The following is a 144,179-nucleotide window of genomic DNA, read 5'->3' on the forward strand; positions in this document are numbered from 1 at the left end:
AGTTGGCAGAGAAGATGCAGCAATGTTCAAGCTTCCAGGAGGAAGCCAACAGATACAAGAAGGAACAGCTAAAGAATCAGCTAAATGTAGCTAAAGAGGCTTTGAAAGGAAAAGCCATAGAACTTCCCATGACGGAAGCAGATAATGAGTTCATGGATAGCTCAACTACAGAACCAAAACAAGTTGAGATTTCACCTGAGAGAAGTTTGGCCGACAGTGAGGTCAAAAAGAAGGCCGAGACCAAATTCTGTTGTAAAAGGAGAAGACATGTAGAAAGAGGGTGCAGAATTACTGATGAGGTGCCAAATTCAGACAAGGCTAAATCTGATACTTCCCAATTTGGAGGGGAAGGTGGAGAAAAGTCAAGGGAACCAAAAAGCGACTCATGATTTGCATAGTCGTGAGCAACAATTTACTGTTGGAGAAGCAGTATATGTAAGGAATTTCAGTGGAGGACTGAAGTGGTTACCTGGCAAAGTAAGTTCAGTGACCAGACCATTGTCATACCATGTGGAAATGGAGGGCCAGATCACCCATAAGCATGCGGATCATTTAAGAAAAAGAGAGGGACCACAACAAGATATTGTTCTGCCTGTAACCATGACTGACCCACTGGTTCCTGTTGAAGATGCTCAACCAAAGACAGACATGCCTGATGTCTCTGTCGGAGCAGAAGACTCTGAACTGCAAGTGTCTAATGAGGTACCTGATGTTAATGAGGTTCCAGAGAATGTGTTTCCTACAAATGAATCTGAAGTCGTGAAACTGTGACGTTCCACATGGATCAGGAAACTACCTGAAAGACTGAACTTGTAATTGCATGACCTTTATAAATATTGTAATGTCATGAGATAAATATCCTTGTAAATACAAAATGTACAGAAAAGTTAAAGGGGAAGGAATGTAGTAATTATAGTTTTGGGAAATGTTGGACTGTAGCTTTAAGAATAATCCTTTGATGCAGGATCACACGATCTATGTAAACCAATGTGTTAGCAGCGTGGGGAACCTCTACAGGGAGGAGAGTGCTTCTTAGGGCAGAATTTCCCCCCGTGTGGGGGGGAAGTTCAGGAGCGGGTGCATGGAGGCGTGCCTCCGATCAGCGCCCCCGATTGGGGGTGCGCTATCATTTTATGTAGGTGGGCCAATTAAAGCTTGCCAATTAAAGTGGGCCAATTAAAGCGCTACACGCTCCCTGTGCAGGCAGTGGGGGATTCCCTGAGTTGAGAGTGTGCTCTTTCGCGCATGCGCACGAAAAAGCGCACTCATCTCCCTGAGGCTAAGTGCTGCCTCAGGGAGATCGGCTCCAAATGTAAAAATGCTAAAAATAGAAAAATTAAATTTCCCTGACATGTCCCCTCATGTGACATTGTCACATGAGTTGGGACATGTCCATCACTTTTAGTTAAACTTTTATTACATTTTTAAAATCCTACATGAAACCTCATCTCGCCCTTGGATAAGGTTTCATGCTTTCTCTGAAGCCCGCCAGGGCTCCCGGCCTGCCCGCCAACCTTAAGGTTGGACGGGCAGCCCTGTCAATTATCTAAATTGTTTTATTAATGGCCTCAATAGGCCGTTGACAGGACGGCCGGCGCACAGCTGATTCGGCTGAGCCCCCGCCGACCTGAAAATTGAAACGAGGCGGGGTGATGTCGGCAATTCTGCCCGACTTCATCCCGCGTCATTTTACGCGTCGGCGGGCGGGCCCTGCCCCTCGCTCGCCGACCAGGAAATCCTGGCCTTAGTTATGGAGTTTGCTGAATGCGTGTAGTTGCTACTGCTTTCTTGTAAATAAAGCCACATGTTTCTAATAAGAAAAGTTGTCTGAAAATCAACTCTATAACAGCTTCCAACTCCCAATTTTGTGTGAACTCTGCTAAAGCCAGCTAGGAGTGTGTGCCACCAGAGGCAAACACAAGATCAGTGTTAGTTAAACCCTTTAACTCAATCTCGCTCCCCTCCTCCTTCATTGGTGACCAGGACTTGGGGCCTAGTCTATCTCCCTCTAGCTCTGCTTCTTAAACAAAAAGGAAAAAAAATGTTTTATTAGTTAGCTCTGCTGCTTGGCACTTTTTAATGGTTATTTTTATTAATTATTCATTTTTTAAATGATCAATGAATTGCTGCAACACTGACTTTTTTTTTGCTCAGCAAGTTGTTTATATTTACTTCATGTCTTAACCTTTTTTTTTGAAAGTCATGTTTAATGTTGTTGCAATTCCAGATCTCAGGCAGCTGCTGCTGGGTTTCTTGCTGAAGGGGAATGAGAGGCTGACAAGAAGTCTGATTGTTTTGTGGACGAATGTAAAAAGGGGTTATTTTTGCTCTGGTAGAAACAGGAAGTATTGGCAATGCTCAGCATATCTGGTGGCATCTGTGTAGAGAGGAACAGAGGTTAGTGACCCTAGTGAAGCTCGTGAACCTGAAGGATTAATTCTGTTTCTCTCTCCACAGGTGCTCCCTGGCCAGCTGAGTGTTTCCAGCATTTTCTGTTTATATTTCAAGATTTCCAGCATCTGCAGTACTTTGCTCCCCTCCCAGAAGGAAAAAGCATTTCAGACCAGTACCATTATTTCCCAGTTTTTACTGGTGTTCCATTTTAAGGTATACAAGAACAGTTTAGACCGGTATTCTTATTTCCCAGTTTTTACTGTTTTTTCCTTCTGAGCTATCTTATGCTCCATGCCGGCGTTTGTAAGTGTGGTTAGTTTCAATTTAAAATGAGAAAATATTTATAGCTCGGTGAAAAATATACTTTTTCTGTTAACAAAGCCCACTTGTGTGGATAGAAATAGCACATGTTTCCAGGTGAATTGGTTGATTCTAATTTACTGGGAGGTTTTTTGCTATTTTTAAGCTTGGAAATGAAACCAATACAATATGTCACTATTAGTGAAAGGTATTCTCATTTGTTCATGGAATTGTTTGCGGTGCTTGTGAAGTTCAAGTGTTTTGGATGTTGCTGTTTGGATATTGCATAGGGCCAGGTTCAAAGAAGTGGAGCTGGTTGTGTAATATGAATGACCAAGTGGTGTGTAATTGTTTGACAAAGCAGAGGTTGTAAAGTGTATCATACTGAAACTGAGTTTCAATGGGCTTAATAAATAAAGGCATGGAGTACAAAAGCCAAGAAATTTTGCTAAACCTATATAAAACTGTTCAACCCCACCAAGGCTATAGTTCCCAATTCTAGTCACCTGAAGGATGTGAAGGGGATGGTTAAAGGGGTGGGGAAATAAAAGGCCCAGAAACAGGAGAATCACTAGGGCCCAAGATTTCTCTCCCTGCCCCTGCTGATGACCCATATATACAAGAAGTGCCTTCAGCTGCTGGAACTCACATTGAGGGTTTACTCCCTCCACCACTGGTACAGTTTGGCTGCAGTATCTACCATCTGCAAGGGCTTTTGCGACAATACTTCCCAAACCTCAAATTCCCATGACTGCTGCCACTCAAAACGACAAGGATAAAGGCACATGGGAACATCATCACCTCCAAGTTCCCCTCCAAGTTGCATAGCATCCTGACTTGGAAATATATCACTGTTCCTTCATTGTTGCTGGGTCAAAATCATGGAACACCCCAGCTAACAAATTGGCAGCTAACATAAAATGAAATCCAAAGTTCCTCTATAGGCTTATCAATAGTAAAAGGGTTGTCAGAGGAGCCATGGGCCAGATTAGCACCAACATGGAGTGCTATTGGTGGAAGCAGTAGGCATGCCTGAGGAGCTAAATAAGAATGCTACGGTAAAAGAAGAGGTTATTGGGATACTGGATGAGCTAAAAAGGAGGCACTAAAAAGGCTGGCAGCACTTAAAGTGGATAAGACACCCAGTCCAGGATGCGGAGGGAAGTAAGTGTAGAAATTGTAGAGGTGCTGGCCACAATCTTCCAATCCTCCTGAGAAACAGGGTGGTGATAGAGGACTGGAGGATTGCGAATGTTACATCTTGGTTCACAAAGGGGAGGAAGATAAATTTGGAAATTACAACCCAGCCAGTTTAACGCCAGTGGTAGGGAAACTGTTAGAAACAATCATCCGGGAGTAAATTAACAGCCACTCGAAAGAAGCATGGACCAATAAAAGAGAACTAGCACAGGTTTGTTAAGGGTAAATTGTGTTTGATGAACTTGAACTGAGTTTTTGATGAGGGAATGGCAAGGGTTGATGAGGGCAGTGCAGCTGACGTTGCACATTTGGACTTCCAAAAGGCTTAGATAAAATACCACATAATAGGCTTGTTAGCAAAATTGAAGCCAATACGAGAAAAGGGGCAGTAGCAGCATGGGTACAAAATTGGCTAAAGAATAGAAAACAGACAGAATCATAAAATAGGATAGTACAAAAGAGGAGGCCATTCAGTGCATCAAGTCTGTGCTGGCTCTCTGAAACAGCAATCCAGTTAGATCCCCTCACTTGCTCTTTCCCCATATCCTTGCAATGTTTTTTCCTTCAAGTATTTATCCAATTCATTTTAAAGGCTACTATTGATGTACACAGCATCCTTTCAGGCAGTTCATTTCAAATCCTAATCACTTGTGTAAAAGAAGATTTTCCTCACATTGCCTCTGGCTCTTTTGCCAATCTCCTTAAACCTGTGCCCTCTAGTTATCGACCATTCAGCCAGTGAAAACAGTTTTGATTTATTAACTCTATTTAAGCCCTATAATGATTTTAAATATTTCTGTTAAATCTCCTCTTAGCCTTCTCTGCTGAGGAGAACAATCCCAATTTCTATCCCAGTCTATCAACGTAACTGTAATCCCTTACTCTTGGATCTATTTTGATAAATCTCTTCTGTGCCCTCTCCAAAGCCTTTACATCCTCCTTAAAATGTATCAACTGGAATTTTTTTGCGGAAGCAATGTTTGACCCTTTTCCTTGGCAGCTTGCAATTATGTAATATGATTGGCATGATGCACACTTGGTATTTCATAGAAGAGAAGGATGGGGGAATTTGGCCATTGAGCAGGGATTTTTAGAAGAGTTAATAAGGTGAAGAGATAGCTCTTGAGGAGCCTCTTTAAGCTGACAGCTATGTAGAAGGTGGAAGGACTTAGGGACAGAATTGCAGATAGTTAAAGACTTTGTCACTGATGGCAGAGCTGAGGCTTGGAGGGTGGGGGAAATGTTTCTGCTTTGCATTGTCTAGGCTGAAGCCCAGTTGATCCTTAATGTGGAGGTGGGGGTGTGTGGGGGAGTGCGGTGGTAGTGGGGGAAGGAATCTCTGTGGAGAGATGACTAGATGAGCATATGCTGCTACAGTTATCCTAAGTAGCCATGTGATGGAAATTAGGAAAATAGCTGCTGCTATCAGGGCTTTCTATTAATGGGATCCATAACTGTAACAGGGACAACAGACCTTTGTAAATGGATCCAGTGGCAGAAAGCCTTCACTTAAGTAATTCAAAATAATACCCCAGGAACAGTGGTTCATGCCAGGTTCACAGCCAGGGCTTTTCATGATTAGTTATAAAACATGGCTCAAGGTTTAACATAAGAGGTGTAGGTCTGAGACAGGTAACATCGACACAAACAAATCAAATCTCCATGACAGATGGTGCTCTTCCAAAATGAATAAATGGGACATGGTGTGATGGCCATTATAAAGATGTTGATGAAACCCTAGGAAAATCCTATTAGAATGGACACAGCTTAAACTTGTGCTCAACTTTAAAATTGGTGACTGACTGGATCCAAACAACTAGAGACCATGCAAACTAATGGAAACTGTTAGATAAAATTTATAGCATGGGAAGAGGCCATTTCTGGAATAAAAACTAGAAATGCAGGAATAAAATGCTAGAATTACTCAGCAAGGTCAGACAGCATCTGTGGAGCGAACAAGACAGAGTTAACATTGAACAAAAACAAGTTCCCACTCTTGTTTTTGTTCAGGCTATTGTTTATGCTCCACACGAGCTCATCCCACTGTCTCACCCTACCAACACATCAATAATCTAATAATAGATTAAAACAAAAACAAAAATAAAAATACCTAGAAAAACTCAGCAGGTCTGACAGCATCTGCGGAGAGGAATACAGTTCACGTATGACTCTTCAACAGAACTAAGGAAAAATAGAAGAGAGGTGAAATATAAGATGGTTTAAGGGGGGTGGGACAAGTAGAGCTGGATAGAGGGCCTGTGATAGGTGGAGATAGCCAAAAGATGTCATAAACAAAAAGATAAAGAGGTGTTGACGGTGGTGATATTAGCTAAGAAATGTGCTAATAGATAACATTAAGGGTAGAAAGCAGGATGAGCAAGGTACAGATAGCCCTAGTGGGGGTGGGGTCGGGGGAAGGTATCGAAATAGGCTAAAAGGTAGAGATAAAACAATGGATGGAAATACATTTAAAAATAATGGAAATAGGTGGGAAAAGAAAAATCTATATAAATTATTGGGGGAAAAAAAGGGGGGGGGGGGTGATCGGAAAGGGGGTGGGGATGGAGGAAAGAGTTCATGATCTAAAATTGGTGAACTCAATATTCAGTCCGGAAGGCTGTAAAGTGCCTAGTCGGAAGATGAGGTGCTGTTCCTCCAGTTTGCGTTGAGCTTCACTGGAACATTGCAGCAGGCCAAGGACGGACACGTGGGCATGAGAGCAGGGTGGAGTGTTGAAATGGCAAGTGACAGGAAGGTCTGGGTCATGCTTGCAGATTAAAACAGTTCATTATACTTGGTAGCTTGATCGAACTTCTCCAATTTTGGAGTTTCTGTTTGACAACTATTTGATTTTCAAATCACTTGCATTTCCCCTAACTTAGTCTACTGCATTCGTTGCTCCCAATGCGGTCTCCTCTACATTGGAGAGACCAAACGCAAACTGGGCGACTGCTTTGCAGAACACCTGCGGTCTGTCCACAAGAAAGACCTAAACCTCCCTGTCGCTTGCCATTTTAACACTCCACCCTGCTCTCTTGCCCACATGTCTGTCCTTGGCTTGCTGCATTGTTCCAGTGAAGCCCAACGCAAACTGGAGGAACAGCACCTCATCTTCCGACTAGGCACTTTACAGCCTTCTGGACTGAATATTGAATTCAACAACTTTAGATCTTGAACTCCCTCCCCCATCCCCACCCCCTTTCCGTTTCTTCCCCCTCCCTTTTGTTTTTTCCAATAATTTATATAGATTTTTCTTTTCCCACCTATTTCCATTATTTTTAAATCTATAACTGTAATGCCCTGTCAGTCGTTCCACCCCACCCTCACTAGAGCTGTACCTTGAGTGTCCTGCCATCCATTCTTAATTAGCACATTCTCTTAGATAATATCACCACCCTCAACACGTCTTTGTTCCTTTGTCTGTGACATCTTTTGATTATCTGCTCCTATCACTGCTTGCTTATCCCTACAACCACCACCCCCCAACTTCTCTCTTCCCCCCCCCCACCCGACCTTAAACCAGCTTATATTTCACCCCTCTCCTAACTTTACTCAGTTCTGCTGAAGGGTCATGAGGACTCGAAACGTCAACTCTTTTCTTCTCCGCCAATGCTGCCAGACCTGCTGAGTTTTTCCAGGTAATTCTGTTTTTGTTTTGTATTTGATTTTCAATCTAATTTCAGTATGCCAAAATGTTCCCACAGTTCTCATGCAAATATTTTTTCCATAATGTGTCTGCACACTCCCCAGGCCCCAGATCATCAGCACTTATTGTTTTTAACCAGTGGCTAAATCATCCCCTGGTCACCCTAGTAAAATTGAATGAATGTGAGTAATGCAATGACAGAGGAGGCGGGGGTGGTGGTGTCAGTGCCTAGTCGTGATCTGGAGGGCCAGTATTTGAAGCAAGATTCTGTTCCATTGTAGCCACTGTGAAACATTACGATGGAAAGGGGTGGATTATGTCCCCTTCGGCCACTACTGCTCACCTTTCCTGGGGCCATTATGATGACTGTCGATACCCTCTGCCCTCTTTCACTGTAGGTATAGTTGCCCTATGCACTCTATTACAATAGTTACACCCTTCCTGTATTATGCGATGTATACCCACTTTGCCTCTCGTTTACTTTTACACTAGGTCCCAGCTCCTCTTTTATTTATAGATACTCCTCACTCACATAAGAAGTAAACGATATGATTTATTTGTCTGTCCTGATCTATAATCTTAGTTTCGATTGAATGTTAAGAAAGCCTTGGAGCAAGCGAAATTACAGGAAAGTGGGAGCGTGGCCAGTTTTAAGGGCAGAGATGCATCTGACGGAGGCATTAATAGAGGGTCGCAGAAGAACATACTCCATGCGTCACTTATGCCCAAAATTCCGCAATCCGTACGTCGTATAATTAATTGATTTACGTGTCACTGGGCGCAAACATGGAGTAAATTCAAACCCATGAAACATTTCAACAAGAGTTTATTCACTAGGTGACACGCTTGTTTCTTTCCACAAGCTATGCTGATTGCAAAGCCTCGTACAGAACATACTATTGCTAGCCATGTATTCAAGCTGCAGACACACCAGTGTGGACAGTCTTTTCGCGCTGTCCCGAACGGGACCGACACGATAAGGACAGCAGAGATATTTTTAATCTCTGATTTCGCATGTAAATGAGGAGTATCAAGTTCCTTCATGTCCTTTTTTTTTGAATTACGAAGTCTCATAAAAATCTGTGATTTGTCTTCCGGTTTGTGCAAGGGCTGAAGGTTTTCACAGCGCTCTTTCCAATCTCAGGGCCACTCTTCCGGGCACACAAGGTTTTTCATAGCGAAAGCTGTGCGGCTTATTTCAACCTGAGAAACAGGAAGTTGATTCGGTCACTAACGAGAGGGTTACTCATTTACCTGTCGCCTGGAACAACTCCAGCATCGCGCAGTGTTCAAGAGAAGATCTTTGGCTTTCACTTCACCCTGAGACAATTTAAATAGGTGTGACTGGAGCATCATTCTCGCGTTGCCTTCAGAAGGCTCAGCGATCGCCTCGGAGTTCCTTGCTTTGCAGCTCCCCTCCATCTTTCAGTGACAGGCTGGAAATGCACAATTTTCGCATTTTTTTTAACATCTAATTGATTTAAGAAATTGATAATTCACCACATTCACAAACGGCTACGATATGAAACAAGCAATTGTGAATCTTCTAACAGATTTCTCATTGAACCGGTTGAAAGCTCCACTGAAGATGAGACAGAACTTGAGCGTCAAGCCTATAAAGGTCAGTTATGATTTAATTACAACTATTTCTTTTTAAACTACAAGTTTAAGTGTGGGTGGTTTGATTGGACAGTTTTATTAATTTGTCTTTCGAATTTCCCTGCCCCTCTGGCAGCGCTGCTGATGCGCTGTTGGCCATCGCTCCCTATCATGTCCCGGTGGTCATTTCTAATGTGGGCTAGACAGTGGTTAGGGGTACACTGTTCAAGAGGAACGTCATGGACTCCAGCCTGACCCTACCCTGACCCAGCTCCGCACAGTCACTGAATTACATTCAGGAGTGGTCGCTATTTCCAGTGTACTCGCCATTATTAGCAAGGCGATGAAATGGAAAAAAAATAGTCTCTCGCTTTACTTTGAATTAAATAATTGATATCTCGTCACATCTGATTACTCTGTTGAGATAATTGAAATAATTGCATTGCTACTTTGTACATTTGGTCAATTGCCAGGCAAATTCAATTGGTTTTTCAAAAAGCCCACACAGACATGCAGGGCTGAATGGCCTCTCTCTTTCTGTGCTGTAAGGTCCGATTCTGACTGATAAATTGAGCAGCTGGGGAGTTTGTGCGTTCTATTTAAATGTCAGATTGGCTCAAGATAATGTTCAGGCTTCTGAGTTAGAAAGTCTTGGGTTCAAGCCACTCTCCAGAATTTGGGCAAATTAGCTAGGCCGACACATCAATTTATTACTGAGAGAGGTTGTTGGAGGTGCTGCCATAGATGAGAAATTAAACCGAGGCCCAGTGTACTGGTTCAAATACATGTAAAGATTCCAGAGGACTATATTTGAAGAAGTGGCGGGCGAGACATGTTCTCCTGCTCTCTTTGTTATCCTCAGCCACCACTATTAAAAAATGGTCAGTTACCTCCTTGCTATTGTATGTGCAAATTTGCAGTCGTATTTGCCAGTTACTACAGCCAAAAAAAATTGACTGTAAAGTGCTTTGGGACATTGTGAGGACATGAAAGTCACTTTATGAATGCAAGTTCTTCTTTCTAGAACAGTAAATACTGACTGCCGATGTTATATATATCTTCTGATGCAAATCTAAACTCTTTCGGTTAACATGCTCAGTGAAGCTTTGGTAGAGCCAACTTTTGTTTCCCATTCATCATCCTTTGACTCTCAGCATATCACCAGCACTGTCATTACACATACACAGAGTGGATGCACAAAATGCAGTATTTGACAGGGTGTTTCAGCCAAAGTATTCTTCGAGGGGAATAGTGGATATTGTGAGTTATTCCCTTCTGTAGCAAATAACACTTTTTTTTCTTGCAATCAGTGCTGGGGGTGGCAGAATTTGTTCATGCAGCACCAAGCAGACTTACATTGATTCCTCAGGGGCAGGCAGCACTGTGGGCTGCAGAGGTTTTCTTTTCTTTATTCTTTCATGGGTTGGGGTGTCGCTGGCAAGGCCAGCATTTGTTGCCCATCCCTAACTGCCCTTGAACTAAGGGCAGTTAAGAGTCAACCACATTGCTGTGGAACTGAAGTCACACGTAGGCCAGACCAGATAAGGGTGGCAGATTTTCTTCCCTGAAGGACATTAGTGAACCAGATGGGTTTTTATGACAGTTGATGATAGCTTATGGTGAGCATAAACTGAGACTAGCCTTATATTGCAAATTTTGATTAATTGAATTTAAATTCCATGAGCTGCCATGGTGGGATTTTGAACCCATGCCCCCAGAGCATTAGCCTGAGCCTCTGGATTGCTAGTCCAGTGACATTAGCATTATGGGACCATCTCCCCATGAGTATTGAACCAATAATGAATCTCTTCAATCCCACCCCTACCTCCACTCCCCTGTGTGCTGTTCACCTTTGTTTTTGGAATATTGAGGGAGGGCTGACATTTTGGAAAGAGAACTACAGACATTCTATGCTTGGGAATATGTTTTGATATCTTCGTCGTAAAAAGTCTCATTTTGCTGATCAAAAGGCACTTCTAACCCCTAAACTCTGCCTTGGCATGACACATTGAAAAACAATCAATAAATTTGTGAGTAAAAGGCAGCACAAAAGAAGTCATACACAAATGAGATTTACCTCAAGTGGAAGTGATTTTCCCTTTTTCCACTCTCTCCTCGAATAGACTACGAACAGAAAAAAACCCATATTGGTGTGCTTGGAATTTTTACTTGTTTCTCTTTTGGTCTTGAGGGATCTGGTAATGGGAAAGGGGGAAAATAGCAACCTGAGCACAAAGACCATGTTTCAGCTGCTCATGCTATTTGCCAATATATAAGCAGCAGCTATGTGCAAAGGTAGAAGGGAAACTTTCAACCATACTGTATAAACATATGAACACAAGGTTTCTTATGGGCAATCCAATGATTCAGCGCCAATATCCATTCAGAAGAATTTAAAGAAAAATAAACTCAAATTAGCTCATGGTTTTATTTGATTATTGGTTGTATTTCTGGAAAAATGAAGAACCTCAAAGAAGGAATTGTAAAAACAGCACGTACTTTGCAGCAAGGAGTGTGAAAGTTCTGCAGACTTTTTGGTGATTTTTAATTGGTGAAATATTTTTGTGCATTTCATGGACAAATAAACTGTTTCTGAATATGCCTTCCATAGTGTTGAGATTTTGACCAAGAATAAGAAACCTGTGTTTGAGTAGAAATTATTTCAGTTTCTTCACTGGCTTCTGTTTCCACGCCCTTTTAGTAAGGAATTTAGAAGGCAGGTACTAGCTTAATTTCGTCATAATTACTATCAGTACAGCTTTGTGGTAGAGTGGTTAGTAATACCATTACAGTGTAGCAAGATCTACTTGTTTATTTCTTTCATCCCCTGAGATAGAGATTATGGAGTCTGGCTGATGAAACTTTTCCAATTTGAACTCATGACTTTCTGACAGGACATTAAGCATTTAACCTTTGAATTCCAAAACTGAGATAATACTTTTTTAAAAAAAAGTATGTAGCTATCTGCTCTGAGACAATCAAAACAAATGAGTGTGTGATCTTGATATTCCAAGCAATTTGCCTGTATGCCTTGCAAATAGCAAACAAAAATATCCCTTTTGATTTTTTCTAATCAGTCATTTCTCTTGCAGGAACAAATTCCATGGTGCATTGATTAGTGCAATGGCTTCTGATGCAAGTTGAAGGATAAACACAATTTAAACTTAAAGACTGAAGAAGAAAAATATTTGGACATGCTGCACTGAATGATAGACAAATGAATATGAGGAAGGAAGACTTAAAGAATAACATGGCAGGTTAAGTGATAAAAATATTGGAACATAAGACAGGTGAAAAACTGCCTGTGTATCTTTTAAATATATCAGGAATTTACTTACCCACTCATAGCTTAAAGACAAAATTTAGAATTCTCCAAGTTTCACTCAATGAAGAGGTGATTTATAAATCAAATCCTGGTAACACTTATGTTAAAATAGCCACATAAGTACTATCAAGGGAGTAAACTGCTTCAATACCTATATGTTTTCCACTGTGAATGACCAAATATTAGGTACCACTAATGCAGAAAATAGAAAGCCAACCATCTCGTGGGCTCAAAACTGTTTGTGTTGCAACTAAAAACCAGTGCAAGTCAGATGTTGTGGAATCAGCTAAAGAGGAAGAGAAAACAAAGGGCCACAACAATGGCTTGGAACTGCTACCAGGAACTGCAAAATACACAGATCCACTCAGTGACAGAGTGCTGAACTGTAACATACAACCAAATAGTAGTAAATCAGAGGAGAAGATTGGGTTTGAAGCTGGCATAACCAAACTTGGTGGGAATGAGGAAAGTAGTGCAAGCACAGTCGCTGCAGTAGCTCCAGGTAATGTGACCAAGCTAACTTTGTGAAATTCTAGAAAATAATGTGTGCGGCTGCCTTCCATCTCATAAGAAGTTGGTTTGCGCTGTGTTTGTCTACTCTGTGTTAAACATTGCTTAGTGTTGCTCAGGAGCTCCACTCTGGCATGGCAGTCTTTGCTGCATTTGCTGCAGAGGAAGACAGTGGTCTGAGAAGGTGTACGATTCGCTGGCCTGTTTTCTCTGGGTCCGCTTCTCGGCCAGCTGAGCTTTTCATTTCTGCTTGCCTCTTCCAATGTCTTCCAGACAGCCAGCCACACAGAAAATAATAGAGGGGCAAATAATAGTGTTGCCTTGAAAGGGAAGGGACTAATCCAAAAATAGTAAAATTTCTTTCCATTGTGTTAATGAGCCTCTGTTGTTGATTCAGAGTGGCAATACCATTCTGATGAGATGCATTGGTTTCAGAAAGTATATAACTTGGATGATGAGCACTCAACATAATCCAAAAGTAAAGTAATTACATAATGATTGCTGATAGGCATACAAAAGAGACCCAAATTGATCAGTTATTTGTTTTTGCTTTGATATTTAATAAATTAGCAGTATTTTGTGCTCATAAATGGTAGCAGTAATTTCTAATCTTTTCTGGTGGAGAAGTGCAGTAAATAACCCACTCTCAAATCTTATTTGGAAAAAAAAACCTTTCATTTTTATGTATATAACTGGGTACAAAAATTTAACCAATTTAACTTCAGAAATGAGCTTCTGCATCAGACAAAATTGATAATTTATTTGAATCCCTTTACTCAAAATAACTGGGGTATCCTGAAATAATGACGTTACCCATGTCTATGAGTAAATCTCACAGTAGGGTAAATTCAGTGATCCTGTCCTTCTAATGGGGAGCCTTATTGAGAGAGTGAAGGCCAGAGAATCATTACTGAAATTATGACTAATATTGGCAGAGTTAATCTTTCCTAATAATAGGTAGCCCTGTGTTTCATCATGCCATTCAGTTAAAGATACAGTTAGGGATAGGATATTCTCCAATGCTCAATTGTGTTCAGTATCCATTTTCAATTTCACCATCAAGTGATGTACATTCACAATTAAAGATAAGCAATAACACACGTTCAATTCTCTGAATGTGTCTTTATATTTGATTTGTTGACTTTGATCGTCTTGTTGAGAACTAATCCCATTGATTAGAAAACAGGAAGCAATACAGCTTATGTTTAATTATTGATAAGTGAAGGCAGAGAAAAAATTGTTTAATTGAAAGCAATCTATTTCTGTTGCATGTGCTAAACCTTTGCCTGTTTCAAATGGCTTTGCATTGATCTTGTTTCTAAATTAGCAAGGCCTTCAAATCAAGGCTGGTGCATGTAATACCATAATAGGGAGGATTACCAAACTTGCTGCATTGTTCAGGAGTCTCTTAGTATTGAGGATTGATCTCCTGGGCAGTGCTGTGAGCAACCTGGAGAAAAAAATAACTTACATGTTTGCCTGGAAATGGTTGCTGCAGTATTTGGAATGGTGCCATTTGTTCATAACCAGCTGCTTTTTGACTCAGTGCATTGACTTGATAAAGCTGCTCAGAGGGTATCTGTGTAGGTGTGACTGATCTGCTTGCACAACAGAGAAGTTTCAGTAATAAAATGCATTGTGGGTATCCAGTACCACCATTGTAGCTTCAGTGGTTTTGATTTTGGAAAGTGCTTCAGTGACAGGGTGTTTTTTATTCTTTCATGGGGTATGGGCATCGCTAGCTAGGCCAGCATTTATTGTCTATCCTTAAGTGCCCTTGAGAAGGTCGTGGTGAGCTGCCTTCTCAAACTGCTGCAGGCCATGTGGTGTAGGTACATTCGCAGTGCTGTTAGGAAAGAAGTTCCAGGATTTTGACTCAGCGACAGTGAATGAATGGTGATATATTTCCAAGTCAGATTGGTGTGCGGTTTGGAGGGGATCTTGCAGGTGGTATTCCCATGCATATGCTGCCCTTGTTCTCCGAGGTGGTAGAGGTTGCTGATTCAGAAGGTGCTGTCGAAGGTGAGTTGGTGCACTGCATCTTGTAGATGATATTCTCTGCTGCCACTGTGTGTTGGTGGTGGAGAGAGTGAATGTTGAAGATGGTGGGTGGGGTGGGAATCAAGTGGCTGCTTTGTCCTGGATTGTGTTGAGCTTCTTGAGTGTTGTTGGCGCTGCACTCATCCAGGCAAGTGGAGAGTATTCCATCATACTCCTGACTTGTGGGCTGATGGGCCATCTTTGGTGAGTCAGGAGGTGAGTTACTCATCTCAGGATTCCTAGCCTCTGACCTAGAAGATTAGAAGGATGTGGGAGCAACCACAATCCAAATTCCTGTCTGAATTAAAACTAAAGAGTGACTTTATCTCATCTACTCTCTTTGCCCATAGACATGAACTCTAAATGGCACAAAATTCACACGTTACTTGTGGTGCCTGTGATGTTTCAACTGCCTCAACTGTGTCCCCCAGAACTCGCCATTTCCCTTCATGGCAAACAATCCTTTCCTTTCAACAGTTTTCCACTCAACCAGCATCAACACCTCTAACAAGCTCCCAGACTTAATGCAATAAAAGGATTTTTGGCGCATTTCTGACATCTAATTCTCCATTCCATACTTTCCTGTTTTCCAATTGCATCAATGCTCATACAGTCATGTAGCACCAAGGATCTATCAGCAATTGCAGGAAGTCCCCAGGAAATTGTAAATGTTGGCAGGGGATCCCAAGGAGTGTGTCATTTCCCTATGGGAGAAAGAATTGCCCTGATTGCTATGTGCAGAAATATCATAAATACATATAGAAACAATGTGTTTACTGTACACAATGAGCAGAGAAGTTCCTCCCTATCTGTTTTCATGCATGTTCTAGTCACTGTTTGCAGAGCAATATTGAAATGGACCTGGGAGCAGGTCAATAAGTAAAACAAAACAATAGATTGAAAAAAAGTTGCAACAAACGTGAAAATAAAAGAATGAATGCTCATAATATAATGAATCAATGAGCACCAAATTAATATCCTAGTCTTTTCTCTGGCTTTCATTTCAGGGCACAAAGGTAAGTGGCATTGTAAGCAGTGTAGGTGAAGTATAAAATTATAAAGAGATATAAATGGATTCAGTGAATGAGCAAAATTGTAGCCAATGGATTTCAATGTAAGAAACTGTGAGATCGCTTTGAACCTAATAAGGAAAGAAGAATACTTTCTAAATGGTGAAAAACTAGAAAGAATTTTCAGGGTCCATGTAAATAGATCATTAAAAATTTCCATGGACAGGTACAGAAAATAATCAAAAAGGCTAAAGGAATATTGGGCTTTATATTTAATGGACTAGAATACAATCGGGTAGAAGTTGAAACTAGAACTTTACAAAGCCTTGATTGCTGACCTTGGAGGGAGTACAGAAGGATCAGAATGACACCTGGATTCCAAGGGTTGAATTATGAAGAGACATTGCACAAACTAGGGTTCTATACCCTGGAATTTAGAGGGTTTATGGAATTTTTGATCAAAGCTTTCAAGATATTAAGGGGAGCTGATATGTTAGAGAGAAAAACTATTGTCAACGCCCACAGCCTTTTCAGTATCCAGTGCCTTCAGCTGTTTCTTGATATTACATGGAGTGAATTGCATTGTCTGAAGACTGGCACTTGTGATGCTGGGGACCTCCGGAGGAGGCCTAGATGGATCATCCACTCGGCACTTCTGGCTAAAAATGGCTGCAAATGCTTCAGCCTTGTCTTTGCACTGATGTGCTGGAATCCCTCATCATTGAGGATGGGGATATTCATGGAGCCTCCTCCAGCAAGTTGTTTAATTGTCCAGCATCATTCGCGACTGGATGTAGCAGGACTGCAGAACTTAGATCTGATCCGTTGGTTGTGGGGTCACTTAGCTCTGTCTGTCACATGCTGCTTACACTGTTTGGCATGCAAGTAGTCCTGAGTTGTAACTTCACCATGTTGACACTCACTTTTAGGTATGCCCGGTGCTGCTCCTGGCATGCTCTCCTGCACTCTTCATTGAACCAGGGCTGATCCCCTGGCTTGTTCGTAATGGTAGAGTGGGGGATATGCTGGGCCATGAGGTTACAGTTTGTGTTCGAGTACAATTCTGCTGCTGCTGATGGCCCACAGCACCTCATGGATGCCCAGTCTCGAGATGCTAGATCTGTAATCTATCCCATTTAGCATGGTGGTAATGCCACACAACGCAATAGAGAATATCCTCAATGGGATTTCGTCTCCACAACGACTGTGCGGTGGTCATTCCTACCGATACTGTCATGGAGAGATGTATCTACGGCAGGCAGATTGGTGAGATGAGATCGAGTATGTTTTCTGCTTTTTTTGGTTCCCTCACCACCTACCGCAAACCCCGTCGAGCAGCTATGTCTTTTAGGACTCGTCCAATTTGGTCAGTAGTGGTGCTACCGAGCCACTCTTGGTGATGGACATTGAAGTCCCCCACCTGGAGTACATTCTGTACCCTTGCCACTCTCAGTGCTTCCTCTCCAAGTAGTGTTCAACATTTCAACATTGAGGAGTACTGATTCATCAGCTGGGTTGGTGGGGGTGGTGGTGGGCTGTGGGGTTGCAGTATGTGGTAATCAGCAGGAGGGTTCCTTGCCCATGTTTAACCTGCTGCCATGAGACTTCATGGGGTCCGGAGTCCATGTTGAGGACTTCCAGGGCGACTCTCACCCGACTGTAAAATACCGTGCCGCCACCTCTGCGTGAGGATGACTATGTCAGGCTGTTTCTTGACTAGCTTATGGGACAGCTCTCCAACTTTTGCCACAAGCCCCCAGATGTTAGTTAGAAGGACTTTGCAGGGTCGACCGCTTGCCATTGTCTTTTCCTAGGTGCCTAGGTCAATGCCGGGGGTGGTCCGTCCAGTTTCATTCCTTATGGACTTTCTAGCAGTCTGATACAACTGAGTGGCTTGCTAGGCTATTTAAGAGTCAACCACATTGCTGTGGATCTGGAGTAAGGATGGCAGATTTTCTTCCCTGAAGGGCATTAATGAACCGGATGGGTTTGTATGACGATTTACAACAGTTTAATGGTCATCATTAGACTTTTAATTCCAGATTTTTACTGATTGAATTAAAATTCCATCATCTGCTGTGGCGGGATTCAATCCTGGGCCCCCAGAGCATTACCCTGGGTCTCTGGATTATTAGCCCATTGACTATACCATTGCACTGCCACTGCTGCTACCGCTGCCACCTCCCCTGCATTCTGCACATCAGTAGAGAGCATTGGTTTGTGCACATGCATGGAACTGCACTCCCAGAATAGTTATTCTTTAAAGTTAGAAAAGTGGGCAGTGGCTTCCATTCTCTCGGCTTTGTTTGAAATGACTATGAAAGCTGAAGGGCATAAGCTAGCATTAACTTGACAAGCAGCAGAAGAAATGGGTGAAAACTGGGCATACCCATTAAAACTGCTTAAACTGGAGGCAAAAGTAAAGGAGCACCAGTGCAACTTTAGGTCAACAAGTAGCTGCAATGCTTGATGAGAAAAAGGATACAGCGTAGCAACAGTGTATGCACTTGGTGGAGGGAAAAGAGAGGCAGTGACAGCATGACATCTTGGTGACTGAACAATTTGCAGCAAATATTGTCCAGGTACTTCAACGTACAAGAATCAAGTCCGTCTGTAAATTTAAGCTCATTCCTGAATTTAATGTTTGTGATGACAGGGATATTTTTTAATAAGCACTTGAATTATTAGCAAGACAGAAACTGTGAAACCTTGGTAGAGGTAATTGTATCATTATTCATTCTTGCATTTAGAACTGGAATTCTGTTGGGGAATATATCATTGTGAAAAGTGTGGTCATTAACTATTGTAACCTCATGCCTGAAACTTACAGGAATACATTTAGGTTAATGCATAATGTGTCTAGCTGTAAATTCAAAGATTTGTCTCTGGAGATGCGTTACATTTGAAAGCTATGGTTGGGGAAGAAAAGTAATCTCCATTTAGAGACTGATAACTTTTTAAAAGGCATGAATTTCTCAATGAACAGCAAAAAAGTCCAGAGGACAAGATTTCACTTCTCCTTTCAATCCTTATCACTGAGGCCTCCATAGCCACTTAGGAAAACATGGGAGCTTTCTGTCTGACCTGTTATTAATTGCTGTCCTCTTTCTTTCAGCAAAGCCTTCCAGACACCTTTACAGTAGCTCTTGCAGCATGAGTGAAGCTCCCCTTTAAGACGGGCATGCTGCCTTTAAGAAATACAGGCAAGCTCTGCATCAATGTAGCCACGCATGCATCTGGGCTTCCTGTTGAACTGTCCACAGCGTGTCTCATACTGCAGTTGTGTTGATGAGCAGGCAGCATGATGTTTGTGTGTTTCCAGAACAGGACATAGCATGGGGTAACCACACATTGTGATCCCCCTGTCCTATATCCAATTTCCAAAGCCATTGCACCCCCCTGCCCATAGGCAGAATCTTCTGTTCTCACTGGTGGCGAGCTTGGAAGCGGGAAGGGCATGCAGTTAGGCAAGATGGTGGCATACCAGAATCCTGCTGCCTTCCTAGCTCCACCAGAGTTGAGCAATGGGCAGGAAGGTGCATGGTTGAACTTCCTTCCCCGCCACCTGTTGCAGCCGGTTAATGACCTTTTAAGTAATCCTACTGCTGCTGCTGTTAAATCAATGGCAGTAGGGGTAATGGGGGTGGGGGTGCTTGTCAATATGTGGCTTGCACGACAGTAAAACTGTGCGGCCAGCTTGTCGCCTCTAGGGGAGGGGTGGGGGTCCCTTGATCAAAGGCACTAAGTGCCTGATTGAGGACCCGACAGTGGGAATCGGGGAGCCCAGTGAGAGGCACCCCCTGCCCTTGCTGCTGACCCTCATACATTCCTCTCCCTGCAACCCCCACCCTACAAAATTATTCCCACCCCCCACCCCGCCAACACCCCCACCAGCACCCCCACCACCCTGAACATTACCTACCCATGTCTGGGTGGGTCCACAATCCTGGGACTCCAGTGCCTCTTCTTCTGGCAGCAACCACAACTTCCCCAGTGGCACTGCTGAGCAAAAGAGCTGCTGGCCTCTGATTGGCCGGCAGCTCTCAGTAGGCGAGACTTCCACCCCCTGCATCTTAAATTCCAGGGGAAGGCCATCTGCTGGCTTCGCCACTGCCTGATTGGTTGGTGGTTTGGCAAGCTTTCCAGACAAGAGGCAGTGCGCGTCTCTCACCAGCTCCCCAGCTGGCAGACGAAACCCCCAATGCCTCACCAATCTACACCCTATATCCATGCTAGGACCACTTGGAAATTTTCGACATGATAATTGTTCTAGCTTAATGTTAATTCTGATGAGGTAAACCTATGAACCTTCAATGTATTGATTGTGCTGTAGATGGACGTAGGGGATCACATGTGCTCTAGGAGTGAGTAGAGTAAAGTAAGTGGAGTAGAGTAGAGTTGGTGGAGTATGACTCATTTGGCTTGCCTGCTGGTAACACCTTGGGACAGCCAGTGGTGAAGGCTGTATCTTTGTTCAGATATCATCACTGGTCTGAGATGACTGGATCATACACTTCTCCCAAAACACAAAGCAGGCATTGGCCCGTAACTTCTGCGGGAGTGGCAATTGACTTTGATTGCTGCTCCGCTCCTAGTTTCTTGCCTTATGAAGCTGCTCCTATCTCACCCGACCTTCCGACTTAGGCCGGGCGAGATCACACCAGCGCAGTCAGTTCCCGTGGTCTATTCTTGCCCATCAAGGTCGAAGTAAGACATGCCTCCATTTTTTTATATAGCGCTAGCTGCTGTAAACCAGGTAGGTTTAAAGATCCAGTTAACGTTTTGAGTCCGTATGACTCTTCATCCAGTTCTGATGAAGAGTCATACGGACTCGAAACATTAACTGTATTCCTCTCCGCAGATGCTGTCAGACCTGCTGAGTTTTTCTAGGTAGTTTTGTTTTTGTTTCAGATTTCTAGCATCCGCAGTATTTTGCTTTTAAGTTTAAAGGTCCAGCCACTTTGACAAGCCAGGGACCAAGTAAACATGTAAGGTAAGTGGGTAAGATTTGTTGGGGGGGTGGGGGCAAGGTTGGGGTCAGGTTTGGCCTGCGGGGGTCAGGCCTGGGAGTGGAGGGGTTGGGTCAGGTCCAGCCTGGAAGGTGGGGGGGAGCGTTGTGTTAGGTTGGGCATTTGGTGGTGGGTTGGGGTTGGATTGGGCCTGGGGTTGGGGAGGTCAAGCCGGAATTGGCCGGCCTGTTGGTGGGGGGGTGGGCATGTTCGGATCGGATCAAGGTGGGGTTGGAGGTGGTCCTGTGGGTGGGTTGTGGGGGGGTTAGTCAGGAGGTAGTAGGGTGGGGGTGTCCCTTTGAGGTGGGGGTGGTAGTGGTGGCATGGGGGGAGTCCCTTGGAGGGCCAGAAGGGTAGTTGAGGCATGGTAATGGGGGTCGGGGGCATGGGGAGAGTCCCATAGGGGCTCGGGGGCTGGGATGAGTCCTGTGGAGGGTTGGAGGGGTGTCCCATGGGGTAGTCGGCTGGTGGTGGGGGGAGTCACTTCGGGGGAGTCCTGTGAGGAGTTGGGGGGTAGTGGAGGGGCGGGAGAATCCTGCGAGGAGTTAGGGTGGGTAATGGGTGGGGGTGTGTAGAGGGCATTCAGTGCTATAGTTACCCAGAAGCTAGAAGTGGTTTTAATTCTTCTAACATTTTCTGGCTAACTCTTGCTGTATGACATTCGGAACCATTTGAAGTTTGCGATTTAAATCGCATTATTGAATGGTTCCCAGTGCAGGGCAATTGCCCAAAGGACATTTGAACTTGCTGGGCAATTGCCATGCAATCCTTACCCGGGAACTTCCGAGGAGGGTTCCCCAGCGCATCTTCGGGTACCCCCCCAGATATGCTGCTGTGGAGCTCAGAGGTTAGGTGGAATGAATAGCAAATCAGACAGCAAAGTGCACAAAACCGGAGATAACAGCAGACGGGTGACATTAGATACAGGAGTGGCATCTCTTCAGAGCAGAGTCTACCCTTTTAGTTATAGAAGACTGCAGTTTTGTTGGATAGCTATATCCATTTGAAAATCACACCAGCTTTCTCATTCATTCTTAAACTTGTAGTGGTAGGCGTAACTTCCAAGGTTAAGCATATTACAAAAGGTGATTGAAGATTGTTCTCAGAAGTTTAATCTGTCAGTTATAAGAATTGAAAGGTAGTGAACACAGTTTAAAAAAAGATGAAAAGATAGCATTTAAACTTGCACTTTAACCTCGACATAATTGATAAGCTGAGTATATAAACAACAAATTTACAATCTACATTTCTTAACACTTTCACAATGAGAAATCATGGAATTTGGAATATATTCACGTCCATTTAGTTGGCCAATTTGAGTATTGGTTAGCGATCTCTAGGATTGTCAATCTGCAGGTAATTGTCTTTCATAATCTCTCTGTTTAACACATTGGGTGTGATTTACTGGTATTATCTGCAGCACTAAATAATTCAAATTGTGACCTTACCCCTACACGTTGCTGTACCTTCTTTAATCTTCTCAGGAACTTTCTTTTCCAAGAATCAAGTTGGACAAAGACTTTTCTTTCAACTTTGGAAGCAGACAATCTGAAAATAAAAATTTATTAATTGAAAAATTCCCAACTAAATTCTGTGTTTTCAACTGGGGCAGAATTTTTAGGTTGGCATGCTGGCTTGTGCCTGACCCCAGTTGGACGTGGAATTGCGCAAGATGACATCTGGCGAGCATCCCGACATCATCCCGCGCTCGGGTGATATTTCGGTTGACGGGCGCGCGTGAGTGTCAGAAGTGTGCCTGCAACAATTAAGAAGACAATTAAAGTTGTTAAAATACAATTGTCCCCGATTTTTCATTGTCCGTCCAACCTTACGATTGGTGGACGAGCGAATCTGCCGGGTGGACTTTGCATTTTTTATGAAACCTCATCCAAGGGTGGGATGAGGTTTCCGCTATTAAATCAAAAAACATAAAAATCACAAGAATTTTTAACATTTATATGTTCAGCTAACTGATTGTGATGCTTGGACATTTTTTTTTATGGTTTTAAAACCTTTATTTAGTTGCTTTGAAGCCTTCAGTTCCCTGAGGCAACTCTCTGCCTTCAGGGAGCTTTTATTCAGCGCTTGCCCATGTTTATGTCAGTGCCTGTCCTCCTCCCGGCAGCACTGAGCATTTCAGCACGTGCTGCACGCTGGCTAGCCGTTAATTGGCCAGCCAGTGTGAAATCGCGGTCGGGGGCCGATTGCAGGCGGCGGTCTTTTCCTTGGCCACTCCCGGGCCAGCTGATGGCTCCCGCACGCCAACCTAAAAATCCTGCCCCTGGTGACAGAAGTGCATTGTTGTAGAATCTTTTCTGTTTTGTCTTCCTTCTTCCTGCCTGTTACATGTATTGCTCTGGGTAGAATAACATTATTTTGATCAAGACAGCTTCTGCTTTGTGTATTTAAACATTGCAGGAAAATACAGAAATGTAAAACATTATTGGCAACATGCCATCAACTTTTTTTAAAAACCCTGTTCTTTCTGCCAGATTTCTTAATTTAATAAAAGTTTCAATTAAAGTATATATAAGATAACAAAAAAAGATTTGGCAAACATGGCAGTCCCTGGTAAGATCAATGTACTTGCTGTGTAGCTGTAATCCCCAGTGTTGTGTAATATGCTGGTGTTTGTGTAGTTTCCACTAGTTACAAGTTGGCTTCAACTCTGCATTGCTCAGAAACCAATGAGTGATTTAACATTGCCTTGAAAAATCTTCTTGTAAAATGAGGAAGTGGCATTTCTGTGTCAGGCTTTGATAAGCCCATGACAGGTAGTGCAATGCCCAAATATCTATAGTGGATGTGTTTAAAAGACTAGAGAATGGGAGTGACATGAAGGCATCTTGCACTGAATTAATGTTTGAGATATCACTTCAATGACCTGAGGTAATCGGGAGACTGTCCTTCCCTTAAGTGTTGGCAATGCTAAGGTAAGTATCTGGGCAAGAGGAAATATAACTATAGCCAGTAAATCTGTGTACATGAAGAGATAATTAATTACTGTTCTGAAACCACACTGGATTCCTTAGGCTTAGTTTGTTTTTCTGATTTAGTAGTCAGATTTTTTGTTGTTCCAGGTAGTTGAACCTTGACCAATTGAAGTTTTGATAATTTTAACCTTATCTCAATAATTCTTATGGTTTGGATCTTGTCTGGAGTCATACAAGTTGGAGCCAGCTCAGAGTGAACTGATCTCAAACCCCAAATGTGGCCAGGTCAGTCTGTCCCATGATTAAATGCTTGCCAGTTTTTTACTTGGTTAGAGACAGTGGAGAGTCCAGTATTGTTTCCGTCATGGTGGCATATTCCTACCCAGTTTACATCATCCTGTTGTGTATTAGAAAGTAAATGAAGAAATGTATCGGAAGTGTTATTATGAAGGCACTGTCTCTTTAAAACAAAATCTTAAAAAAAAAATTCTCTGGATGTGAGAAAAGGGGCAAGGCTATATTTCTTTCCCATTTCCCATTTCTAGTTAACCTTAAGAAGGTGGTAGCAGCATTCTCCTTCAATTGCTGCCTATGTTATGATGATGGTGCTCCAAAAATGCTGTTGGGTAGGGAAACCTAGGGTAATAAACCAGAAATAATAATGCAATGGCGATACACATCCAAGTCGAGATGCTGTGTGAGCTGGAGGGCAGTTTAAAGACCTTTGAATGTCAAAGGAAAATTGCTGAACTTTCTCTTGATGGAGATGGTCATCAGCTGTCATTTATGTGACACAGATGTTACCTACCAATTGTCAGCCCAAGCTGATATGTTCTTCAAGTCTTGCTCTAAGCTGGCATGAATTGCTTCGGGAGCAGCAAATGGAACAGAATATTGTGGAACCATTAGTGTGCAGGCCCCACTTCTGAACTGAGTATCAGTGAGCAGGTTATTAAGGAGTAGATAACTCCACTATTGATGACTACTCTGTTGAATGGGAGTAGGCTGATAAGGCAGTAATTTGCAAGATTTATCTTGTTTTTTTTTCATAGATTGGATATATCTGGCCATCTTCCACATGGTAGATTTGGTACCAGTTTGATACTGTACTGGAACAGGGTGTGTGTGATTAGCTCTGATGCGCAGGTCTTCAGCGCTGCAACTGGAATATGATCAGGACCAAGAGCCTTTGTTGTGTCTCGTGCATTCAGGCTCTTCTGTAGATCACGTGGAATGCACCAGGTTGGCTGGACACTGGAGTCTATGAGAAGACCGGGTGGAACCATCGATGCAGAACTTTTTGTTGAAGACACTAACAAACAATTTAGTCTTGACCCTTGTAATCGTGTTGAGATCTACTCATGGATTCGCTTTCTCCTGTTAGTTGCTCGATTGTCCATCATTGTTTTCCAAGCTTTTCTCGAATCCATTGGTTGTGGGAGCGCTTAGCTGTGACTATAATCTGGTACTTTCAGTGTCATGCCGCTCATTGAATACTTCCTTGTCAAATTACTCCTTCCAAAGTGTATCACCTCACACTTTTCAGGGTTAAATTCCATCTGCCACTTATCTGCTCATTTGACCATCTCGTCTATATCTTCCGGTAGCCCAAGACACTCATCCTCACTGTTAACCACCCGGCCAATCTTTGTGTCATCTACAAACTTACTAATCCTACCCCCTACATAGTCATCTATGTCGTTTACATAAATGATGGATAATAGGGGACTCAGCACAGATCCCTGTGGTATGCCACTGGACACTAAAGCAGCCTTTTGTCACCACCCTCTGTCTCCTACAACTAAGCCAATTTTGAATCCACCTTATCAAATTACCTTGTATCCCATGTGCATTTGCCTTCTTTATAAGTCTCCCATGTGGGACCTTGTCAAAGGCTTTGCTGAAATCCTTATAAACTACATCAACTGCACTATCCTCATCTACACACCTGGTCACCTCCTCAAAAAATTGAATCAAATTTGTTAGGCATGACCTCCCTCTGACAAAGCCATGCTGACTATCCCAGATCAAACCTTGCCTCTCCAAATGGAGATAGATACTCTCCTTCAGAATTTTCTCCAATAATTTCCCTACCACTGACATGAGACTCACTGGTCTGTAGTTCCCTGGCTTATCTCTACACCCTTCTTAAATAGCGGAACCACATTAGTTGTTCTCTAGTCCTCTGGCACCTCCCCTGTGGCCAGAGAGGAATTAAAAATTTGGGTCAGAGCCCCTGCGATCTCCACCCTTTCCTCCCTCAGCAGCCTGGGACACATGTCAAAATCCCACATGTCAACTTTTCACTATAGCCCAGCAAATTAGTGCTCTTCAAGTATACGTGCAATTGCCTTTTATTGCCAGGATTTTTCCTATGGCGAGTGGGCGAGTGTGGGCACGGAGCCAATCGCTGCCCGCGATCGGCTCTGCGCTGCCATTTTACTCAAGTGGGCCAACTAAGGCCCGCCAAGCGTGATGCGCGGCCGGTAGCGCTCAGCGCTACCTGTGCAGGCGGGGGGAGGAGGGATCGTCAGGGCTGCCTCAGGGAGATTGAATGAATATTAAAATCTTAAAAGAATTGATTTTAAAATTTATTTAAACATGTCCCCTCATATGACTGTGTCACATGAGTGGGGACATGTTTTTATGTTTATGAAAAATAATGTATTTATTTTACAAAATCTTCAGGAAACTTCATCTGGCTCGTGATGAGATTTCCAGAAAAACATGAAGGCCGCTTGGGCTTTTCACCTGCCCGCCAACCTTAAGGTTGGAAGGGCAGCGTTCTCAAGTGGCTCAATTGATTACTTAATGGCTTTAATAGACCGTTTACATTTCGGCAGTGCTATCCGGAGGAGAAAAGGGAACAAAGACCAAAATTTTCCAGCCCCGCTGTGGTGTGATAGGGAATGCAGCGGGTCAGCCAAAAGTCAAATGACTTTTGGTGGGGCAGGAAGATCCCAACAGCAGGTGGGGCTGGAAAATCCCAACCAAAATCTCCCCATTCCCCTTCTAGTTATTTTTCCAATTATTTTAAATCTTTGACCTCTGGTTACTGGCCCATTTGTCAAAGGAAAAACTACTTGATCTATCAAAACCCTCATAATTTTGAATACTTCTAATGGGTCTCCCTTATTTACTCTATCAAAATTCTTCAAGACCTTGAACAACGCTATCAAGTCTCCTTAACCTTCACTGCTCTAAGGGGAATAATCCCAGCTTCTCCAAATTTTTCACATAACTGAACCCTTGGTGTCATCCTGGTTAATATCCTCTGCACTCTCTCCAAGGCCTTGACATCCTCCCTAAAGTGTAGTGCCCTGAATTATAGACAATAATCCAGCCCATCCAGAGATTTGTAAATGTAGGCATGACTTCCTTGTTTTTGCGTTTGGTGTCCCTATTTGCAAAGCCAAGTATTCCCAAGCATTTTCTTTACTCCCTTGTCAACTTGATCTGCCACCTTCAAAGATTTGTGAAGTTCCCTTCACTCTGGCACCCTCTCAAAATACAAGTAATATTATATTGCCTCTCCACTTTGTTCCTCCCAAAGTGCAACACTTCACAGTAAGCCATATTAAATTGTACCTGTCATGTCTACCCATGTTACCATTCTGTCTATGTCCTCCTTAAAGCTGCTACACTCCTTACTACATTGCTAAATTTTACTTCTCTCATTCCTGACTACATTGCCAAACCTTTCACAAACTCTAAAATTGTAATCCCTATGAGTCCCGCTTATTAAATATGTTAAGAAAAGCAATTGTCCTCAAATAGACCTCTGGTGAACCTCAATGCATACTTCTCTCCAATGAGCTCTCCTGCCTCCCATATCTTAGTCAATTAGATACCCAAGTTACCAGCCACTGTTTAACATCAAAGCAAAGTATCTCTGTTATGAGGTACTTATCATCTGCCTTTTTAAAGTCCACATGTACAACATCCATGACATTGCTTTCATTGTCCCTCTCAGTTTGTTCTTTGAAGAACTTAATTAGATTTGTCAAACATTGGCCCAGATTTTTGCTCCCGGGTCAGGTGTGCAGAGATGGAAGAATTACCGGCGCTGCGAAACTGACCTTTGGTGGCCTGCGGTTCCAATTTTTGTTCCAGCAGGGGTCAGATTACAAGTCAGACCCGCCACCCCTGGAATGAGTGCAGAGGCTGCCGGGTGTGGAGCTGGGCTGGGCAGGAGGTCTGTCTCTGTGCTCTGGCACTTTGTTGAATTCAATAAAGAAAATGATTAGAACAAAAAAATCCCTCCAACCCTCACCCTCCCCACACATACACTCCCCACGCCCCATCCTTGCCAATTTATTCCAACATATGCCCCCACCCACCTCCCATGGCCCCTCATATCCCCATGCCCCTCTACACACCCCCATGGCTCCTCATACCCCCACATCCCCATGGCCTTTTTAGCCCCTATTTCAACTTAGTTCCAACTCATGCCAATGCCTGCCCACACCCACCACCCTTTGCCCTCAACCCCCTCCATGCCACTCACCTAGTCTCCACCATGGGAAACTTCAGCAGCCATACTGACATAAAATAATGTTGTCTATTGATGACATCACTATTTTAAACAAAAAAAACGGCCCTCATTGATTAAAAAACATTCAATACATGGAAATTCCTTCAACGAATCTCTTATGAAAACAAACATTTCTGTTCTATAACCACTTGGAGCTGTCAATCAAACTGTTCACTTAACAGGCATCCCACTGCGATAATGTTAGTTTGTAAAATTAGTTATTGCAGCGCAAATACTATATAATGGGAGCCCTCGGGCTTTTGTCAACAGATAGATTGTTTTCACTGTTTTCTTTTAATAACGCCAGGCTTTTTAAAAAACTTTAAAGCCCAGTGGAGTTAAATCCATTGATGATTCTTTGACACCTAGACAGTTCTTTGACAGTTTTGATAGTTCGAATGGGTTTATGCACTTTTTACGCACAATCATTTTTACTGTTAACAATCCCAAAGGGTGCCATACCTCTCCCAAAGGTATCCTCAGATCATATTCAAAGGTGCACCTTACCTCTCCAAAGGGGTATCCAAACAAATCCACCAGCTCTTACCTGGTCTAATATGCATATGCTGAGCTTCACACTTCTGGCCTACCAAAATCCCACTTCAGTGGAGGCAGCTGATGATCTAAATGGCCAGTTGCCTCTGTAAAACATGCATGTGTGAACCCTGGCCTGACTCCATTCTTGCTCCCACAAAAAATGTTTCCTCAAGTGAAAATTAATTTTGTCCTCAATCGGCCCCCATCATTCCATTACTATTTATATGTTTATAAGAAGGTTTTTGGGATTTATTTTATGTTACCATCTAATCTTTCTCACACATTTCCTTGCCTTTCTTATATCTTTCTTCAATTTCCCCCTGTAAACTGTATTTGCCATAGTTTCCAATCATATTCTGTGGCTGAGATTTGTCATAAACCTCTTTGGCAGGACCTCCCCCCCCCCCAGTTGGGGGGGTTTTGCAGGACCGTGCTGCCGTCTTACGTGGGCAGGCCAACTAAGGTCTGCCCAGCGTGACGTGCACCAGGAAGCGCTATGCGCGCCCTGTGCAGGGGGGTGGGGTGGGGGGCGGATTCCCTGAGCTAGGAGTGTGCTGTTTTGTGCATGTGCGCAAAAGAACGCACTCATCTCCCTGAAGCAAAGTGCTGCCTCAGGGAGATCGCCTCAGGTGTCAAACATTGAATAAAGATGATTAAAAAAAAATTGACATGTCCCCTCTTGTGACATTGTCACATGAGCTGGGACATATCAATTTCTTTTATTTAGACATTTCATACAAATTTTAATACCCTCATGAAACCTCATCCCGCCCGTGGATGAGGTTTCATGTTTTTTCTGAAGGCCGCTTGGGCTTTTCGCCTGCCTGCCAGCCTTAAGGTTGGACAGGTGGGTCTATTCATCAGTTTAATTACTTTTTTAATGGCCTTAATAGGCCTTTGACAATTCGGCGGGCGCACAGCCTCGTCAGCTGCACGCCCGCCGACCTGACAGTCCAAATGACATGGGTGACGTCGGGATGCATGCCCGAAATCACCCCGCGTCATTTTACGTGTCGGTGAGTGGGCCCCGCCCCCCGCTCACTGACCGGAAGATGCAGCCCCTTGTTTCTGTTTTAGTTCAACCTCTATTTCAATTTTCATCCAAGGTGCTGTAGCTTTGGATGTCCCATCTTTTCCCTGAGTGGGAATGTACTTCGTTTGTGGCCAAATTATTTTCCCCCTGAAGCCCTGCCATTGCTCATTTACTGTTTCCCTGGCCAATCTTTGTTTGCAGCCCACCTGTGCTACTTCGCTTACCAAGTCACTGATATGTCTCTCTTCCACTTGGGTATTTTCACAATTGTTTCCTTCCATACCTACTGTATACCTAATTATAATGTGATCACTATTACCTAAGTTCTCCCACTTACTCTACCTTATTCCCCAGCACTTCATTCAGCTCTGCTTCCTTTCTATGGATTAGAAACAAATTGATTAAAAATATTCTCTTATATGCACATTTTAGGAATTCTTCACTCTCCTTTCCCTTTACCCTGTTTTTCTTTTCCTGCAGTATATATATTATGATAATTGAAACCTCTTCCTTTTTCTGCGCTGTTATTTCACCCATCTTGAAACGTGCCAACTGATTTGCTCCTGTATCATCTCCTCACTATTTAAGAGTCTAAAGCTAAACACCCAGCAACGAAACAGCTGCTTTTTTGCTCCTTAACTCTAACCAATTAGATTCAGTCTTTGAACCCTCAGTATATTGTCCATCTGTTGAGCTGTTTTATTATCCTTGTCCAGTAGTGCCACCCCACTCCCCCAGCCTACCCCTACCTGGATTCCTGTCTCTTTTTTCTCCTTAGCCCTCCTGAAAACACCTTAACAGAAATGTTTAGTTCCCATTCTTGCTCCTATTTAAACCACGGTTCTGTTATAGCCAGTATATTATAACCCTGTGCGACAGCCTATGCTTGCAACTTGTCAACGCAGTCCTTACATTAACACACATGCATTTGCATACCATGTTAGTTTTCTTTGCTTTTTTTTCTTCATTTAGCTTCTGCCATTTTACACTACTCTTTATTCTGTTGCTAATTGACCCTCCTAGTTTTCTATGCACCTTGTCTTTTCCTCTAATGCTACATCTTTATGCCCTTTTTATTTTAAACTCTCCCTTTCTGCACTAGTTAACCTCTCTGTGAGGACATTGGTCAGAGCCCTATTAAGGTGCAATCCATTTGAGTTGTACAGATCCCTCTTGCTCCAGAACTGGCTCCAATGCCCCAGGAATCTGAAGCCCTCCCTTCTACATTATATAAATTGCTTAACACTTCCCAGGAAAGATGGACATTGGACATAACATCCAGCTTATAGTTACAGGTCGATTAGTATGGTTGTCTGCACAGTTCATGTGATTTTGCGGAACAGATATGTTACAATATTTGAAGCTGTTGGAGTTGTATAAAGTGCTTGCCTGTTCATCCAGGAACTGATAGCTGAAATTCACTGAAATAAATTTGTATTTATGAAAAGGGAAAAGACCTTTTACCCAAACAAGCCAGTCCCGTTTTGATAAATTTCACTAGCCCAGAACGATAAAATAGTAAAAACTGGGAAATAAGAATACTGGTCTGAACTGATCTTGTATCCTTTAAAATGGAACACCTGGGAAATAAGAGTATTGGTCCAAACTGTTTTTTCCTTCTGGGAGGTTACCAGAGACATAAAATTCACCTACCCTACCTTAGTGACCTGATATTGTACAGGAATAATGAACACTCTGTTGTCAACCAGAGTGCCAGCTGGAATGATTTATGGAGCTAGTCATCTCCAGACAAATACAAACTTTGTCCATTCTTGTCCCTCAGCAGAGTGTAATTTTTACAGTAGAAAAAAATCCAAAATAGTTATGTTTAGGCTTGCAAATGAAAAATGACGCTTGACTTAGTAATGGAGAGCTGCCTGTGACTTCAGAACGAATCCCAGCAAGTCAAAAGGATGGAAGAAAGCTGAAGGGGAAATTCTTCTTTTAAAATGCTGTGGTTACATTCTATCTTCAAGCTTCTGCTAACGTCTTTTACACCAGCCATTAGAGAGTGCATGACAATAATGTAGTTGACACTATTCCTACATCCTCACTACTACAGTTAGTTTAGTTGGAATTGAGAACTTACTATATGCGGAATCACAGACACAAAACTCACACACGTGATTGGTGTTCTATCTCTTCAGTGGAAGGCAATCTGTAGTTTCTATTATGAATATCTTATTAATTCTGACTCATTTTATCTCACTGCAGGGAAACAATCTCCTTTTGTATCTCTTAACTCTTCGGGTTACTTGTCCGATCTGCAGAGGCAGTCTGTTGAATCAGATGCAGAATCTACCCATGGAGATAAAATGGCAATAGGTAATAATAGATAGGAAAACCTGTGCACAAATTCCATTACATGATTGCTGGATGCATTTCTAGCTTTCTAAATATCATAATAAATATACAAACTAATTTTAAAACATTGGTTACATCAGTTTCAGTTGGTAACCCAAGGTCTTTTGACCATCCTTCAATTCTTTGCACCAAAGGAGTTTATGTTTTTTGCCATGGCTGAGGCCAGTGTATCTATCCTTGGAAATATGGTAGTTTAAAATCAAACTGCTCACACCACTGAGTTTAAAGCATAGTTAAACTAAATTCCTAATCTAATTACATCATTTTAAAACTCTGACCGCTGATTACAATGCTATTAAGTCCTAATATCCAGAACTTGCAAATTATGAAAAAGCTCAGTAAATATTGTTCTCAAGATTTAAAATCTTTGAATAATAATGGCCTAATTTTACTGTCTTTTTCTACCTTTCCCAAACCATGAATAGGTTAGGTGGAATGGATATGAAGTTCACTCCACCCGACCTAACCTGAATTTGCTCATGATCGCAGCTTCAGGTGATTAGGCGAGGCCAAATGCATCCAAGCACAGGCCTACCCTTTAGTCGTATATTGCACCAGAAAACTGCAGCAAGTCTGAGCAGTGATACATCAAGGCAGTCTGGTTTCTGTCAGCTGGGTGGCCTTTTTCTGAATGCAGCTTGAAGGGATAAAGAGAGATAAATTCATGTCTCATTTGAACACAACTATTGTTTCTTTATTATATCCATTACCATTCTCTTTGGCTGTTGTACCATGAAATCTTTCATTATTTAATCACCCCTGGCCTCCACCCTATCGTAGAACTCTTCTTTTGTTCTTCCTGTCCCCCCTCCACTTCCACTTGCTTAAAAGCTTACATTTCTGTTTGTCTTCAGTTCTGATGAAAAGTCATCGACCTGAAACTTTAATTCTGTCTCTCTCCACATATGCTGCCTGATCTGTTGAGTTTTTCCAGCTATTTTTGCTCTTATTTCATATTTCCACGTGCATCCACAGAATTTTGCTGTTATATCTCATCCTAGCTATCCCTGAAAGAAAAAGGGACTTAATTTCTTTGGTTTTTAAAATATTTGCTGTCCTCTCTACTCATATCCTTCAATTGGAAAGGGTTAAGCTGCAGAGAAAATGAGGTGGAAAGTCTGTTGTTATACCCCTTACTACCTCATTACCTCCTTCAGGTGTAAGCAATCCATACAAGTACCCCTTCACACCTGGGGAGTCCACTGCAACACAAAGGGGCTAGAAATAGTCTTTATGGCTCCTGGGTCCATTTTCCTTTATTTCATACGTGGGATCTAAGTATTTCTCAGGCACACTGGAAAGGAAAAGCCAACCCATATAAGTTTAGTAAGTAATTTGATATTGGAAAAAATGAAAAATATTTGCAATTTAAATTTGAATGGAGAATTTGTTTTTAAGCTATCATGTCACTGACAAAGGCCAGGATTTTCTGGTCTTGCCAGTGGTGGGCATCATCGCGTACATACACCTGCGATGATGCCCACTACTGGCAGGACTGGAAAATCCCACCCAAAGTTTCAACTTTTACCACATTTGTGATAAAGCATCATCACATGATGCTTTATTTCATTAATATGCTAATCAGAAGATTGTGATAGCCAGCCTTCCCAGTTCAGTGCTGAGGGTGTGTTTCTCTGATGAGGATAGGAAATTTCCAGCCCCGCCGAAGTCAATGGACTTTTGAACGGATCGCTGCATTTTACAGCCTCGCCCCCTTCGACGACGGAGTGGTAAAATTCTTCCTGAGGTGTTAAACTGAGGCCCCATTTGCCTGCTTGGGTGATGTCAAAGATCCCATGGCACTATTTTAAAGGAGAGCAGGGGAGTTATTATGGGTGTACTGGCCAATATTTATCCCTCAACCAGCATCAAAGGTTGCTGTATGTTGGAGCTTGCTTTGCACAAATTGCCTGCTACATTTCCTAATTGACAACAGTGACCACATTTCATAAGTACCTAATTGCTTGTAAAGTGCTTTGAGACATCTGGTGGTCATGAAAAATGCTATATTGTCTTTTTTTCCCTCAAGGAGGCATTTTGTTCAGTCCTCAAAATGTTGTTATGGAAGGAAAGGTCAATGAAAAATGTAGTAGTTAAACATTGCCTTAAAACCTCAGGCTCAAATTGTACCCATATTTTTAGGATATGTAATAAATGCTAATGTAATATATTTTGACAAATTAATACTAAGCACTATTTTTAGGTAAATGGGAGCATCAGTCTGAATCGCAATCTTTGGATCTGAACACAGACTGTGAAGAACATTCTCTGGGATCAACTGTGGAACTAGAATTCCCCAAAGGTACAGTAAGCTACACCAAGCAGATACTTATATAACAGCTCAGTATGTTTCCCTGACAGTGTCTCCGATATTATTGTAACATGTTGCATGCAGCAAAGTGTCATCATCCAGAGAGGCTTAGCAATAGAAGAGAAGGAGGTTCAATGCAGCTGAGGTCAGAACAAGGCACTCTTAATTACACACAATATATCTCTATTGAAACACCATTACAGGCAACAGAAGTCATATAGCAGGCTCTCATAGAGAAGACCTTCAGGCAGTTATGAAAGCAGTGGAAATCGGTGTAATGACGCTTTCCATTTGATCCTCGAGTATGTTTAAGCTAGATACTACATAGGAGCACTCTGATTGTGCTTTCAGTAACTGGAGAGGCAGTTGCGGATGCCTTTAAAAGTTTCCACATGTTTCATTACCGTTCAGTTAAGTGCTTCTGCATGACTTCCTAGCCTCTTGAGCAGGTCCCACTGATTAATTAGATCATAGCTAATCCATACCAGAACTGGATTTTGCCACTTCAACCTTATCCCTCCTTGCTTTCACCTAACGCAAATCTGTCAATCTTACTTAAGAAAATTTCAATTGACCCAGCATCCGCAGCCTTTTGTGCGAATTCATATTGTGTTAAAACACACTCTTTTTAAACATAACTCAGTCTCCACATATTTCCATGTAAAGAGAATACTCAAAATACCAAAACATGACAGCAGAGTACATTCAGATATAAAAACAAAAAGCTAAGGGTCATGAGGACTCGAAACATCAGCTCTTTTCTTCTCCACCGATGCTGCCAGACCTGCTGAGTTTTTCCAGGTAATTCTGTTTTTGTTTTGGAGTACATTCAGATGTTGGACGTTTAAAGAGTAAATTGTAAATGAAAGCCAAATACCAACCTTATGTTCCAACTTCTCTCAACAAATGCACAGGCACCATATTAGTAGGTTGTAATGTAAGTTTGCTTATAAGCTCACCTTTCATGTTATAATAAAATAGCTTTAATTTGAAGTGTTGCAGCCTTCATGCGTGGGCATGTATGTGAAGTTTTGTAAGTAGTTTCTAGGAAGTGCTTAGCATACAACTAGTCATTGCTTAACTGAGGAAACTTTTTGTTGCATACATATTTGCCCATCTACTGGCAAGCCTTGCTTTGGCAAACGTCCTGAGACAATGGCTGGGATTTTCTGGTCCCGCCAGTGGTGGGAATCGTCATGGGCAGGAGCGGAAAATTTGGTGAGCCGTCAAAAGTCCATTCACTTTGGGTGTGAATTTCCCAGGACCAATAAATCCTGGCCATAGTCCTAGGAAGTTTGCCAAAGTAAGGTAATCCCACCCTATGAGTCTGTTTTCTCACCTGCTCTATGCCCTTTAGCTGTTTTAGACATGACTTTATTCTGTCTACACTCCAGAGAGTGTACATAGGTCCCAAAAAGGCCAAAAAAAATCCCTTTCTGTACTTCTTACCAGAGTAAATTCCAAAACAACATCTGAAAATGGATGTCCTCCATATTGTTAGTCAATCAGACAGAAAGGTAGTGCAGCATAAAGCTGCACAGTTGCAGACAGGCCTGAAAATAAATAGAATTTTGTTACGGGCAGTGTCTCTGACATCATCATAAACAAAGTGAAGAGCAAGAGGAATCTTGGAAAAATCATACACATGTAGAACCTTGTTAGTCAGCCATAGTCCAGCAATGTCCAGCAATGCCCAAACAATCCCTTTACACTAACAGCTGCGTTCCACACTTTTTCCCTCAAGCTCAGGCAACAGCCTCAATTATGAATACATAATAAGGCTAACCTCCGTGCTAAGTATAGTATGATTAAGTTAAGTGTGCTTTTAATTAGTTGGTTGGAATTTAATTAGCATTTAATGCTTCCTGATAATTTCTTCCCCTTGTTCAATGAATATTTGTATCCACACTTAATATTGAGATTTCTTTCTTTGTAATAGTTTAATAAGTTATAATTTCTCTTCAACCTACATGTTCAAGGGTCTCTGATCAGTATCAGTGAATCGTGAACAACGATGTGCACTCTCACTCCCAGCTGGAGTAATCTGAGTGCTGTGCAGCCAAAATGGAAAACAAAATACAGCAGAACCAAAATAAATATTTTCTTATCCTTTCATGGGATGTGATCATCTGTTGCCCAACCCTAACTGCCCTTGAGAAGGTGTTGGTGAGCTGCCTTCTTGAACTTCTGCAGCCCAATGAAAGTGAATAATTTAAATGGAAGAGCAATAATTAGTTGCATACATCCAAAATATTTAAAAGAATTGTACTTATTTTGTTAAAGTTGATGTACGTCATCAGTATAACTTTTTGGGAAAGCTTAGCTATACGGGATTGATTTCTGTGTTTTTTTTTTCAGGTGTGACATTGTCATATTGTGTTACCAGACAAAAATCTGGAGTTCTTGATCACAAGCTTCAGGAGAATGCAAGGAGGAGGTTGTGCATTCTAGAAGGGGAAAACAAATACATTGTAGCATTGTTTAATGTGAGCCACTTTCTTATATGTGAAACTTGTTGAATTTCTCCAACCAAGTTTTTGCCTCTCCCACAGCACCAATATGGCCCTAACAAAATGCAAGGACAACCTTATCTGTGACTGGGACCATGCCACATGATCCCTCCTCAATCTCTCTCCAGCCTTCAGCATGGTGAATCACAGAATCTTCTCCAGTGTTTCCTCTCTGTTCCCCCACTCTGTGGCACTGCTCTTGCTCTAACTCTAGCCATGATTGAAAAGTAAATTCAGCAATGGCTTACCTTTACATAGTGCACCATTTTGGATTTCCCGAGTATCCACTTTCGTCTCGCTCCCATATGTCATCTACATTATGCCCCTTGGTGAACTCAGCCACAGACATGGCTTCACCTTCCAATGCATGCTGATTACACCCAGCTCTACTTCTGTATCACATTTCCCAACCTCTCCCTTCTGTTGCACACCCATTGTTGGTTGAATTACAAGTCACCAGTAAAATATTGGAAAGACTGAAGCCATCAACTTTGGTCTCTTCCTTAGATTTTGCAGCATGTTGCCAACTCCATTGCCTTTCATACCACTGTCTCAGGTTGACCCAGGTTGTTCAAAGCCTCCGAATTCTACATGACTCTGTACTGAACTTCCAACTTCACAATTCTCAATATTATAAAGAGCACCTGATTCCAGCTTCATGACATCATCGAACTCCACCCTAACCTCAGCTCATTTGTTGTTGAAACATGCATCTAAGCCTTTATCACCCCTAGACTTGATTGCTGTATTGTGCTCTCAGTTAGTTTCTCATACTTCAACCTTCTTAACCTTCAGCTCAAGGAAAACTCTTCCCCTATCTTTCCTCATATCAATCCTGCTTGCACATCACCCCTAGCCTTGCCTATGTTTTTTTTAAATTTGTTAACAGTATGTGGGTGTTGCCGGCTGGACCAGAATTTATTGCCTATCTCTAGTTGCCCTTGGGAAATTGATTTTGAGCCACCTTCTTGAACTACTGCAGTCCATGTGGTGTTGCTACACCCACAGTGCTGTTAAGAAGAGAGTTCCAGGATTTTGACCCAGTGACAGTGAAGAATGGTTATCTAGTTCCAAGTCAAGATGTTGTGTGGCTTGGAGGAGAACTTGCAGGTGTTGGTGTTCCCATGCATCTGCTGCCCTTGTCCTTCTAGCTGGTAGAGGTCATGGGTTTGAAAGGTGGTGTCAAAGGAGCCTTGCTGAGTTGCTGCAGTGCATCTTGTAGATAGTATACACTGCTGCTAATGTGTGTCAGTTATGGAGGAAGTGAATGTTGAAGGTGGTGGATGGGGTGCCAATCAAGTGGGCTGCTTTGTCTCGGATGGTGTCAAGTTTCTGGAGTGTTGTGGGCTCCTGGCTCCTAATGTTTCAAACTTCTGATCCCATGTTTAAATCCCTCCATTGCCATTCACCTCCTTATCCCTGTTACATTGCCCAGCAGCACAAAATACCCAACACCTTAATTCTCCATTCAGCAGTAAATAGTCTCTTAAGCAATCTCCCCTCCTCCAGTGCGGGTGGGAATGATGGAGGTTGGGGGTGGGGGTTGCTGTGTCTTCAGCAGCCGTAGACCCACACGTGGAAATTTTTCCTCTGAATCTCTCTGCCTTTCTGCCTCATTCTACTTTATTCAGGCTTTCCTCAAAACCCAACCTTTTGATCAGGCCATTAGCCACCTCTCCTAATATTTCTTCTGCTTTGGTGTTTCCTCTTTTTCACATTTATGACACTATATAAATGTAAAGAGTTGCTGTTTGTCAAATCAACAGGTGTCACAATGATGCTTTTAAAAAAATTCTTACCTGGGGAATGTGGGCATTTTCTGCTGCAATTTGTTGCCGATCCCTAATTGCCCTGGAACTGATTGACTTGCTAGGCCATTTCTGAGGGCAGTTAAGAGTCAACCACAATGCTGTGGGTCTGGAGCCACATGTGGGCCAGGCTGGGTAAGGATGGCAGATTTCCTTCTCTAAAGGACCTGAGTGAACCAGATGGGTTTCTACAGCAATTGTTGATGGCTGTCATGGTCACCATTACTGAGTCTAGCTTTATATGCCAGATTTTATTAGTTGAATTTAAACTCCACCAGCTGCTGTGGTGGGATTTGAACCCATGTCAGTCCAGTGATATTGCCACTACACCAGCAACTCCTATTTTTTTTCTGGTCCTGCCTCCTTTTGGTCCCGTTTTGGACAATGAAAATCTGGCCTGAGCTGTCTGTATGTCGAGCATAAACCTTTCCAAACTGTTCTTCATAACTTGAGGTCACTTCTTTATTATAGTACTGGTTTGGAATTTTTGCAGAGTTTTCACTGTAACTTCAGCCAAACTCCCTGGAGAAATGGTGTAAATGGCTATAAATGGCACTGAAACTATAACAACAACAGCTTGTATTTATTTAGGTGCCCCAAGGCACTTCACAGGAGCATTATAAAACAAAATTTAAAGCCGAGCTACATAAAGAGGTATTAGGGCAGATGATCAAAAGCTTGGTCAAAGAGGTAGGTTAAGGAGCATCTTAAAGGAGGAAAGGGATGTGAGGCAGAGAGGTTTAGATATGGAGTTCCAGAGCTTAGGGCCTAGGCAGCTGAAGGACAGCAACCAGTGGTGGAACAATTAAAATTGGGAATGCTCAGGATGCCAGTATTGGAAGAGTGCAGATACCTTGGAGATTTGGGGGCTGGAGGAGATCACAGAGACAGGGAGGGCAGGGCCCTGGAGGGATTTGAAAACAAAATGAGAATTTTAAGATTGAAGCACTGCTTAAGCTGGAGCCAATGTAGGGCATCAAGCACAGGGACACCTGTGAATGGGACCAGTTAGGACACAGAGAGCAGTGTATTGGATGATAAGATTACAGAGGGTAGAATGTTGGAGCCCAGCCAAAGGCACACTGTAATAATCAAGTTTAGATGCAACAAATGTATGGATGAGGGTTTCAACAGCAGATAAGCTGAGAGAGGAGAAGGATTAAGCGATGTTATGGAGGCCTTAGTGATATTATGGATATGTGTTTGGAAAATTACCTTAGGGGAGTCATGAACCATGAGGGAACCTTAAACTTAGGTCAAGGACCGAAAAAATAAATAAGGCATTCAACGTTCCTTTGAAAAATGTTGTCCCTCTTACCTTCTCAAAAAACTGTCAATCAGTCACAGGCAGTGAAAGTCCCATTGAGGAATCCAAATAAACACAGAGGCATTGAAAAATGAAACTCTTCAAAGAAAGATTAGGTTATTACAAGGTAATAATAATGTCAATAACACAAAGCTAGCACTCCCCTTTGCAACTGAGTAATAGATCCCTGCTGAGTGGAGTCCATTAGCTGTTATTAGAGCTCAGCCAAGGCCATCTAGCAAAACAAATAACTGGCCATCTGTTCAGCCTACTTCTGTTGATACAGTTGCCAGATGGTCTCATTATGAATGCTTGGCCGAGTTCCAAGAATTATTAATGGACTCAGCCTGGCAGGGATCTGTTTACACAGTTGCATAGGGGACTGTTTGCTTTGTTTGACTGACAGCTTTATTAGCCTGTAATAACTTGATCTTTCTTTTATTCAATGCCTGTGTTTATTTGGAAAATATTAAAGGTTTCCTCAATGGGAATTTCACTGGTTGTGTTTGATTTACAGCTTTATGAGAAAGTATGAGGGGCAACATTTTTCCAAGCGATTTTTGAATGGCTGTTTCTTTTTTATTTCATGAACATTACAAAGACTTCCCAGGTTATTATATGGCTCATTTGTTGTGTACCTAGTAAATACTGGGTGAGTAGGCATGGGTGAGTCATGAGGGTGCATGTAGGGGTAATGGAGGGGACATGGGGGCATGTAGGGGGCATGGGAATTGTGAGGGGGCATGGGATCATGGGAGGGCATGGGAGATAAGGGGGCATAGAGAGAGCATAGGGTTCAGTAGAGCGGTTGGGGGTGTGGGTTGAGGGATGAGGGCTGGAGGGCCTAACAAACATGAATCAAGAAGGCTGATGTCCCAGTAAATGGTGGCAGACCTTCTAACCTGCTGGCTTTGTCATCCACCTGCCTCTGTTGCTACCTCAGGCCTGCCACTGGAAGCAGTGGGTCCATCTCCAGCCCATGCCCACCTTCTCGACAAAAAACAGGGGTTGGCGAGCTCCTCTTGGACTTAAATTTCCTGGCTCCCACTTTCCACCTCCTTGACAAAAATCGGCCTATGGTGTTTTACTATGGAATTACTGCTTTCCTAAGGGAGGAATATTGAATTGTAGAGCTTGCACTGAACAAATATCCCTTAATTGCACCTGGCTTTTAAATAACATTTTTTTGATGATTGAATTTTTCAGGAATTGTCAGCAAGACTGATGTCCATTCATGCAGAAAAGGATCTCTTTGTTCTCACCTTTAAAACTGTTGAGGAAATCTGGAAATTTACAACTTATCTTTCCCTAGGTATGGAGATGAATTATATTCAGTAGAAAATAGGTAACTTTAACAACATTTTATTAATAATCAGACTATCCTGCCTATAGTGACATACCATAAAATCCAAAGGGGGTGAAATTGGTGGGAGAGAAAAGCTCAAAAATAAAATGTTCCCTTCAGTTCAAGTAATATTTCCTTGGATTTTGGTTTATTTCAGGCACTTCACACAGTGCCATAATGTATATCATTCCACTGTTTTCTATAATAACTGTACTAGTAAACTATGAAGAGGTCAGAAAAATACTAAAGGAGAAAATATTAACCATTGAAGTTTAAAACTTTGGCCTGTTGTATAGGTAGCTTGCAGAGATTATCAACCTAAGAGCTCATTCATACTTGTGGCTGATGCAAGTTACATGATTAGTGTCATGATCAGGTTTGCTGTAAACTTTCCTGATATGTGTTTTTAGTGTGGTTCTCAGTGGTGATGGTGTGTTACAGATCACTCAAGAAGTCCAAGTTGCTGTGGCAATATGCATGTTGTAACCTGGAGCTATGGATAGTGCTGGTTAGAAGCTCCAACTTTCTTTCCATCACATGACTGACCTGGATGCTCTCCCCCTCTTACCACGTATCTCTGGTGTGTGATGGAAGGACATGCATGTTGATAATCAATCTGTTTGGCTGGGTTATGAATGCACCTTCCTTGGTCGTCAAGTCCTGGAGTGGGACTCAGTGGTTCTCAGTCAAGTATGTTAAGCTGTGACAGCAGTGACATGAATTCACTACCTTTGCAGCTCAAAGAATGTGGTACAACACCACCTCTCTCCCAATTATGTGAATTAATTTGAGGAGCCTATTCTTGTCTAGTGCTATCATCATGACACAATGCCAGCAACAAGAATAAAAAAATAGCTTGGCAATATAGAATCGACTACTCAGCTTCAATTCCACCCATATATTGTATATAATGGTGCATGGTTTTCAACACAGTGATGTATCTTACAGTTAAAATGATGTTAAACTGCGCCAACTGAGTATTGGGTTACAAAGTCATCTTTACCCTTAATGTTTCTAACAATTTGTTGCAACACTCCAATTTAAATAGCCTATTTTCTGGGTGGTCTTGCCCATTGGCTACATATTCAGTTTAATAGTTAAAAAGATGGTGGGTAGTGTGCCCTTGAAGAGTTTATGTATGTTCAGAGGTTGAAGTAACCCGCTTGTCACATAAACTTGGAAAATTACTCTTGTGTTTTGTATTTTGTATAGATGTATCAAATGTCCTGTTTGGAATTTACACCCAGAGATGTATTATTCTTTGTTTACCAATCACTGAGTTGTTTATGCAACTTGTGACTGCTATCAAACCAACACAGCCTTGCACCAACATTGTAACACTGTCATTGTTTTGGATCTACAGTCAAGTATTTGACAATTGAAGGAAGGCCAGAAAATTCTGTGGAGAAAGGAAAGAGGTTAGATTAAAATTTCTGGTCTGTTGAAAGGTGAATGACCTCAAATGTTAACCTGACCATTTTCCTTTTTCTACAGGTACTCTCTTCTGTCGAGTGTTTCCAGCATTTTCTGTTTTTATTTCAAATTTCCAGCATCTGTAGTATTTTCTTTCTCGACCATTAAAAGCAGCTTTCATCACAGAAGATTTTAGTATTCCAAAAAATTGGAACTTTTTTTTATTTGGATGCCAAGGACCAACGTAAAAATTCTGGAAGGTTATGTAATTGTTTGCCAGCTGAAGTGTTTCCGGATAACAGTATTTTCAATTCATCCTCATACAATAATCCTGCTGTCTGAAAGAATGAAAAGCCAACAGAACTGCTCTTTCAGTAAGACAGGCATCATCTGTGAAGAGAATGAACTAGTTAAAACTGATTTGACAGGGGTTGTGCCTGAAATTTAACTAGTCTGGCATCCCCACAGATGCTGCCAGGCCTACTCAGAGTTTACAGAATATTGTGTTTTTATTTGTGTCAGACTTTCAGGATTTATTTATTTTTTTGCTTTTCATTTAGCATTGTTTTCCTGATGGCTCAACTAGTTAATCAAGGGAATAACGAAACCATTCAGACCAGGAATGTCCCAGATCCACTTTCGAATTTGTAGGAAGTTAGTTGATTTAATCAATGAGGGCTATGTTAATACTGCTACAAATGTTCTTGCGTTTACACTTTTTTCCATGCCCTCATTCTCTCCCTTGTTACCTGTCTTAATTGCTCATTTGTACCTGTTTCTATCACTTTCCTTCTTTGCTGCTCCCCTCAATTCCATCTGTCTTTTTTATTTCTTCTTTCCTTGTTGCGTTCTTTATCACAGGCTGTTCAATGTTTGCAAATGCAGGTCAGACACTCCTGTGAAAACCAATGAGCTGGCTGTATGTTAATACAGTAACTCAAGCCCCCATATGCAGAAAATTTGAACACTGCTGCACAGAAAATAATGAGATGGAAAATCAGGTCGATGTTCTTATTCATCACTCAGTGACCCCTGCTGGAAAGTGCATAAATGTAGGCATGTTGTGGACTAGCCCTGACTTAATTGTGATATATTCCAAGGATGAATAGTCTTCCAAAATACAGAATTTAAGGTCACAGGAAAAATGACTGCTTGGCTGAATTAACTGAAGGTTTGAGTACCCGTGGAATTGTATCTCGGGATGAGCCAGTGCCTTCAGGAGAAGGAAGAACGTACCGAGCTGACAACTCGAGTACTTTGCCTGCGCAGTATACTGTTTTCTTACAAAATAGTACTGTGGATGATGGAAATCTGTTGGAAGGTCACTGTCCTGAAACATAACCCTGTTTCTCTCTCCACAGATGCTGTCAGACATTTTGGGTATTTCTTGCACTTTCTGTTTTTATTACACTGTTTCCTCTCTCTCTCTATTTTTTTGCTGACACTCTCTCTCATACACTGGCTTCTTTTACTCTTAAACTGGATCCTACAGTTAAGGTAACAAGAATATGTACAAAAAGTGACAAACAATCTCAGCCTTTAACCCCATTATTGTTAATACTGTTATTCTCCTAGGGTTCATTGGGCGATGTTTGGAGAACTTGTTGTTCGATCAACATTTCTGGTTGAATGTTTCTCTTGTGGAGGATGTGAAGATTCAAGTTGAAGTGAATGATGCCGATTTGTCAATGATGTATCTGGATCTTCTGTTACAGGAAGGTAAGATAATGAAAGGTGAATGTATTGGACCAGGAATGCAGACTGAATATTAAAACTGGACATGCAGGGAGTCAGGTATATTAGAATTTAGAGTCACAATTATAACTTTTTTGGATCCCTGTAATCCACCAATTAGGATTTTAAGCTGAATTACATGTTCAAAATGTGAAGTTCAGGAGCATGAAGGCACACATTTACCTGATCTGTTGTATATTGAGTTACCCCAAGATTGAAGTAAGCCACCGTGAAAAGACACCCTCCACATTCGTAAAATAGAATTAGAACAGCCACGTCAGCAGTAGTTTTGTTCCCTTTTATTGTCCTGTACAAGTAACAGTTGCCTGTGAAAGTAATAAGCCCACAATCTCTACTGCATTAGAGAACCCTGGCATTGTTATAGGTTGATCAGAATTAATAATAGGTACAGGTATTTTTGCAGCTTAAGTAAGGAAACATTCAATAATATGGTACTCTCAGAATCAATATGAAGCTCATGACAAGCCAGCAATACAACATGGCAATGTTTACACCAATGATGCACAATGCTTTAATAACTTTGCTTTTAATATATCTTTCAGTCTTTTGCTGTGCTGAATGGGAAATGTCAGGTGTTCAGTTTGTTGTTTTTTCTGCACCATCACAAAGCAAACATATTGGGCAGAATTTAGCCCTAAAAACAAAAAACTGCGGATGCTGGAAATCCAAAACAAAAACAGAATTACCTGGAAAAACTCAGCAGGTCTGGCAGCATCGGCGGAGAAGAAAAAAGTTGACGTTTCGAGTCCTCATGACCCTTCAACAGAACTGAGTAATATTAGGAGAGGGGTGAAATATAAGCTGGTTTAAGGTGGGGGGTAGGGGGGGAGAGAAGTGGGGGGTAGTGGTGGGGTGGTGGTTGTAGGGACAAGCAAGCAGTGATAGGAGCAGATAATCAAAAGATGTCACAGACAAAAGAACAAAGAGGTGTTGAAGGTGGTGATATTAGCTAAACGAATGTGCTAATTAAGAATGGATGGCAGGACACACAAGGTACAGCTCTAGTGGGGGTGGGGTGGAAAGACTAACAGGGCATAAAAGGTATAGATTTAAAAATAATGGAAATAGGTAGGAAAAGAAAAATCTATATAAATTATTGGAAAAAACAAAAGGAAGGGGGAAGGAACGGAAAGGGGGTGGGGATGGAGGAGGGAGTTCAAGATCTAAAGTTGTTGAATTCAATATTCAGTCCGGAAGGCTGTAAAATGCCTAGTTAGAAGATGAGGTACTGTTCCCCCAGTTTGCGTTGGGCTTCACTGGAACAATGCAGCAAGCCAAGGACAGACATGTGGGCAAGAGAGCAGGGTGGAGTGTTAAAATGGCAAGCGACAGGTAGCGTCAACTAGCAGACACTTCCTCCTACCTCTCCCTGGACCATGACCCCACCACTGAACATCAAGCCATTGTTTCCAGGACTGTCACTGACCTCATCTCCTCTGGAGATCTTCCTCCCACAGCTTCCAACCTGATAGTCTCCCAACCTTGGACGGCCCGCTCCTACCTCCTACCCAAAATCCACAAAGAGAACTGTCCCGGCAGACCGATCGTGTCAGCCTGTTCCTGCCCCACGGAACTCATTTCTCATTATCTTGACTCCCTTCTCTCTCCCCTTGTCCAGTCCCTTCCCACCTACATCCGTGATTCCTCTGACACCTTACGTCACATTAACAATTTCCAGTTCCCTGGCCTCAACCGCCTCCTCTTCACCATGGACGTCCAATCCCTCTACACCTCCATCCCCCACCAGGATGGTCTGAGGGCCCTTAGCTTCTTCCTTGAACAGAGGCCCGAACAATCCCCATCCACCAATACCCTCCTCCGTCTGGCTGAACTTGTTCTCACACTGAACAATTTCTCCTTTAACTCCTCTCACTTCCTCCAAATAAAAGGTGTGGCTATGGATACCCACATGAGCCCCAGCTATGCCTGTCTCTTTATGGGGTATGTGGAACATTCCTTGTTCCAGTCCTACTCCGGCCCCCTCCCACAACTCTTTCTCCGGTACATCGATGATTACTTCGGTGCTGCTTCATGCTCTCGTCAGGACCTGAAAAAATTTATTAATTTTGCTTCCAATCTCCACCCCTCCATCATTTTCACATGGTCCATCTCTGACACTTCCCTTCCCTTCCTTGACCTCTCTGTCTCAATTTCTGGTGATAGACTGTCCACCAATATCCATTACAAGCCTACCGACTCCCACAGCTACCTCGACTACAGCTCCTCACACCCCGCTTCCTGTAAGTACTCCATCCCATTCTCTCAGTTCCTTCGCCTCCGTCGCATCTGTTCTGATGATGCTACCTTCAAAAACAGTTCCTCTGACATGTCCTCCTTCTTCCTTAACCGAGGTTTTCCATCCACGGTCGTTGACAGGGCCCTCAACCATGTCCGGCCCATCTCCCGCGCATCCGTCCTCACGCCTTCTCCCTCCAGAAACATGATAGGGCCCCCCTTGTCCTCACTTATCACCCCACCAGCCTCCGCATTCAAAGGATCATCCTCCGCCATTTCTGCCAACTCCAGCATGATGCCACCACCAAACATATCTTCCCTTCACCCCCCCACCCCGGCGGCATTCCGTAGGGATCGTTCCCTCCAGGACACCCTGGTCCACTCCTCCATCACCCCCTACTCCTCAACGCCCAGCTACGGCACCTCCCCATGCAAGCGCAAAAGATGCAACACCTGCCCCTTCATTTCCTATCTCCTCACTGTCCAATGGCCCAAACACTCCTTTTAGGTGAAGCAGCTTTTCACTTGCATTTCCTCCAACTTAATCTACTGCATTCGTTGCTCCCAATGCGGTCTCCTCTACATTGGAGAGACCAAACGTAAACTGGGCGACCGCTTTGCAGAACACCTGCAGTCTGTCCGCAAGAAAGACCCAAACCTCCCTGTCGCTTGCCATTTTAACACTCCACCCTGCTCTCTTACCCACATGTCTGTCCTTGGCTTGCTGCATTGTTCCAGTGAAGCCCAACGCAAACTGGAGGAACAGCACCTCATCTTCCGACTAGGCACTTTACAGCCTTCCGGACTGAATATTGAATTCAACAACTTTAGATCTTAAACTCGCCCTCCCCCTATCCCCAGCCTGTTTCTTCCCCCTCCCTTTTGTTTTTTTTTCAATAATTTATATAGATTCTTCTTTTCCCACCTATTTCCATTATTTTAAAATCTATACCTTTTATGCCCTGTTAGTCATTCCACCCCACCCCCACTAGAGCTGTACCTTGTGTGTCCTGCCTTCCATTCTTAATTAGCACATTCGTTTAGCTAATATCACCACCTTCAACACCTCTTTGTTCTTTTGTCTGTGACATCTTTTGATTATCTGCTCCTATCACTGCTTGCTTGTATCTACAACCACACCCCGCCCCCCAACTTCTCTCCCCCCACCCCCCCACCTTAAACCAGCTTATATTTCACCCCTCTCCTAATATTACTCAGTTCTGTTGAAGGGTCATGAGGACTTGAAATGTTAACTTTTTTATTCCCCGCCGATGCTGCCAGACCTGCTAAGTTTTTCTAGGTAATTCTGTTTTTGTTTTAGAATTTAGCCCTCGATGGGCGGATGGGCCCCACCGGCTCGGCAGCGGGCGGGCAACCAAACTCCGCCGTCGAAGCGGGCGTCGCGCCATTTTGAGTGGGCGGCAAATTAAGGCCCGCCCAGTGGGCTGCCCGACCTGTGCCGGGTGGGAGGGATTCCCCAACTGTCAAAGTGCGCTCTTTCACACATGCGCGCAAAAGAGCGCACTGCTCCCTGAGACTAAGTGCTGTCTCAGGGAGATCAGTGAAAGTTTAAAAAACATCAAAAATAGCAAAGTAAAAAAATTATTAACATGTCCCCCTCATGTGACAATGTCACACGAGATGGGACATGTTAATAAATATTACATAAACTTTATTAAAGATTTTTTAAACAGACATGAAACCTCATCCCGCCAGTGGATGAGGTTTCATGTTTTTTTAGAGGCCCGCTGGGGCTCCTGGCCTGCCCACCAGCCTTAAGGTTGGACGGGCAGGGCCTTTAATTACCTTAATTATCCTGTCAATGGCTTCAATTGGCCATTGACAGGTTGGCAGACGGACAGCTGATTTCGCTGTCCGCCCGCCTTCCTGAATATTTAACTGGACCGGGATGACGTCAGAGGTTCCTCCCGACATCATCCTGTGTCATTTTCCCGGCGGTGAGCGGGTCCCGCCCCCAAATCGCCGATGGAAAAATTCTGGCCATTAATTACAATTCACTTGCAGAAGACCAAACCTACCAGATCCTTGATTTTCTAATTGAGACCCTTATTCCAGAGAAGTTTAAAAGGTGATGTCTCACATCACCGAACTGAAAGCTTACAGCTATCTGCCTACAGTGTGGAATTAATGGGCCTTTTGTTCAGTACCCCTGTTGGTGTAAATAGGGTGGTAGCAAACTGAAAATGGCATTGGATCGCTTGTCGCCCCATTTACTGTTGCTCTGGCTCTTGGGTTCTGAGATGGGCACTCAGAGTGCCCACCTATTTTATGTGGGAACCATTTGTAATGTGCATATTGGAGGCTATGATGTATAATAGGAATCCAGTGCAATTTTGAGGGTTAAGTGTACAACATCATGCACCATGAATCCTCTTCCCATTGTACTGGCGGTGAGTAACTTAAATAGCAGACCTTAGGTACCACTTAATTAGAGTGCTCTTCCTAGGTCCACAAAATAGCTCTACCCACTGCCAGCCTATGTGAGGCTCCTCCCTATCCCCACTAGGTTCTCAAATATATCAGGCTGCTGATGGGTCTGGCTGATTTCCTGCCTGTCTCAACCAGCAATCTACCTCAGAACAGTGGCTTGGATTTTCACCAAGTCAGGTTGACTTGGGAGCCCTTTAAAAGTGGCAGTTTGGCCTGATTCTTGGATTCCTGACCCCATTCCTGGGCTGTGCAATTTTTGGGAGTGCCTTTAAAGGGTGCAGACTGCTTCCTGTCAAAAGCCCACATCCAGTATTCCCGACCTGGCCAGCTCCATTGCGGAGATAGGTATCTCCTGTTCCTCCACAATTTTCATGGAGCCAGGTCAGGTTTTTAAAGAGTTGTGGTTCATGGCCCCTCAGAGGAGTTGTGAGCTCTAGTCTGCATTAGGGGACTTTTTAAGCGGTAAGTTCATGCCCCCTATGCCAAGTTACGCTCCCCATCCACCCACTCTGAACTCTCATGTTCCCTATGCCAACCAAGCTCTTCCCTTCCACTCACCCCCTATGACCCCTTCTGCCAAGTTATGCCCTTCCACCTATCCCATGTCCTCTCCGGCCCCTATGCCAAGCTATGGCACGTCTATGCCCATTGGCCCTCTGTACACATTCTAGAAACACTGAAATCTATAGTGTAAATGGCATATGTAAAAAAAAATCGCGTGTCGAAGGCATAGTTGTCAATTTTAGAAATATTTAACTGAATTTCTGATGATTACAAGTTCCTTTAATTTATTGATACTTGTGGATCTCAAATAGCATTGACCTTGGAAAATCAGGTCAAAGAGAATTTCCCCCAGAGCAACTTTGTGACATTGTAAGTAAAGCTATCCAATTCACAGCCTCTGGAGCTAGTTAGATTGTTCTGCAGTTGCAGGCATAACTGATTAATGTAGTATTTATATTATAAAAAGACATGTGGCCAAATTTTTGTCACCCGAAGGAGGTGGGATTTGAGCTGGAAATTCTGAGGTTTTTGACTACAAAAATTAATTTCCTCTCTGTCACAGCCCTGAAATATTTTATTGTGTCCTTTTTGCAAACTGGGAAGGCCTTGGGTTGTGACCCTGCACGCACCTCTTCTGAAGTCCGGGTCACCAGTTTGAGCCCTTTGGGAAATTCAAATTTACTCCTCCCCCGCTATTTTCATGTGCTGGTGCAGGTTTTGGAAGCCCTCAAAATACGTCTCATTGGAGGCCTGAATCTTCTGGTCGGCGAGCAGGGGCCCGTCGATGTGTAAAATGCCGCACGGTGATGTCAGCATGTGTCCCAACGTCACCACGCGTCATTCTGATCTTCATTTCAGTGGTGCACACCAGAGTCGGCTGTGCGTCCGACGAACTGTCAAAGGCCTATTGAGGCCATTTAAAAACCACTTCAATCCATTAATAGGGCTGCCCGTCCAACCTTATGGGGCCCAGGCAGCCTTCGCATTTACCATGAAACCTCATCCATTGGCAGGATGAGGCTTCATATTTTTTTCTCTTTATTTAAATTTTCAAAATCAAACTAATCTCCCTGAGGTTTTGCATGCAGGCCCCGACTCAGCCTCCTCCCCCACCCGCACAGGGAGCGCTCAGCGCTTCCGGCTGCGCGTCATGCTGGGCTGGCCTTAATTGGCCCGCCCACATAAAATGGTGGCGTGCAGCCAATCATGGGTGGCAATCGGCTGCGCGCCTGCTCCCGCTCAGCCCCCAATCGGGGAGAAAATTCTCCCTGGAGAGTTTGTGACCACTGGGAGAAACCTGTTGAGGAGTTAGGAACATTCTGACAAGTCAAAAACCTCAAATGTCATGATTAGATGCTGTATTGTAATATGTTTTAACTGCAGTGATTCATTATTGGACTCTGTTCTGAAAAGATCTATTGGCTATTACATTGGCCAGTGATGTTCAAGTATCGAGATGCAATGGAGTACTTTTCCCGCTGGGAAAAGTGCTTTTATGCTTTCAAAACTGAAGAAAATGCTGATTGGGATCTCTAGTGCAGTAGATGAAGTGATTTAAATGCCCAATGCCCTTTTAAATTGCGGAAAAATACCCTTCACTTAGAGAAAATAAAGCAGCCACCTGCTCATGGACTGCTTTGATTGACAGGACATCTTGTGTGGCTTAGGAAAAAAATGGTCATTTTTTTCCATTTCAATAGGCTCGATTGTTTTGATTTCTCGGGGCTTGCTTTGACATCTGAGCCCATGATGAATGCATGGCTGAGTTTCAAAAGCTAAAACCAATTATGTCAGCAGAGGGCTGTGTTCACACTTTGATGGTTGTTAAAGGATTATCTGTCTTTGTAGTAAGTGAATAAGTTGTTTGTTTTTACAACAGCTTGACAACTGGAGGGGATTTAAATTTTTGAACAGCTTTTATTTATGCACAATATTTTCAGTATTAAGTGTGTTTGAACGTCGACTCTATTAGATTGTTAGAAACTTTTTTTTATGTCCATTTCAATACCATCCTAAGATCTGTCCATATTGGATACTGTGTGAGTGGCTATGGAGGATACTTGGGGTATAATGGGGTATATAGTGGGCATGGGGGTATGAAGGGTCATGGAGGGGGCATGGGGAGATTGATGGGTCAAGGAGGGGGAATAGGGTTATGAGGGGCCTGCCGGTGGCATGGAGATTTGAGGGTGAGTGGTGAAGTTTGGGAGCGTAAGAACAATGTTGGGAGCTGAGTTGCTGTTTTCGAGAACTAAAGCAGGTCTTCTAAGCAACCCACCTCTGCACCCACACTCGTTCTGCACTCCTCGCACACAGTATAGCAGCTCGCAAAATTCAACCTCTCCCTGCCAATGCCTCTCAGAGATATAAATATGGGGGATGGGTTCAGAGGAAGGCTCACCTTTTATTCTCCTGTCCCTATATGATAATCCGGCTCCTGTGGTGTGATATGTTCTGTATCATGTCTTCGTACTATTTTATAACTAGCTTTAATGAAGCATGTGACAGTGACTATGGGTGTTTCACGATCAGACAATTATCTCACTCCTTACGGAATGTTCTGAGCAAACCTTCCCAAACATACAACCTCAAAGTTGCTGGGGCTTGTGTCTAACATGAAATCTTGTTTGAATATCGGTGAATCACATGTGGAGATCAGTACCACTGATTCTCCGAGTTATGTTCCTGTTGAGTGAATTGCAGGTGCTTGCAGCTGAGGTTTGGATTTGGTATTTTGGAAATTTAACTGCAGGATTTTCTAATTACAATAGTCAAATTTCTACACCTTCAGTTACAGCAAAATTTACTTTGATCTTAATTGAAAAGTGATATCATCCTGGAGCATTGGTGCAAGATTTGAGGCGTCAGTTTTATTTCAGATTCAGTCTTATGGAACAGGCCTACTTCAATAACATTTTTAGTTAAAACAGCAGCATTATTCCTCATATCGCATTTGGTGCAACTGTTGATTTAGAACCTATCACAAAAGCCCAGCAAACTGATGGTTTGCCAGGTACAACATAATTAGAGGGCCTGAAAGAGTAAAATTGCAATAGAATTTGCATTTTGTAATATCCAAAGCTTTTACCAAGCATTGATCAGAATGTTGTGCTGTCCTGAGGTTCATTGATGGCCTTCATTCTTCACTGTTATTTTTGGGCTAGACTTGGATTGATTTAATAATCAAATTGGCTGTACATAGGAGCCAAATTAAAATCATTCGTGCAAACATTTTCTTTTTCATACGAGCTAATTGATTACTGAAGGGGTAATTTGCAGGCACCAGTATGAAGCAAGACAATTGGACAGATAATACAGGTATTTTTGACCCTGCCATTTCTTTTGGGGTGAAAGCTTCTATCATGGTCTTCACTTCAGACACGGTGTAAATTGCTGAGATTTTCTTTCTAGGTGAATGGACGTGAATGATCTTGTGATGCCTTTTCTGGCCCAAGACCAGGAAATGCTGCACCCCACTCTGGAATGGTGATGTGGAGGAAATGATCTGTTTCACTTAAATCAACTTCAGAACACTGTGTCACATCCCACCTTTGCTTATTATGTGGTTTCTCATGGATTGACTTACTTCAGGTTCTAAGGAATTTGTGCCTTAAGATCACAAGAACAGAGCTAGTTGAGTTAAGCTAGATTTATGAATACATGTTGACTAAAAGATCTTCAGCATTTCTGAAATAAAAACAAAAAATGCTGGGGAAAAAATCAGCAGGTCTGACAGCATCTGTGGAGAGAGAAACATAGTTGAAGTTTCAAATCTGTATGACTTCTTCAGAGCTGAAAAGAGGTAGAAATTGGACAGGGGACGGAGCAAAATTGAAGATCAGGGATAGGTGGGAACTCAGGAGAGATTTGATGAAGATGTCATGGACACAAGACAGAGGGACTGGTAATGGTAGTGTTACAGACACAAGAAGGTGCCAATGGTGGCATAAAGGTAAATAGCAGAATGTGTTAATAGCAGAACAAGGGCTTCCGCTCTGTGAAAGTAAAACATAACAACAAGTTACAGATGATCCTGTGGGGCAATCCAACCAGTCTCCTTCTGAACTTGCTGTATTCTATTCTCTCAGGTCAACCCTAACCTTGTTATCAAACCTGCTGACTAGGGTGGTGCTGTTGTTGTTTGGCATACTGACTGCTACCTTGCAGAGCCTGAGCGCCAACTCTTAAACACTTCTTCCTACCTCCCCCGGACCATGATCCCACCACCAAACATCAAGCCATTGTTTCCAGGACTGTCACTGCCCTCATCTCTTCTGGAAATCTTCCCTCCACAGCTTCCAACCTCATAATCTCCCAATCCCACACAGGCTGCTTCTACCTCCTTCCCAAAATCTGCAAACAGGACTGTCCTGGTAGACCCATGGTTTCAGCTTGTTCCTGCCCCACTGAACTCAATGGACAAGGGGAGAAAGGATGGAGTCAAGATAGGAAGAAATGACACCTGCATGTGTGATTCTTCTGACACCCTATGTCATATCAAAAATTTCCAGTATCCTGGCCCTAACCGCCTCCTCTTCACTATGGACATCCAATCCTTCTAATCCTCCATCCCCCACCAGGATGGCCTGAGGGCTCTCTGCTTCTTCCTTGAACAGAGGCTCAAACAATCCACATCCATCACTACTCCTCTGCCTGGCTGAACTTGTTCTTCCACTGAACAATTTCTTCCATAAATTGCCTCACTTCCTCCAAATAAAAGGTGTGGCTATGGGTACCTGCATGGGTCCCAGTTACGCATGTCTTCTTTTGGCATATGTGGAACATTCCTTGTTCCAGTCCTACTTGGGCCTCCTCACACAACTCCTTTTTTACGATACATTGATGACTGTATCGATGCCTCTTCATGTTCTTGCCTGGACTTGGAAAAATTTACCGATTTTTGCCTCCAATTTCCACCCCTCTCTCACGTTCACATGGTCCTTCTTCAACACTTCTCATCCCTTCCGTGACTTCTCTATCTCCATTTCTGGTGAAAGGCTGTCCACCAACGTTCATTACAAGCCCACCACTCCCACAGCTACCTTGACTACAGCTTTTCACACACTGCTTCCTGTAAGGACTCCATCCCATTCTCTCAGTTCCTTCACCTCCGTTGCATCTGTTCCAATGAAGCTACCATTCAAAACAGCTCTTCTGACATGTCTTCTTTTTTCCTGAGCCGAGGGTCCAACTGTAGTTGACAGGGCCCTCAACCACATCTGATCCATCTCCCACGCCTCTGCACACACACCTTCCTCTCCCTCCCAGAACCATGACAGTGTTCCCCTTGTCCTTGCTGTTCACTCCACCAGCCTCTGCATTCTAAGGATCATCCTCTGCCAATTCCGCCAACTCCAGCATGATGCCACTACCTAGCACATCTTCCCTTCACCTCCCTTGTCAGCATTCCATAGGGACCGTTCCTCCCATGACACCCTGGTCCACTTCTCTATTATCCCAACACCTTGTCCCCTCCCCACGGCACTTTCTCATGCAATCGCAGAAGGTGTTACACCTCCTCCATTACCTCCTCACCATCCAAAGCCCCAAACACATCTTTCAGGTGAAGCAGTGATTCACTTGCACCTCATTCAGTTTAGTCTACTGCATTCATTGCACACAATGCAGTCTCCTCTGAATTGAGGACTAAAGGGAACACCTTCATTCAGTCTGCAAGCATGACTCTGACTTTCCTGTTGCTTGCCATTTCAACACACCATCTTGCTCTCATGCCTACATTCCCATCCTTGACCTGTTGCACTAGTCCAGTGAAGCGCAATGCAAACTGGAGAAACAACACTTCATCTTCCGATTAGACATTTTACAGCCTTCTGGACTTAATATTGGGCTCAACAACTTCAGACCTCAAACGACTCTGTCCTCCATTTTGATTTTTAAAAAAATTCTGAATTCTCTCTCCACACAGGACCATCTGTAACTTGTTTTTATATTTTGCTTTCACAGAGCACTGACCCTTGTTCTGCTATTAGCACATTCTGCTATCCTACTTTTATACTGCTATTAGCACCTTCTTTAGTCTTTAACGCTTCCATTAACACTTGCTTTGTCTTGTGTCCATGACATCTTTGTCAAATCCCTCCTGAGCTCAGCTCTGAAGAAGAGTCATCCGGACTCGAGGTCTTGCCTCTGTTTCTCTCTCCATAGATCCTGCCAGTGCTACTGAGTTTTCCAGCATTTTCTGTTTGTATTTCCAGTTTCCAGCATCCGTAGTATTTTGCTTTTATCTTCCAAATTTCTAATTGACCTTGCCCAATGTTGCTACATTATGCACAAATTGTTTTATTCACATTTGTTATGAAATCTTAATTTGAAAAGTAGTTATAAATACCATTTAAATTATTTACCCTTTTATGTAATGTTTAAGAGTCAGAAATTTAGATCATTGGTTGATATTAATTAATTTGTTTTGAGGGGCTTTTTTTTCTCTTCTAGTTGGCTCAATGATAGTCTTTATGAGCCTGACATTTATGGGGAAGTTGAGAAAGAATATAGTCATGTGGGGGGAATCTGGAAAACCTGGGATCACAGAGGTCCTGCCAAATTTCATGGCAGGACCCCCTTATCGTGTCATTTCTTTCTTTTGTTTTCCACCTAGTTCCAGGGTGCAGTGTGGAAGCCTGATTTAAATATGATAATGAGGTGCACAACCCAACAGAATAAAAAGAGGCCAAAGATTTTTTTTAATTTATTCTTTCGTGGGATGTTGGCATCATTGTCAAGGCAAGCACTTGTTGCCCATCCCTAATTGCCCTTCAGCTGAATAGCTTGCTAGGCCACTTCAGAGGGCTGTTAAGAATCAACCACATTGCTGTGGATCTGGAGTCACATGTAGGTCAGACCAGGGAAAGGTGGCAGATTTCCTTTCCTAAAGGACAGTGATGATATTTTCATGGTCACAATTACTGAGACTAGCTTTTAATTCCAGATTTTATTAACAGAATTTAAATTCCACCAGCTGCGGTGGTGGGATTTGCATCTGTGTACCCAGAGCATTAGCCTGGGCCTCTGGATTACTAGTCCAGTAACATTACCACTCCACCACCAAATGTGCATGTGTGTTTGTTTAGGGACATGTTCCATGGTTTTTAATTTTTAGCCCCTCACCCTGACCCTCTCCTGCTTGTCATGGGAATTTAATATTGAAGCCCATATTTCAACTGAGACAACTCCTTTTAGGGCTCATTGAATGTTGTTTTTGATGATATTTTGAGGACAGGTTCATGGCATATGATAACACCCTGGGTTGACACTGCAAGGCGGATTCCCCATTGGGGCACTTATTGGTGAGGTATGATAGAAAATCAGAAGTTGCTGGCCTGTGGCTTCCTGACTAACATCCTTTGTGAGTGCTGTTCCTTGCCAGAGTGCCTGACCTCACTTTACTTCAATTATTTTTCCCTCCTTAACCTTGCACTGAAGGAATTAGCTTTTGCCTTCCATTCTCTGTTGAACAAAGATAAGATTACAAATTTGTTATGTCTAAATCAAAACAGCCAATTTACATCCTACTGGTATATGCTATATTACTTGTCAACACTTAACTACACTTCCTTCCACAGTTCATTTCTGTAGAAGGATAGTTATTGCAATAGTGTTCTGAGTTGAAAGTGCAATCCAAAGCCTATTCTCAACACTGGAATAAAAGCCCTTTAGAGCTTAACCAATGCTCACATGGCAACCTCATGCCCCACTTACAATAGTTTTGTTAGATATCTTTTTGCTTTGCTGATAAATCTGCCCTATTTATAAAGTGAGGCAGGTTCACAACAGTTGACAACTTCACATTGATGAAGTATATGTGCAAGCTGTTGTTTAAAAAGTATATCTGCGTGAGCTGTTGTTTAAAAGTTGCAAATGTGACTTTAAGCTGTTGCAATATGCAACTCTCACATGTGTGTATGGTTAGTGCAAAGTTACTTTGGCAATCTAGCTGAGACTTTTCCTGATGTTGAGGAGAAGGCACCTTCGGGCCAGCATGACAAAGATACATTGATGACCTGTACTCTGCCCATGGCCTTGCCCAGATTGTTCAACTTGATTGTTTGTCACTGGAAGCAGCTCTGTATATTTTCTGTAGTACCCAGTAGCTGGAGACACTTTAGAAAGCTACAGGAGCATTGGTGCTTCCACCAACACCACAAGTGATTTATCTATGATGGTCTACTTGGTACTGGAAGCAACCAGTAAATTAAATGGGATATAAACACCCAATGGAGTTTTAAACTTCCATGTTTTAAATCATTTCAAATACAACCCCTTCTATAAGGTATATCCTTCTATGGACTCTGCTTGCAGTTGCAATGCCTCATAAATCTCACAACCTCATCTTCATTTGAAGGAAGTAATGAAGCTAATCATAAAAAACATTAAAAGCTGTTACAAAAATATCTTTCAGTCATTGTGAAGGCTTCATATCCAATACTTTTGCTGCTTTGTTCATAGTGCATGACATTGAATTCTGTTCTTTTAATTGGTTGACTTCCTTCATTACCTCTTACACATCGATAGGAAATTAGTTTCAACAATTCTGGGTCACTGATCAGGCACTGCATTTCAATACTGCAATCAAAGACTATGGGCTGGATTTTCCTGGCCCTGGGGAACTGAACTGGGAGGCGGGACAACTGGGAAGTTAGCGGAGAGTGTGTCAGGACGGCTCCCTGACACATTCCTGATGCCGGGGAAGTTTTTTCAGGGTGGGCTGGCACATGGATCGCTGGCTCCCCAAACAGAGTTGGGCAACCGATTTAAGTAATCAAGGTCCCAAATAAGGGTGATTTTTCACGCCCACTGGCAATTTTACTTGGATGGAGAAGCGGCCTCCTGCCACCACATGAGGAAGCCACCTGCTTAATGGAGGTTGCCTCCCTGTCCCAGTCTGGGGAACATCAGGGGTGGGAGCTCCAAACTCCAAAGAGGGGAACTTAGGTAGAGAAGGCCACCACCTCAGCAATCCCAATGAGCAATATGGAGGATTTCCCTGCCAATCTGAGGATCCTTCCAGCCTGGACCATTTGGTTAATGAATTTAATTTAACCCCTCTGGGGGCGTCTCCATGTTCAGGAACCCTTGAGATTTCATTCCTGCCTCGGCATTGCCCACTTCTCCCAGCAGCATCAAAATCCTGCCTGCCAACTTTAATTGGATGGTGAGCTAAGAAATGATCAATTAGGAGGCGACTCTGGGAATATTGCTGAGCTGGTCTCACTACTGGCAAGTGCAGTGTGAGGACTCCTTTTTTGTTTGGACTTCAGGAATCATGAAGCCCTCTTGTTTGTGAACCATTGCGGCTGGTATATTTCTGGGGATTGTGCACTTGAGGCATAAGTATTTGTAGCAGATTCCTCTTTGTTGCAAAGGGTAAATCCATTTTCCACCCAAAACCTGTATTCTTTCAAAATGCTTCTACATTTAATTTGTACTACTAACTTGTAGTTTGTACTACAACTTTGGTATTATGCAAAATCGTTTCCATTTTGCACAAGAGCTCCTGTTGTCATAAAAATTCAGAGTCAGAATCCCACCTGACTCTGAAGTGAAGAAGAATGAGACTCCTGGGAAGGGGTAGTTGCACAACATTCAGAGTTGTTGCTGTATAGAGTGTTGAGCCAGTTTTTAAAATTATCCAGGGGGTTCCTGCACACTTTTTTTTATAACTACCTGAAAATAATATCATGGTTTAGACAAGTTCTGGGAGGGGAGATTATTTTTTAAAAACTTATTCATGGGATGTGGGCGTCGCTGGCTGGGCCAGCATTTATTGCCCATCCCTAGTTGCCCTTGAGAAGGTGGTGGTGAGCTGCCTTCTTGAAACACTGCAGTTCATGTGTTATAGGTACACCCACAGTGCTGTTAGGAAGGGAGTTCGAGGATTTTGGCCCAGCGATAGTAGAGGAATGGTGATATATTTCCAAGTTAGGATGGTGTGTGTCTTGGAGGAGAACTTCCAGGTGGTGGTGTTCCCATGCATCTGCTGTCCTTGTCCTTCTAGATGGTTGTGGTTGTGGGTTTGGAAGGTGCTGTCTAAGGAGCCTTGGTGAGTTCCTGCAGTGTATGTTGTAGATGGTAAACACTGCTGCTAATGTGCGTCGGTGGTGGAGGGAATGAATGTTTCTGGATGAAGTGCCAATCAAGCAGTCTGCTTTGTCCTGGATGGTGTCCAGCTTCTTGAGTGTTCTTGGAGCTGCACTCATGCAGGCAACAGGAGAGTATTCCATCACACTCCTGACTTGTACCTTGTAGTTAGTGGACAGGCTTTGGGGAGTCAGGAGATGAGATATGCACATATGTAGGAAAGCATGTGCAGAACCCTTCACTGACCAGCAAAACTGAAGTTTCAGCAATAGAGACCATATACTCCCAAACCGTAGTCATTGGTTTCAGACCTGAGACTAAATCAGATTGTCCAAATATAGCTTGGGAACTCCTTTGATGGTCCATGAGCTCAGTACTGTTTTATCTCATCACTGTCCACTTCAGTTCTTTCAACTACCCGTGCTTGGAGACTGCTCCCTGATTGATGGATTTTGACAAATAAGGGGCAATCTTTTGCACTTTCAGTCCTCATATTCTGGGAACTTTAAGGAGCTGAAGCTTCAGTATTTTTAAAAGCAAAAAACTGCAGATGCTGGAAATCCAAAACAAAAACAAAAATACCTGGAAAAACTCAGCAGGTCTGGCAGCATCTGCGGATAGGAGCACAGTTAACGTTTCGAGTCCGTATGATTCTTCAACAGAACTAAGTAAAAATAGAAGAGAGGTGAAATATAATCTGGTTTGGGGGGAGGGGAGGGGGGGGTGGGGGGGAGTGGGTGGGACAGGTAGAGCTGGATAGAGGGCCAGTGATAGGTGGGTAGGTCCCTTCCCACCACCCCACCCCCACTAAGGCTATCTGTACCTTGCTCGTCCTGCTTTCTACCCTTAATTAGCACATTCCTTTAGATAATATCACCACCTTCAACACCTCTTTGTCCTTTTGTCTGTGACGTCTTTTGGTTATCTCCACCTATCACTGGCCCTCTATCCAGCTCTACCTGTCCCACCACCCCCCCCCTCCCTCCCCCCTCAAACCAGATTATATTTCACCTCTCTTCTGTTTTTACTTAGTTCTGTTGAAGAGTCATATGGACTCGAAACGTTAACTGTGCTCCTATCCGCAGATGCTGCCAGACCTGCTGAGTTTTTCTGTATTTTTAAACTTCATCATAGACTGGGAGAGTCAGCTCTGCCGCACCAGGTAGATTTGAAAGCTGAAGACTTCAGTTTCCATTTCCCCTCTACCCATTCTACTATTTGTGGCACTCTAATTCAGATTTTGATTTGCACAACCTCACCATCACCGCCATTCCCTTCCCCTCTCGATTTTCCATTTTACTTGCTTATCCCATGCCTTCAATTCCCTCTATGTGCAATATGCAATTCCCTATAAACCAGATCATTCCACCTGTTCCCTCCCCAGCTCCAGAGCTGCTTCACTCTGAGTACACTTTCTTTCTAGCTTGATGGCTGCTTATTTCTTTATTGACATAACTCCCCAGTTACACTCGCAAGCCCAGTAACTCTGAGTTTCCCATTTTTTCTCTTTCTTTCTGGCCTGACAGTAAAAACCTACTGTCCTTTACTTAAGCTTCTCCAACCACCTTGACAAATACAGATTGGAGGCCATTTCTCTATTCTAGTGGCCCCCCTTAATCATGTTCTCCTCTACCTTTGAGACATCATGGGTCATTCATCAGATCGTCTATATGAAACACTTTTAACTAGTATCACCTGTGTCTCATGACAAGCTGGAGCACATACACTCAAGGCTCTATTTCCACTTGTTATTTGATTACTAACAATGAAATCAAGCTATGGTAAATCAATTGTTCTACTTTAATTGGGACAGGGGTAGAAGAGCTTAGATTTCTGTGTCTGGCGGTTCTTGCATTTTTTTTCTGAATTGTTACAATCTCGATAGAGTCTTTAAAAAAGAAATTCAAACACCCAGTCATTAATGGGGGAAGGCAGAAGATTCCATCAAAGTTTTTTCCAATTATCTTACATTTAAATTCATAAAGTTGTACTCTTAAAAACATATGAATCATAAAATTAGATATTTTTAATAGCATGCAGGATCTCACATTTTTTATACATAAGAGCTTTCATTCATATGTAATCATATGTGGTCTGCTCCATGCCTTTGACAGGTGTATCCAGCCTCCCTTGTTCCAAATCTTTGGGCATCTCTGGTCTGAGTGCACCCTTAGATCCACCAGAATGCACTGCAAAGTGAAATGAGCCAGATTAAAATCGACATAAGGAAAATTGTAATTGGAAATAAACCGGCAGAATTATTGCTTGCTGCCTATTTTAAAAATACAGGTGCCAAAAACATACAGGGCAGAATTTTAGGGGCCGCTGTCAACAGGTTTGCAGGCGGGGGTGGTGGGCATGTAAAATTCCCCAGGTGGCCTTCCTGCTACCCTTTTCTGGGTCCGCTTTGCCGATCGGGAGCCTGCTCCCAAGGGCCGCCCACCCTGGGTACTCCCTCTCTCCTGGCCACTCACTCAATACCACCCCCCTCCCAACTGCCCCCCCACCCCCCCGCCCCCCCCGCCACTCTCCGGGTCTCTTGCCCTGCCTCTGTCAAAAGACCCTCCACTACTTAACTTCCGTCCAGATCCTGGTACTTCTTCACTGAGACTGGATGCAGTCTCAGCACTGGTCACCACTGGGATTACAGCGCTGCCAGCCAATCAGCTTGGCTCCCACCTGATAACTTCAGCCATAATTCTTATCAATAGGAGCATTCGGTCATTGTTTCTTTTGTGGTTCAAGAAGCCTTGTCAGTTGTGCAAGACTCCGATTGCGGATATACTCAGCAATTAAAGTTATATTATTTTTAAAGAGAAACAAACAATTTGATTTTTTTTGATTCAACAAATAAAATTCACACATAGTCCAATTCATGCTTAGCCGTTTACATCTCATCCAATCCTACCTAATCCTGGTTATTTTAATCTCACTGTTCATCAGCCAGAGTTGCACATCAGCTGTTAAGTTGGGCAACACATTAATCGACCCTCTCCCACCCTAGTCATTCCATTCCACATGAAGAGATTTCTTTGGTCCATTGTTGTTGAATGCTATCCATTTCCTTATTTTGGTCTTCTGCCAGCAGAAGCTTTTACCCTCTGTCAAGGGCAAGGGTTTGCAATGATGGATTCTGTATTTGGAACTCTTCCCAGCTGCTCTGGCATGCATTGGACACTTAAAGTACTGTAATGATACCCTGTGCCCCTTCTGCAGTTAAGAGTGAGAAAGTATTCTAGACTTAAGCACAGCTCTAGTGGTTTTGCCCTCTTGCTACTTAAGAGCTGTTCTCAACTTATTGCTCCAGTCTTCAAGCAATCATGTTTATTTGTGGGGCTCCAGTCCATAAGGTGAGCAAGTAGGCAAGACTGTCAATGCTGGGATTGAATCTACTCTGAGTTCCACCATGTGTAGAATTGCTGAGCTGGGTGTCTCTGATTGCTCGGCTATGTTTTGAGATTTGGTTCTTGATCTGATGAGCCTAAAGTTGAGGCACCCACTATGTACTGGTACAGTGGAAGTATTCTGTGAGGTTAACTGTTTCCTTTTACTGCTTTATTTACTTTAAGGTATTACTTTGGACAGCAAGATGTGCCCTCTTTCTTGAAGATGGGCATTAGGCATATTGCAGATACCTATAGTGGTAGTGAGTTTAGCCCAATCCCACTTATTACCTTTGCGAACCCCTCTCCTGTCCACCACAGCTACATTTAATGCACTAAAGTGCCCGAGTACCAACAGAAAAATGATTTGCAATTGAACAATGGGCTTACTGTCAACAATGGAACAGTGGCGATAGCTCTTTTGTGCTGGCAGTAGGCCCAGTCCATCTGTTAACTGCAAAACTAGCCTTCTGTTGACTGAAAGGCATACTTTACTGGTTCCGCTGAAGGAGATTTAGTTGCAGTTAGAGCCCAGTCTCTCCTGAAGGCAATGGGTCATGCTGAGATACAGTCACCAGCAACCTTCCTAATACTTCACCCAATAACCAAGACAGTGAGATAGACAGGGGACAATTGAGCTTACTGCTATCCGACCAAAATATAAATACGCTCAGTCACTCATTCACACACTCTCTCTTTCTCTCTCTCGCTCTCTCTCACTTTGCAACAATGTGACTAGATAGTGTTCAGAAGCGGGAATTTTGGCTGATTTTATTCCCTGCCTTAGCCTTGTGACATTGAGAGCATGTGTACAATTAATTCAGCCTGAGTGAAGAGTTAATAAGCCTGACTCTAACAAGGCTGAGAAGGAGAAAATATAAAGTAAAATAAGTAATGGTTAGTTGATACCAAACTTAAGTTTCAAATTTGGAGTTAAGGCCACAATCAGATGAGCCATGATCTTATTGAATGGCAGAGCAGGCTCGAGGGGCCAAATGGCCTACTCCTGCTTTCATTTCTTATGATCTTGCGGTTACCTAACTTGATTGGGTTTTTGATGAGGTGACAGAGGACTGAAGAGGATAATGTTGTTGATATGGGGACTTCCTAAAGGCATTCAATAAAGTGTCACTTAACAGGATTGATAGCAAAGTTGAATCCCATGGAATAAAGGCAGAATGGCTGCATGGATACAAAATTGGCTGAGTAGCAGGAAACAGAGTAGTTGTGAATAGTTGGCGGGAGGTATAGAGTGAGATTTCCGAGATGTCATTCCTGGGACCACTGTTTTTCTTGATTTAGAGAAACGAACTAGAATTGAGTGTGGAGGACACATTTTCAAAATTGCAGATGACACAGGATTTTGAAGTATTGTGAATTATGAGGATAGTGTCGAACCTAAAGCAAAAATAGACAATGGGGGAATGAGCAGACACAGAGCAGATGAAATTTAATGTCAAAAAGTGTGAAGTAAAACATTTTTAAAAATTCATTCAAGGGATGTGGGCTTCGCTGGATGGGCCAGCATTTATTGCCCATCCCTAGTTTCCTTTGAGAAGGTGGTGGTGAGCTGCCTTCTTGAACAGCTGCAGTCTATGTGGTGTCGGTACACCCACAGTGCTGTTAGGAAGGGAGATCCAGGATTTTGACCCAGCGACAGTGAAGGAATGGTGATATATTTCCAAGTCAGGATGGTGAGTGACTTGGAGGGAAACTTCCAGGTGGTGGTGTTCCCATGTATCTGCTGCCCTTGTCCTTCTAGATGGCAGTGGTCGTGGGCTTGGAAGGTGCTGTCTAAGGAGCCTTGGTGAGTTTCTGCAGTGAATCTTGTAGATGGTACACACTGCTGCCACTGTGCGTCGGTGGTATAGGGAGTGAATGTTTGTGGATGTGGACATGCTTTGGGGAGTCAGGAGGTGAGTTACTCATCACCCGATCCCTAGCCTCTGACCTGCTCTTGTAGCCACAGTATTTATATTAGTAGGAAGAACAAAGAGAGGCAATATAAAATGAAGGGTACAACTCTAAAGGGCTGCAGGCAAGCAGAGGGACCTGGGGTTAAATGTGCACAAATCATTAAAAATGGCAGGGCAGGTTGGGAAAGCAATTAATAAAGCATGCAGGATCCTGAACCTTATAAGTAGGGGCATAAATTACAAAAGCAAAAAATGTTATGATAAGCCTGTGCAAAACATTGGTTCGGCCTCAACTTGGGTATTGTGTCCAGTTCTGGGTACCATGTTAGGAAAGACCTGAAGATATCAGAGAGGGTGCAGAAAAGATTTATGAGAATTGTTTCAGGAATGATGAATTTACACGGATAGATTGGAGAAGCTGAGGTTGTTCTCCTTAGAGAAGAGAAGATTAGGAGGAGATTTGATAGAGGTGTTCAAGATCATGAGGACAGAGTAGATAGGGAAAAACTGTTCCCATTGGTGGAAGGATTCAGAACCTGAGGGCACAAAGTGATTGGTAAAGGAATCAAAGACGATATGATGATATTTTTGTAGTGAGTAGCTATAGGATCTGGAATGCACTGCTTGAGATGTGGTGAAGGCAGGTTCAGCCATGGCTTTTAAAAGAGAATTGTATAATTATGTGAAGCGAAAATTTTTAAAAGGGCAATCTGGAAAGGGCAGGGGATTAGCTGAGTTGTTCTTGCAGAGTATCAGCATGGACACAGTGGGCCAGTTGGCCTCCTTCTGTGCTGTAACCATTCTATATTTCTATTAAATGTTGAAACCAATTTTTGGATTAGTATTTAATAGATTTTGGGTTTATTCCACCTGAATAACGTTAAATTGTTTTGTTTGTGCTTAATTTAAATACTGTAATAAAATTTGCAATCCTAATAATTAAAGATTATGGGCAGAATTTTACGTCCCCGTTCCGGTGGGGATGGGGCGTTAAAATGCGGCGAGACATTCTAAACCTCATTGGCTTCGGCGGGAATGTAAAATCCCACTGCCGTAAAATTTCGCCCGATGTTTATTATTTCAATTGGTTTTAATTAACAGAATTTAAAGAAATGTTGATGCCACCTTTGTGATTATCATTGCATATTTATTTTGTAAAAACATTCTAAAACTGTTGTATATTTCTTCAAAAAGGGCCCTTCTTCACCAGAACCTTATCTAACATTCAGAAGAATGAAGAGGAAGATGTGAGCATCTGCAAGGATGATCTCATCATGATCAAGGATATTGGGAACAATTTCAAATGGGAAGCAACTTCACTTTCGACCAATGAAAAGGGTCTCCTTCCAGTATCTGCTCCACAGACTGTTCTCTACCCATTTTACCAGTATGTAAAATAATCTCTCCCATTTGTATTGTTTTATTGGTGGAAAATTGTGGAACTTCTCTTAAAACTCACTTCGCTGTGTTTGATAATTCTTGCCAGTTCCCTGTGTAGAAATTGCAAAGCTGATTTTCTGTAAGAATCTGATGATAAGAATGAGATTTAGGGAAGCAAGAAGATACACAAGGGTCTTTGGCTGACTTGCAATGTGCGGAGAATGAATAAAACACTTAGGGAGTGAAGTTCCATGGGGCTGTCCCACTTGTCTGCTTTAACTTCGAATTATGCCAGTTAAGTGAGAAACCCCCAGGGAAAACCACCATCACAGGCCATTTTGTTTTGGCACGAAAATGTAACTATATATTCAAATGGAAATATACATATACATTGTTATGTATATCTTTCTTTTTCATCTCCGAACAATGTAGGGGGTGCATGATGCAGTTTGTCAAGCTGTTTAGTATAATTTGAAAAGATATATCTTGGCAATACTGTGAAATTAACCTCAAAATTAAAGACAATTGAAATAACATTATAGTGTTCAAAGTGATGTACTGAAAAGTCTGAAACATTTGATGTGATAATCTTACTCGTATCTGATAACTAATGTGTTGTTACTTATAAGTTGCTGATTGATTACAGTCCAGTGGGATTCATTCACAGGTGGTTCCTTAAGATCAGAGCAGGAAACTTTAGTGAATATAAGGAAACCAACCAGCACCACTTTCCCCGTTCTGTCGGTAAGTAAAATAATTTTATATTGTTCCTGCAATAGATGCTCAGTTCTCTGATATTATCAATAGGGGAGCGGTTCAGGGATGGGGGGAGGGTTAATTTTGTTCTCATCAAATTTAGGATGTTGGTTCTTAGGAGTGGAACACAATTTTTCTATTTTCTGTACTTCACACTTACTGGTTAAATGTAATACAGCCAGCTTCAGAACAAACCCCAACAATGTGTGTTAGTCCCATATTGTGCACTTTTCCCCATCTTTACGGTCTTACAGAGAGATTGCTCAAGTTCAGCCCAATTTGACTAATGGGGTGGGGGTGACGGGGAATTTTAAAGAAACCTCGCAGCCTGCAGGAACCAGCCATGGAGGCAGTTATAATGTAGCTGTGGACTTACCCACTGGCTTCCCATGCCAATTTGGTGGATTACAATTTTATGTTGCATCTAGAAAGGACACCGACACAAAGCCAGTCGGGGCATGTAATGTGATGACATCATTGAGACCCTGCTGCATCATTTATTGAGGCCCGAGTAGGGGAAGAGTGGCGCCTTCCCTGTCGGGCCATCTCTGCTGGGAGCTGGACAAAGCCTGAGGTATTACGTTTCTTTATGTTTGTTGAACTTTCCTCATGAGATGTGAGGAGCAGGAGTGCCAGGCCTCATCAGGAAACCTTGAGCTTACCCTGCCTCAGGTGTCACCTCCTCCCATTCCGACAATCAATAAACCTTATTCTGTTGACCATTCCTGCAGGTCATAAAATCTCCCTCCTACTAGCTACCCAGATAGTGGGCTTGATCAGGTTTGGAGCAGGGGATGAGGGGAAGCTCAGTCAGCTCCACATAAAAGAGGCCCAGCTGCTAAAAATATCCAGGCATCACTTTATTTTCATCTTGGGTGCAAGTTTGCTTTGGCCTGAACTGCCACCAATACCACCACCATCACCCCCTCAACCCCCTAACCCACCACACACACAAACCATGTCTCAAGTTGAAACTGACTCCATGACCTCATTATCTATTGGTTTCAGAATATCCAAGCCCATTTTAGAGAAGACTCTCGCTGTGTGAAGTGAGACTTATCCCTCCAAAACTCCACCCCATCTGGATTTGAAACAATGGAGCCAATTGAACTTCACTTCAGCAGGCGAGTTAGGTTAAAATTATCCCAAAGGCCCAGATTTTCACTTCCAGTTTGGGTGCACAGGAATGGGAGAATTCCTAGCTCCTGAACCTGACCTTTAAAAATGGCTGCCTGATCAGGTCAGTGCCACCATTTTACGTGGGCGGGCCAATTGAGGCCTGCCCAGCATGACATGCACCCGCAACCGCTGCGCACTCCCTGTGCGGGCAGAGGTGCCTCAGGGAGACAAGTTTTAAATTTGAAAAATTTTAATAAAGAAAAAAAAATTTAAGACATGTCCCCTCATGTGGCTGGGACATGTTAATGAACTTTAATGAAAAACTTAATTTATTTTATAAGCCCTTCATGAAACCTCATCCCACTCGTGGATGAGGTTCCATGAAAAATACAAAGGCCGCCTGGTCTCTTCACCTGCCCTCCAACCTTAAGGTTGGACGGGCAGCTTTCTAATAGGTTTAATTAGTTAATAAATGGCCTTAACAGGCCTTTGACAGCTCAGCGGGCGCACAGCCGGCTCAGCGTCACCCCGCATCATTTTATGCCTCGGCAAGTGGGCCCTGCCCCTGCTTGCCGAGCCAAAAACTCCCCCCCCATCCCCCCCCATGAGGCACAGTCATGGAAAAGGCATTGTCTTGCCACCACTACCTGGTACAAATATTATGCGGTCATGTAGTTAGCTGTCAAGATTCAGTGGGTGGATGTTTGATGAACAGTACCATGCTCATTTTCCCATCCACTTGCTCTCTTGCCACCTGTCTATCAGGATGTGCCCACAGTGTTGACCCTTGACCAGGACCCTCACAGCTGCACACTGTCACTACATAACAGTGTGATTAAGAGGGAGGAAACCGGTGGTCACAGAGCAATGCATGCTACCTTGGAGTCACAGTCAGAACGTATGTAGCACCAAGCATTTGTGCGGAGCCATTTTCTCCTCCAAACCTTACCAGTAATCAGAGTTGATATGGTGAAAATGGTTAATGCATGTAATCTGAACAGTTCACAACCCTGCTCGCCTTACATTTTTATTCATAGAATGTCACACAGTGGGGACCATAAGACCATAAGACATTGGAGCAGAAATTAGGCCATTCGGCCCATCGAGTCTGCTCCGCCATTCAATCATAGCTGATAGGTTTCTCAACCCCATTCTCCCGCCTTCTCCCCGTAACCATTGATCCCCTTACCAATCAAGAATCTATCTATCTCGGTCTTAAATACACTCAATGACCGGGCCTCCACAGCCTTCTGTGGCAATGAATTCCATAGATTCACCACTCTCTGGCTAAAGAAGTTTCTCCTCATCTCTGTTCTAAAAGGTCTTCCCTTTACTCTGAGGCTGTGCCCTCGGGTCCTAGTCTCTCCTACTGATGGAAACATCTTCCCCACGTCCACTCTATCCAGGCCTTTCAGTATTCTGTAAGTTTCAATCAGATCCCCCCTCATCCTTCTAAACTCCATCGAGTATAGACCCAGCATCCTCAAACATTCCTCATATGTTAAGCCTTTCATCCCTGGGATCATTCTCGTGAACCTCCTCTGGACCCTCTCCAGGGCTAGCACATCCTTCCTGAGATACGGGGGCCAAAATTGCTCACAATATTCTAAATGTGGTCTGACCAGAGCCTTATAAAGCCTCAGCAGCACATCCCTGCTTTTATATTCTAGTCCTCTCGAAATAAATGCCAACATTGCATTTGCCTTCCTAACTACCGACTCAACCTGCAAGTTAACCTTAAGAGAATCCTGGACTAGGACTCCCAAGTCCCTTTGCACTCCAGATTTCTGAATCCTCTCCCCATTTAGAAAATAGTCTATGCCTCTATTCTTCCTACCAAAGTGCATGACCTCACACTTCCCCATGTTGTATTCCATCTGCTACTTCTTTGCCCATTCTCCTAACCTGTCCAAATCCTTTTGCAGCCTCCCCGCCTCCTCAATACTACCTGTCCCTCCACCTATCTTTGTATCATCTGCAAACTTAGCCAGGATGCCCTCAGTTCCTTCATCTAGATCATTAATGTATAAAGTGAAAAGTTGTGGTCCCAACACTGACCCCTGCGGAACTCCAGTAGTCACCCCCTTATCCCCACTCTCTGCCTCCTGCCAGACAGCCAATCTTCTATCCATGCTAGTACCTTGCCTCTAACACCATGGGCTCTTATCTTACTGAGCAGCCTCCTGTGCGGCACCTTGTCAAAGGCCTTCTGGAAGTCCAAGTAGATAACATCCATTGGCTCTCCTTTGTCGAACCTACTCGTTACCTCCTCAAAGAATTCTAACAGATTTGTCAGGCATGACCTCCCCTTGATGAAACCATGCTGACGTTGCGTGATTTTACCATGCACTTCCAAGTATTCTGAAATCTCATCCTTAATAATGGACGCTAAAATCTTATCAACGACCGAGGTCAGGCTAATCGGCCTGTAATTTCCCGTCTTTTGCCTCACTCCCTTCTTAAACAGGGGGGTTACATTAGCGATTTTCCAGTCCTCTGGGACCCTCCCTGACTCCAGTGATTCTTGAAAGATCGCCACTAACACCTCCACTATCTCTTCAGCTATCTCCTTCAGAACTCTGGGGTGTAATCCATCTGGTCCAGGTGATTTATCCACCTTCAGACCTTTCAGTTTTCCTAGCACCTTCTCCTTGGTAATGGCCACCATACTCACCTCTGCCCCCCGACTCTCTTGAACTTTGGGGATGTCCCTCGTGTCTTCCACTGTGAAGACTGACGCAAAGTACCTATTCAGTTCTTCAGCTATTTCTTTGTTCCCCACTACTACTTCTCCAGAGTCATTTTCCAGCGGCCCAATGTCCACTTTTGCCTCTCTCTTACCCTTTATATATCTAAAAAAACTCTTGCAATCTTCTTTTATATTACTGGTTAGTTTAGCCTCATATTTAATCTTCTCCCTCCTTATTTCTTTTTTAGTTGTCCTCTGTTGGTCTTTGTAGGCTTCCCAATCCCCTGGTTTCCCACTGCTCTTCGCCGCATTGTATGCTTTCTCTTTAGCTTTTATGCTGTCCCTGACTTCCCTTGTCAGCCATGGTTGCCCCGTCCTCCCTTTAGTATGCTTCTTCTTCCTAGGGATGAATTTTTGCTGTGTCTCCCAAATTACTCCCAGAAACTCCTGCCATTACTGTTCCACTGTCTTTCCTGCTAGGCTCATCTCCCAGTCAATTCTGGCCAGCTCCTCCCTCATGCCTCTGTAGTTGCCTTTATTCAACTGCAATACCGTTACATCTGATTCCAGCTTTTTCCTCTCAAATTGCAAGGTAAATTCTATCATATTATGGTCACTTCCTCCTAAGGGTTCCTTCACCTTAAGCCCCCTTATCAAATCTGCCTCATTACACACCACTAAATCTAGAATTGCCTGTTCCCTAGTGGGCTCCACCACAAGCTGCACCAAAAAGCCATCTCGTAGACATTCCACAAATTCCTTTTCTTGGGATCCACTATCAACCTGATTTTCCCAGTCTACCTGCATATTGAAATCCCCCATGATCACTGTAAACTTGCCTTTCTTACACACCTTTTCTATCTCCTGGTGTATCTTGTGCCCCATATCCTGACTACTGTTTGGAGGCCTGTACATAACTCCCATTATGGTTTTTTTACCTTTGCGGTTCCTCAACTCTACCCACACAGATTCTACATCATCTGACCCTACATCATTTCTTGCTATCGATTTAATTTCATTTCTTACTAACAAAGCAACCCCACCCCCTCTGCCAACCTGCCTATCTTTTCGATAGGATGTATATCCTTGGATATTTAGCTCCTAGTCCTGATCCCCTTGCAGCCATGTCTCCGTAATGCCCACCACATCATACCTGCCAATTTCAATCTGCGCCACAAGCTCATTTACCTTATTTTGTATACTGCATGGGGGATGAGTCCAGCGGTAGCATGATTTTCTGGCCAGGTCCTTCACATCTTGGTAGAAGAGGTCCAGAAGAGGAGACCAGTCCTCTACCAGGCTGGCTGCCGTAATGCCCCTGCGACAACCAAGAAGGCCTGGATTCAAATTGTGGATGCGGTGAGCACAACAGGAGACCATCAATGCTCATGGATTCAGGACAAGTTTCAATGACCTGCTGCATTCCAGCAAAGTGAGCAGCTTGGCTCATTCACACAGAACTCCAAGGGAGATTCATATCTGCATGCTGCAGCTAAGGTGCGTGACATGGCTCATATCTCTGCTTCAGAATTGAGGCTTGGATGTGTTTGCTGCTCATGTAGGTGCGCACAGAACACATGGGAATGAGCACTCTGACGCACAGATGCAGTGAAGAGAAATACCCCTTCAAGCATCATATCTCAGGCTAACATAGATTCATGTTGTCATTGCAGAGCAAAATGGTGAAAAGCACCATGAAGTTGGCCCGGACTGGGGTGGGTCAGCCTGGTTGAGACACACCAGTCCTGTGGAATAGATGGCCATGGAGGGTGCCAGGGTGCCTGAACAGCTGTCTCTTGGTGATGGTGAAGCTCCGTTAGCAGGTGATAAAAGTGGTATTGAAATCACCTTGGCACATGGTGGTAATGGTGGAGCTTGTGCTGTCAGTTCTCTGAGCACAAGGCAATTTTGGTATGAGAGGGAGAGCAAGAATGAGGTTGCGTCATAAGGGTAGCACGAGCATGATATTGACAATGTCAATCTCAGCCCTGTTGACCCTGCAAAGTCCTCCTTACTAAAATCTGGGGGCTTGTGCTAAAATTGGGAGAGCTGTCTCACAGACTAGTCAAGCAACAGCCAGACATAGACATTCTCATGGAAGCATATCTTACAGATAATGTCCCAGACTCCACCATCACCATCCCTGTGTATGTGTTGTCCCACCAGCAGGACAGACCCAGCAGAGATGGCAACACAGTGGTATACAGTCGGGAGGGAGTTGCCCTGGGAGTCCTCAACACCATCTCTGGACCCCATGAAGTCTCATGGCATCAGGTCAAACATGAACACGAAAACCTCCTGCTGATTACCAAGTACTGCCCTCCCTCAGCTGATGAATCAGTGCTCTTCCATGTTGAACACCATTTGGAGGAAGCATTGAGGTGGCAAGAGCACAGAATATACTCTGGGTGGGGGACTTCAATGTCACCAAGAGAGGCTCGGTAGCACCACTGCTGGCCAAGTCCTAAATGACATAGCTGCTGGACTGGGCCTGTGGCAGGTGGTAAGGGAACCAACAAGAGGGAAAAACATACTTGACCTCATCCTCACCAACCTGCCTGCCGCAGATGCATCTGTCCATGACAGCATCGGAAGGAGTGACCACCGCACAGTCATTGTGGAGACAAAGTCCCGCCTTCACATTGAAGATACCCTCCATCATGTTGTGTGGCACTACCACCGTGCTAAATGGGATAGATTTCGAACAGATCTAGCAACTCAAGACTGGGCATCCATGAGGGCCTGTGGGCCACTAGCAGCAGCAGAACTATACTCGAACACAATCTGTAACCTCATGGTCCGGTATATCTCCCACTCTACCATTACCATCAAGCCAGGGGATCAACCCTGGTTCAATGAAGAGTGCAGGAGGACATTCCAGGAGCAGCACCAGGCATACCTAAAAATGAGGTGTCAACCTGGTGAAGCTATAACACAGGACTACTTGCGTGCTAAACAGCATAAACAGCAAGCAATAGACAGAGCTAAGCGGTCCTACAACCAACTGGGCAGATCTAAACACTGCAGTCCTGGCACATCGAATCGTAATTGGTGGTGGACAATTAAACAACTCACTGGAGGAGGAGGCTCCACAAATATCCACATCCTCAATGATGGAGGGGTCCAGCATATCAGTGCAAAAGATAAGGCCAAAGCATTTGCTACAATCTTCAGACTGAATTGTCAAGTGGATGATCCATCTTGGCCTCCTCCGGAGGTCCCCAGCATCACAGATGCCAGTCTTCAGACAATTCGATTCTCTCCACGTGATATCATGAAACGGCTGAAGGCACTGAATACTGCAAAATCTATGGGCCCTGACAATATTCTGGCAATAATACTGAAGACTAGTGCTCTCGAACTTGCCGCGCCCCTAGTCAAGCTGTTCCAGTACAGCTACAACACTGGCATCCACCTGACTATGTTGAAAATTGCTCAGGTATATCCTGTACACAAAAAGCAGGACAAATCCAACCTGGTCAATTACCGCCCCATCATCTACTCTCGATCATCAGTAAGGTAATGGAAGGGGTCATTAACAGTGCTATCAAGCAGCACTAGCTTAGCAATAACCTGCTCACTGACGCTCAGTTTGGGTTCCACCAGGGCCACTCAGCTCCTGACCTCATTACAGCCTTGGTTCAAACATGGACAAAAGAACTGAACGCCCGAGGTGAGATGAGGTAAGAGTGACTGCCCTTGACATCAAGGCCCATTTGACCGAGTGTGGCGTCAAGAAGCCAGAGCAAAACTGGAGTTAATGGGAATCAGGGGGAAAACTCTCCACTGTGCAGTCGTACCTAGCACATAGCAAGATGGCTTGTGGTTGTTGGAGATCAATCATCTCAGCTCCAGAACATCACTGCAGGAGTTCCTCAGAGTAGTGTCCTCGGCCCAACCATCTTCAGCTGCTTCATCAATGATCTTCTTTCCATCATAAGGTCAGACATGGGGATGTTCGCTGATTGTGCAATCATGTTCAGCACCATTTGTGCCTCCTCAGATACTGAAGCAGTCCATGTCCAAATGCAGCAAGATCTGGACAAAATCCAGGCTTAGGCTGACAAGTGGCAAATAACATTTACGCCACACAAGTGTCAGGCAATGACCATTTCCAACAATGACCACTTGATATTCAGTGGCATTCCCATCATTGAATCCCCCACTATAAACATCCTGGGGGTTACCATTGACCAGAAACTGAACTGGACTAGTCATATGAATACTGTGGCCACAAGAGCAGGTCAAAGGCTAGGAATCGTGTGATGAGTAATTCACCTCCTGACTCCCCAAAGCCTATCCACCATCTACAAGGCACAAGTCAGGAGTGTGATGGAATACACACCACTTTCCTGGATGAGTGCAGCTCCCACAACACTCAAGAAGCCTGACACCATCCAGGACAAAACAGCCTGCTTGATTGGCACCACATCCACAAACATCCACACTCTCCACCACCGACTGCTACCACACAGTAGCAGCAGTGTGTACCATCTACAAGATGCACTGCAGGAATTCACCAAGGCTCTTTCAAAAGCACCTTTCAAACCCATGACTACTACCATCTAGAAGGACAAGGGCAGCAGATAGATGGGAACACAACCACCTGGAAGTTTCCCTCCAAGTCACTCATCACCCTGGCTTGGAAATATATCGCCGTTCCTTCACTGTCACTGGGTCAAAATCCTTGAACTCCCTCCCTAACAACACTGTGGGTGTACCTACACCACATGGACAGCAGCGGTTCAAGAAGGCAGCTCACCACCACCTTTTCAAGGGCATCTAGGGATGGGCAATAAATGTTGGCCCAGCCAGCGAAGCCCACATCCCGTGAATGAAAAAAAAGGGCTTTGTCTAAATAACTCCTTTGATTTCTCACCACCACCACTTCACTTCCTGCCAACACCCCACCACCCCCGGGCCAGATCATCCTGTGGCCTTAAAGAGGAGGAAAAGAGTTCCGAGGAGGCAGACTCATATTCTACCAGCCAGCCCACGTACTACCAACTCAGATACAGGCACTTTGGAGGGGTGTAGTGTACGTGTAGAGTTTGTGGTACAGTGTGAAAGCCAAAGTCACCACACTAGAGTGCAGGAGAAGGTGTCAGAGTCAGAGACATCTGTGCGCTGTCCCCACCTGATGAGATAGGAAAGTGACGATGATGTTCCAGTAGGCAGGAAGGCGGAGCCTCAGGATTCACCTTATGGGGCACATTATTTACTTAATCAGCAGCTGGTGTATGGACATCTGGCGGAGTTCCCTGAGGCTGTGTGACTCTTGGACTGTGAATGGAGGAGTCCATCACCATCATAAGCTCCACATTGTCTCTGGCGCCCAACCACATGAACTCTGACCATGAGATATTGGCCAGTCTCATGGAGGGACATATGCAGCAGCACTCAGAGTGGATGCAAGAGCAGCATCGCAGCCAGGAAAGGGTAGAAGCCTCCCTCAGTAGCCTGGATCAGTCCACTCAGCATATGAGCACTGACATCCATGGAATTCATGAGGAGCTGTGTACCCTTAACAGGACAGTCGCACTGTTGGCATGGCGGTTGCTGGAATGGACAACTGCTGCACACCAGCAGCCACCTCCATCAACCCCACCTGAAGGCCAACCCAGGGCTGTGCAGGTCACTGAGGAGGGTGAAGGTACCAGGAGCTCCTCAGAACCCTCATCTTCCTCCACTTCCCCGATCCTTCCGCTAGAGCCATTGTCTGCTGCATATGTGCTAGTGACCATAACTGCCCATTGCATATTGACCTAGATGTAGGGATCGCAACTCAAGAGGCCATGTATTGGTCGTCTGCTGTCCCCATTACTTTGCCTGTGTTTGCACTCCAGGTGTTACAGAATGTGCTTTGTGCAGCAAACAGAGGAATATGGAAGCCAGGAATATTGCATGTGGCGCCCAGATCAGAAACTGAACCAACTTCTTTTAGAGAGCTGTTGTTGCACAGTTATGAACTCCTCATAGAATCATAACAGCACAGATAGCCATTTGGCCCATTGTGTCCATGTTGACTCTCCAAAGGAGAAATGCACTTACTGCCACGCCCCTGCCATCTCTCCAATCCCTGCACATTCCTCCTTTTCAGATATTTAGTAAATTTAGAAAAACTTACAGCATAGAAGGAGGCCTTTCTGCCCATCATGTCCGCCTATCGTGTCCGCACCAGCTGAAAAATGAGCCCCGCAGCCAAATCCCATTTTCCAGCACTTGGTCTGTATCCCTCGAGGTTACGGGACTTAAGGTGCATGTCCAGATACCTTTTAAATGAGTTTCGGGTTTCTGCCTATACTACCCTTTCAGGCAGTGAGATACCTTATCTGCATGTATGCTAGAACATGCAATCCTATCAACATGTATAAGGTTTGAAATCTGACGTCATGTCACTCGGAATTGTGTGCATTTAATTTGGCAGCTTGGGCTCCTCATTTACATTCATTGGCATTCATGTGAGGGGGCCAGGTTATGAATTACTTATTGCTCTGTTTGTTTGTAATACAATGTGGCCCACGGTGGTGATGGATGAGGGTTTCAGCCGTAGGAATGTGACCGAGTCTAACTCATTGATGTTTATTCTCTCCCCTGTGGGGGATGGACAGTCCCTTGAGTAATTGTGGAGTCAATGTATACGTTATTTTAGGTGGAAGTATGTCACCAGGGACTGGCTAATGGCAATTATGAGATAGGAGGACTTTATGAGAATCTATTTTGGACAAGGACCTATCTTGCGATGACCCCCTACTGCACAGAGTCAGTCCTGGTTACATGGCCATGCCTCCCAGCTGCTCTGTCATTGATGCCCTCCTCATCCTCATCCATCTCAGAATCTTCCAAATAGATAGGGGCTCCCTCCTCCTCCTCCTCATCTTCCACCTCCTCAGAGGTTGGAGCTCTGCCCATGGCATCATCATTATCGATTTGTATGCCCTCCACTGTGCAATATTGTGCAGTGTGCAACACGCCACTACTATTCTTGATACCCTTGCTGGGGCATATTGCAGAGCTCCGCCTGAGTGAACGAGGCATCTGAAGTGCATCTTTAAAATGCCAATGCCCTGCTCCCTAAACGGTGCCATTTTGCAAGTTCTTAATGGGTACTCCTTGTTCCCTAGAGGCCAACCATGAATCTGGATTGGTGGGTGAAATTGTTGAGGGAGTTTGGGAACTCCTTCATATGAAGGAGTTTTGGCAGCTGCCAGGAAACCTTGCACACACATGAAACAAGACCTTATTGTGGTCACAAACCACCTGTACATTGTCTGAATGGAAGAGCTTGCAGTTGACAAAGGTGTCCACATGTTGAATTGGGGCCTTTATGAGAACATGGGTGCAATCAATAGTACCCTACACCTGAGGGAAGCCTGCTAACTGGGAAAAGGCTGTGGCTCTCTGTGTTTGAGATGTCAAATCTATAGGGAAATTAATGTGATCCCCCACATGAGTGAACACGACATTAGTTACAGCCTTAATGCAGCTGTGTGCTGTTTGGGATATAGCAGACAGGTCTCCTGATCCCTGGAAAGATCCTGAGGATAGAAGTTAAGAGTGACGGTTATCTTCACAGCCACTGGCAGGGCATGGGAGTCGATAGATTGTGGGTCGAGTTGCTGCTGGACCATGTGACACATATCTGTCACCACCTCACAGCTCAGCCTCTGTCACCTTGGGCACTGGTTCTCTGTCATATTGAGGTAGGATGTCCCAGGTCTGTACACTCCTCCCAAAGGGTAGTACCTAGTTGTCCTGCTTCTCCTCCCCCTTCCTCCTCCTTCCTGGTGTATGGGCAGCAGCCTCTTCCTCCTGACCTCCTGCCCTCCCTCTGGCTTTCAGCTGCTCATGGTACCTGGCTTCTTTGGCCTGTGTGTGTGAAGGTGCCATGCCCAACTTCTGTGCTCCTTTGCACAAATTGCTATGCGCTCTTCTTGAGCACAAAGTTTTTTCTGGGTGCACAAGTCAGTAGGGGCAAAAATAATTGGCCTGCATCACCAGGAGCCGCACCCTCCTACTCCCTTGGGTTAAGGTAAGGCTGTTGGAATTTGTTTTGTACCGTTTCTGGGGCTGCGGATAAAATTTTTTGGCAAATTCAGCAGGTACCCTACCTCGTTAAAGAGGTCACTGGCTATCCAAAGAAATACGTCAAGTTCAGACCTGCTCTTACCAGATCTACTTTGCACACTTTGGGCTCTACACTCCTGGGCTACCAAAATTTGACTAGAGTGGAAGCAGCTGATGATTTAAATAGCCAGCTGCTCTGTAAAATGCGCGTGCGCAAAACGTACCCTGTCCCCATTCCCGCCACTGTGAAAATGGGAAGGACCATGTTTGGGGAGGGGTCTTAGGATTTTTGGTCAGTTCTGCTTTGTCCCCATAACAGTGTCTGTCTGTCTTAGTGAAAATCTGGGCCAAAGTACCTGTAACAAAAGGACATTTTATCACTGGGGCCCTCCTGATTCTAATTTCTGCCTCCATGTCAACTGTGTTTAATAATGGCAACATCAGGAAACGGTCTAAACATTAGAACATAATGAAATCTGTTGTGGGGATTTTAAGTAAGTTATATTCATAGATTATTCGTTAGCCAGTCACTTACTAAAGTTCATAATATTTCATGATTTTCATTGTCATTTTTCATTCGTATTCAGCTGGAGTTTGCATGGCTCTCTCATCAAAAGTACAGTGCATGGGGGAGGGAAACCCATGGAACCTCGCCCTGGTATATTCAGTTAGAAGTTAATTGCTGAACTTGTGTCTTTTTTTTAAATTAAAAAACACAGTTGGCTCATTAAAGAAGCATTGCCTTCACAAGGAAATTGTGGTTAAACATGGTTTCTATTATGTGCTCCTGTGACGGGGAAGGAGCATGTTCATGGAGACGATACATCTTTAAGGCAGATTACATTTAAGTTGAGGAGAACAGGAGAGGTTCCACCACATTTCATGCAACTTGTCACTTAAAAGTAACTTCTGCCTTTAGGTACTGGTACCTGTGTTGCAACTATGGATTACAAAGAGGGTGAGGTGGATGAATTACGTTTCAATGAAGGAGAAAAGATTCAGATAATTGGCCTCCTTCTATCTAACCTGCAGTGGGTTTTGGGAAAGTCATTATCTACTGGAGAAATTGGGTTTGTCCAAATAAGGCACGTGCAGCCTGACCAATTCAAAGCACTGTGAGTAAAGAATTTCTGATTTAAACAGCATTAAAATGTCAATTATTCAACTAAGATTCATTGTTCCAGTAGTAAAATTGTGTTTCTAAGGCTGATTTTATGAATACAAATCCCATGTTTGCTGAATGCCCAGGTCAGAAGATCATGAGCACCATGCTTGGGATTTCCTAATACACATGACCTGGCATGTGGGTGCTGCTACCCTCTGTCTTCTGCTTCCTTAAAATTAGTCCTTCTGTATGTAAGAGATTTTACATTTTCACTAATATTTTTTCTTAGTTTTCTGTGTTATTTCTTCCTTTTTTGTTTTCTGTCCAGCACAACACACAACTCCTTATCTGAGACTCTAGGCAGGTGGCTTGGTTCTTGGACTCCCCACATTATTACTGAATGATTCGCCTATTGACGACTCCCTAATTTTCAATTCCTCACTTTGAGGAAGCACCTCTGCCAGATTTTTGCTTGGGTGTGCAGAGATAGAAAATACCTGGATCCACAAGCCTGGCCTTTAAAAACAATTGCTCAGCTGTTGGATTTTCTGTCTGTGGGGGTGTGGGGTGGGGGGGGGGGCGGGGGGCGAGGTGGGGAAGGGGTCTGCATGTTGGGGCAGGTGACCCCCCAACCCACCACCCTTTGCCCTTACACCTAACATGCTAACTCATTTAGTATCCAGCATGGGCAGACCTCAGAACTCACGCAGAGATGAAATAAAATAAAGTTCTACAAAATAAAGCTCTTAGTGTCCATTGCAGACTTCACTATACTGGGGGAAAAAACACCCTCATTCATAAAAACCCACTTAATATATTTACATTCCTTCAGCTAAATAAAGCCTTATAAAAACAAACATTTCATTCAAATGCACAATCCCTATAACAACAAGCATTGGAATTCACAGGCCCACATCAAAGAGTCGAAAACCACTTGTAGTTGTCAATCAAACTATGAAATGGTAGGCACCCTACCATGAGAATGGATGGTTGTGAAATCAGTCATGCAGCACTAATCTAGTCATGGCAACTCTCAGGCTATGTCAATGGACAGAGTGAAATAGCAAGCAATCTTTTTTAGCACTCCAGACATTTTTTTAAGATTTAACGGGTAGGACTTTTAAATACTTGAGAGTTTGACAGCCCCCTTTGACAGGTACTCTTGACAGGTCTTTTGAGACTTTTGATAGCTCCCTTTGACAGGTCTCTTGACACTTTTGACAGGAGATTCTGACAGTTTTGACAGTTGATTTTGACAGGTCTGCTGACCATTCCAATCAGCTTGATAGTAATTAGTTTATGTATCTTTATGCACATTTATGCCTACTTTGAACAATCCCAAAGGGCACCTACTCTACCCCAAAGGGTACTTTACATCCACCAAAGGGTATCTTACCTCCCCCAAAGGTGTCCCAGGACCAAATCCAAAGGGGCACCCTGGCAATCCAAACAAATCCATGAAGTTCAGATGTGCTCTTACCAGGTCTAATCTGCATATGTTGGGTTTAACACTCCAAGGCAAATGCACCCTGCTCCCATCCCCGCCCTCGCAAAAATGGGAAGTGTCATGTTCGGGATTGGGACTTGCGATTTTCAGGCAGCTCTGCTATTTTCACCACAATGGAGAGGCTGTCTGTCATGGTGAAAATCTGGGCCCTCATTTCTGCTTGGCTGCACCCTTTGATGGTACAAGCTGTGATCACCAATGCTTCTGCTGCCCTCTCCATGCTGCAGCATGTAATACTGAGAGTCTTACTGAACTCACCTGCATCTGTCTGCTGTAGCGTATTGTCAATCAAAACAGAAGTGCTTTTGAAGGAAGAGATTTCCTTAAAGAAACTTCTCAACCTAAATGCTTACAGGCAAATTCTTAAAACCATGATAAAATATTAATTATTCAGGTGATTCTACGTTTATAATTGGTTACCTTTTCCAAAATGTGGAGCACACTCCAAACTAAAGACATTAATAATAATGGTTATTAGCAACTAAGAAAATGAGCAGAGGGTTACGCAAAGAAATGAAGATAGAGTTGATCGAAAGTTGTGAAACAAAAATGGTTTTGTGCTCCAGGCCCTTGGAAAGTGTTAAGGAATGCAACTAGCTAAAGATGAAAAGCCTAAGGTGCGAGATTACATAACCTAGAGTTTTGATTGATTTATGTTGGGAGAGGTTGGTACATCAAGAAACTTTCCAAAACTATTTTTTAGGAGATCAAATGGATTTTGGGGAATCCACATTAGAGCAAATGCTACTTGGTCTGTGGAAATACTGGGCTTTATAGACTCCTTCTGGGTGAATAAATGCAAGTCTTTTTTGAATAGATTCTCCCTCTCCCTAAGAAGGATATGCACAATAATGCCATACCGCATGTCTGATAACATCTGTGCATGACAGATATCGGTCAGCTACATAACAACAGAGACTTTAGGGTGGAGTTTAACAATTGGGTGGCTGACTGGCAGAGAGGGCAGGTTGGTTGCTTGAACCCTTGAGCATGAGTGCCAGCCTATTTTAAGGACTAAACCTCCAAATTGGTGTCACACTGCAGATCGCTGTTTACAAGCTGGCATAATGTCCTGACCAGCAGTGAGGTAGAGAGGGAGTCATTATCCTCGGAGGAGAGGAAGCAGCAGCAGCCAACATTGTTAAAGTGGAGCCTGGAGGAATTCTCCTTTATCAGCCTCACAAAAGTAATATTAACAGTTATCTTTTGAGATCTCTTCTCCTTGTTCATCAGGCTGTGCTGAGCTGGGTGTTACATGGCTCCCGCTTCTCCCGGTAGGCTATTGAAATGGCCTTGGGTCCTATGTATGTCATCTCAATCTGTATAGATTAATGTAACTTCCCCCCTAATTTAGATAGGCACTGGACCACCCAAGGCACCAGTTAAAATGGCAGTGGAACAGGAATGGGGGAGTTGAATCTACCACCTCAGTTTTAACTTCAGTATTGACCCAGCACTTAAAACATTTCTTTGCATTCCAAAGTGGTGGTATGTGATGCACTTTCGGGCATTTCTGAATGACGTGATAAGGTGGAGTTGGTTTCCATCGTTTGCACTCTTAGTGCAGAGCTGAAAGGACATATGGGAGGTTAAGCTGCATGTTGTAATTTTCCATCCAGATAAACATTTATTCAGAGCATAAATGCCAGTTTTTTAAAACTTGTTTTAGTTTATTTGGGTAGTTTGGTGCTTATTGCTTTATTGAGACTGAGAAATTACTGAATTTCTATTGAATATGCAGTGGAGTTAAAATCTAAACTTTAATTTACAGGGAAGCCCATCTCCTGTTCTTAAGTGAGGAAGAAAAATCATCTCTGACTATGCTCAAAAAACCTGATGAACAGCATTGCATCAATCTCCTGAACAAGCTCTGCCAAACTGACATCAGCACTGTTTATCGTTTAGGTGTGTTATCATTGACATCAATTTTTACATGATTAATTTTCCATTTTTATCCCTCCAATCTTTTCTTCTCTGCTGAATGTGCTGATTGTCACTGGCATATGGTCTCACAGGTGTTAGCTATCTTGTGAAACTCTGTTGATTATTTTTCATGTGTGAACTGAGAGAGTGTTAGCTGGGTATATGACTGGAAGGCCATAACAACTAAACCCAATCTGATACTTTGGGGATGCATTTCCATGTAGGCAACGGAACCATCTCTAAATAGTGCCTTCACCAGATTGTTTGAAACTTGTTGTTTGAAGTAACATGCACACTAAATAAGCAAATCAATTGGTTAACACTTTACGGCTGACTTTTTAACTATACAGTGGCAGGTCTTTCCCGCCGGACAAGCACATTGAATAATCATGCGTATGTCGTTTGTGTTTTCTTAAATGCACAATAAGGTTCCCCTCCAACAGTGCATTCTCTGAACATCAGCCTCCTTGTTTCAAACTTCTAATGCCCACACAGATATAAAGAAGGACAGGTACATTGCTTATAATAGCTTGATTTCCTATTATGAATGGGGTAATAAGCTACCAATGGTGTAAAGTTTGTCATTTCCATTTGGAATTGCCCCTAGTATGTATATGATCCCTTCCCCATGATGTGCTACATGATTCTTACATCATTGGACTTGGAGTCTGTTATGCCACACACTTGGCATTGCAGCCCAATTGGAATTTGAGTTACATTGTGTTCTACACTCTGTTTAGTTCTTTCAACACCATGAACCTTTCAACTCAGAGAGGCCAGATGTCCTGTTTGGGGCCTCTGGCAGTACCTCCAAATTCAGCTCCAGTCACCTGGTTTCCATTCTGTATCTCTTGCTGATAGCAGAGCTCAGAACTCACTAAAGTGACCATATATGAATGCTACAACAAAAAGTGGTAGAAATTGTTTTAAAGACTGCCAGCTGGATTTACTAACCTAACAAATTATTATCATTATTATTATTATGTCTGTTCTCACATTGCAGGTGAGTTTTGACAGTTATTGTTTATGCTTTTATGTCAAGAAATGAATAACTGAATATATGTAAAAGTAATCAGCATCTTGTCTTGTGGTACTGCATGCCCTGGAGTTTCACCACAATGGTTGCTACAATAATTATTTTTTAATTGCATGAAAGGGACATCAAAATGATGGACCCTACACATAAAGGAAAATAACAGTAGCTTAACGTTTTGTTAATTAGTTGTAGATTACAAAGAAGGATGATTGACAATAATATAAACATTTAAAAAGAACTGCAGGATTTTGATAATGATAATCAAAAATCTCGAGGTTTTTCCATCCAAGGATGGAGACACAACCTTGAAGCACAAAGCTAAATATCTAATATACAATACATAATTACATCATATTGATGAATTTTGTGTTCCCTTGTCAATGTTTTTAATTGGAAATGATGTAACACGTTGCAATTATGGCAATGAATTATTGAGACACCTGTTTTTCTAGGTAAGAATTTTATACTATGATGAGATAATGATGCTATTAGTGAGGCCCAGACCAGTTGAAATCCCTCAGCAGAGGGAAACCAATACATTACAACTAAAATGGTAAATGATATATGATATATAAATTCAAAAGATGCTCAATTAATTATATCAATTTATAATCCACACATATCTAATTACCACCTAAATGACTGCAGTCTGAACAAATCCATTTACTGTATATTGCTCTGTGGGCTTTTCTGTCTTATGCTTTTGATGAGGGCATAGCACTAAACCTATCAGAACATTTGATCTACTTTGTGTGCTTATCTTTAAGCAACTATGGAGCTGCAGAAAGGTTATCTATCTATAAAAATATAAGCCAGTGTTCTCTATTTGTAACAGCATGTATATATGTTGTTTCTAATGTAGATAAATGCACATGGCCAGAGGTAATATCAGAAAGTGAACAAGGTAAGTAATAATTTCAAGTACCAATTTCATTAAAAAATAGACTTGCAATGAAATATTCATGTCATATGTTGTTGATTATTTGAATTATTGTGAACTTTGCTTATAACACAGACGTATGTGGCTAATTTCAAGAATTTGAGTGTTAGTTGCAAAGAAATTTAAGTTTTTAAATGGATTCACTCCTGAGTAATTGATAATGATCTGTTACTATTCTTTTGGTTCACATTATTTCTTCACCTAACCAGAACATTCTAATGATGCTTAAAACTTGACTAGTCTGATTTAAACACTCTAACCTAAAGATCACTGTGGGCAATATTAGTGGATGAACAATATATTTGTATGACATTCCTCTGTCAATATTTTAATGCAGGTGTGAAAATATTTATTTTAATGATACATGTGTTCAATAATATCACCAACAGTAATTTCTGGGCTCATTGCTTTTGACTAATTGGTGAATATTTCTGAGACATTTATATTTTGCTATTCTATAATATCTCGACAGGAGAATTCCTTTGTTCAACATTTGAAAACCACCTCCCTTCTGGTCTAGCTGGACTAGATTGTGAAGCAAACATTCCTGAGACTAACTCTTCTAAATCGAAGGAATTTGTCCCTGAAGCGGATCAACCTGATGAACAAAAGTTCTATGTTGACCTTTTTCTTGGAGACCTGGATGATCCTGAAGTCTTTGACCCTGTACTATTATTCCTAAACCAAGAGGAATATGTCGCACATTTCAAACGTTTCTATGATTTGTCCTTTTCCTTCATAGGGTCTATTTTATATGGGGTAACTGAAGAAAGAGAAGTGTTACAATATTTGGAAATGGCAAGGGAGATGGCCAAAAGATACAACAAGCTCTGGGCTTATTCCAGAATCTGTTTCCTTTTAGGAAGACTTTGTGCTAAAAGGCTCAGGTTCTCCCAGGCCAGAGTTTACTTTGAAGAAGCAATGACTCTAGTGCAAGGGACATTTTCTGATCTTTACCTGTTGACTGCTTTATATGTAAACCTGGCTTCTGTGTACTTGAAGCTAAAAATGAAAGAGAAATCTCATACCCTTGTGGAAAAGGCTGCAACTCTTCTGCTGTGCATCCCATGCCATGTTTTCAGTTCAGAAAATGAGTTGGAGATACTTAACATTATACTTAAAAAAGCAATGATCACTGATGATTACCTCCTGGAGGCACGTGTCTGTTTTCTGATATCAAAACTTTTTCTAGAAATTGGAAAGTATGAAGAAACTTTGCCATTTGCTGAACACCTGCAGTTTCTTTCAAATAATTTCAGTTCACAAAGTAAAATAGTTCCAGTGGATGTGCATTTGATTTTAAGCTCAATATACAATAAGAAATGCTTACCTGGGCTTGCACTGGCAGCACTAAGACTTGCTCAGCCTGGCTCAAGCAGCACGTTGTTTGATTCTTTGCAGAAAGCTGATTTTATCATTGAAATAATCTCTAAGTTTAACACTCAAAGGATTTGTAATGGTGAAATTCCTACACAAGCTGCATTTTACCTTCAAGAGGCTTCAGTTCTTTCAACTAGCACAGGCAATATATACATCCAGAGGGACTTGTATTTTGCCTTGGCCAATTTATACCGGCAATATGAGTCATATGAAAGGGCAATTGATTACATGACAAAGTCGGCAGAAAGAGCAAAACACATCAGTGATGGGGGAGCTTTCAGAAGCTCTCTTTTTCTTGCTTGGTTGTACATTTTAAATCATCAGCCCATTGTGGCATCAGGAATATTAAATTCTCTTCTGGAATCATCACTTGAGACATACGGTCCTGTACAGCGGGGCGTTGTTCATAACATGCTGGCAATATCTCTAAGAAAGAAAACCAGACTGAAGGAAGCTCTGAAAAACTGCCTGTGTGCAATAATGACTGCAGAAGAGACTGGCATAAAACATAACCAAGCTATTGCCCATGCTAACTTTGGGTCTCTGACTCTGAGCTGTAAAATTCTAACACTGCCGGAACGCTACCTCAGGAAATCTCTGAACCTATATTTAGAAATGCAAGACGGCAGCTCAGAATCGGGTTGTATGCAAGTCCTCCTCTGTTTAGGACAATACTACATAGACAGAGGCTTGATCGAAGACGGGAGACTGACTTATGAGCTAGCACTTCTTACTGCCATGAAAACCAGTAGCATTCGTTGTAAGTATTAGATCAGATGGAGTCAAATGTATTACACATAAGAATAATAAATGCCCCGGAATAAGCAGTTAGGTTTGTAATCTTTACATGTATCAGATGATATTCAAATCAGCAGGTGGTTAAACAAAATCTACAACATCAGATTGCATTATGGCAGGTGGTCAAAAGTTGAGGAGTGAGCTAGCTAAGGTAAGCTAGATCGATGAATTGGCACAAAGGACTGTAGACCAACTTTGGGAGGTTGCAAAAAGGTTGAAAAGTCACAGAACAAAAAGAACAATTTTGCATTTTATTTAGCAACTTTCATGAATTCGAGATGACCGAAAGCTCTTAACAGCCAATTAAGTATTTTGAATTGCAATCACAATTTGTAGGAATTACATTAATAAAGAAGAAAGCAGTAGTAAGTTTCAGAATACCAGGGCTAAATAGAGAGTAGAAAACAATTAAAATTGAAGCAGAGTGCCAATAAGGAAAATAAGAATACTGAAAAAAATGCTAGAGGAGAATATGAAAAAAAAAACAAGAGAAAAGATTAAGAGCAGAATGAAGAATGTTAAGAGGAAACATAGGAACAGCAATATTCCAACAAAAGAATCAGGAAAGTATTTTCTATTATATCAATAAAAAGAGAAGTAAAAGTGAGATGTGACATCTGAGGGAGGGGATTGTCAATTTGGAGGTGATGATCAAAAAACGGAGAAGATTTTAATAAGTATTACACATTGGTCTTTTATAAAGAGAAGAGTATTGGCCACAAGATGAATCCTGAAGTGGTTAAGAGAGAGAGAAAGAGGAAGATGAGCCCTATTACGTTAGATAACATTAAAAGTTATTTAGGCTAAAGCTAGAGAAAGCACTAGGGCCCAACAGATATATCCAAGATTCTGAGGGAGATTAAGAAGGAAACAGTTAAAGTCTAGATTTCAGGGGACTGTTAGGGTGGATATGTGCTACAGAACTACAAAATTACCATTGTTGCACCCATTTGTAAAAAATGGAGATTCCAAGTCATTAATTAAAAATGAAATTAACACACATTTAGATAAGGAGAAAATAGCTAGAAGCAGCTACCATAGAGTTCAAAGTGATAATTGTGCATAACAAATCTTAAAGACAGGAGTTTTTGAATGGGGAGGCTTCCAGCCATGCCGCCAAAGAGTCAACAGGGAATTGTAGCCACTTTGCACTCCGAGGAGAATTAATTGGCTGGAGGCTGAATTTTCTCCCCTTACTCAGGTAAAAGTCCCACCTCAGAGAGCTGCCAAACAATCTGTTTGGCCAGAAGCTCTGTAGTCCCAGCAGTACCACCTTGAGCTGGGACTACAAGCTGTCCCAACAGTCTAAGTGTTGGAGCCCCCAGCATCAGGTGGATACAGGATCTTGTGGGAATGGGAAGGGGTGGAGGGACAGGAGGGTGGGGTCAGGATGGTAAGCCATGATCATGGTAAGCCATGCGGGAAGGGAGCACCCGGGGCGGGGGGTGGTGTTGGGGTGGCAGACCTTTGGGGGCAGTGCCCAATCGGGAAATGGGGCCATTGATGGAGGTGTTCCCCTTCCTACCTGCGGCTCGAGCAGAATGATCTGTCGGGCATCTCCCTCATTCCTGAGCTCCTCCCGCTGGCTGTAAAATCCAACTGAGTGGAAAATGGCCTTTAAATGACCAACAACTGGCCATTTAAGGAGATCAATTGGAATGAGGGTTGTTGGGCTTCCATAAGCTTGCCTGCCTCCAATAAAATTGTGGACAGGTCAGGGACAGACTTCTTTCATTGACAGGACAGCCATCTGTTCAGCTTTTGAAGCAGTGGAACAGATGGCCATCTGTCCCACTACTTAAAAGTTTTGACTGTCTTCCGTTCTGGAGATTTTGTTGGCACAGATATGCAATGGAAACTCACCGGGGAGAATTTTCTGGTCAGCGAGCGGGGGCGGGGCCTGCTCGTCGGCATGTAAAATGACACGCGATGACGTCGTGCGGGTGCCCTGATGTCACTGTGCGTCATTTATATTTTCAGTTCGGTGGGCGGGCAGCTGAGTCGGCTGCACACTCGCTAAACTGTCAAAGGCCTATTAAGGCCTGTTTAAAACTAATTAAATCAATTAAATGAGCTGCCCAACCAACCTTAAGGTTGGCGGACAGACGAAGAGCTCTACGCATTTTTCATGGAACCTCATCTGCAGGCAGGATGAGGTTTCATGAAGTGTTTATAAATTAAATAAATTTTTAAATTAATGTTCCTTGACATGTCCCAGCTCATGTGACACTGTCACATGAGGGGACATGTCTTAAAATATTTTAAATTCTTTATTTAAATGTTTGAACCTTAAACAAATTGCACATGCATGAAAGAGCGCAGGCCCGGATTCAGGGAACCCCTCCACCTGCACAGGGAGCGATCAGCGCTTCCAGGCGAGTATCACGCAAAATGGCGACATGCACCCGATCAGTGGGGCTGATCGTGTTTGCGCTTGCTCCTGCCTGCTCACGCACAACCGCCCTGACAGGGGGGGAAAATTCAGCCCATTGTGAATGCTTGACTGAGCTCCAAATCCCACTAATGGATTCCGCTCAGCAGGGGCTGTTGACACAGCTGTCAAGGGGACTGAGTTTTTTTGGTAGGCAGTTTTGTGAGCTGTTAATGATATTACGTTTTTTGAAGAGGTTTTTGAATGTCTGTTTATTTTGACAGTTTCATAAGCGATTAAGGGGATTTCTTTTCCCAGTGGAGTTTGTATGGCTGTGTTTGATTGACAGTTTTATGAGTTCCCAATAGGATTATTGTTTTCAAAGTGGTTTTCGAACACCTGTTTGTTTATTTTTACAGTTTCATGAACAAGTCAAAGATACCATGTTATTCTAGAGCCCATGAGTCTGTCCATAGTGGATACTATGCCCTGTTGAATGGAGGTGAGCCTTTTAACCTGCTCACCTCACCATCCACTGCCTCCATTTCTGCCTCAGGCCTGCTTCAGGAAGCAACTCTGAACCTAGGAGGCATGATAGCAACATCACAATTCATATCTCGAAGATAAAAATCCAGGCCTTGAAATCAATGGTTTTTGCCTAGGTTAAAGTCTATAATCCCTCTTTAAGTTTTATTCTTTGTTCTTATTCAGTTATATGTTTTATTTAGACCAAGTCCGGGCTGTTGAACGACTCTGCAGTTTCTATGCGAAGGTTTTACATGATAGACAGCAATGTAGTATATATTATGAGCACTGGCTAATGCTTTCTCAGAAGTTAAAGGACAAGGAACAAGAGATGAAAATGTTGAACATTCTAAGCCATCTGCACCTGTCATTTAACACAGAGAGGTAAGTGAAATAAAGTGGGGCCACCTATGCCAAGACAAAATATAGCATTATATCAAAACAGCTCATTTAATTAGACCTTGCCAACCCTTAGCCAATCATCATTAAGTTACTGTATGCCTCTTTTTTAAAACAAACATTGTCTTTCCATGGATACCATTTTTTCATATTTTAAGTATTCTGTTCATTTGGGATGAAAATATTTTACTCAACTTTCGCAACATTAATATGCTTTTATGCACTTTAGTTTATAAAAGATGTCTAGATCTTTCTTGTGTCTTATACATCCATCACACAGGAATTGTTGAAGTGTTGAAAGTAACTGAAATTCAAATGTTAGTTCCTACAGATTGTCATTAGATTATACCAAACAGAGCCTGAAGAATTTCATTGATCTAGGAATACAAAACAAGGAGGCAGAGGCTTGGCTGCTGGCTGGAAAAATCTATTACATGATGGAAAAAGATGAGCTTGTTGAGCTATACTTTCAGGTACGAACTTATTTCAAATATCAGAATGTTACTCCTCAAGGACAGTGTGGTCAGCTCTGATTTCTGGGTGACTGACTGGCTGAGTGTACTGGTCAGTTCACCATCCACCCCCCCCACCCCCTGCCCAGCAATGAGGCCGTGATCTCATTTTAAATCTGGCCACTCACCTCACAGGTGTCCCGATTAACCTTGCTGAATTAAATCCTCAAGATCAATCGGGCAGCTGCCAGCAAAGTAAGGGAGTCCGTTGTGTCTGTGCCAGTCTCTGAAAGCTGAGCTAGTCCCACTGTCCTGCCCTTTCCCCATGGCCCTGCAATTTATTCTTTTATCTTCAGGCACTATCTAATTCCCTTTTGAAAGGCATTGTTGAATCTGCCTCCACCACACTATCAATTCCAGATCCTAACCACAGGCTGTATAAAATGTTTTTCCTCATCTCTCCATTGGTTGCTATGCCATTCATCTTATGTTGGGATCATCTGGTTCTCGACCACTCCGTCTATGGGAACAGTTTCTCTCTAGCTGCTCTGTCTCTACCCCTCATGATTTTGAACATCTCTATCAAATCTCTTCTCACCTTCTTAAATGAAAATAAGCCCAGCTTCTCCAATCTATCCACATAGTTAAGGTCCAGCCCTGGAACCATTATCATTCATCTTTTCTGCACCCTCTCCAAAGCCTTCACATCCTTCCTAAAGTATGGTGCCCAAATTGTACACAATACACCACCTAAGATCAAACCACTGTTGTATAAAGGTTAGTGGAAGGGATTTCTTTCAAGGCTGCAATACTGATGCAGTCATTCTATTATGAGCTAATGGATGGCAAGGACCTTAGGAGAACTCACATCCTGGAGAGAAATGCATAGAGAAGTGATGATAGCTGACCCACTCAAAATCCACAGGATCAGTACTGTGAGGGAGGAGTAGGTCAGAAATGAAGGAGATTGGCAAAACTGGACAGGAAGGTTGGCAAGCGAATAGGATAGGGCAGTTGGGGTTGCTGCTCGTAAGGTGGCAGTGATGATTGCCTCACTGGGCCTTTCAGAGGATGCCAAGAGAGGCACACAGGGAAGTGGTAGGCTTACTAAGAAGGAGTCAAACCTAGACAACAGCGGGAGAGCAGGCAGATCGGGAGGTAGTGTGTCCATGTCCAAATGCAGCAAGGCCTGGACAATATCTAGGCTTAGACTGACAAGTGGCAAGTAACATTTGCACCACACAAGTGTCAGGCAGTGACCACCTCCAACAAGAGAGAATCCAACCGTTGCCCCGTGATGTTTAATGGCATTACCATCACTGAATCCCCCACTACCAACATCCTGGGGGTTACCACTAACCAGAAACTGAACTGGACTAGCCATATAAATACTGTGGCTACAAGAGCAGGTCAGAGGGTAGGAATTGTGCAACGAGTAACTCACCACCTGACTCCCCAAAGCCTGCCCACCATCTACAAGGCACAAGTCAGGAGTGTGATGGAATACACTCCACTTGCCTGGGTGAGTGCAGCTCCTACAACACTCAAGAAGCTTCATGCTGCCCAGGACAAAGCAGCCTGCTTGATTGGCGCCACATCCACAAACCGTCACTCCCTCCACCACCGACACACAGTAGCAGCAGTGTGCATCATCTACTAGGTGCACTGCAGGAATTCACCAAGGCTCCTTCAATGGCACCTTCCAAGCCCATGACCACAACCACCTAGAAGGACAAGGGCAGCAGATAGATGGGAACACCGCCACCTGGAAGTTCCCCTCCATGTCACTCACCATCCTGACTTGGAAATATATCGCCATTCCTTCACTGTTGCTTGGTCAACATCTTGGAACTGCCTTCCTAACAGCACTGGGGATGTACCTACACCACATGGACTGCAGCGGTTCAAGAAGGCAGCTCACCACCACCTTCTCATGGGCAACTAGGAATGGGTAATAAATGCTGGTCCAGCCAGTGAAGCCCACATCCCTTAAATGAATAAAAAAAGAAGTTGAGGTAAGGATTTGGGAGGGCAGAGCACTGAAGGGGGAGAAATAAAAAGAAGCATGACAGGAGAGAACTATTTAGGAAGAGGTAAAGAGAAAAGTGAAAAGGGGTAGAAGGAACAGTAGAAATAATGTGGTTGACTCATGTCTGGCGTGGCAACCAAAATACCCTCATGAATGGACACAGAGAAAACTCAAATTAAAGCAAAATACTGCGGATGCTGGAGATCAGAAATAAAATCAGAAAGCGCTGGAAAAACTCAGCAAGCCTGGTAGCATCTGTGGACAGAGAAGCAGAGTTAACCTTTCAAGTCCAACATGACTCTTCCGAACTCAACTTAAACTCAAGTTATATAAACCTGGTTATGTAGGAATCATTGGGTTAAAAATATCCTTGTAGTAAACAAGGAATAGAGAGGTGATAATAGGAATAAGTCCAGCTATAGTCAGAGGTTTTGTGGTGGGATTAGGTTGGTGGTGTGGATTAAAGGGAAAGACCAAGGTGTATTCAAAGGACTGCTTTTTTCAATTTTTTTACACTTTTTTGAGGAAAACTTTTTTTCACCCAGAGGGTGGTTAGAGTCTGGAACAAACTTCCTGAGGATGGTGGAGGCAGGTTTGATCGAGGTATTCAAAATGGAACTGGGTTGCTACCTGAAAAGAAAGAATGTGCAAGGTTATGGGGATAAGGCAGGGGAGTGGGACTAGGTAGAATGCTCTTTCAGAGACTCAGTACTCGATGTACTGTAAAGGTTCTGTGATTCTGTGAATTTGTGTTTGTTTGCCCAGAGGTAAGAGAACAGGCCTCGCTTCCATCGGAAAGAAATGCATCCTAATTGTGCAAAGGCTTTTGGTTTGTTCGATTGAAAAATGTTAATTATAATTCCATAGGTTTTAAGACAGAAATTGTTCAGCGCCTAAATTGTTTTAATGAGCTGTATTTTTGATGATTCTCATGAATCACTCAGGCAGCTGTACAAACAGCTCAGAGAATGGAGGATTTGCAGTTTGCCATGAAAATCAATGAAGCAGCAGGGGATGTGTTTTACAATGGACCTAGGGAGCAAGAGAAAGCACAATCATTTTATAGGGTAAGTGTTAAAAATATATTACCAGAATAACAAATATTGAAAATCCTTGGAATATGTCACATTAGCACTTCATGTTGGCCTCCAGTGGTGAGCTCCCTGACAGAGATTCGGGGGAGTCAGTGGGAAGGCACCTTATAAGCAATAGGACTGTCGAATGTAAGTACCATTTTGAGTACCTCTCCCATTACCTATGGAAACTACGGCTATATTCTGTCTTGGGAGAGGAGGCATTGCTCAGCCCTACTCTCAGCTCCTGGCAATCATTCTGTCAGCCCCTGAGCAAGGGGGATGGTCAGAACAATTATTTTAATAAAATATTTAGTTTCTTCTGGTGACCAGACCATTTTCTTGCCTTGGATCCCATCGGTTCGGCCAGGTTCGCCCTTGCGGATAATTCCTACATTCTTATTACTCAGATAAGTTTTCATTATCATTTTATTATAGACTCGGTTTAGAAGGGAATTAATAGAACTTTTCAATACTGGGATAAAGCTATTGATTCTCTTAACGCTGTTAATTGGAGCAGACTACATGGATGCAACTATCTCTGCTGTTATAGTTTAAAAAAAACAATTCTGCTGCTACAAACAGAAATTAATGATAGGTAAAGGCCAATCCTGGCCCCATGGAGGTGGTGGGGTTTGCTGGGAAAAAAGGAAGAGCCAAGTGAGGACGGTTCTCTGACACATTCCCATCACTAGGGAAGTTTCCAAGGGGCGAGTGAGGAACTGGATTGGCTGCCTGCACCACAAGAAGTGGGTGGGCAGCCAATTAAGATCATTAAGGCCTCATTCAGGGATGGTTTTGTGTGTCGCTACCAGTGGAGCATCCCTTCCTCTACCTTGAGATGACACTGCCAGCTCAAAGGCAGCCTCCCTGTGACAAGCCTTCAGAGACGAACGCTTCAAGCCCCACTCAGAGGACAGCGGGCATGAAAGTTTGCACCCATTGCCCAAACTAATCCTCTAGAATAGTTTCCCTTCTGCTCTGAGGGGCCTTACCGGATTCAGTCCTCAATTTTTAATTTCACAAATGCCTTTGAGGGTGCTTCCATGTTGAAGTGCCTCAAAAGCGCCCACATCTCCTGGTGAGGCTGCTGAGGCTCCAGAGCTGCTGGCCCTCTGATTTGGACGGCAGTCTTGGAAGTCAGCCCACCTCTACCAGTCAACCACCTAGAAGGCAAAATCTACACCAGGGTGTTTTATATCCATCTGATATTGTATAGCACACATTTTATCCATTATTACAGAAACACATTGCATTCCCAGTGTGACAATTGGTACTTAATAGGGAATTTTAGCACCTTGACGTGAGTAAACTAGTGAAGGATAATAAGAAGTGCCTTTTATCCTTTATTCCCAGGGATTTAGCATGTAATCTAGGCTGATGCTCTATTTCAGCACTGAGCGAGTGCTACATTGTCAAAGGTGCCATTCTTCAGAAAAGAAGTACAAAACAAGTTTCCATTCGGATGGATGATACCCTCGTGATAAGAATAAAGCTTATTATGCAAATTTAGTAGCAAGTTGCATAAGTGGCAAAAAAACCCAACTTAACTCACAGAAGCATGTTTCAGCTTATTTTGGTAGAATTGTTTAGAATTAACAGTTATTGCCAGGCAGTTGCCCAAGGGAGGAAACAAGCTTTTTAATTCAAATACGACTATCATGTGTGATTTGATCATGTACAATTTTTTGTTGGTCTTTTGGAATTTATTGACATAGTGGGTTCCCATTCATTTATTAAAATATATTCATTAGCTTAACATTTTCAAATTAGGGAACCTGTCAGTTTTCTTTGAAGAAAGAGATTCAGACTAGATTGTTTTGATAGGCATCAGGAGAAGGAAAGTAACTACTTTTTAGAAATATAGTTTAGGACATAAATTTATTATTAAATAAAAACAAATTGCTGGAAATACTCAGCAGATCTGGCAGCATCTGTGGAGAGAGAAACAGAGTTAAAGTTTCAGGTTAAGTTACTATCGGGGGGAAGATTGTGATTTAGTGGTAATGTTACTAGACACATAATCCAGAGACCCAGCCTAATGCTCTGGGAACATGGGCTCAAATCCCACCAGCTGGTGGAATTTCAATTCAATTGATTAAAAAAAAATCTGGAATTGAAAGCTAATCTGAGGGAAGAATTTTCCCCCCATTGGGGGAAAGTTCAGGAGCGGGCGCGTCTCTGATCGGCGGCCCGCTCAGTGTGATGTCCGCCAGGAAGCGCTGTGCGCTCCCACTGCAGGTGGGGGGGGGATTCCCTAAACTGAGAGTGTACTCTTTAGCGCATGCGCATGAAAGAGCGCACTCATCTCCCTGAGGCTAAGTGCCGCCTCAGGGAGATCGGCGCCAAATTCAAAAATGTGAAATATAGACAAATAAAATTTCCCTGACATGTCCCCTCATATGACACTGTCACATGAGTTGGGACATGTCCATCACTTTTAATTCAACTTTTATTAAATTTTTAAAAACGTACATGAAACCTCATCCCGCCCGTGGATGAGGTTTTATGCTTTTTCCAATCCTAAGGTTGGACGGGCAGGTCCATTAATGATGTTAATGAGTTTGTCAATGGCCTCAATAGGCCGCTGACAGGTCGGGGGGCACACAGCTGATTCGGCTGCGCCCCCGCCAACCTGAAAATTTAAATGTTCCACCCGACATCATCCTGCGTCATTTTATGCGTCGATGAGCGGGCCCCGCTCCCCCCCACTCACCGAACTCAATATCCTGGCCTTAGTAATGAAACTAACTTTAATTGTTGTAAGCCATCTGGTTCATTAATATCCTTCAGGGAAGGAAATCTGTCGTCATTACCTGGTCTGGCCTACATGTGATTCCAGACCCACAGTAATGTTTGTAGCCCGTTGGCTGCCCTAGCAAGCTGCTCAGTCCAAGGGCAATTAGGGATAGGCAACAAATACTGTCCTTGCTAGAAACGCCCTCATCCCATCAAGGAATAAACGAAATCCTCTTACACAAGCAGTTAGATGAGCTTAAATATATAGTGTCATTGCTAATATCTTCTACTAATTATTTTTTGTGTGGCAGTTGAAGACTAAAGCAAAGCCTAGTATTCTGTTAACCACTATCCTCTGAAGCCAAGTGTATCATGTGATAGAACATGATAGAACTGAAATAAACTAAAGAGGGCTCTCTAGGCAGGTTATGGATTTACCTTGATACCTGGGCAAGTGAAAACAGTCTGCATGGAAATTAGGAGCTCTGGAGAGCAATCTGAAACACAGAAGCCAAAACTATCTTGAGTTAAAGAAACTCCTTTGACTTAGCACTGCCAATCTTTCACAATAGAATTATTCAGAGAGGAAATGGGAATTCCCCTGGTGTCAAATTCCATTATGGTTCCTTTAATGATCATCATCAAAAACAGATGAGCTGATCATTGTTGTTTGTGTGATCCTGCTATGTGCAAAATTACTTCCATATTTCCCTAAATAATAAGCCAGTGCACTTTAAAGTAGTCCATTGTGTGAGAAACCCATTGTAATGGATGTTAAGGTGGTTCTCACCCTGCCTGGCATAGAAATTGGAGGCGAGCCACATTTCCACTTGGCTGGCACACCCTGCAGCCATTTAACAGCTGTTAGGTTGTTAACTGGCTTGAGGCAGGCCTGCCATTCCCATCTGGGGAGGAAGTCCCACCTCCAAGACCTGCCAGACAATCAAATAGCTGACAGCTTGTTGGTTTCAGCTGTGCCATCATGGGAGTGGTGGCCACTCCTGGGACTGCGGCCAGTCCCAAACAAGGCACGCTTCGATAGAGTTCAGGCTTTTACTTAAGGCCAGGGTCTTGCAGGGGCCAGGCTGTCAGGCTGGGCTGAGGGTGGTGAGGGTTCTGGGTGAACAGGGCAGTGTGAAAGGGGAAACGGGAGGGTGGGGAAGACATTGTTGGCGGGGCTGGTCTCTGATGGGCATAGGAAGCTGTAAATGAGGTATCCCTGCCCCTTGAACAGCCATTAGACCCAGCAGTGGAACCTGCCGGGCTTGAAGTGGATTCTTGTGCCCTCTTCCGTGACAAATTTGGGGGGGGGTGTGGGGGTGCATTTAACCGGACGGGAGGATGGTGAGTGAGGACCCTGCCACCTTCCCACCTCCCACCTCCACCTTGATGAAGCCCATGGATGGAAGGTCTGTGGACAGCCTTTTCCCCTGCTCCCTGCCACAAATTGAGGCCCTTAAGTGAGCAATTAATGCCTACTTAAGCATCATCCCACCACTGCTGATATTAACCCAGAAGATGGTGTGGGGCTCGCCATGCTTGAGGGCTCCCCTGTCCTTGCTGCTGGTTCCCTCCCCAGGACCCGCACATCACTCACCTGTGCCTGGGTCCTTCCTTGATCCCAGGCCTCAGGTGGGTGTAGTATGAGCAGAAACCTCCACCTCCCCTGTGGTACTGGTGAATACAGAAGTGCTTCTCGCCTCTGGTTCACAGGCAAAACCTTTAATCCTAGGGGAAGGCCTGTCGCTGGCCTGTTAAGTGCCTGAGTGGCACAAGATATGGTAAGCCTTCTCGAAAAGAGGCAACTTGGGGGTTGCACCGGCTCTCCAGCTGGCAGCCAACATCCCATTGCCTCCCCAAGATTCTGTCCTTAAAATGGGCCTTGCCTGATGCGGATAAAATCCCAGTAGTGCGGGCTAGTAGTGGGCCACTTCGAGGTTTCGGTTGGCCCATGGGTGGACAGGCCTCTCAACACCTCCCCTGCCATTGGTAAAATTGCAGCAAGTACGACGAGGTGGATGGTTAGGTACCAGGAACAGCACCCGAGGCATGGTGCCCAATTTTACACCCCCACCCCCACCAATGCCTGCCAACCCGAGGGTCCGTAAAACCCAGCCCATTATGAAGTTTCCAAATACATAATAAGATGTTCTGTATTTGCTAATTTTTCATTCTTCCAGTTCAGTTTTGATGTTCTTGGGACCACATCTGATAAAGAATCATATGTTTATGAAAAAACAAGCATTGCTTAATAGTTCGCATTGATATCTACTTAGCAATCTGATTTTGTCTGATGTGAAACTTTATGAAATTTCCTCAGGATGGGGCATTACCTCTGGCTAGGATGACAGGAGATACTGATGCAGAGCTTAGACTTCTAAATAAATTGACTGAGCTCAATACATCACTGAACCATTTAGAACGAGCCCTAGAATATGCGATTGCAGCTGTAAGACTCAGTGTAAACACTGGTGAGTAATTTCTCATTTATTTATTAAGTTTAAGTATGACTGAAAAATATGGCATATTAATTTCAAATTAATTATTTGAAAATGTTAATTTACATTTAAGAGGTTAAATATAGAAATTCTACAATTTTTTATTTTGATATATTAGATAATTTAGTAGCAAAAAATACATTTGGGATTTGGCCTGGTCTAAATGCTGAAGTATGCCTGCCTGGAAACTCTGCTCTAATAGACTTTTGGGTCAAGAGAAGGTTCCTTACTTCACAGTGCAGTAATGGCTGGCAGCACCACCAAGTATCCAGCTGGGCTGCCCGACATAATGAAGAGATCAGAAAGTGTACCTGAGTTCCCAGGTGGGATTGGGGTCATGTTAGCTCCAATCTGAAATAAGAGGAAATTGCTGCCAGTGACTCCCAAACACACTTTTTTGTAAGGGAGTAGGCTGCGTTTAATTATATATATTTTTAAGTTACATTCCTCTTTGGGGTATCCAGCCTCAATCCTAGCCTGGATCCCCAGATGAACTTCCCATTTGATCTGACACATGTTGCAGACTGAGGGCTGGGGAAAGCTGGCACTCCTGATGTATTACTCTTTAGTGGACATACTAAAGGATAAATTCGGAAGAGGTGGGAAGTGGGTGGACTTGAAGTGAACATGATTTGAAGTGTCAGGACTTTTGTTGTCCATCTTCAACACACACTCAAACAGGGCTCTCTACAGGAAGCATGTCAGAATGAATACCATTATTTTTCAAAACGTAATTTTTTATATAAAGTGAAAATAATTGACATTGTGATGATTAGAAGTATCAGAATCATATAAAGATGACAAACATATGTACAAATATTCCGTATGTGTTTATACATTCAGGAGTGGATACATAAAGAAGTAAATAAGAACAATATGCCAAGTGTTCTGAGAGATAGAGAGTGCTACTGATAACCAGTTAATCACAAATATATAAGAATTTAGATTAACTCTTTTTTGTATTAGTTTTGATGGGGTACCTGCTGTGCTGATCTTGTATGCCTGGTTGCAAGCAGAAGTAAAATTGCTGAGACTTGCTAAAACTTTAAGGATATACTTGGGGAATTAGCTATACAATATGATGGGATCTAACAGTTGAAGGAAAATAATATTTAAAAAATAAGTAAACGTATTGCAATTGATGGTTCCTAAGGAAGAACTAATATCAGCACAGGCATGATGAGCCAAATGCTTCCTCTGAACCGAAGTGTCTTTTTTCTATAATTGCACAAAAGTTTGAATGTGAGTTGAACAATAACTACTTATCCATATTTGACCACCTGGACTCTATTTGTATCCCATTATACAGGTGAATATCCCCAATACCAACGCATTTAACATTTTTCTTTCACTAAAGATAGAGAAAAAAAAATCATTTCATTATATGATTAATTCAAAGGTTTTGTTATCAAACATTAGGAAGCCAACTGAAGGAACAGATTGCTTTTTATCGACTAGCCACGGTGTACTACTTATACCAACAATATGAGATGGCTGAGAACTATTACCTGAAGGCGTTATCGTTCAGTTCCCACCCATTGCAGTCTGCTAAAGAAGCCGCGTACTACATGAAGGTTTACTTCAGACTAGGTGACATTACACTCCACAAACTCAAGGTGGGGAAAGTTTATCTATAACTGGCCTTTCTGTACTCATTTTCTAAACTAACCAACATTGAAGAACATGCACTAAAGTTGAATCAACATTCTTAAAACTGCCAAGCCTTGTGATTGTTTTCAATAAATATCCATGATTAGGTTAAGCTATTTGGTGCGATATGAGGCCCAACAACAAATCTCATGGTTTTCACGTCGACCATGGGTAGCATGCTCTGGTGGCTGAGTACTACTATTTTGTGTAAGCCACCCTTAAGCCAGTGAAAATGTTGTTTTCTAAGGCCTGAATTCTTCCCTCGTTAGGCGTGCATGATCGGCGGGCTTGGAAGTGACCGGGAAACGGGCTCCCGACTGCGAATGACCCCAACTGCGATTTTGCACTGGTTGGCCAATTAACGGCCAGCCAGCATGAAACGTGCGCTGAAAAGCTCAGCCCTGCCAGGGTTGTGGGGGAGGAGGGCGGGCAATGACATCACCGCGGGCGCAGGTGAGGGCTTCGAGAGAGCTCCCTGAAGGCAGACAGCTGCCTCCGGGGAGCTGCAGACCTGCAAATAATAAAATAAAGCACAAAATTGCTGCAAGAAATGTCCATGCAGCACAATCAAGCACCTGAAAGCATACCTCAAAAAGGTTGTCCCCAAATATTTCTTTCTATTATATTTCCTAACGGAGACTTCATCCCGCTGTTGGATGAGGTTTCATGAAAAACGTAAAGGCTGCCTGGCCAATTGGCCCATCTGCCAACTGTAAGGTTGGATGGAGCATGAAAAATCGTGTTCATTTGCACCATTAATGGGCTTAATTGCCCACTTAATTGTCGGCAGACGCGCATGGCAGTCGAAAGCGCACCCATCGAGTGAAATATCGCATGAGTGCACAATGATGTGGGGATGCTCGCCCAACATCATCTTATGCCTGATCGGGTCAGGTGCGCGCCGACCCACGCAACATAAAATTTTGCCCCTAGGTGTATCTCCACAATAAGAAAGCACATGTTCAAATGATAACTTTATATTTGCATGTTAACATTTTCTATCAAAATATTCTACTGTCTCATTTAAGAGCTATTGAGATTTGTGATAACTAAAGTTTAGGCATCAGTAGCTGAATATCAAATAAGCCTGCCTGTGCTCTTGTATTAAAGATTAGACCATTAAGATGTCAAGTATGAAAAAGAGTTGACATCGGGATTAGTTGGAAAGTCCATGCTTTTGTATAGATATAACCAAAGTTATCTATTATTTTACCAAGGGAAGTTGCTTTCCCTGTTTACAATGTAGTAAACACAATACAATTATGGTGTTTTATGACCAATGCTTCTCAGTGAACAAGTCTCAGGACAATGAACCAGAAACCACCATCATAACACCATTCTATAGTAACGTGTCTTCCTGAATGATTGAATGATTAAAATGGCAATTATCACAATAATCAGAAAATACAGATGTCATTACAGAAAAAAAGGTATAGAGGCAGGTTTCCCACATGATTTATCAAATTCACAAATGATGAAAATGAATCATTGTGAGATGAGGAATCATAAGATCAATTGAGGGCAAGTGGATGAAACAAAGAGCTCTGAGTTCAGGATTAGAGGGAAATTTTCCAATGGATTGGTGGATGTGTGAAAAAGCAGTCAATGGCATATTGATTGATTCCTTTAAAGAAAACACTGTATAAATAACTGGTTAATAATTATAAAGAAATAGATCTTACTCCTTTGATTAAGTAATTAATAGCTTTGATGAATCTAGTTTACTTGGTATTGCATAAGTAAAGCAGAAAAAGTTAAGGGGAGATTTGATAGAAATGTTCAAAATCATGAACAGTTTTGATAAATAAGGAGAAACTATTTCCGGCAGCAGAAGGTTCAGTAATCAGAGGCACAGACTTAAGGGGCTGAATTTTGTCATCGGTGGCAGGGGGTGGGGCCCGCTCGCCGATGCACAAAATGATGCGGGATGATGTCGGGCGGAACCCCCAATGTCATCCTGCCCCATTTAAGTCTCCAGGTAGGTGGGGGCACAGCAAAATCAGCTGTGCACATGCTGACCTGTCAATGGCCAATTGAGACCATTGACAGGATCATTAAAACAATGAAAGGACCTGCCCGTCCAACCTTAAGTTTGGCGGGCAGGCCAGGAGCCCCAGCAGGGAATAGATAAAACATGAAACCTCATCCAGCGGCGGGATGAGGTTTCATGTAGGGATTTTAAAAGTTTAATAAAGTTTTAGTGTAGATTATGAACATGTCCCATCTCATGTGACATTGTCACATGTGGGGGACATGTTAAGGATTTTTTTTTTCTATTTTTAATGTTTTTAGAACTGTCAGCGATCTCCCTGAGGCAGCACTTAGCCTCAGAGAGATGTGCGCTCTTTCGTGCACATGCGCGAAAGAGCACACTCTCACTTTTGGGGAATCCCCCTGCCCGCACGGGAAGTGCATAGCGCTTCCCGCCGGACGTCTTGCTGGGCGGGCCTTAATTGGCCCGCCCACTTAAAATGGCAGCAGGGCCCGCATCTCCGGCGGGGATCAGCTCCCCGCCCGCCGGAGATTGGGTCGGGCCCGCCTGCCCAGAAGGCAGAAAATTCTGCCCAAGGTAATTAACAAAAGAATCACCGATGAGCTATGGAACTTTTTTAATGCAGTGAGTTGCTGTGATCTGAAAAGCACTGCCTGAAAGGATGGTGGAGGCAGATTCAGCAGTAACTTTCAAAAAGAATCAGATAAATACATGAAGGGGAAAAATAATTGCAGGGCTCTGGAGCAGACCAGGTGAGTGGAACTTCTAAGATCAGGCCTAGGCATAGATGGAATAGTCTCTTTCTGTGCTAAAAACAAAAAACTACTGCGGATGCTGGAAATCCAAAACAAAAACAGAATTACCTGGAAAAACTCAACAGGTCTGGCAGCATCGGCGGAGAAGAAAAGAGTTGACATTTCGAGTCCTCATGACCTCGAAACGTCAACTCTTTCTGTGCTATGCTATTCCATCATTTTATATTTTTGTTTTAAAGATACAATTTCTAATTTTTCTTTTCTGGCTGGATTTTTAAAAAAAACTGAAATCCTCTTAAGACAACAGAGGACTGCAGCTACAATATGCAAGTTACAACATGCAAGGTGGCATTGCACCAAGTGGGATGAAACATAACAGACTCTGAACCCCTTGGGGAGCATGAAAGAATCCCGCCTCCTGCTGGCTTTACACCATCCTGAAACATTGCAAATGGTTCTGAGACGAGACATCAAAATGCAATTACCTGCTCTAAAAACAATGACTGTAGCAGACATGGATTCATCAAATTTCCCTGGAATATATAGCCAGCAGGGTACTTTAAGGGTCTGGGTTACAATGAGATGAGGGATCTGAAAGCTGTACTGAAAGCAAGCTGCAAAAGGCTGTTTCTCTCTCTCGCGCTCTCTCAAGTATTGTGCCCAGATTTGCAAAGTAACCCTGAGAAGAGAAATCTACTGCAAACTGAGATCTTTTGCGAATAAAATATAGAAACATGCTCTATACATCCATACTCAGGAAGTCAACTGAACAAAATGGCTACAATGTGGAATCACTGTATTAAGCGCAGCGAAAGGCCAGCTAACTGTATATTCCTTTGTTTATCTTCATGAACTGTAAAACATGCTTAAGCTATCCTCTTATTCTACCATCTGTACTAGTGTGTGCGTGTGGACCCAGGGAATGTGTGACACACATGAATGGTGGTTGTGATTCACCTAGCTTTTTTCTTAATTCGGGAAATAGTTTCAATAAACTTACCTTGTTCTTTGCTTAACCTAAGAAAACCTGTCTGCCTAATTCTTTATAATCTGCAAGTGTAAATAGTGGGACTCTGGCAGTATCGGGCACATCCTCTCTAAATTCACAGAAAAACCCTGTTATGGTCAGACTTGGAGTGGTAGAATAGAGAAGTTATTTCATTTCTCTTCACATGGTCGTAACAAAAGAAATATGATAAAATATTCATAGAATCATAGAAATTTACTGCACAGAAGGAGACCATTCAGCCCACTGTGTCCACACCCGCCAACAAATAGCTATCTAGCCTAATCCCATTTTCCTGCACTTGGCCCATAGCCTTGTAGGTTATAGTTCTTCAAGTGCATATCTAAGTACTTTAGCAAGGTTATGAATGTTTCTGCCTCTACTGCTCTTTCAGGCAGAAAGATCAAGATTCCCACCAACCTAAGTGGAGAATTTTCTCCCCGTCGGGTTGGCTGGGCAGGAGCGGTCAGGGGAGGGCGCGCAGCCGATCGCTGCCCGCAATCGGCTATGCGCCGCCATTTTAATTGGCAGGCGAATTAAGGCCCACCCAGCGTGACACGCACCCGGAAGCGCTCAGTGCTACCTGTGCGGGCGGGGGGAGCAGGGAGAGTCAGGGCCCATGCTCTTTCGAGCTGCCTCAGGGAGATTAAGAAAATTCATAAAAATTTGAAAAATAAAATAAAATTGTCAAAATGCCACATGAAGTGGGACATGTTTATGAATTTACATCAAACATTTTATTAAATAAATGAACCCTTCATGAAACCTCATCCCGCCCGTGGATGAGGTTCCATGAAAAATGCAAAGGCCGCCTGGGCTCTTCACCTGCCCGCCATCCTTAAGGGTGGATGGGCAGCCCTGACGAGTGCTTCAATTAGTTGATTAATGGCCTTAACAGACCTTTGACGGTTTGGTGGGCGCGCAGCCAATTCTGGTGCGCGCCCGCCAATCTGAAGATCGGAATGATGTGCAGTGGTGTCGGGACGCGCAGAAAATTCAGGCCCTGGATGAAAAAAATTCCTCTTGAATCTTGTCCTAAATCTAAATTTAAATGCTACAGAAGACAATTATTCCTGAGTTGCTAGTGCCGTAGATATATCATCTGTAGAAAGTGAGTGGTCAGGGGCAATAATGTAGATTGATAACCTGAAGTTTCACAGGATAATTTTAGGAGCCAGGGAAAAATTGGAAATTACACCCAGAATTGCCTAAGGGGGATGAAATAAGTTGGATGGGGGACGTGACTGAGCTAATTGTGTATGGTTGGTGGGAAGAAAACAGACTTAATGATAAAATGGTCTTTTAAACTTACTGAAAACAAATTACCGACCTAACATGTTTTTAAATATGCTTTGTAGATGCTAGTCTGGCATGTTATAATAATTAGTCTTTTTATAACATTTATTTAAAATTGTAAACCTGAACTGGTTTTTGAAGTAATAATGATAAATTAGAGCACTTTTCATCTTTGTTTAAATGTCTTGTCTATTCTAAAAACTATTTTCCTTATCCTTGGTTTCAGGATGCATATGATGCTGCTGGCTACTTCCATTTGGCTTTTGCTGCAGCTACTGAACTAGGAAACAAGCAAGATTTGTTTAACGTTTGCACTAGGCTTGCCAACATTTACAAGAACTACGTTGTAAACGAAGATCTGTGTTTGCAGTTTGTTCAGCAAGCAAAGGCTCTTAGCATTGAGCTACACAGATGTGAGAAAAGCCCATGAACAGCTAATGTGAAGTTATATAAAATGTAAAATGAACTCCTGCAACATCTCCATTACCACAGCTAAGTTGTTTGAAAGTAATTGCCAATGTCATATTGTATCCAAATACATTTATCTTTCTATTACATTCAAGAACCAAGGTGAAGGTCAACGGTCCATATTACAGAACATTACCAGGTTAAAATCCTAAGGATAGTAAACAAAACAAGTCAATAAGTGGTAACTGGGTAATGCCAACCTTGGATTCTAAGAGCCAGTGGATTAAGGAGAGGAAATGATAGATAAGAAGAAGTAAGGAATTCACAGTTTTGAGTTTCTGGGGAATACTTAGACTGCACTGACAAATTCTTTTGTTCTATTCTGATAACCAAAATGAACACAATAGAAACATCTGGTAGCAACATGATTAATGTGTCTTCAAAGTGCTCTGTGATAGTAAGATAGCTAAATGCTTACCAAAGCCAGGCAGTTAGACAACAGGATTGATTGACCACAGCATTTTATATCAGCATTGGGAAAAATTCTTGTATTGCTCTACGCTCCAGTATGTTTAGCTCATCATTAGCTTTGTAAATTATTCTGACTATCAGAGTATTTAAGATACAAATATTATGATTATATAGTGAGCCTGTAGAATAACTAAGTCCCCCATGCTAACAATAGTAAATTATATTGCTTGCCACTTGCATTAACAAAAATTATTGGTGCCATTGTGTTTTTACAATGCATGTGAAAATGCATGTGAAATTTAACAGCTTCTTTATAAAGTAAGCTGGAGTTCATATAGTCTGCTGTTAAATCACAAATTCTTTTAAAAAATGTCATTTTGAAAAAAAAACAGTGCAAGGCAGACTTGAAATGATATGGTACCTATACCTCATTCCTGATAAGGTGCTGTATCTAATATGCCTTTCTTTCATTTTTTCACCCATTCAGATTTTCTAGCCTGGGATATCCCTCTTTCTATGACAAGTACATTGACGTATCCCCCAAAATGGTGTTCACCTTTAATTACTTCACTTTGTATCTGCTATTTTATAGCATAGCGTAAGGTGGCAAGATGATATTATCTCACTAAGGATGCACTGCAAGCAAGAAACGTATTAGATCATCTCTTAAAATGAAGAAATACTATTTTGGAATCTGGAGCTCCCCCACACTACAAAACATATGGGATAAATATTTGGCTGAGAATATTATCTGCAGCTAAGTTCTTAAAATTTGATTTGAATATGATTGTTGTTTCCAATGTGCTGTGTGGACACCATGTGGAACAAGCAGAAAATCAAAGTCTTGCACTGTGTCCTATTATAAATGGAGAGACAACTGTAAGCAGAAATGTTAAAAGAAATAGCAATTGCAATATTTTTTACGGTAAAGACTATTGAAAAGTGAATTATGAAGATTTAACATAAGTTAACATTTTAACCAAATTCTTATTATGGTACTTAATTTGTCTCATCAACCAACACTTGTACCTACAGAATCCACAGGCAGGTACTTTTTCTTGTTTGTTATTGTCAACATCAAGTGATCTGTACAAGTTTGAGTGTTAAACATGAAAGTTCAATTTGCAAAGAAATTAAGATAATGCAAACAGTGAACAGTGTAGCATTTTATAATGTTTGAAATGCAGTATGTTGAATTTATCATTACCTAACAGTAATGTGAACAAGTATTTTTATATTTAAATATTTTATCTAACAAAATTGAAGCTTCCTTTTATATTTTTATATTATAAAATGGGCTAAATATTGGAATATTATTTTTTATTGATAACACTATCATGGCAAATCACAATAATATCATGTCATTTTCATAATACCAGATATAGATTTAAGTACTTCTTTCAATGTTAACCAATAAAATTGAACAATTTCATGAAAGGTTTTTTTTGGTTGCACAACAAATATTATCTCACACCAGTAACTGTACAGCCACTCAGCAAGGCAAACCAGTATTACACTGGCCAGGGTAACTCTCAGGTTGAGGTCAGCAAGAAAGAAACATTTTGCATGGACAGAACTTAGTGTGCACAGTGTGGCTGATTTTAAAATTCTAAGAGAACTTGCTGCTAACATCAAGAAGGTTAAAAGCTTTGTAAAGTTCACAGATCCAATCGGTACTTGTAATATGTCACTTCATATAAGGTTGGAATCATCATCCACCCAGACAGAATAGAAAGCTGTGAAAGACTATCTAATAGAGCTGGCATCTTAGCTGCTGTAGTAAAGTGGGAGGTCAAATCATTCCTGAGTTATACTGTCTATTTCACATTTATACATAGTTAAACCAACCTTGTGTTAATATCTAAATGACAGAATAACACTATCTCAATATTTTTTGAAGAGCTCCTAATTCCTATCAGGGAGTTCCAGCGACATTTGCCTAATTTAGTTTTAGTTCTGTTTTAGACTCTATTCTGTGTATTGTCTCTTCACTTCGTTACAGCTGTGACTAGAACAGAGATGAAACTGCCATTCATCATTGTCATTCGTAAAATATTGAGAACACATTTTCTGAGGGAATTGCTTGCTATATTACACAAAGGATTGTATTTGAGTGAGATATGAATGAGCGATGAACATACAAAGTCATTCTAAACTCTATTAATGAAATCCTGAACAATAATTTATATTTATGTAGCACCTCTAATATCGTGAAATGTCCCAAAGCACTTCATAGGAGCCTGATCTCACAAAATTTAACGTCAAACTACATAGAGATATTAGGCTAGGTGATCAGAATCTTGATAAAAGAAATAGGTTTTAAGAGACATTATAGAGGAGTAGAGAGATTGAGAGGCAGAGCGATGTAGTGAGGGAATTCCAGAGCTTGGGTAGCTGAGCACATGGCCACCCATGGTAGGACAATGGAAATCAGGGATGCATAGGAGGTCAGAGTTGAGGAATGCAGAATTTACAGAGGGTTGTAGGGCTGGAGGAGGTCACTGAGGTAGGGAAGAGCAAGGCCATGGAGAGATTTGAACACAAGGATGAGAATTCATTATGTCGCCCAAAAGGGAATCAATGTAGGTCAGCAACCACAGAGATGATTTGTGAACAGGACTTTGTGTGAGTTCAGAGAGAGTTTAGAATGAGCTGAAGTTTATGCAGGCTTAACAACAATAAAAGCAACTTATCAAATATAGCACCTTTAATATAATGAAATGCCCCAACCCATTTCATAAGAGCATTATAAAACAAGGTCTGACACCGAGCCACATAAGGAGATATTAGGTCAGATGACCAAACCTTGGTCAAAGTGATCAGTTTTAAGAAATGTGTTAAAGGAAGTGAGTGCGGTATGAAAGATAGAGAGATGTATAGAAGAAATTCCAGAACCTAGGCAACAGAAGGTACAACCATCAATGGTGGAGCAATTATGATTGAGCATGCACAAGAGATCAGAATTGGAGGAGTGTAGATATCTCAGAAGTCCCATTTTCAAATGCAGCAAGACCTGGACAATACCCAGGCTTGGGCTGACAAGTGGCAAATAACATTCACGTCACACAAGTGCCAGACAATGAACATCCCCAACAAGAGAGAATCCAACCATCGCCCCTTGATGTTCAATGACCATCACTGAATCCCCCACTATCAACATCCTGGAGGTCACCATTGACCAGAAACTGAACTGGACTAGCCATATAAATACCGTGGCTACAAGAGCAGGTCTGAGGTTAGGAGCCATGTGGTGAGTACCTCACTTCCTGACTCCCCAAAGCCTGTCCACCAACTACAAGGCACAAGTCAGGAGCGCGATGAAATTCTCCCCACTTGCCTGGATGAGTGCAGTTCCCACAACACTCAAGAAGCTTGACACAGTCCAGGAAAAAGCAGCCCACTTGATTGGCACCACATCCACAAACATTATTCCTTTACCCCAGCAATATTTTTCCAGACACACAAACCAGTGAGGAGTTACCACTAGCTTGACATAAAGGCTTCTCGCTTGGGACTGGTACAGTTGCAAACAGTTTTCTTCCAGTGAATTCCTAAGCATCCACTTGATGCTTCTCACCCAGCTCGTATCTCTCCCTGAGATATCCAAAAGCCTCTTCCTAAACTCACTGCTTCTTCAACTGCAGAGCAAACAAATGAGTTCCCTAAACTCAGTCTTCCAGTAGCATCTCCACTAAACTGATCACTTTACTGAGCCCCATATCTGATTATACAGTTAACTACAGTCCCATTAGCCTTGCAGTTTTTCTTCTCAGAGAGCTTATAATCCTTGTCTTCTCTCTCTGACACACACTCTGAACACTCCCTCTCGCAACTTCTGTCTTTTCTGTCTCTGTGTCACTGAATCACTGTCACGAGGCAACAATAGAGCTTTTCTACTTTGTGTTTTGTTTCCAGAATCACTGAACTTTCAATCCCTTTTAACCTATCTATTTAACTTCAGGGGTTGTAAGACCTCATTAAAAATGTATATATACAAACAAACCCAAAAGACCTGAAACGTTTTAGTCACAAGTCGATCCAGACACCCAGACACCAAGGTTAATAAACAAAACCTAAATGAAACTGAAACAATTTTACCTTTCTTAATACACACATTATATTATATAATATAATAAATATGTATATATAAAAATTCAACCTAAAATTATACATTGTTCATAACACAATCCACAAGCTAACCAAGTATAGCAGAGCTCTGCTCTCCACCTCTTGGTGTAGGTGACATTTGTAATGTGAAGAAAGATGATGGGGAAATCTGTTCTTTTCTAACATTAAAAGAGATCAAGATAGTTTGGCAGATAGCTTTGGATAGTTATTAGTGTGAATCTGAACTGGCTTTAAGAATGCCAAACGAGGTAATGTTGCTCAACTGGCAGAACTGTTTATCTTGCAATAATCTATGCTCCATCTGGATGTCTTTGCCTATTGTCTCACTCCCTTCATGGAATGAGAGAGTTAGTTGATAAAAATGAACAACAGGCAAGTGGAAAAAAGAAGGCAGGGAGCAATAGGAATATGGACACAGTAACCAGAATTAGAAGTTGGGAAAGGAAATGGGATCTACTAAGATGAGAATTAAACAAAGCCAGCCAACCTAGACTTCATGTATTTCACATTTAACAAATTAAGTGTTTAATATCTTTGGAGATGTTGTAGGGTGGCTGAGTTGTAGCATAAGTGATAGAGTTGATCTGCAGATATTCTTGGGTGGAAACTTTAAGTTTATTTACAATATACTCAGCAGCAACTACACGTGTGCTTTCAACTCCAACTCTATCTCTACACTGACTGCTGAGGTAGCCCATGCAGCTCTTCTATTGGTTACTATAGATCATGTGATCTTGCCTAACAAGTATTATTCTTAAAGGTACATTACACACTAAATAAAACCATAATTACTACATTCCTCCCCCTTTAACTCGGCTATACATGTTATATTTACAAGTACATATTTTTCAAGACAACATAATATTTACACTGGGTAAGGAATTTACAAGTTCTGTCTTTCAGGTGGCTTCCTGGCTTCTATGGAATGTTGCAGCTCCACAACTTCAGATTCTTTGTCAGGAACCTCCTTTTCCAGAGTTGCGCAAACATCAGGTGCTTCGGTAGGCACTTGCAGTTCTGTATCCTCAACACTTACAGGAGCATCAGACATATCAGTCCTGGGTTGAGCATCCTCAACATGAAACGCAGACCAGGTCATGGTCACTGGTAGAACCATATCTAGATGATTTGTCTCTCCCTTAAATGGTCCACATGTTTACCAATGATCCGGCCATCCACCTCAACGTGGTAAGATAGAGGTCCAGTCACCGTACTTATTTCATCTGGTAACCACTTTGGTCCTTCCCCAAAGTTTTTCACATATACCGGTTTTCCCATGGTAAATTTCCTCTTGTGACTATGCCAGCCATGTCTGGTTTTCTGGCTTCCTTGACTTCTTTCCACCTTCCCCTCTAAATTCGGCATTATTAAGCTCAATCTCACCCTGAGACGGTGTTTCAACAATAATCCCGCAGGTGTGTTGTTGTGTGAGGGATAGTCCTTGAACATTTGAACCGCCCTTTTGGCCAGTCCGTTTGAGGAAGGGTGGTACGGTGCAGTTTTCACATGAGTGATACCTTTGAGGCTGATAAACCGTTGAAATCCAGCACTCATAAATACCGTGCCGTTATCGGAAACAACTACTTCTGGTAGTCCGTGAGTGGCAAAAGTCTGATGTGGTTTCTCAATAGTAGCGGCTGACATTGGTGACTTCACCTCATATACATCCAACCATTTTGAATGGGCATTGACAGTGAGCAGAACCATCGTTCCCAGGAAAGGTCCAGCGTAGTCACTGTGTAACTGCACCCAGGATCTACCTGGCCACTCCCATGAGTGTAACGGAGCTGTCACTGGCAACTTTTGCAGTTGCTGACATTGCACACAGTGCTTTACTAAACTCCCTATTTTGCTATACATCCCAGGCCACCATCGATATCTGTGTGCCATGGTCTTCATTGGGAAATTCATGATCTGCGCTGTGTAGTTCAATTAAAAGTGGCTCCCTTCCCTTTGGAGGAGCTATCACTCATGCTCCCCACAATAAGATGCCACCCTGGCTGGTTATTTCATGTCTTCTGTTGAAGTACGGTTTCATTTAGTCAGATATGGGCTCCTGTGACCAACCATGTAGCATTTGTTCTCGTACTTGAGATAGGATTGGGTCCCGACTTTTCCAGTTTCTGATCTGTCGAGCACATACCGACAAGGAATCTAAGAAACGTAACAGTAAAACAAGTTCCTGTGGAACTGGGACGTGCTCCTCATTTTCTTGTAAAGGCAAACGACCAAGGGCATCGGTGTTTGTGATTTTATTGCCAGGCCTATGTATGAAAGTGTATTTGTATGCTGCCAGAATTAAAGCCCATTGTTGCATTCTTGGCATAGCCTGTCCTTATTAAACAATCATAGCAATGGTTTGTGGTCTGAAACAACTGTTACAACCACTGATTGGTGGCTGTGTATATACTGGTGAAATTTCTTGACACCAAAGATGACAGACAGGCCTTCTTTTTCCATCTGCGAGTATCCCTCTTCCACTGTGGTGAGCATTCTTGATACGTAACCTATTATCCGTTCTGTGCTGTCATCCATCTGATGAGAGAGCACTGCTCCCACCCTCTAAGGAGATGCACGACATGTCAGAGCCAATTCTTTCGTCTGGTCATAATGCACGAATAGATTGGGCAATTACAACAATTGTTTTACCTTCATGAAAGCTTCTTTCTGGGATGCCTCCCAAGTTGGTTCTTTTTGAATAGGGAATGCAGGGTGGGGCAGCACTGTCGACAAACTAGGAAAGAGGGGAACTGGGTGCCATCAAACTTTGAATCAGACTGTAGGTTTTGCTCCCACAAGTACTCTAGAGGATCGCTCGCCTCTTCTCTTCCCCCGTAATCTCATTTGCTTGAAAAAAGAACTTGAGGCATGCTATGCATTGAGACCAATCATCTGTGGCTGGTTCAAAAGGATCAATTCTCCAAAATTGTGGCATTTTGAGAGGGGATAACTTCTTCAACTCTAGTGGAACTTGCTACTTACAATCACTGGCCGAGGTACAGTGCCGATTTCTTTTCAACTTGATTCCTTCTATTCAATCCTGTTTTATCCTCATCGCCAGTTTGTTGTAGAGTTGTACTATTAGTGATAGAGTTGATCTACGGACATTCTTGGGTGGAAACTTTAAGTTTATTTACAATATACTCAGCAGCAACTACACATGTGCTTTCAGCTCCAATTCTATCTCGACACTGACTACTGAGGTAGCACATGCTACTCTCTTATTGGTTATTAGAGATCATGTGATCCTGCTTAACAAGTATTGTTCTTAAAGGTACATTACACACCAAATAAAACCAGGATTATGACAGGAATATTGACTTTAAAAGTGATATTTATATATTTAAAATGCCAGAGAGCAAATCAAAAGGTTAATTCTGAGCATTGATTATTGCATTTTGTTTGCAAGTTCTGTTTGGTAAAACGAAAGTGGGAGAATTGAAGGTTTAAAAATGAGAGATTAGATAAAATAATTAGTAAACACTTTGAATTAGCAATGCTGTTTTCACAAGTAAGAATCTGTTCGCAGAAAAAGAGCTGATAAGTTCTTTTTACTTTACAACCAACTTCCCTTTGAGATTATGCTTCAATATATTTCTGCAAACTCCAGCAACTCCTTAGTACTTTATTCTTCAAGTGAGTTTGCACAATGCACTGTTATTTATTTACTCTTTTGTGAGAGTATTAGAGTGGAATCTGTCCAGGCTCATTGTCAACAAATACAGATATTCCATGGGGGACAGAATTATTACTGGTTTGTAATAAGTTGATTTTTGTTTCATATTTTTCACCCTTACCTCATAACTCCATTGCCATCTCTTCCCCTCCCCTAACTGTGAAATAGTGAGAGCAATAGTATTGTCCAACTGTTCTTCTGGCATAGATCAACAAACTCAATATTAATCTGGAATTTATGAGTTAATTTAAAGATTAAACATCGCGGGAATTTTTATATGTGGCGTAGGGGGATTATTTATTTGTGCTACGAGCATCCACCAGGCAATGATATTTCTGTTGCTAGATCAGTTTAGAGTATACTGCTCATTTGTGTGCTTGAAAGTTAGGAAAGGCCTACAGCACAAAAATAAATGGTTGGGTCAAGTCTTTTGTTTTTAAATACATTTTTATTGATTTTATTTCAATATAACTTTAGAAATAATAGCTGGGAGGAAAGAAGGTGGGAACTGGATGTATGACGCATTCTAATCACACAGCTAAGCATAGCTTTCTTTTCTTCAACACTTTTGTTTTGTACATTTTACCTTGCATTTCAGTGGTTTAAACCAAATATTGGAGGGAATGTTATCTTAGTCACTTTTGATGTTACATAAGAAAATAAATAAGATTTATATCATGTACAATATCACTGACAATTTAATGAAATTTAATCATTAAATGCATATAAACAACTTTCCCTGTAAGGAATTGACATCTATATTGAAATATTAGAAGTATTGATCTTTTTTGAACTGCTAGCTGTTGTAATATGCCTTTAAGGGATATCAGCATGACATCACTAGAAGGGAAATATGTCATGTGATCCAGTCTTAGTTTCACTTTTGCTTTGAGCAGAGCACAAACACACACAGCTCTGATGTCTTCAAGCTTTATACCTATGCATAGCAATTATCATGTGCCTAGTCTTAACCAATGAACCCCCAATGTGTTTATCCAATTCCTTATGAGCCTTGTGTCTTGCAGAGTAAATAATCCCAAAATATTATATCATTAAAATAACACAATATGGTGATCAATGGTGGTAAGACAGGTGGTGACAAGATTAAGTACAGGTATGACATGGTGAACAGCCTTAGATCATGCTACATGGCACGAGAAGACCCTTGGAGTTTTGGTCAGACCGCAACAAAGCCACAGCATTGGAGACTGTTGAAAATGCAGCCTGGTGCCTGCAAAGAAAAGCTGTGGAGACACAGCACTGAGCTAGTGTTCAAGTAAAGAGCTGGTAAGCAGATGGATCCCTCATGTTGAGATTGTAGTGCATAGCCTGTCAGTTCCACGGGCAGGATTTTACATGTCGGCGAGCAGGGGCGGGGCCCGCTCACCGCGTGTAAAATGACATGCGGTGATGTCGGGGGGAACTCCCAATGTCACTGCGCCCCATTTAAATTTTCAGGAAGGTGGGGGTGCAGCAAAATCAGCTGCGCCCCCGCCGACCTGTCAATGGCCAATTGAGGGCATTAACAGAGGCTATTAAGTAATTAAAGGACCTGCCCGGCAGGCCAGGAGCCCCAGAGCAAATTGGAAAAAGCATGAAACCTTATCCACGAGCAGGATGAGGTTTCATGTAGCTTTTAAAAAATTTTAATAAAGTTTTTGTGAAAATTATGGACATGTCCCAAATCATGTGACATTGTCACATGAGGGGACATGTTAGGGAAATTTGATTTTTCTATTTTTATCTTTTTGATATTTGCAGCCGATCTCCCTGAAGCAGCACTTAGCCTCAGAGAGATGAGTGCGCTCTTTCGTGCGTTTGCGCGAAAGAGCGCACTCTCGATTTTGAGATTCCCCCCGCCTGCACAGGGAGCGCATAGCGCTTCTGTGTGGACATCACGCTGGGTGGGCCTTAATTGGCCTGCCCATGTAAAATGGCGCTGTGCCCCTAATCAGGGGCGCCGATCGGAAGCGCGCCTGTGCGTGCCCACCCATTAACTTCCCCCTCAAAGGGGGGAAAATTCAGCCCCATGAGTAGCAGATTGCCTAACCCAGCAAGAACAGAAGATATATCCTTAGATCTACAAGTTAACTTAATTGACACTGACCTTGAAGTTGTTCTCCAAAATGATCTGATACATTTTCCACAGCGCATATGACAGCAGCTACAAGAAGAACCAATGAAAGATTCAACAGTACAGGAACTGTGGAAAGCCATCATCGAAGGATGGCCTGAGTCAGCATGTCAACGAACACGTGAGACAATTTTGGCTTATTGGGATGAGCTGGACATCTCCTGGGGTGTCATTTTTAAAGGCAGGCAGGTCATCATACTGGAATCTTTGCAACCTGACACTCTTCAAAAACTTCAGCACACACATGTGAGCATAGGCTGGATGAGAAGACTCGTAAGAGAGACAGCCTATTGGCTGGATGTGGACAATTACATTGAAACTGTTGTCATGAAGTGAAAGGCATGTCAAGAGCATATGCCAAGTCAGCACAAAGCAACATTGATTCCATGTGAAGTTCCTACCCATCCTTGGTCCAAAATCACACCTGACCTCTTTCATGTCCATGGCACTGACTTCGTCATCGTTGACTACTTTACCAATAACCCCATTATTTGACAATTGCACAATACGTCAAGCACTACTGTCGTGCACACTCTAAGTGCTATTTACAGTTTATCTGATGTACCTAGAGAAATCGTTATGGGTAACGGTTCATAATTTATTGGTAAACCATTTCAGGATATGTGTGAGAAGTGGAATATTGATCACATTATCTCTTCTCTTCATTACCCTGGATCTAATGGCCTAGCTGAATGAATGGTGAAATCCCTAGTTGCCAAATGTAGACAGTCCAAGCAAGATCTACAAGATCTACACATTGCAATATTATATCTGAGAGTGACACCTTTAAGTGCAACTATTCCATCACTGACAGAGTTCGTGGTTGGCAGACTGGTACTTACCAATTTAACTGCTCTGATCCATTCTACTCTCACAAGAATTAGAGAGCAACTTTTAAAACCACAAGAGAAGATGACTAACATGCACAACAAAAGTGCAGATACCGAATTGCCAAGTTTACAGTTGGGACAACAAGTTCGCTTCCAGGATCCCACAAAAGATACGTGGCAGCCAGCCGAGGTGACAAGGGTTTGTTCAGAACCAAGATCCTATTAAGTCATTGCACACAAAGGTGCAACAGTGATGCTTAACCGAGGACAAATCAGATCCATTCCAGCTCCTCAACCACCGTAGAGTCCTACTGCATCTAGAACAAGATCCCAAATGCAACCAGGAACAACATTATTATGATCCAAGCTTTTGGTAAGCTTCAGTTAGGGACCAGTAACATTTTGTTTAAAGTAAACAAAGTTTGAGATTAAAGATACTTGCTCAGTGAAGGAAGCTACAAACTTCCATGGGTTGTGAACAAACAAAAATAAACTTTACTGTACAAAGTGTAAAGGAAATATAATTTTTTCCTTAATATTATTATGGGCTACTGAAGCAGACTTATGCGGAATATGTTTGTGTGTGTGTGTGTGCGTGTGTGTGTGTGTGTCCAATTTAATTAAACTGCAGACGGTCAGACTGCAAGGTTTGAATCATCAAAAGGAATAAGGTGTAAAACAAACAAACGTTTGAAATGGAGATGAGGTAAGCTAGGATGAAGTCTCAACAGATACAGTGTGAATGGAATTTGCATTTTTGGATAAGCTGAGAGGTTGTTTGATTTGCAAAGGGACATGATAAGATGTTTACAACTGGAAAGATAAATAAGGCAAAGCTATTAAGTTCATTTTTCCCAAAAGTGCTGGCTATAATGACAACATGAAAGATTTTTATATTCTGAGAAAAGTAACTTCCAAAGCAAGGGTGAAACAATAGGATTTACAGATCAAAAGGGAGAAAATATATTTAAAGAAAGATGGAAAGCTGTATGAGGTGTGGCCGTGTGAGATCGTGAAAGGTGTACTTTGTAAAACAGACCTGTGGGAAAAATCCTCCAGCCATCCTGGAGAAGTTTGCTGCTCCAGTAACCAAGGTTGTGTTAAAAAGCTTTTGAGTTCCATTTTTGAGTAAGAGGGAGAGAAGCTGTGAAACACTTCCCATATAGCAACAATGGGTGCTTGTGGTAATACTGCTGGATGTTTTATAGATTAAGAATCTATTTGGACTGTTGCTTGAAAGGGGTGTGTAGTTGGGAGTCTAGCTAAGTAGAAATCTTGTGAGAACTGTTATAAAACTAAATGTAACGATGTAACTATGGTCTTGTGTTTAAGTTTTCTTTTCTTCTGTTAATAAATGTTTTAATTTAATATTTAAAATCTCTAAAGGTGGCAGAGGACCCATTACTTCGCATTTCAGTACACAAGCCTTCTCATAATAATTGCAAACTCATTGTGATCCTATGGCCAAGTTTCCCTTTGGGATTTAGTCAGCCTGGCAAATATCACCTGCCATATCATAACAGAGGTAAAAAAGATAAAACAATTTACAATATCTATCTTATACTCTAACATTCAGGGTAGATATGAGGTACGTGTGAATTAACAAGCTAATTGAGGTCAAACACACTATACTACACAATAAGTGGCAGATGTGACCAATACAGGGTCCACGGATTTCTCAACAACCCACCCAGACTTCAGTAACACTGCAAGTTCACCAATCTCACTGGAACCCTGTCTCTCTCACAAGGAATTCCAGTCTTCACCTTAAAAGATCTAACCTGGGAATTATCTAAAAAGTTGCTCCATCTCGGATGGCATCAATAGCAGCCCACTCGCAGGTTTTCAATCTCATCTCCCGCGACTCCGTTCCCCTGGATTCCCAAGTCTGCACTCAAATACCAACTCAAAAGCGGTGCCAAGCAGGCTACCACTGCTGCAAAGAGATACCTTCACCTCAACAGCCCTCAACACAGAATCACCAGCTGCCTTCTTGGACCTTAAGGGCTTCTTCTAAGTCCTCTTTGATTACCAGGGCTTCCCTTGTGCCTTCTTCACTTGCAGTTGGCTACCCACAGCCATTTTCCTGTTTTCAGCCTGTTTCTCTGCTCCTCTCCTTTTAACTGAACTGTAATCCATGCCTGCCCCTGCCTGGGACTCTTATTTTAGGACCTCTCCCTGTCACCTGCTTAGGACACTAGTCTTCTATGGCACTCTGCTCCCAGTCACCTGACCTGGCTCTTCACACTGTTTTTTCCTCTTGCACAGGTGGGCTGGGCCCAAAAAATGTAGAAATGCAGAACTGCACATGAGTGCAGTTCTGCAATAGAGCAAAAGCTGTGAGGTCCATCGAGAGTTGAAGCTCCTGACCTCTATTCTCAATAGCACGGTAAGTTTGGTTTTCATAACAACATCCAAGAATGACAATCGTGCAGATCACTGTAAGCAATTAAAGAAACCTTCAGACAAGGTTACTATCATAAGATCTAGGCATACCAGCAGATTACCTTTATGCTTAAGAGATTCATAGATTCATCAGTTCTATGCAATTATATAACATGAACATGTATTGTAAGTAGTTATACTTTTTTGAAAGGGGGGAAAGTATCTTTGAAAAGAAAGGGGGATGTTATAATATGCTTTCACAGGATATCAGCATGACATCACTAAAAGGGAAATGTGTCATGTGATCCAGTCTTAGTTTCACTTTTGCTTCAAGCAGAGCATGCACACACACAGCTCTGATGTCTTAATAAATTAACTCACAATGTGGTTACTCAATCCCTTATGAGTGTTTGGTACCTTATGTCTTGTACAGTGAATAAGTATTATATCATTATAATAACACCACTAGTTGAATATGTGAATTTCATTTGAACTTTTTATTATGAGATTATGAATATTAATGAAACTGCTCATTGCCTAAATATTGGTATTAAAAGTGACAGAAATTTCCTTTAGCTCCTTCCAAAAGATAATGAACACCTACACTGGGTGCTATAACTTCTGGATTTACACCAAGGCAGAATAAATAAATTTGAGACAAATGTAGACCTTTTGTCTATTATTTAGCAGCTTGGTTCTTTGGTAACTCTCTCAGCTTTGAGTCAGAAACTTGCGAGTTGAATTTCCACTCCGGGCTCTTTTGGGCGAATAATCTGAGCTATCAGTTCAATGCATACAAAAGATAGATGTTATGTTGGGTAATGTACCTCATGGTCATAGTTACCTCCTGGAATTGTTCTTTGGATTGCCTTTGTAAGGAGAGAGGAATTTTCCTGATTTGGTTGCTGCATAGAACGAATTCCAAGGTAAAAAAAACTGCATAGTAGGAGAAACCTGATTTGAAAACAAAAAATGTTGGAAACACTCTGCAGGTCAGTTGGCATCAGTGAAGAGAATAGACTGGTTAATGTTTCAGAATTCTGATTAAGTATTTACAGGTGATGACTGACCTTCGGTGTGTTCTGGTGTTTTGTTACAATTTGAAAAAAATACTTTTTCAAATTCATGGGTTCCAATCCTACTGAAGGTCACTCAGCCTCCCATTCCTTTTCGGGTTGCTGAATAAGTAGCCTGCAATGTGGGACCAATGTGGGAGCAATGTGGGACTCAAAGCTCCCAAGGCTTTGGGAGTTTTGATTGAAGACTGGCCATATTACTGTTGGCCAGGTGCTGCAGCTGGACTGCTGACACAGGTAAAAGCAACTTTTGACCTGAAGTAACCTGAGTCCAGTCACTGGCCTGAGCAACTTTTGAAACCTGAGTCCAGTCACTGGGCTGAACTGGCTAGAACCGGTTTTGAAGTAGCAGAGTGTCTTGAAGACAAAGGAAATGTGATGAGTCCTTACTTAGAAAAGGAGGAACGAGGTGATACTGCAAGTCTTGGAACCGAGCCAATGAGAATATGCCACAGATCAGGCAAGCAGGCCTAAACTAATGGGAGAGAGACAGCACAGCTTGAAGAGATAAGATTCAGTATAATACTGGAAGGATTTCGGGTGTGGAGCAGCGAGACTCCGGAGACCAACCATTGCAGAAGCAGAAGAACCTAGCCAGCAAGGTAGAGACGCAAGAGAGAGCGAGAACGGGACGCCTGGCCAGCGTCAGCTCTCTTCAGGTATTAGCTTTTATATTCTGTGACCTCTCAGGGAGTGTCAGAGAAACCTAGTGGGTGTGCGTTTAGATCCTAGTTTTGGGTATAAAACTGTATAACATGCTGTAAACTGCATGTCTATATTTAACCAGACATATAAGCTACATGTAGATGATCTAACGACGTGAATAAAGCGAATTTAGAGTTAAGAGAGAATTGACTCTTCTCCTCTGTGTACTAAGCCAATAACCGTTACCGGTGACCTCCAGCAACATTACTCTGGCAACTATCAACTGGCGTACTTAGCTCAAAAAAGTCATAAAAAACTTAGATGAGAACAGTACTTCAAAGAATGATCTCCTACATTTTCTTATCTCTTCTATTTAGCTAGAACCTATTGAACCACAGAGCTAAACTGTGTTTTGCTATAAGTTTAATTCTTTCTTCTCAAAAGAAGATTTCCAAGATAGCAGTTGAGAATTTGTTATGCATCTATAGTTTTGGATAATTGTCACATTATTTGTGAATATGTGAAACAACTCAAATTTATTCATAGTTTGACTGCAATATGTACTGTACAGATTAGGACTCCAGTACAATTTCTTATACTTTGTTGTACCGATGTGCCCCTGTTTTAACCACTAGAGGGTGATAACATAACACCATTTGTTAGCTTGAACCAATACTATTTTGTAATATGTTTCACAGTCATTTGTGTTTACTTTACACCTGAAATAGTTTTGGGGAGTCTTTATTGATTCTTAACTGATTCTTGCTAGCTTCATATGCTCTGCATTTACAGAGGGCCACACAAGTGATTTTATTTATTTGGTCATGGGCTGTGGGTTTTGTTGGCAAGTCCAGCATTTAATATCTATCCCTAATTGCTGTGACTGGTCACTGATTATATGGATGTCTGAAAATATTTAAATGGCAGAAATGATGATGGTGAGGCAAAAGTTTGTGATAATGAGAAATAAGAGAAACAAACAATGTATATGGAGAGCGTGTGATTGATTACAGCAGACTAGCAGAGGGAGAGGTAACATAGCCCATGACCGAGGAGTATGATAGAAGAAAAAGGCAGGTAGAACCCCGGGGTGCAGACTACCCATTGGTCATGTACTAATAGGGACTCCTCACCCCAAGGACCACCCTCCTCATTCTTTGTAGCACTGGTGCACCTATCTAACATTACCAGCACCTACTGTCAAAAAGCAAATGTAACTGTGTTTATTTGAACTTATTTTAAATTTAAAATTATTATCATATTAATAATATTTTTAATAAATATTATTAATATCTATTAAACTTACTCCAATTGGAATCATTATCTCCACCATAATTGTTCCTTGGAGCTATAACAGATATATCTGAATCTCAATAGACTTTCAGTTTCCTTTTTGACAGATACATTAATGAAGTAAGAAACTTACAATTAAAGAATGTTAGAAACCAGAGAGTATATGAAATTCTGTCTCTTCATTGAATGAATTACAGCATTGACAGGCCATCATTTCTTTCCAGGGCCAATTTGTGGCACTGTATATAGTTAGATACATATTAATTTTTCTACCTAATGTGGTTGTAAAACCAACTAGTTGCTTTGTTACTTCCTGTGGGTCATCTGCAACTTTGAGGTACACTTAACGACCTTTTGCCATTCTCCTCATCTGCACAATACGAAAGACTTGGCCCTCCTCCTGTTCTCCTAATCCAAGATGGTTCCAAGGACAAAGGCATCCAAAATAAGTTTACCCTTGCATGATTGGACAGTTTGGTGCATGGCCAAATCAAGGCATATTCAATGGTTTGATTGAAAAGGACTTTCTATGAGCCTAGTTTTCAAAGATGATTTTTTTTGATAGGGAAGGCCTTGATGGAATCAGAATTAGGATAGAATTCTTTAAAAAAAATGATAAATTGTCATTGCACTGCTGGTATTTCTACAAACACTTGCAGAAAATTAGGCACATGTGACAGTCTCCAAAGATGCTACATGAAAGCTGTTAACAATGAGTAATAAGTAAAGTTCATACTGGCACTGACAACACTTCTATGTCAAATATAGAGACTAAACAAATATTACAATACTTAATCGCTTATACTCCACTTCTTTCCCTCTTTTTTTCCCATCCAGTTCCTTGAAATGGGACAATTTATTGTCTATGGTGCCCTCTGCCTCTGTTATATAGGTAGTGTTAGGGAATGCCAGATTTAATTTGATATCTCTGAACTAAAGTAGCTCAAACACTGTCTTGTTTATTTCTGGCATATTTTCAATTTTCTTATTGTTTGTCGCTTTTGGCTGTGAGAAAAACACAATAACATTTTAAGAATCTTGCAGCAGCATATTCTGTTAATCCTCTCCAGGCATAATTTTCTAAATAAGGATTGCACAACCCTAAGGTCACCACTCATCCTCTTTGTTTAGCAATTTTTTTCTAAACATAGAGTTCTTAAGGGCCATGGAAGCTGTTGACTCCGAGAACTCTATGACCATTTATGTACTAGAAATGAAGCAAATCTAACACTAAAACATTTCCTCCATTACTTAATTGCTCCATCATAAAACATTTGTTTCCACTTGTCAAAACATTGCTCCTGAACAAAATTAACTGAAATTGTTTATAAAGTTCATCAACTGGGTTTCGTCTTTAAGTTGAAGTAAATAAATGGACTTTAAAAATGTATATCAACCTAGTGTAAGTCATTACACTAAGAACATGAGGTCAGATAATTGATTCAGATAATTCTTATAAACTTAATTTTCCCTTTCCTAAGGGGTTGTTCAGCAGACATTATGACTTAATACCCCATATGGAGAAGCAGGGCATCTCTGACAGCAAATTCCAGGTTTCCCCATTTAGCTACGCATGTGCTGGCTTCAGAAATCAATATAATTTTCAAGAGGTAATGACGGCAAACACTGACTGTCATTACAACCATTACATTTGGGCCAGTGTTGCATGTTGTGCCTTTGTTATTGACTTCAGTGGAAATATCAAATGAACATTATTTGCCCGAAAAAAGCACAGCTGCCAGTGTTAAGACCAGAGAAGGAAAAGAGAAATTGTCATCCCTACATTTAATCTTTAATTAGAGAGAGATAAGGATGGGGAGGGAGTATGCAAGGAAAGTTGAAGAATGATCTTTGCTGCAGATTTCAGTTTGTTATGCAAATGAAAGGAATCACTGTAAACACAAAAATTTTGAGGGTGATTGAACTGATGACGTAACAGGACCATTAGCTGCATTGAAACAGTTAAGTTTTTTGCTAGATTTTGCTGGTCTGCTTGAGATATACCTGTTGAAATATCGGACTGAATTTTACCAGCCCTCCATAGACAGGTTAGGAAGTGGGAGGCTTTGTAAAATGGTGGCAGAGGGCGTCAGGAAGGCAGCCCAAAATCTTCCCACTGCCTGAGGATATTCTCAACTGCAGCAACATGAGCGGCTTGATTGTCGGCTGACTGGAAGTGAGCAGGCAGTTAAACCCAGCCAATTAGTGGCCACTTCCCACCTACGCTTGCATTTTACCAGCATCGGAACAGGTTCTGTCACATGGGGAGAGCGCCAAGTAAACCGTATCAGCTTCCAAGTGGGTGCCTGGGCCAGGAGAGGAGGGGATGCCTTCCTTAATGGCTGATCTGTGGTCAACAGAGGGGCCCCCGGCAGCAATAGCCAGCCCCATGGCTCCAACAACACCACCAGAGGGTTCAACCCTCCAATCTATGGAAGAGTGTCCTGTAGTCAGCATCATGGTGAAGCAGTCTGGGAAGAGTGTCCTGCAGTCAGCATCACGGTGAAACAGTCTGGGAAGAGTGTCCTGCAGTCAGTTCTTGTTGAAAATAACAAGAGTGACATCACAAGACAGTGTGAGAGAGTGGCGGAGAGATCAGAACCAGCGCTAGTGCGGGGAAGCTTCAAAAAGTGACCTCAGCACAAAGGTGAGAGCTGATTGGTGAGTAGTGGGTAAGTGTTTTTCTCCAGTTTTTTCTTCAGTTTAAAACAGATTAAGCTAAGGAAAGGTAAATGTTCTAGTTTTTATTTAAAGTACATAAATAATTTAACTTTTTTTACAGTATTTAACTTAAAGTATGGGGTTTTTTTTCGACTAGAGGCATGGCAGGGCAGCTCAGTCCCGTGTTATGTACCACCTGCAACATGTGGGAAATCCTAGATGGTCCTTGTGCTCTGACCGACCACGTGTGCAGGAAGTGCTAGCAGCTGCAGCTACTTGAGCTCTGAGTTTCGGAGCTTGAGCAGCTGCTGGATGCACTGAAGTTCATTCGCAAGGCTGAGAGTTTCGTCAATAGCCCGTTTTTAGACGTGGTCACCCCACAGCTTATGGAAGTGCAGGCAGGGAGGGAATGGGTGACCATCAGTCAGAAGAAAGGTGTCAGGCAGGTAGTCAGGAAATCCCCAGGGTGCATCTCGCTCGAGAGCCGTTTTTCTGTGTTGGAAAACGATGAGAGTGACGGTTCCTCTGGGGAGTGCAGCCACGCTCATGGCACTGTGAGTGGCTCAGCTGTACAGAGGGGGAGGAAAAAGAGGGGAAGAGCAATAACGGTAGGAGGCTCGATAGTAAGAGGAACAGACAGGTGTTTCTGAGGCAGTAGACATGACTCCAGGATGGTATGTTGCCTCCCTGGTACCAGGGTCAAGGATGTCACTGAACGGCTGCAGGGCATTCTAAAGGGGGAGGACAAACAGACAGAGACCGTGGTACATATTGGTACCAACGACATAGGTAGAAAGAGGGGTGGGGTCCTGCATTTTAGGGAGCTAGGAAACAGATTAAAAAACAGGACCTCAAAGGTAATAATTTTTGTATCACTTCCAGTGTCAAGTGCTAGTGAGCATAGAAATAGGTTAGCCCAGATGAATGCGTGGCTGGAGTGATGGTGTGGGAGGGAAGGCTTTAGATTTCTGGGACATTGGGACCATTTCTGAGGGCAGTGGGACCTGTACAAGGCGGAAGGCTTGCACCTAAACTGGAATGGGACCAGCATCCTTGCGGGGAGGTTTGCTAGTGATGTTGGGGAGCATTTAAACTAACTTGGCAGGGGGATGGGATTCTGAGAGGAGGTTCAGCAGGGGGAGATGCACAGCCAAAATTAGAAGAGAGCAAGTGAGTCTGGAAGGCATAGAAATTATAGGCCAGTTAAGGCACAAGGTAGTTTGGCAAGGTTGGATGGTATTTATTTTAATGCAAGGAGTCTGGCAAATAAGGCAGATGAGTTGAGGGCACAAATTAACACATGGAATTATGATGTTATTGCTGTCACAGAGACATGGTTGAGAGAGGGGCAGGATTGGCAGCTCAATATTCCAGGATATAGAGACTTTAGGCGAGGCAGCGAAGGAGTTAAAAGAGGGCAAAATTCTGCCCTTTGTGTCGGTGTTCACCAGTGAGAGGGACGATGTGGATATGGAAAACAGGCAGAAGGGCTACGATATAATTAAAGAAATTAGCATAGAAAGGGAGGCTTGGTAGGTTTAAAAGTAGATAAATCTCCAGGCCTGGGTGAAATGTATCCCAGGCTGTTGAGTGAGGCAAGGGAGGAGATAGCAGGGGTGCTGGCAATAATTTTCAATACCTCTCTGGCCACAGGAGAGGTGCCAGAGGACTGGAGGACAGCCAATGTGGTACTGTTATTCAAGAAGGGAGGAAGGGATAAATCAGGGAACTACAGGTCAGTCAGTCTAACCTCAGTGGTGGGGAAACTATTGGTAGCAATTCTGAGGGACAGAATTAATCTACACTTGGAGAGGCAGGGATTAATCAAGGACAGTTTTGTTAAGGGGAGGTCATGTCTGACCAATTTGATTGAATTTTTCGAAGAGGTGACCAGTTATGTAGATGAGGACAATGCATTTGACATAGTCTACTTGGACTTCAGCAAGGCTTTTGATAAGGTCCCACACGGGAGACTGATAATGAAGGTAAGAGCCCTTGGGATCCAAGGCAATTTGGCAAACTGGATCCAGAATTGGCTGAGTGGCAGGAAGCAGAGGGTGATGGTTGAGGGGTGTTTTTGTGACTGGATGCCTGTGTCCATTAGGGTTCCACAGGGATCGGTGTGGGTCCCTTGCTCTTTGTGGTATATAAACAATTTAGACTTGAATGTTGGAGGGTTGTTCTGTAAGTTCGCGGATGACATGAAAATTGGTGGGGTGGTAAATAGTGAGGAGGATAGCCTTAGATTACAGGAGGATATAGACAGGCTGGTCAGATGATCTGATCAGTGGCAAATGGAATTTAAGTGTGAGGTGTCGCACTAGGGCAGAACAAACAAGGCATGGGAATACAAGATGAATGGTAGGACCCTGGGAAGTACCGAGGATCAGAGGGACCTTGGTGTGCATGTCCACCAGTCTGTTAAGGTAGTGGGACAGGTAGATAAGGTGGTTAAGAAGGCATATGGGATACTTGCTTTTATTAGCTGAGGCATAGAATATAAGAGCAGGGAAGTTATGTTGAAACTGTATAAACGCTGGTTAGGCCACAGCTAGAGTATTGTGTGTAGTTCTGGAATCTGCATTATGGGAAGGATGTGATTGCGCTAGAGAGCGTGCAGAGGAGATTTACCAGGATGTTGCCTAGGCTGGAGAGTTTTAGTTATGAGGAGAGATTGGATAGACTGGGGTTATTTTCCCTAGAGCAGAGGAGATTGCGGGGGGACATGATTGAAGTGTATAAAATTATGACGGGCATTGATAGGGTAGACAGGAAGGAACTTTTCCCCTTGGTGGAGGGATCAATAACCAGGGGGCATAGGTTTAAGGTAAGGGGCAGGAGGTTTGGAGGGGATGTGAGGAGGAATTGTTTCACCCAGAGGGTGGTGGGAATCTGGAACTCACTGCCTGAAAGGGTGGTAGAGGCAGATACCCTCAAAACATTTAAGAAGTATTTGGATATGCACTTGCAATGCCATGGCATACAAGGCTATGGGCCTAGTGCTGGAAAATGGGATTAGAATAGTTAGGTATTTGTTTGACTGGCGCAGACTCAATGGGCCGAAGGGCTTTTCCTGTGCTGTAGACCTCTATGACTCTATAACTATGCTTGCTTGACCCCAGTACAATAAAAAAAATCTTAAATGCCACTTCAAAGGCACCCTAACATGGAAGCAGCCTCTTCGTCTTCCTCTCCCTGCAGCTTCAGCAGCAACCACCCGTATCGGTGTCACTGTGAAGACTGCTGAGCTGTTTGCCCTCTGATTGAGCTCTGAAAGGCTGACCACTGTCCTCAATTGGACACCTGCACGGGCTTAGGAACAGCTTTTGGTCCTGGCAGCGATACAACCTGTCTTTCAGAAAAATCCAACCCATAATGTCCAACAGGTCTACACTTCTTCAGTGGGAAGAGAGTTTAAAAATCCAACACCTATTCAGTGTATTTGGATAGTAAGTTTTCATAGCTTATTTTTTAAACTTTGATGCTTCCGTGGTCAATGAGATCCAATAAATGTTTACTTTGCTATTGGAGATATCTAATAAAAAAGTGGACTTTTTTTTAAACAAGTTAAATTCCTTTGGACAAATGGGTTATTATTACTTTTTTCTCTTTCAGTTAAGGAATTCATTTTCTAATGGCTGAAGTAATTGAGCAAACTTAAAATTTATAAAAGGAGAGAGGTTTCAGAAGCGTTTAAATTAAAGTAGATTATACTGAGAATAAAATCAAAATTATTGAAGTGACTCCAACGCAGTGTTATGATTCCTGATGTCCTCATCAAGAATATGTCTTTCGACAGTTTCATTATGAGTTCACCCTGCTCGGAGCAGCTGTGAAGGATAGTCAACCAATCTTTGCCTAGGTTGAACAAAGACTATTTTTGAAAATTATTCAAAAAATACTTTACAAGGCAATAGGAATGCCAATAATAAATCTGAATATTTTTTGGATATGTGTAAGTAACAAGGCTTTAATCATACTGATGGCTGCACTAAATCTTGGCCCTTGTCAAAACATATCAGGGACATGATAAAATTTTGATTTACTTATGCTTTGTTTATAATTGCAAATGTTTGTTGTTGTGAGTATGATTTTATTGTACAGTGTGCTTCTCATAATAGAAAATTATAATGTCAACAATGAAGGGAGCACAGCTTCATGGTAGACAGGTACATTGATGGCCATACAGGTTGGAACAAGGTTGACATCATCAATCCAAAGGCTCACATGTTCTATGGGGATGTCGGACACACTGTTCTGTTGATCTTTCTGCTGTTGCCAATCCTCCACCTTGCCTTCACAGTGACTGGTATCACTACTTTCCCAGATGTTGCAGTCAGGATGTCAGCTATAGGTTACTACATGGCTTTCTCCTGCCTCCCAGTTACTTGACATATCACCCACTACACACGCCTATACACAGTGGGGACTTTCTCCTGCCTCCCAGTTACTTGACATATCACCCACTACACACGCCTACACACAGTGGGGACTCTTCTTGAAATGTGAACTTGTCTGTCCCCTCCATGAATGTTGACTGAACTGCTGAAAATTTCCAGTATTTTGTATTTTCATTTCAGACTTGTGGCTTTAAGAATTTTGTTCATTGGGAATTTCTCTTTGCAGAATCCCTGACCTCTTGAGCTAGTGTATCTCCAACCCAATAAGGTAGAATTCCTAATTAAGATTACAGACAAGTGAGATTGCTTTCCTGTAATCCCACCCACTGGCAGCAACCACCCCCACCGACCCGATCCCGCCTCGGTGTGCTGGATGTTCCCACACCTGTTACTAGATGGGTAGGATTGGGTTTGACTTTACTAATCTAAGATCAATTACTGACATTCACTTAGGAATAATAGCAGTTTAATGGGATATTGGAGGGCAATTGACAACCGTGGAACCTGACCTCAACAAAGAAAGGGCAGAAAATTGATGAGCGAAATAAATTATTAAGGATGAAAGAGAACATTTTTTATAATGCACCATAATTCATTCATAATGAAATCAAAAATCCATTTTAGAAAATATTTACAACTTTATTATACATCATGGACAGGAGATCCTTTCTCCATTTCTTTGCTTAATCTCTGAACCATTACTGATGCCAAAACAGTAGAAGAAGACGTTACTATTTAAAAGAAATGTGCTTTACAAAGTTCCTTTTGTACTATGTAATTATAAAAGGTCACAACTTTATCTTGTTAAAGCAGGCTGATGGGTTCCAATGAAATCATCCTTCGTGAGATAGCATTATTGCATGTTTACTGCTGAATGGTAGCCTGGGGGTGAAGTACACAAGTAATCATTGCAAATCTCTAAAGGGCATGTAATATTAAACGTATTCATTGAGTTTCTCTGAATGACTAAATCATCATTTAAGACACTTTACTACATGATGGGTCTCATAAGATTAGCACTTTTCTGCTTTGTCCTAATTAAGTCATATTAGAAGTACCTCCCCACAGACTTGTGTGGATATTTGCATAATTTATTTTAACCCTTCCATAAATATTTGATTTTCAGTAAGTTACTTGTGGCAGAAATAATACCAAGCTCATTAGATCTACTGCATAATTATTAGTTATTGAGTTGGTTAATTAGGATCATTTAATCTAATGATAAATGGGATAACTGGCGATAAACCATCGTGGAAATGGAGATGCCAAATTTAAGGCTGGTCACTTGTATAACTCCTGCATAACATTTCATTGTTCCTGTGTAGAGTGGCTTTCTCTCCGATTGTTAAATAAAATAATATAAATGCATGTAGCATGTAATTATAGTATTGTAGGTTTTGCAAATCTTACATACGAGAAATGCTGTATTCTGACTCATTTGATGCATTCCCTGAAGCACAGTTCAAATGTTCTCTGGATACAATGTTCTAGCCTGTAAAAAAAAGGTTAATTAACAATCCTCTAGTTTGCTAGACAATTAATCCTTGCAAACAATAAACTGCATGAAGAACGGAAGGAAGTGAATGAAACTATGCCTTAAGTGTCATTTGTGATCTAATGAATCTAATTTGAATATCTGAAAGCAAATGAATAGATGTGTTAAGAATTTTATCGAGTTAATGGGGAGTTATATTTTCCAGACGTCAGTGTCTTGCAGGTTGTCTCTGTTGATAAATTATATTGTTACTAGTAGCTCTTTCCTAGCATTGCTCTGAAAGTCAGGTGGCCATGTCACGAGCATTATGACATATAATGCACAATATATTAACTCTGCTGCTAAAGGTGTGTCTGTGATGAAGTTTACTTCTTTATTTTAAAGCCATAAAGCCAAGCAAATTGAGGTCAATCAGAATTTAATTATTGTTTGTTGAAGGAAGTTTCCAAATCGGAAGCTGCTTGTAAAGTTCGGCCTCCAAGTCAGAGAAAAAAATCTCAAATGGCGGACTACCATACTCTTTGGGTGGAATTTCCACTTTGGATACAATTGAAGATCTGCATACTGGATGGAGATGGTCTACTGGAGGTGCAGAACAACTGGATGCTGTTACGAGGATATGATTTTTGAAGATACAATTTCAAATTTAAAAAAAAACTGGGATCCTATACAGACAATGGGATTTTGTTAAAAAAAAACTGTGCAGATGGCTCAAACACATAGAATGGACAGCATATTATGGAAGGGTGGACGGTTTGTGCGCCCCGCCTCCCCCACCGCTGCCAGAAGATAAGTCGGTGTGGAGCCGACTCTCTGGACACCAACCTGCTCCGCAGCCATAACGCGCTATGGGTGGGCTAAACAGGCAGCCTGTGGGACTTATGCCCCACTCTGGAGGAAGTCTTGCTCTTGGGAGCTGTGGGCCAATCAGATTGGCCGGCAGTTTCAGCAGTGCCAAGACCGCATTCGTGGGCGCTGCTGAAACTGCAAGCAGGCCCAAGAAGAAGGCCCATGGATCCTGGAGCCAGGTAAGTCTGAGATCTGGGGCAGGAAATATTTGGGCAATTTAGAGAGGGGTCGGGGGTGGGTGGGGGTGGTGTGTTTTATAGACCAGGCAGGCGGGAAGAACTTAGCGGGCTGCCCCCTGACGTACAAAGGGCACCCCCCCTCCTAAAGAGAGTACCCCTCTTCCTTACATGGGCAGCGTATTATTGGGTCAATTGGCTTGTTAACAAGCTCAATTGACCTTTGTATTTTAATGTGGTGGGAGAGCTGCTGATTTCGGCATGCGCTTTTGTGGGGGTGAGCTCAGGGGTGGGTAGTAAGGTGGGGGGGTTGGCACCTGCCATATATTATGTGCCCCCATACACACCCACCCGAAAACACACCCAACAAGAGAATGTAAAATCTCCCGTCTCACCTCCTCCAATCAAGTCAGAGGGCGGAAGGAACACAGTTAACGTTTCGAGTCCGCATGACTCTTCAACAGAACTGCTGGTTCTGTTGAAGAGTCATGTAGACTCGAAACGTTAACTGTGTTCCTCTCCGCAGATGCTGCCAGACTTGCTGAGTTTTTCCAGGTATATTTGTTTTTGTTTTGGATTTCCAGCATCCGCAATTTTTTGCTTTTATCTTAGAGGGCGGAAGGATTCTGGCTGCTGGTAGTGGGATGCCAGTTAGGCTCATTAATGAGCGATTTATTGACACCCATTATCCATGAGCCCACCACAATTCAGTGGTGGCTCTGGCATTTAATGGGGGTGCACAGATGTCCTTGGAAGGCTATCTAGCAAACCCTGTTGGGTTTTGTCAGGTGTCTCTTTAAATCTATGAGATTTACTTTTGCCTTAACGGGGGTGTAACTGAGAGCCAGATTAAGTATGAGATTTTTGTAGTTATTATACTAGTAATTTTGTAGACATATATATGTGCTTACTACATTTCTTTTATTAATAAATGTTTAATTTAGTTTTATAAAAAACCTGTTGACACTCGGTGACAGGGTAGCACTCCTTCAGTACTGTGCTGGAGTGCCAGTCTGGATTTTGTGCTCCAGTGGAAATTGAACCTACAAGCTTCTGACTAAAGAGATGGAAGTGCTCCCACTTAGCCACGGGGAGAAAAATCATAGGGGTTGTGAGCGCAGAAGCAGTAAACACTGGCTCTCATACCCTGTTGTTGCAATGTTGGTTTTATATTTACTTTTAAGTGGGCATTCACACATCTCCAGTTTTGGTGCAGAGCAGTTTTGCTTTGCTTTGCAATAACAGTGAAGTCGTAGTGCAAGTGCATTCTGAACTCAGGGGGAGAATTTTCACTCTCGAGCGTGGGGCGAGCGTCCCGATATCAACGTGCACTTGCACAATATTTTGGTGAGTGGGCGCGCGCTGGAGGTGGAGCCGTCCCCGCCCTTGACACCCCAAGTGTCGGCAATTTAATGTTGCCCGTGCGATTTCTCGGCGGTCGCACGGGCAAAATGGGCAGGCGGGCAGGCCACAATTTGCAAAACCCCATCCACGGGCAGGATAAGAAGGGTCAGCAGCATTGTCATTATGAGTTGTGAGGAGTTTTGGAGATCGTGTGCTGCTGGTTGCTTATTTGAACTTAACAGCTTCATCTTGGTTCAGAGCTTCATTCTGAGCATTTCTGGACTTCATTTCAAGACTCATTGGTGTCTTCCAGGCCCCTGGAGGATTCAGACTTTGTGGGCTTTCCATTACTCTAGTAATAGGGATTGTGGTCTCCACTGGAGGCACCGCCTCTGAGAAGGAACAGAAGGGCAGAAGGGAGAGGAGGCCAGGTGTCCCTATGCAACTTCCAGGGTAGGGCTCTGTGGGAGGAGAGGTGCAGTTACAAGCGGTGCAGGGCCAGCAGGAAGTCCAAGGTGGAAGGGGCCGCAGAAGATGGCATTATCCTGCCGCTAGGGTTTGCAGGCGGCGATGCAGCTACCTTAATATGTCTGAGGTGCAATGCTGAGGGGCTCCACTTCTCCAGGGAGGCCATTAGCTCCATTTGTCAGATGCTCGGGCCTGGGATCAACTCCGACTGTGTGGGTGGACACTCCATGCCTGTGGTGCTGAAGGTCACGCTGGCCCTCAACTTCTATGCCTCCGGCTCTTTCCAGGGCTCATTGGGGGATCTGTGTGGAGTCTCCCAATCAGCTGTCCACAGTTGCATCAAACTGGTGACAGAAGCTCTGTTCAGGCGGTACTGGCTTTTATTTCTGCACAGACGAAGCCAGCCAGGCTGAGCGAGCCAGAGGCTTTGCAGAGATTGCTGGGTTCCCCCGCATCCAGGGTGCCATCGACTGTACAAGTATGGCCATCAAGGTGCCAGCGGGTGACCGTGTTCCTGTGCAATAAAATTTCAAGAAACCCATGTCCATCACTAAATATTGACCTACCCTGCATCTACAGAACAAATGAAGCATACTCAGGCCAATAACACAAAATCATAAGTCATTTAATATTGGAACTCACAGATTCTTGAACTGAACATTAACTCGTATCGGTAGTCACAACATTAAAAAATGAAAAGCAAAATGGGGGAACAAAAGATCATCCATGACCAGTCCCTCTTGTGCTTAAGGTACTTTAAACTTACATTTACGGGTGCCATGTCTAGGTGCTCCCCCATCACTGGCACCGGCATTGGAGACAGCCTACTGACTCTGCTGACTTGTTGGCCTTGATGGCCTTGGCAGTTGTCCTCTGGCCAGTGGAGCCTGTGCTGGCCCCGCGGGTGGGGGAGTGGCCAGTGCCACGGCTGGCATCTCCCCAGTCGCTGCAGCCTCATCAGATGCCACGTCACTGGCAGAGGGGTGGAGGGTCTGCTGCTGTCATTCAGAGTGCCCTGAGAGAAACCCGCAGAGATGACAGGCAGCTCATGCGCCAACATGAGGTCGCTCTGGATCTACCTGCTCACCATTGATGGACGGGCACCTAGCTGGGATACTGGGTGCCTCATCCATCTCACACACGGACACTGAGCAGCTGAGGTCATTGTGTGTGGGCTTGCAGGTCCAAGTGCATTCCCAGGGACCCCTGATTCTGTCCCTGGAGCAGCCTTTCCAAGAGAGTCGCCACTCTCTCCATGAAGGAGGCATTGCGCTCGGCCATGAGGTTCAACACAGTGGTCATGTTCCACAGGGACTCCTCCAAAACGGAGACCATGGCATGCATCCCCTCATGTATCTCCACCAGATCCTCCCGCATACCCTGCTGGACTTCCAGCATCTGCTGCCTAATGGACGACTCCAGAGGCCTGTCATCAGTCATTGACTGATCATTGCCCTGGTCATCAGCAGTCCTCCGACTGCCGGCACCCTGGGCCCTCTCTGCTTCTGCCTGCACCTCAAGCGAGTGTGAAGTGCCCTCACCAATGTGCACTGAGAGACTAGATGGCAATCTAATGCCCACTGAGGTGCTGATATCTGAACTGGTGCCTGCTTGAGAGAGCAGGTGTGACACAGGTGCATGGGAAGCATGGTGGTCCTCCAGAGTCGGGGGTGGGCCTTCAGGGTCCTGAGTGTGAATGCCTGCTGGTGAACCTAAAAGGGAGAAGAAGAATATGTCATTAGTTAAAGTCATCACACTGTCACTGTGCATGCCAGACATCCTGGTGAGACAAAGGAGATCTGCATCATGGTGCCCTCGTCTTTCAATTATCAATGGGGACTCCAGGTTTGAGGCTCATATCAATGAAGAGACTACACTAGAATGATTGCACAAGCCGAAATTCTCACCTCAGTGTACTGCACTCTTACCTTCATCTGAAACCCAACCTCACTGCGGCCGGTTGACCAAGGTGCATGGCACCTCTCAAGCTCCAAGGCCTCCTGCTCATAGCAGGAGAGGATGAGGAGGGTCCCCTGCCAGTCTGCGACCTCCCAATAATGTAATGGGATGTCTTCCCCTGAAAGGTTAGAGGAGCATTGATTAATCCACTCTCTAGTTGCAGCTCCATTGCAGCCTGGCTAACCTCAGCTGAGGAACACCTGGCAGGGCACATCTGAGTCGTGACCCTCAAACCGCAAGGCACTCAGCCCAAGCAGCCAGGGCTCACCCCCTTGGTCAACTCCGGCATCATTGACAGCTGGCACTCAGACTCTAGCACCCTTGAGCTCCACGGGAGGATGGGCAACCCTTAACACTTCTCCACACTGACCCAGGCCAACACAGTATTCACCCTTCCTGAGCACAGCAGATCATTGAAGCGCTTCCGGCACTGGTGCCAGATACACTGCACCATGTCATGGCTGCTCACACGGGCTGCCACCTCCTCCCATGCCTTCCTGATGAAGCGCAGTGGCCTCCTGCTCCCGTCTCTGGGGACAAGGGTGTCCCTTCTGGCAGCCACCTCCTCCAGGAGGGCAGCGAGGCATTTATTGGAAGGCCAACTGCCCCGTCGATCTCACCTCCCGCATGTTCTCCTTCCTGGGTTGCAGCCATGTCGCTGTTGCAACTCCAATGCAGGCAGCCTTCCTGGGGCTGCCTGTGCCGCTTTTGAATTGGCCGCCAGGTCGCCATTGGACCCGGCAGACAACAGGCCCCCGCCCCCGCCTGCCCCTTCTCGGAGGTTCTCCAGCCAGGTTTCCATGCTGAGTGGGCCTTAATTGGCCCGCCAGTGTGAAATCACCTTTTGGCATCGATCGCAGGCGGCAGTCGGCTTCCCGACCACTGCCGCCCACCCCGCCCGCCAAGGTCAAAATTCTGCCCCAGGTTAGCCAAACACCAGAACAAAGTGGAATGAGTTAGCTTGCAAGTGAAAGTCTCACTCTGCTTTACTTCAAAGTCAGTTTGGGCCTTTGGATCTGACATGCACTAGGCAAGTTCTTTGATTCATTAAATCCTTTAAAATCCCGCAATATACATATGGTGTGAAAGAAGCGAATTCAACACCGTTGGCACAGTGACTAATCTAAAACCCAATGTGCATTGCTTCTAGCTTCTTTTCACAATTTATCAGTTTATTAATTGACCACATTTCCCACCTTTATCACTGGCATCTTATTGCATTACTAAAGGATAATAATTAGATTAAGCTATTGGTTAAATTACTTGGCCATTCACTGATGGTATTGTCACAGTGCATTTAATGACTTCCCATTTTTATGTGTCTTCAGGTTTGTTGAAGATGATCAAGCTAAACTTACTATAATGAGATAACATTTTAGTTTCAAAGTTCTTTCCAAAACTTCATGCAAATATTAAAATGAAAGATAAGACCTTGTATAGAAAGCAACTGCTGGTGTCTGCGTTTATTTGGATATTGACAATTCTGTTGTCACTTACAGTACATTTTCTTATACTGTGTCATGTACTAAGACCTAGCATTTAATTTCAGCTTCTGGCAATGGAGTGAAACTAATTGACAAGCTTTTGAGACATAGCGATTTTAAAGTAATGGAAAAATTGACTGCATCTTTTAAATCATTTCCCCAGTAATTCATATCATAATGCTGCACAGGAAGAAGACCATGCGGTCCATCATGCCTGTTCTGGATTCCGTTCTATGGTAAAATTAAAATAAATACTGAATATTTGATGGGATTTAAAACTATTTAGTTATTATAATAGAGCCTGGATTTTCTGCTCCTGGCCATTTGTTGTACTGTTGTAAAGCAGATGGCTGGGAGTGAAAAATAGACTGGAGTTCTGTTCAGTTGGAATTGAACCCACTTTACTGACCATGTGTAAATGAGATGCAAATGTCTGGTGAAATCATAACTCCCACTTTCTATCATTTATGTCCACACTGTATTAAGGAGACATTCAACATTGCTAGGTGAAGGGGAAAAGGCAAGACACCATATAACAGTTTTAAGGGATTAGCAAAAACATTATTCAAGACTGGATTTTGTGCTATTAACTGTGGTGCTGCCATTTTTCCATTCCCTCTCCTGATTTCAGACAGCACTGAGATTCCCATTTGGGATTCCCTTGTATCTTTTGCTTTTTGGAAAAGGTAGAGGAACAACAAAGAGATGTCAGGCTGGTTATGCAGCACTAAAACTGCTTGGCACTCACCCACTAGTACCCCCCAATCAGAATATGGAGGACACATCCAGAATGATCCTAATATCTAAGGCAGACCGAGTCCAACTCAGTTATGATTCTGGTTCCACACCCACACACAAGCATGAGGTACCTCTGGGTCACCTTTGGATCTAGCTGCTATGAGACAAGGCCTACTTCTGGCCTCAGAGTCTCCAATTGGAACACAGCAGTCAGCCACTTCACGCACTCTTGCCACTCAGGTTGCATCAAAGGGAAACACTAGATTCAGCTTTGGGGTTCAACTGGCACCAAGGGGAAACGTGAAGATAACATGTTGATGCACAAATTAAGTATTAGTCAAATTATTGTAACATACATATGTAATGTAGCCAGACGTTACTTTTGGTAAAGATGTCCGGAAGTTGTTTCCATGATTGCACAAGTGGGAGCTTTGGGGAGTATTTTCCACTCATCGGGTGGGTGCGGCAGGTGGGCCTGGCAGCCCGCCACCCGTGATCGGGCCCAGACTGTTAATTGGCCAGCCAGCGTGAATCGCGCGCTGAAATGCTCAGTGCTGCCTGGGTGGGGTGGGGAGGACGGCTAGTGCGGAAGTCAGCGCATGCGCACAGGTGCGCTCAGTGAAAGCTGCTTAAAGACACAGAACTGCCTCATGGAGCTGAAGATTTTTAACTTTACAAATAAAAATTTTAAAATTAAGGAAAACATGAGCAGGGACATGTTAAAAATGAGTTTTAAAAGTTTGAACATTTTTTTAAATCACTGTTCAAAACCTCATCCCACCCATGGATGAAGTTTCGCAAAAAATGCAAAGGCTGCTTGGCCTATTTGCCCACCCACCAACCATAAGGTTGAATAGGCAGGAGAAAATTCAATTTAATTAATTTATTAATGGGCTTAACAGCCCTTTTAATTGTTGGCAGGCGCACTGCCGACTCCCACATGCGCCCGCCAACTGAAATATCGTGCCAGTGTGTGATGATGTCAGGGCGCTCGCCCAACGTCATCGCGCACTATTTCACTCTTGTGCGTGTCGGGCACGCGCCCACAAGCCGAGGTGAAAATTCAGCCCTTTGAGTTTTGTGTGCAGGTGCTGGAATATATTTTGAGGGAAGCTGGTGAGAAATCGTGTGGACAACGCTATTAGTTGCCAGACGTGGAAGTCAAGATAAGGCCTGTTGTCCAAAAGGAATAGCAATTAGTGTCTGTCGCTATCAACAGTGGTTGGCCTTCACATGTTCAAGATGCTGCTGCACTCCTCATTGATTCCCTGCTACTTATGGGGAGATTTCCTCATAGAGATCTTCACTATTAGGTTTCTTTGCAAGGTGATTGTGTTTGGATGATATTACTGTGCTGCTTCTTCACAGTAGCAACATGGGCTGGGAGGTGCTGTCAAAGTAAGATTGGTGCAATGCATCCAGAAGATACTACATACTGTAACCATACCACACTAAAGGTAGTGTATATTGGGTCCATTGGCAAATGGGTATTGTACAAGCAGAGTGCTCTGCCTAGATGGAATTGAGTTTCTTGAGTAGTGTTGTGGCTGCATCCATAAAGACAAGTGGACTGGGAGCAGCTACTTGTAGGAAAATCTACATCGGGGCAGTGGGAGTCATTCAAAAAGGAAATAGCAGGGCCAACATGTTCCCATAGAGGTGAAGGGTGGGACCAACAAGTCCAGAGAACCCTGGATGTCAAAGGATGTAGAGGGTTGGATAAGAAAAAAAGGGAAGCTCATGGCAGATACTAAGGGCTCAAAACAGTGGAAGCCATAGATGAGTATAGAAAGTATAAGGGGTTACTTAAAAAAGAAACTAGGAGATCAAAGAGGGAGCATGAAAAAATACTGGCAGGTAAAATAAAGGAAAATCCAAAGGCTTTTTATGAGTATATTAGGGACAAGTGGATAACCAGGGAAAGTGTAGGGCCCATTAGGGACCAAAGTGGCAATCTGTGGGTGGAGCCAGGAGACATAGGTAATGTTTTAAATGATTATTTTGCATCTGTGTTTAATATGGAGAAGGACAATGTAGGTGTAGAAACCAGGGAGGGGTCTGTGATATACTTGAACAAATTAGCATTGAGAGGGAGGAGGTATTAGCGGTTTTAGGTTTAAAAGTGGATAAATCCCCAGGCCCAGATGAGATGTATCCCAGGCTGCTGTGGGAGGCAACGAAGGAGATTGCAGGGGCTCTGACACTAATTTTCAAATCTTCTCTGGCCACAGGAGAGGTGCCAGAGGACTGGAGGGCAGCTAATGTGGTACAATTATTCAAGAAGGATAGTAGAGGTAAACCAGATAATTACAGGCCAGTAAGTCTAACATCAGTGGTAGGGAGACTATTGGAAAAAATTCTGAGGGACAGAATTAATCTCCACTTGGAGAGGCAAGGATTAATCAAGAATAGTCAGCATGGCTTTGTCAGGGGAAGATGATATCTAACAAATTTGATTGAATTTTTCAAGGAGGTGACTAGATATGTAGATGAGGTAGTGTAGTTGATGTAGTGTACCTGGACTTCAGTAAAGCTTTTGACAAGGTCTCGCATGGGAGACTGGTCAAGAAGGCAAGAGCCCATGGGATCCAGGGCAATTTGGCAAATTGGATCCAAAATTGGCTTAGTGGGAGGAGGCAGAGGAAGATGGTCCAAAGTTGTTTTTGTGACAGGAAGCCTGTGTACAGTGGCGTACCGCAAGGTTTGGTGCCGGGTCCCTTGCTGTTTGTAGTGCACATTAATGATCTAGGCATGAATGTAGAATGTGTGATCAGTAAATTTGCAGATGATATGAAAATTGGTGGTGTGGTAAATGGCGAGGAGGAAAGCCTTAGACTACAGGACAATATAGACACGCTGGTCAAATGGACAGAACAGTGGCAAATGGAAATTAATCCTGAAAAGTGTAAGGGGATGCATTTTGGGAGGACTGACAAGGCAAGGGAATACATGATGAATGGTAGGACCCTAGGAAGTACAGAGGATCAGAGGGACCTTGATGTGCATGTCCATAACCCCTTGAAGGCAGCTGGACAGGTAGATAAGGTGTTTAAGAAAGCATATGAGATACTTGCCTTTATTAGTTGAGGCATTGAATACAAGAGCAGGGAGGTTATGTTGGAGCTGCATAAAGCATTAGTTAGGCAACATCTGGAGTACTGTGTGCAGTTCTGATCACCATAGTATAGGAAGGATGCGATTGCACTAGAGAGGAGATTCACTAGGATTGCCTGGGCTAGAGCGTTTCAGCTATGAAGAAAGACCATATAGGCTAGATTGTTTCCCTCAGAGCAGAGACGGCTGAGGGGAGATCTGATTGAAGTGCACAAAATTATGAGGGGCAAAGATAGGGTAGAGTAGGAAGAGATTTTTCCCCTTAGTACAGGGGTCAATAACCAGGGGGCATATATTTAAGGTAAGGGGCCAGAGGTTTAGAGGCGATTTGAGGAAAACTTTTTTCACCCAGTGGTTGGGGGGTATCTGGAACTCATTGCCTGTATGGGTGATAGAGGCAGGAACCCTCACAACACTTGAAATGCCATAGCTTACAGGGCTATGGGCCAAGTGCTGGAAAATGTGATTAAAGTAGATAGGTGCTTGATGACCGGTATGGACACGATGGGCCGAAGGGCCTCTGTCCGTGCTGTAAAACTCTATGGGCAGAATTTTCTACCTGCCGGGCGGGCGGGCCCGACCCAATCTCTGGCGGGCGGGGAGCTGATCCCCGCCGGAGAAGCGGGCCTCGCCACCATTTTACGTGGGTGGGCCAATTAAGGACCGCCCAGCATGTCGCCCGCCAGGAAACGCTATGCGCTTCCTGTGCGGGCTGGGGGGGATTCCCCAAAAGCGAGAGTGCGCTCTTTCGTGCATGCTCACAAAAGAGTGCACATCTTCCTGAGGCTAAGTGCTGCCTCAGGGAGATAGCTGATGGTTTTAAAAACATTAAAAATAGAAAAAAAAAATTTCTTAACATCTCCTCCTCATGTGACACATGAGATGGGACATGTTCATAAATTACACTAAAACTTTATTAAACTTTTTAAATCCCTACATGAAACCTCATCCTGCCGGTGGCCATTGACAGGTCGGCGGGCCTGTAGCTGATTTTGCTGTACCCCCGCCTTCCTGAAAATTTAAATGGGGTGGGATGATATTGGAGGTTCCCCCCGATGTCATCCCGCATCATTTTACGCGTCGGCGTGCGGGCCCCGCCCCCTGCTCGCCGACGGCAAAATTCAGCACTATAACTCTATGGTGAGTATTTTATCACACTCAGACCTGAGTCTTGTAGCCCTCCACAATTGCGTATCGCATAGCCCAGATGTAATATCACTTCTACATATCCCCAACATTTGCCTTAACTCTAGTATCAGAAGAGCACTCCATCAATGTCATTTATTTCCACTTTCCTGCATTTTCCTAATGACTTGTCTCAGTAAAATTGTTAATTTTTATATGGACTTTGTGAGAACTGCAAATGGACCTACCCAGAGCAAGAAACATTTTAATTGATGCTGAAGCTCAGCAAGCAAGTTGCTCTAATAGATGATCTGAATGCTCCACTCACACTTACCCTATATTGATAATCCCCAGCATTACCATTGGAG

At 42.9% G+C, this 144,179-nt stretch overlaps 1 protein-coding gene across 7 annotated transcripts; it reads left to right on the forward strand.

Annotated features, from left to right (window-relative positions):
• Positions 1 to 8,597: 8,597 nt before the first annotated feature.
• LOC144685797 (SH3 domain and tetratricopeptide repeat-containing protein 2-like) lies at positions 8,598 to 108,313 on the forward strand. 7 transcript variants are annotated; one of them, XM_078550681.1, is made up of 19 exons: positions 8,598 to 9,161; positions 12,232 to 12,396; positions 32,285 to 32,395; positions 34,638 to 34,736; positions 37,104 to 37,231; positions 41,576 to 41,681; positions 44,703 to 44,846; positions 66,661 to 66,853; positions 67,514 to 67,590; positions 80,397 to 80,592; positions 83,861 to 83,994; positions 85,911 to 85,952; positions 86,461 to 88,128; positions 91,266 to 91,446; positions 91,784 to 91,934; positions 94,887 to 95,009; positions 100,075 to 100,225; positions 101,672 to 101,868; positions 107,179 to 108,313. In XM_078550681.1, the coding sequence occupies exons 2-19, from the start codon at positions 12,357 to 12,359 to the stop codon at positions 107,380 to 107,382; spliced, it is 3,945 nt and encodes a 1,314-aa protein (XP_078406807.1). In that variant the 5' UTR covers positions 8,598 to 9,161; positions 12,232 to 12,356; the 3' UTR covers positions 107,383 to 108,313. The 7 variants fall into 7 exon arrangements, 6 of the variants coding, with proteins under 6 accessions (XP_078406807.1, XP_078406808.1, XP_078406811.1 ...); XM_078550682.1 differs by lacking the exon at positions 12,232 to 12,396; XM_078550680.1 differs by lacking the exons at positions 8,598 to 9,161; positions 12,232 to 12,396 and adding an exon at positions 12,412 to 12,966.
• The last annotated feature ends 35,866 nt before the right edge of the window (positions 108,314 to 144,179 follow it).

Source organism: Cetorhinus maximus, chromosome 10 (assembly GCF_964194155.1).
Source record: "Cetorhinus maximus chromosome 10, sCetMax3.hap1.1, whole genome shotgun sequence".
Classification (NCBI taxonomy): domain Eukaryota; kingdom Metazoa; phylum Chordata; class Chondrichthyes; order Lamniformes; family Cetorhinidae; genus Cetorhinus; species Cetorhinus maximus.

Excerpts from the sequence above, each read along its gene's own strand:
- LOC144685797 (XM_078550680.1), top strand. The coding sequence starts at position 12,660 with ATGCAGAAAATAGAAAGCCAACCATCTCGTGGGCTCAAAACTGTTTGT. Across the intron at positions 37,232-41,575 it reads ACATTGTAGCATTGTTTAAT|GAATTGTCAGCAAGACTGAT; the intron begins GTGAGCCACTTT and ends TGAATTTTTCAG. Across the intron at positions 80,593-83,860 it reads CCTGACCAATTCAAAGCACT|GGAAGCCCATCTCCTGTTCT; the intron begins GTGAGTAAAGAA and ends TTTAATTTACAG.